This window comes from Brachycentrus maculatus, unplaced genomic scaffold (genome assembly GCF_059751285.1).
Source record: "Brachycentrus maculatus isolate JH-2025_06_01 unplaced genomic scaffold, ASM5975128v1 h1tg000196l, whole genome shotgun sequence".
NCBI classification, from domain to species: Eukaryota; Metazoa; Arthropoda; class Insecta; order Trichoptera; family Brachycentridae; genus Brachycentrus; species Brachycentrus maculatus.
Genome location: NW_028280947.1, coordinates 2377981 through 2522159, shown reverse-complemented (window position 1 = coordinate 2522159; position 144179 = coordinate 2377981). Strand labels below are relative to the sequence as shown.

Below are 144179 nucleotides of genomic sequence, written 5' to 3'. Positions count from 1 at the left end.
GTTAGTTTGTAATGTATATATTAATTATTTTTTGATATTATTTTTTGACATCTCATCAAAGATGAAGAAGAATATGGAAGTCTGGGCATTTACGGGGCTGACGACCGTAATTCTACCCATTATTGACAACCACACTACTCAAATTCTTGATTCTATATATATGAACCAATTTAGAAACCTTGTTCTTGAATCACTAGAACTTCACTAGAGACATCTATTGGTGAGATGTAAAGAAGCTTTTTTATTAAGCAGAAACTCTTATATTAGTATGTGTAATTGGTGAATGTTACACATGTGTAAAGTGATCACTTAAACCAGCCTATGACCGTCGTCAGCCCCGTAAATGCCCAGACTTCCATATTCTTCTTCATCTTTGATGAGATGTCAAAAAATAATATGAAAATAACTCCTGTAATTGGAGATAATCCAGATTTTGTGAACAAGTATTTGGACACACTCAAAATGTTGTAAATATATATTAATTATTGAATAAATTGAATTGAAAAATTGAATCATATAAACGCAGAATTATCTTGATTGTTAACACACGAAGGAAAGGTGATTAGTCTTCCGCTTCAGGTACCAGTCCAGAATAGAATTGAATAAATATTAAGAGTGAAAAAATCACTTATATTTATTTGACCTCCCCTAGCCTAGCGCGCTACCCACTACACTATGGAGGCGGACTGATTTTTAGGAGGGACACAACTAAAATGCCCTCGCCAGAATTTGCAGGTTTTTGTCACTAACAAATCCACATTGCTAACAAATATGTACAGAGTGTATGATGTCATAAATGAATATATCTATAAAATAAGATAAAATAATTACCCAACAATGTCGTAGATGTCCGCACTCCTGCCCTGTCGTAACCTCAGAATCCAGGCACCGGGATTTGCTTTCAACTGGAATAAATTTTACAATGTACATTTAAGTGAAAGTTATAACGAAATAAAAGAAAAATTAAAGTAATTCCTGTAATTAACACTCTTCGGATGGGGAAGGTATTTCTACCCATTCGGTCGGTTCATGCTTAAAGGGAGGGTATTTTTACCTTCTGCGTCAGCCTCAAATCAAAGTCATAAAAGAAGGAACTATTTAATGTTTTTATATGAATTTATGTACCAATCTCTTTGTCAAAGTCTTAACTATATATACACAATTATCAAATCCCGTCCAAGCGGTCCGCAGGCGTAAAAAAATAGTCGTCCGAAATGTGTTAACCTATATAATGCCAGCTTGTTTCGACTAGCATCCTTAGTGCATTATAAGCCCGAAAGCAAACTCCATACTCCCTTGGGACTAATATCATTTGGATGATCCACTCTGAGAAGTGAAAGCAAAAGAACTCAACGTTGACTGACCTGGAAGTAGCCCAGGTTGGCCATGACGATGGTGTCCACTTGCGTCGGGTTGGCGCTGGTGCCCAGCGTGACCTGCAGCCCTCGGGGTGGCGTCCCTGCGGCCGCATCCCAGCAGTGGCCCTCCAGCAGCAAGTATTCCAGCTCAAACTCGCTGTACACAAACAAAGGACAATTAGGAAAACACTAGGATATTATAGGTGTTTCTCAACACATTGTTGTCGCATGGTTTTTTATCAACCCGACCCTATTCATACTCAGTCTGCCACACAACGCTCGGTATACTAATAACATATTCTTCTTCATAGAGCACTGCATAATATAAAAGCGAACAAATGAAAGAAAAGTGATCAGCCCTTCGCTTCATGTACCAGTCCAGGGTAATATTGAATAAATATTAGAGTGAATCTCTTATATTTATTTGACCCCCCCCCCCTGGGAATCGAACCCGGGACCTCAGTATAGTGTGCTGAACATTACACTACGGAAGTTATTATAGGTATCTCTTACGCATTGTTGTCGGGCGGTTTTTTCATCAACCCCGACCCTAATTATACTCAGACAGTCTGCCGCCCGATCCTCAGTATACTAATCACAAGTAACCATAAACCCAATTCCCATACAATGTTTTGCAGCGTCAAAGTAGTTATTGTAGCCGATCGAAGTGTGAGAAGTCTATCAACCAATTCGTCTGGAATACACAGATCTTTTAGATACCCTGGAGTCGTATGATGTATTGATTTATACATGAGTTTAATTAAACTGACAGATTTTAAACTTTACCCTTTCGGGAATGCATAACCAGTGCAGTTGGTGAAGCAGTGGGGTGATGCAAATGAATATAGAAATTCTGAAAATTAGACTCAGTGCTTAACACTGATTGCAGTCGACTCATTTCATTGTTTGGTAGACCCGTGTACATATAAACCGTTACAATAATCGACTATATATACTACAAACGCATTTATCAATTGATGGGCAGCATTCATTGGCAGATTCTTGCGAATTCTAGAACAGGACGCAGAAGCGTGGGTAGGCCCCAGACAAGACGGTCCAATGACATTAAGTGGTGGGCCTGCACTGGAAGAGAGAGAACTGTGGAAGTCCAAGAGGGAGGCCTTTGTTCAATACTGGACACAAGAAGAAGGCTGAAGTAAATAAGTAAGAAGTGGTACTCCTCGAATTGTGTGGTACATTGGGCTGTAGGAGTCTCACCTGTGGACGACCTTCTCCACGTCCTGAAGGCGGATGTTGTCCAGGTCGTACACGGAGCGCTTGCTCTCCACCAGCCAGTTGCCGGGTACCTGCGGAGACAGCGTGAGCAGCGAGGACTGGGGCAGGTGCGTGAAGCGCGCCATGGGACCGGCCGACAGCCTTCCATCCGACTCGAAGTGCACCTCCGGCTCGATGACAAAGCGGTAGAAGCTGCAATCATACCAAAACAAGATAAGTCACGCAGGTAAGGTTGGGTTAGGTTAGACATGACTAGGCTAGACTACTGGTACGTAAGGTATCATGCATGATCGGTTTGCTTCTTCATCATCTTCTTATAGGCTTTTCACCCTTCTAGTTCTAACCAATGTGGAGGTATTTTTTATTTATACTTTTTAGATTTGATTTTAAGATGTAAGAATTCCTGCTAGAGTGGTTGATAAAAAATAAGTTAAAAACATGTCGATATTTTAATTGGGAGGTATAAATGGCACAAAACAAGGTTCACATTCACATAAGGCGGGATAATCAATAGTCCTCAACTTAATTTTCTTTAAACGCATGTAACATTCAACAAATGACAATGCATTTTTTGCTTAAACACTGTTTTTGAGAGTACACCATTGACCGCAGTGTCAGATTGGCTTAAAATTTAATAAGGAACCAAGTGAACATAAATATTTTGTCATCCTTTTTGGTTGATTAGCCATTTTGGACTTTATGGACAGTAGAGTTATTTATGAACATTTAAAGTCCTTTTTGCAAGGCTTATATGAAAAATAGGTGCCGTAGAACGGGGCTACTTGAACTTTGATGTGTTAATGAGCCCAGTGCAAAAAAATATTTAGATCTGTATTTGGTCTACAATAATGAACGTATCGACATGATTCATTGTTTCCCTGACAGGTGACACTTATACGTTCATTATTGTAGACCAAATAAAGATTTTTTTTTTGTACTGGGCTCAAGTAACACATCAAAGTTCAAGTAGCCTCGTTCTACGGTATACGTTGTGTAGGTATACAAAAATTTCAAGGAATGCGGAGCATCCACAGCATGTATGGGCGAAACGCGCCTGCTAAACAGGTGTCCCGAACTGGTCAGACTCTCCGCTCACCTCTTGAGCGGCATGTCCGAGTTCTTCTCCACGGAATTGAGATACAGCTTGAGCTCGCAGTTGAAGACCTGTCGCAGCGTGGCGAGCAGCGGGCCCACGCGCTGGGCGGCGCGCGACACGGGGTCCAGCACGGCTACCACGCGCAGGGCGGCACCGGCGGGCCGCGGCGCGGGCAGGCGCAGCACCGAGTGCGCCTCGCGCAGGCCCGCGGGCAGCGTAAAGCGCGCCTTGCCCTGCGCGCGTGACGCCAGCAGCGCGATGGCGTGCATCACCCCGTCGGCGGAGAGCGGGGAGCTCTCCTCGTCCTCTGGAAACATCAAAAGATTATTCTAAAGCTTGTTACACAGCAACAAGTTGCACTAATGAGCCATAGCATTTTTACCCCGCAATCCGTTGCACACTCAAATCTCTCTCAAATCACTCGAAAATCTTGAATCATAGCATTTTATAAAACAGTAATACTGTGGGACGGCAACACCAGTAGCATCCCGCGCCGAATGAACAAAACCGAAGATTTCCGAGCACACCGAGCCAAAAGGAGCCGAGTTTAACTTCACTTCTTTAACTCCATATATTATAAATTATTTGTCATTATTTGATTTCAGTATTTAGAGTAAATTTGTATTTGTTTCAATAAAGGAACCAACTGTAAGTACATCATTTTGTGCACTACTCCCTTACATAAACAAAAACAATCACCAGCACGTGATCACAAAAAAACGCGGCCACACGCCGCCACAAAAAAAGATAGATCCCGAAACCAATAGTCATAAGTGGTGACACCAGCTATAACACCTTACACTCTCGAATCAAAGCATTTTATAACATGGCAATATCTTAACCTCTTGAATCGTAACATTTTATAATACAGCAATATCTTGTACTCTCAAATCATAATATTTTATAACACAACAATGTCTTACACTTTCGAATCATGGCATTTTATAACACAGCAATACCTTGCACTTTCCAATCATAGCATTTTATAACACAGCAATACCTTGGACTCTCAAATCTTTACACAGCAACAACATATTTCTCCATCCACCATCCCGTGATGTGACATGTGAATTCGATCATGTCAAATTAAATAGTTAAAATAAAATAAAACATACCTCCGTCATCCAATACTTCATTATCGGATTTCGTCTCTGGGAAGAGTACATTCTTTATTTTATCTCCATATATTTGATTGCTAAACCTGCAAAAAAAATTACAATTCATAAAAATTCAATGCGGTTGAGATGCATACAATGAAAATGATGAAAAGATTTTAATAGCTGTAAAATATAAAGTACTTCACCTTTCCAAGAGAAGGAAGTCTTCGATGTCAAAGGTCTCATCATCCCGGAATGGCCCGAGCACCCTGCCATTGTAGACCAGTCCCAGCTGGCCAGCGGCGGGGAATCCCAAGACGCGGGTCACATACACCCGGGATATCTTGAAGAGCCACTCCTGCTGGTTCAGAGCCGGCACCAGCTCAGACTTGAATAGAGAGAAAGAGGAAAATATTCACTTCTTTGACGGACCATATACTAGATAATAATAATAATAATAATAAATTTGGGAAGTTTATATGTACAACGCCATTTTTGTAAAATACTAAAAAGGGAGCTTCACTGTGATTGAATTGGGGAAAAGGAGATGGTGAGATTGATTCAGTAAACAAATGCATTTTTATATACGACATTTTGAAAAAAGAGTTTCTGCTCAATAAGAAGCTTTTTTCATCTCACCAATAGATGTCTCTAGTAAAATTCTAGTGATTCAAGAACAATGGATCACATATAAAGAAATTCTAAGAATTTGAGTAGTGTGGTTGTCAATCACGGGTAGGATTGGTGAATGTTACACGTGTGTAAAGTGATCACTTAAACCAGCCTATGACGGTCGTAAGCCCCATAAATGCCCAGACTTCCGTATTCTTCTTCATCTTTTTTGAGATGTTAAAAATAATATAAAATGCATTTTTACTTTTTTTTCTAAGGATCATCTCACTCTCACTGTTTCTAACTACTGCTAGAAGAGCGTTCTAAGCCATGGGTCCCGTAAAACTAAAGGCGCGCTTGCCAAATTTAGTACGCTGGTTGCGAGCTGGTGATAAATCAAAGTTTAATTCAAGAACAAAATTAGAAATCTACCCATATGATTAGTGGAGTCTTTCCTTTAAAAAAATTTAAAATAAAACTTACGATGATGTCGCAGTCCTTGCGCTCGTGGCACCCTTCATCGTCAAGCAGCTTGCTAATGTACTCGAGCGCCTGCCGAGTTGGCAACACATTCAGGGCCGCCACCACGACCTTGTTGAGGGATTGATCGACTCCGGGGTCGCCGTTGATGTTGGGCAGAAACGTCACCCGCACGCCTTTGTTGGATTTCTAGAATTGATTAAACAAAATGAGTCCAAATACCTGTTAAAAAATCTGGGTTTTCTCCACAGAGGGAGTTATTTTAACATTTTGACATCTCAACATAGATGCCATGTTTTCAGGCGTTTCCCAGTGTGTAAAAATAAGCCTAGATTTGAATGTTGCATACAAATAAGAGTCTGCTAAATAAAAGCTTTTCTCAATCCAACATAGATGGCTGTTGTGAACTCATATGTACTGTGTCATGAGATTGATCAATATATCTAGGAATTCCAAAAATTTGAGTTGTGTGGTTGTCAATCATGGGTAGAAAATGGTGAATGTTGCGCGTGTGTAAAGTGATCACTTAACTTGCCCATTCTTCAGAAAAATTTTGCACAACGATAAAACCCGGACACTAAAAAATAAACAGCATCAAAACGGCAACACCTTGAAATACTTCTTCTCAGTCTTATTCCTCATTACTGAGGGTTGTGACTCTTGTGGAAGCAATGACTCTTCTCCAGTTATCCCTTGACTGCGCTGCACGTAGCGCTCCAACCACCGAGGTGCCTGCTGCTGCCTTAACTTGATCGGTCCACTGTGTGGGGATCTTCCTCTCCCTCTCTTCCCCGCCAGACTACCAATCACAACCAGGCTATCCTCGTTGCCACATGTAACGTGTCCAAAGAACAGGAGAATCCGTCAGGTACAGACATTGGCCGGAGTCAAGCCATCCAAGTGAAACTCCTGATGAATGGACTCGTTGGTGCGTCTAGCTGTCCGTGGAATTCGGAGCATGCGCCTCCAACACCACATTTCGAAAGCGTCAATTTCTCTCCTTTCTGCTGCTTTTATGGTCCATATTTCAGCAGTACATATAGAGAAAAATGGATAAAACCTTGAAATACAATCTTACCATATAGTCCACGGCTGCCTTCATCGTCACTCTGCTCCTGGGGCAGTTGAGGTCTCCCACGATCCACACGGTGGTCGGCAGGACTTCCCTCTTGTCCTTGGCCTTCTTCTCCAGCTCGAGGTAGCGGAGGTGCCGCACGGCCGTGGCCGTCATGTCGGTCCCGCTGAGCCGCATCAGCTCGGGGATGTGCGAGGGCCCGAAGCCCGCCGCGCCGGCGCCCGTCATGTCCAGGTACTGGGAGGGATCGCTGCTCAGGATGCGCTGGTTCAGTCTGCAAGGTGGCGCTTGTTTTTATAGGACTTCATAGGATGGACGAGATTGGAAGGCGAAATTGACAGCCACATCCACCAGGCAAGACTTGCGTTTAACAGAAAATCAATCATGTTTCAATGAAAGAACATAGATCTTAACCTGTTAACCGGGCGGGACGCATGTCAAACGTAAACAATATCGGGTACGCGTAGGACATATGAATACGTCCTTGAAATATATGTTTATTATACCCATTATTGACAACCACACTAATCAAATTCTTGGAAGTTCTATATATATATGAACCAATTTAGAAACCTTGTTCTTGAATCACTAGAACTTCACTAGAGACATCTATTGGTGAGATGTAAAGAAGCTTTTTTATTAAGCAGAAACTCTTATATTAGTATGTGAGATCCGAATCCTGGATTATATTCACACACATGAGAAACGCCAGAAAATACCATTTTCATTTTTATTAATAAGCTTATAATTTGACCAGATAATTTATTTACAACATTTTGAGTGTGTCCAAATACTTGTTCACAAAATCTGGATTATCTCCAATTACAGGAGTTATTTTCATATTATTTTTTGACATCTCATCAAAGATGAAGAAGAATATGGAAGTCTGGGCATTTCTTTATTATATTATACATATGGACGTATATTTTTCGAACAACAAAGGTATTAGTCATCCATACATGTCTCGACATGAATTTAAGACACGGAGCGAATCAGTATTCGCGCCCGCTACCAGTTGCGTAATTGGACAGCGGACCGCCCGGTTAACAGGTTAAACTACACAAGCTTCTTGTCAAAACGTATGTATGGAGTGTGCTACTCTCTGGCTGCGAGACATGCTGCTCACCTTAAAGAGATAAGGGTAAGCTGAATGCGTTTGAGATGTGTAAAATAAATTAAAAAAACTCAAAGAAAATTACAATGGAACCTCTCGTAACGAGTAATTTGCATAACAAGTAAAAAAAAAATAGACAATTCTGGTATAAACCAATTAACTTGTAATTCATGTCCTTCTAAATATATTGGTAGAACGTCGCGTAATTTTAATACCAGAATAAAAGAACACATACGATGTCTAAACAATAATAACTTCTCCGAATTTGCCAATCACCTCATAGAATCAAATCACGTCTTCAAAAAAGACACGGGAGTAAAAATATTAAACACTAATAATAAAGGGTTAAAACTAAATAATATGGACATTTTTTTTATTAGGAAAGCACTTAAAAATAATATTCCTCTAATTAACAACCAAATAAATTTTACATATAGTCCATTGTTTGATTCGACATCGGTTAAACACGATTCGTCAATATCCAATTCGAACCCCCCCCACTCCTTTCATCCTACAAGTATATAAGTAGATTCGATTCCTAGTCTAATTTTAATGTACGTTTAACCTCGGCTCGTAACGCATGTCTGTATTGAAAACTATAGTGCATGTTGGTCTTCGGGTCGACCAAAAATCGCATGTGTTAGACATTTTGTGTAGTTTTGAGTGTGTAAATGGTGCTATGGTGGTGAAGGGTAGTATTGTTTGCATGATGTGTTAGTGATTGTCCTGACGAAGAGACGGGAACGTCTCGAAACCGGTAGACGTAAAAATCTCGGTGAGTGGTTATATACTAATTTTATTAACATTTTTGTAAAAAAAATAAATAAGTAAAAATGACTAACCACAAAGTAAATGCTTTAAATATTAATAATATTGAGAATAAAAAAAATGTGTTTAAGTTGCCCCCTTAACGAGCGAAATTTCGCATAATGAGTTACAGAGAAAGGACAAGTCCCTTTTTCACGAAATTCACTTGTGAGCCGAGCCACTCAAAATAAAAAATTGTTTTGAGTAAGATTCTAGAACGAATTATGTTCGTTATGAGAGGTTCCACAGTAATTATACCCAACAATTATGAATAATAGAATAATATAGGGAATCCCTATTATTGTATTTTTACAAAAATAATATTAAAAAAACCAAAAGCTACAAGAACCTAAAAAACTGTAAAATAAAATTTATTATACTCAATAATTATAAATAGCCTCCGTAGTGTAATGGTCAGCACGCTCGGTTACCGTTCTGGAGGTCCCGGGTTCGATTCCCAGGGGGGGGTAAAATAAATATGAGTGATTTTTTCACTGTCATATTTATTCAATATTACCCTGGACTGAAGCGGAGGGCTGATCACCTTTCCTTCATGTGTAAACGATCAAGATAACACTGCGTTTATATGACGCAGTGCCCTACGCACCATTGGGGTGTGGATAAGGGTTTTATTATTATTATTATTATTAATTATAAATAATAGAATAATATATTTGAGCGCCTACCATATTTTTACAAAAACGACATATCATGACATATCAAAAGCTACAAAAATTAAAATCAAAAACTCGACAATAAAAAAAGAGAACAAAAAGAAAAATAAAAAAATCTAAAATAGAATTTGTCCGCCTCCGTAGTGTAACAGTCAGCACGCTCGGCTTCCGTTCTGGAGGTCCCAGGTTCGATTCCCATGGGGGTCAAATAAATACAAGTGATTATTTCACTCTAATATTTATTCCATATTACCCTGGGCTGGTACCTGAAGCGGAGGTCTGACCACCTTTCCTTCATGTGTTAACGATCAAGATAATACTGCGTTTTTATGATGCAGTGTCCTATGCACCATTGGGGTAAGACCATGAAATAAGGGTTTGAATGGATGAAATGAAATAGAATTAAATATACTCAATAATTATAAATAATAGTACGCAATCACCTGGGCATGACATGAGGCTGCCCCATGAGGTAGTCCATGATGTCATCCTGGTCGGTAAGCTCCCCCCGGAACACGGCCTTCTGCAGTCGGTTGGTGTGCGTCATGATCTCCATCAGCACTGCTTCCTCGAACTGCTCCGCCGACATGTCCTCGTCAGGCAGCGGGACTCCGTTGATCAACACCTGACATGTAACAAAAGGGTGTTTTCAGACGTTTTTGAAGTGAAACTTTTGTAAGGCAAATTGGCCTGGTTTCACACCAAAAATGAAACTCTTCCCTTTACCTAAACCGGTAGACATTATAATTAAGTTATAATAAAATATTTATAGTGATTTTAAAACAAAGTTACATTTTAATTATAAAATGTAAAATCACAAACTTGCTTCAAATATAAATTATATTTCTATTTGCTTCCATATAACAAAACAAAAAATACAGAAGATGTTCATTCTCCACAGCAAAATTTTGGTCGAAAATCTTTTGACTAAACATACCTGCGGGAACGTGTGCATTCCGGTTCTGGCGATAAACTCGCCAGTCAATTTTCTGCCAAAGTCATAGTCCGAGTCTTCTCCCAGGATATCCTCCGTGTCCACTCCGAAACCTCCCAACTCCTTGAGCTTCTTCTTCACATCCGCCACGGTGATCTCCTTGTCCTCAACCATGTCGAACAGCTGTATATAACATATATATTTGAATTTAATAAAATATGCTTTAAACATGCTTTGTACTTACGTTTTATTTCTTTAATAATATAATAAAACCCTTATCCGCACCCCAATGGTGCATAGGGCACTGCGTCACATAAATGCAGTGTTATCTTGATCGTTTTACACATGAAGGAAAGGTGATCAGCCCTCCGCTTCAGGTACCAGTCCAGGGTAATATTGAATAAATATGACAGTGAAAAAATCACTAATATTTATTTTACCCCCCTTGGGAATCGAACCCGGGACCTCCAGAACGGTAGCCGAGCGTGCTGACTATTGCACTACGGAGGCAGACTTATTTCTTTAGTTAGCTTATATTAAATTTACACTAACTATTATTTTAATATTATTTTATTTACACTAACTATTATTCTAATGTAATTAGTTTGAAAATGCCATAACAAAGTGAAAGAAACAATTGTCATAAATTTTATTTTTGTGTTTTTAACAATAAAATACAATTTAGCAGACTCTAAAAATCAGTGATTGATTTTAACATTTAATTTTTTTTTTAAATAAAAAAAAACAGTTTTTCTATGTTTATACATATCGCTCACTCCTTTTAAGAACGTCATAAAATAAAAAAACTTGATTTTTCTGGATAACGTTTTTAAAGTTTAAAAATATAATACAATGTATTGAAAATAAATATCAAGCCACTTATTGAACTTTTTACTGTGTAACAGATATTTTTAGGTAAAACCTGAAGGTTTTTTTTCCATTTGAAAAATATTAAGTATATTTAAAATATAATTAAACGATACCTTTTCTTCAAAATGCAAAAAAACACTTTCTGCCCTGTAGCGGGTAAATATTAAGTTAAAAATATGCCTCTTTTGCTGGAATATTGTACATCATCTGGGCATTCCGAAAACATGCACAATTGAAAATTGTCAATTTTTGATTTATGACGTTCTTGAACGGAGTAAGCGATATGGCAAACTTATAATTTTAGTTTCGCTGTGCCTCTCCAAAAAGGAGACTGAGCTCTTGTGCTTGGAGAGGGACTCAAGGTTTATTGTTTTATTTGATTAATGGTATATTAGTCTTTTTCTTTTCTTTTATATATTTTTTTACGACTACATATAATGGGCATAATTTTTTTTTTAAGAAATTTGATATCAATTTTTTTTATTTCATTAGAAAGTTTATTGAAGTAATTCCCAAATATTTTTCAAAGTTTGCTGAAATATGTTACTAAAATAATAGTATTACTATTATTATTATTATTTTAGTAATATATAAAAAAAAATCCGAAATTCTGAAAGCGATTTGAATAATCAGCGATCCAGGTAGTCAGAGTTCGGATAATTAAAGTTCTACCGTATTACATTTTACAGAACAGGCTTCACGGAAAATCAAAGAACAAAACAAAAGCAAAACTACAAACTACAACTGGGTGACGGGGTGCGGACTAACGCTAATGACGAAGGCCAGCGCCTCCCGGGTGCCCTTCTCCTGCGCCATGTAGTTGTACGCGCACAGCACGGCCACGCCGGGGTCGCGCGCGCCCGTGAGCGTCAGGTCCGCGCTGGTGCGCAGGGCCAGCCCCACCCGCACGGGCGCCAGGTGCCGCACAAACGACTCGGCCAGCTTCACAATGGCGCGGGAATCCACCGCCAGCGGATCCACAATCACCACCTGCGGAGAGATTTTATAATTTTTTTTTTTTTTTTCTTTATTTTAAATTATTTTGCATTTCACAATATAATATAAATACAAGTAAAAAAATATATATATATTATAAATACAAAAAATGATGGAACTTACAAAACTTATGTCCGACCCATCATGACGTATGGGATCAAAAGTAGAGCGAACACTGTTGGCACAAAAAACGCACTTAGAGTGTCAGAAATGAAGAGTCTAAGAAGCATATCTGGCAAGAGTCTTCGAGATATAAGAGAATAAGAAACACCAGGATCAGGGAAATATGCGAGATCGAAGATGTCATTAGGTGGGGAAGGCAACGAAGGAGACAATGGTATGGGCATGTGAGGAGAACGGAACCATCCAGACTCCCCCATATTGCACTCTACGGCCAATTCAAGGCAGACCAAAGAGATGGATCGACAGATGGGAATCGGCATCGCATGAGACTAATCCTTCTTAAAAACTGGCCACAAGGCCTACACCAAGTAGAAGAAGAAGAATATATTACATAACCGGAGGTTATATAACCTGCGACATTTACATAGTGTGGTTGTCAATCATGGGTAGAATGTAGAATGTTACACGTCTACATTCTATCCATTAGGTAAACCTTGTGAATAACCAGACTTCCATATTCTTCCTCATCTATATTGAGACAAGAGTTGATTTTACATTCGCACTCCGCACACTGAATAGTTGAAGACCCACCAGGTTGTAGAGGTTCCGCCTGATGCTCCTCAGCATGCCGGGGTAGGTGGGCCGGAGCAGCTCCATGTAGGTGTTGGCCCAGCGCCGGTACTGCACGTCCGTCTCCACGTCGTTGGCCCACAGGATGCCCGAGTCGCGGATGTCCAGCGCGAACTCGGCCGCGCTCTGCGTGGGCGCGAACATGCCCGCCGAGCCGGCCGCCTGCGCCGACCCCGAGATGTCCAGCGAGAGCAGCTCCGACATGCGCGAGTTGGACAGGCCTGCAACACGACCATGCAAAATTACAAGATACTCCTAACCTGATGATATGTCGCCTTAGGTCTGGGTACTGCTCACTGCCTATGCATCTCTATAAGACAAAAACAATATTTTAAAACATTTAAAGATTTGAAATTATAAAAATGAAAAAGGGAAAATTATCTTTAAGATTACGAAAAATATGGAGTAAGCTCTTACAATACTAAAGTTATGGAATTAAAATTCATGTATGGGGGAATTCAATCCCCACATTAGAGGCTAGGTTAATGTGTACTCATATAATATTGCCAATTGATAGAATTAATTATTCTTTTTCGTGAGCTCTTTTTTTTTTTTTTTTGAATTACCTAACGTCCAAGTGACTCTGAAATCTAGCTACGGCTTATGCAACACCGTTTATCATGTCCCTACTCAGGCTTCAACTTTAAAAGTTTCATAGCCTATGCCTACTTGTGAGTGGATTTACTCTTTATGTTTAAAGTTACTATAATTTCATGTAATTCATGAGTGAAAATTCTAGGCAAAAACACTCGCGATTCGTGAGCCCTCTGACCTCCACTGCTAGATATAGGCCTCTTCCCCTTCTTTTCATTTCCTCCAGTTGGTTGCTGCTTGCAGCCAGTTTTTACCCCCCACAGCGACTATGTCGTCGGGCTATCTCTTTTGGGATCTTCCGAAACCTCATTTGTTCTACCAAGGTCTCCATCGTAGAATTCTTGGGCTCCATCTTGTGGGGTCCTGTCTTGCAATATGTCTTGCTTACTACCATTTGAGATTTGCCATGTGATCCATGATATCCTCCACCTTGGTTCTTTTCCTGGTATCTTCATTTTATATCATCAGGCTTAGACCAAGCATGGATCTTTCCATGGATCCCTGTGTGCACTTGAATTTCTCTGCATTTCGCTTTGTCAGAGCCATAGTCTCTAGTGCATATGTGGCATTCACTGGCAGTATGCAGAATTCGTGTACTTTTATTTTTAGACAGGTCGGAATCTCCTTATTTTGCAGAATCTGTTTGAGCTAGCATATAGGTATGGTAGGTTATTCTCCCAGTACCACTTAAAGGGTTTACACTGATTGCAATCGAGTCATTATTTTGTTAAATTTATCTTTATCGCAACTGAATTTTCGACCAGACTAAAAATGCCACACATCAAGCATAGTTACTATTCATAAGTCTACATAATAATCATTACCTGTGAATGGCAATAAAACCAAGTATGGATCTTTCTATGGATCGCTGTGTGCACTTGAGTTTCGATAGAATTAATGCCACTTAGGCATTTTTAAAAAAAGTTCTTTTTATAATTACCAAGGCTATGAAGTCCCTCCATAGTGGTGACCTCCTGTCTCAGGGTCTGGAGCAGGGTGATGATGTCCACAATGTCCACGTCGAAGAACATCCCGTTAACAAACAATGCAGCATCCGTTGGATGAACATTAAGTGCCGTTGCAAACGTCTCTTGATTGTTCTTAATCTCATCCTTCAGCTGCGGACTGACTGCTATTCTCACGAGGTTGTTGGCCTGAAACACAGATTTACCATTTAAGTTTTGAGATTTTATCTCATACAGTGCACTCCCGATTTTTCAGGGTCGGGTTGGTCGGGAATCAGATTATCTTAGACACTGGAGTCCAGGAAAAATGTCACGCTGTCAACACGTGTGTCTTACTAAGCAAGTAGGTTTACAGAAGCGCATATAGCACAGTTTTAAATTTCTGGTTGTTTATATTTTTTTAATGTTTTTGGATTAACCGTGAAATCGATTATGTATACGGGAGTATACTGTATGTATGTCAACATTTTATTGCAAAAATGGTCCTTTTTACAAAATTAACAATATTTTCTTCAAATACTGACCGATTTTAGTATATCTTTCTGGTATAGTTGGAGAACATATCGCTCACTCCTTTCAACAACGACGTATATAAAAAAACATGATTTTTCAGGAGTATAAAATTATGATAAATATGAAGCCACTTATTGAAATTTTTACTGTGCAACAGATCTTTTTAGGTAAAACCTGAAGGTTTTTTCTCTATTTGGAAAATATTTAGTATATTTAAAAAAATAATCAAACAATACTTTTTCTTCAAAATGCAAAAACAACACTTTCTGTCCTACAGCGGGTAAATATTAAGTTAAAAATATGCCACTTTTGCAGGGATATAGTAGATTTTCTGGGCATTCCGAAAACATGCACGACTGATTTTTGATATATGACGTTGTTGAAAGGAGTGAGCGACATCAAACTACTCAAATAAAAAGACAAAAGAGCCTGCAGAGGATTTTCATTTCACATACGGAGCAAACAGATACTAAAATCAGAAGGTTTAGAGAGAAAATAATCAAATTGCTGTTGATGCGAACCTGCATGGGGAAGTTCTGCGCTATGTTGATGAAGTGCGCGAGGGCCTCGTGCGGGGGTGCCGCCATCACGCTCTCGGCCGCCTGCAGCGACAGCTCCTGGAACTGCCACACCTTCAGCGGCGCCAGCTCCGACTCTTGGTCCAGCAGGTGCTTCTTGAAGCGGTCCAGTGAGCCACGGATGTCCGGAAACAGGTTTCTGAAACATCAGCTGGTTAAATTTTTTGGCGAAAATATTTCTCCGGGAGAGAACGAATGAAGGAAATTAGTCTCTGGTCTACTCTCTTGAGATACATATTGTTCAATAAAATATAAAATAAATTGGAGTTGGCAAAAGAAGGATAAAAGTAGACTGAATGGGCGTTTTTGTTCACTACACGGAATGTTACCGTCCGACACGTCAGTTAGCGTTTTAAAACGACGATTGGCTTGGATTGGCATGTGCTTTTGTTCATATTTTTTCGGATCGGTGCTCTTGATCGGTGCGTGAACACGTTGCGCGTAAATTCTTCACGCCAAACTCTCGTAGTCGCTATCATTTTTCATAACCAGACTGCCAGACGGTCATATTCCGGGTAGTGGACAATCGCCCAATGCAGTCTAACTGATTTAATTCAATTACACAACACTTCTTCGAACCATTATCCGCACCCCAATGGTGCATAGGGCACTACATAATAAAAATGCAGTGTTATCTTGATCGTTAACACATGAAGGAAAGGTGATCAGCCCTCCGCTTCGGGTACCAGTCCAGGATAATATTGAATAAATATTAGAGTGAAAAAATAATAGATTTAAAATAAAATAAAATAAATTGAAAACTAAAAGCAAATTCTATTTATTGTCTTCGGATACTCATCATAATGTGACGTTGCTGTTTGATATATCAAGGTTTTACTGTACTATAAATAACAAAACAAATTAAGTGCTTTAAAAATTAAAAATATTAATAATGAAAATTACTTTAGTCTCCCAAAGTTGAAGCCTTCGATGACGTTGGTGGGGTCGTTCTCATCCTCCACGGACTCGTCGGACTCCGAGCCGTCTCCCCCCTTGTCCCCCTCCGCCGGCGCCGTGTCGTCCTGGCTCTTGTACTCCGTGGACTTGAGCTGCAGCTCCACCCCGTACCCCGACAGGCGCAGGCGGCGCTGCTGGCGATCCTGACAAACATATTAAGTAGATATGTCTTCCAATTCATGATATTTATGTGTGCTGCGTGGCTGGGTCTATGTATCGGGTTGCGGTCGCAGATTCTATTTACTCATTTATTTATTTTTTCTTCTATGTGCATGACAATTTACATCATATATTACATACAACATTTGTATATAAGTTATTACATACACAGACATACACAAACATACATACACATCGCTCACTCCTTTCAAGAACGTCATAAATCAAAAAACTTGATTTTTCAGAATGTTTTTTAAGTTTAAAAATATAACACAATGTATTAAAAATAAATATCAAGCGACTTACTGAACTTTTTACTGTGCAACAGATCTTTTTAGGTAAAATCTGAAGGTTTTTTCGCCATTTGAAAAAAATTTAGTACATTTAAAAAAATTATTAAACAATACCTTTTCTTCAAAATGCAAAAACAACACTTTCTGCCCTGTAGCCGGTAAATATTAAGTTAAAAATATGCCGCTTTTGCTGGGATATAGTACATTATCTGGGCATTCCGAAAACATGCACAACTGAAAATTAACGATTTTGATTTTTGACGTTCTTGAAAGGAGTGAGCGATATGAATACATAACATACATACATGCCTGTGTATAGATAGGTAGATAAAATAATGTAATAATCAGATAGAATATAGCAAGTAGACAAAACCTTTATTCTATGCCAGACTTTTTAGATGGGAGTTGCATTTTTTATTTACCTTGGTTATTATGTACAAGGTTTATAGATCATTAAGTGGATTTTAACCCTTACCACTCTGACCATTTTTTCTCATAACTGGTCAGCTACTCTGATCGAAAAATGCGACGTTTTTCTACCATTAAAATAAATATTTTGGTTCCCAAATTTTGGGACACTCTGTCTGGCAATTTGTATGACCACGTTAATTAAGATTAACTGTAACATTTTGAGTGTGTCCAAATACTTGTTCACAAAATCTGGATTATCTCCAATTACAGGAGTTATTTTCATATTATTTTTTGACATCTCATCTTTGATGAGATGTCAAAAAATAATATGAAAATAACTCCTGTAATTGGAGATAATCCAGATTTTGTGAACAAGTATTTGGACACACTCAAAATGTTGTAAATAAATTATCTGGTCAAATTATAAGCTTAATAATAAAAATGAAAATGGTATTTTCTGGCGTTTCTCATGTGTGTGATTATAATCCAGGATTCGGATCTCACATACTAATATAAGAGTTTCTGCTTAATAAAAAGCTTCTTTACATCTCACCAATAGATGTCTCTAGTGAAGTTCTAGTGATTCATGAACAAGGTTTCTAAATTGGTTCATATATATAGAACTTCCAAGAATTTAGTAGTGTGGTTGTCAATAATGGGTAGAATTGGTGAATGTTACACGTGTGTAAAGTGATCACTTAAACCAGCCTATGACGGTCGTAAGCCCCGTAAATGCCCAGACTTCCATATTCTTCTTCATCTTTGATGAGATGTCAAAAAAATAATAAGATTAACTGTATTTATCTGAAATATTTTTTGGTAGAATATACTTGGGTGATAGAGAAATCAGTGATTAAAGTTATACCTGCGCCGGGCCGGACATTGTGGCCCACGGAGCTGCCTACTAGAATCATACGGGCCAGAATGTCTGGCCTACAGACTGGTAAGAGTTAATCTGTGTTATGTGCATGAAGGATAAATTAGTGTGGGCCAATCAGGAACTTCTCAGCATTTACGCATTACTCAAGAGAAGCCGGACTATTGACCATCATTAACAGGCCTTCCGTTCCACTAGAGGGAGTGAGAGGGAGATGGTTAGGTTAGGTTAGGTTAGATTAGGTGTGATGGTTAGTTAGTTAAACGGGATAATTAAAACGGTACTAACCTTCACATACCAGCGCACCACGTAATCGATCTTCCCGAGTTGAGCCTGTCTGAGCAGAGCCTGATGAAGCACGGCAAACTCCCGGCTGCCTAGCTCTCCGTACAGGATGGCGGTGATGGAGCGATTAGCGGAGCCGGGGTAGTGGTGATCCACTTGATATGTCTCTATCTTGGATTCGCCTAACTGAAATCGAGAAAATAAACAATAATTAACCTATAGTAATCCTTATCGCTGGAAGTCCTGAAGAGGAGAAGGTGGACATGGTTGGGACATGTCCTTAGAATGCCACCTGAGTGCATCAACCCTTCATGTCTCTTCTTCTGACCCCGAGGATTCCGGCGCCCCGGAAGGCTGCTGACGACCATTCACCGACTATACTCAGCGGAACTTCGAGACGCCGGACTGACCTGGGAGGAAGCCAAGAGGATGGCGTGTGACAGAGTGACTTGGAGACGACTCGTGTTGGCCATATGCTCCACCTAGGGAGCGAACATGGAAAGAAGAAGAAGAAGAAGAATCCTTATTGTCCTCTATTTAATTCAACATCGATTAAGCAAGAGTTTTCAATACCCAATTTAAACCCCGCCCACTCCTTTCAGCCTATATAAACCCGATATATTTTGACTAACAGCCCCAGTGCATGTCAGACCTCGGCCCTTAGTGCATGTTTGTTCTGCAATCCCTAGCGCATGTTGGTCCTCGGGTCAACCAAAATGTGATCAACATTTTATGTAGTTATAAGTATGTCAATAGTGCTATGGCAGTGACGTGTAGTATTGGTTGCATGCTATTTTTTTTGTTTTTATTTAATATAGTTGCATTTTTTTATACAATTTCTATAAATTTCTGGTTAATACAATCTTAGGACTCGCAGGGTCCGCACTTAACTATATGAAGGCTGTCTGGAGATCGGATTTATACTCGGTGAAGACCAAATGCCGCCTATGCAATGCCTGCATTGCTCTTGTTCTCTTATACGGCTGTGAAACATGGCACCTTACAAGGGCCCAGAGCAGCCGTGTACTAAGCTTTGAGAATAGGTGTCTGCGGAGAATTTTAGGCGTGCGGTGGTTTGACTTTGTGAGGAATGAAGAGATAAGGCGTAGGACGCAGCAAATCTTGGTCACAACTGTCGTCAAGAAAAGGCGATTCAGTTGGCTTGACCATGTACTCCGCATGCCTCCTGAGAGCCGCCATCAAGCTTGCCTCTTTTACAAGGCATCAGGTTTGCGCCGCCCAGGACGACCACTGCTGACAATTCGTCGGCAGTTCTCGTCAGAACTTCGGGACGCGGATCTGACTTGGGAGGATGCAAGGGAGCTGGCAGCCGACAGAAAAGCCTGGAGACAGTTTGTGGACTCCATATGCTCCACCTAGGGAGCGGATATGGTTTAATAAATAAGTGTGTCAATAGTGCTATGGCAATGACGTGTAGTATTGGTTGCATGCTGATTTTTTATACATTTTTTATAATTTAATATAGTTACATTTTTTTTACAATTTCAATAAATTTCTACTTACTACAATCTTATCATTTTAGTTGCACTGAGCCTCTCCAAAAAAAATACTGAGCTTTTGTGCTTGGAGAAAGAAAACCCATGAAATAAAGGGTCATACATGAATAATAATAATAATGATAATAATAATTATGAATAATAATAATAGTAATAATGTCTTAGCACGATTCATTCGGCCACGTGCTAAGACAAGAGGGTTTCCTGCACCAAATAATAGAGGGGACGATCGAGGGAATAAACGCCAGAGGACGCCCACGCCGCCAATACCTAAGCGACTTATACGAAGACATGGGCTGCTCGACGTATGAGGAGCTGAAGAGGACTTGAGAATGGAGAGATGTCATCTGTTGCTACAGACCAATTCGCAGGATTGAGACCAAAGAAAGAAGATGAATAAAAAGAAAAAACAAAAACCTTCAGATCCAGAAAAAATTATATAAGTTATATATATATTATTATTGAGTATCCATTTTCAAAAACACGATAAAATAATGTATTAAATCGTTTATGCTTTGTCAAAATTAAGTAGTAAGTGTTTTAGGAGTTCAGTTCATTTCGAAAATTCGAAGTAGATAGCGTCTTATGTGCCTGAAAACTATGTGTAATTTTTTATTTTATTTTTAGATAACGGTCAGTTGATAACATACACCAAATATCTCAAAATTGACAAAAATGTAGTTAGAGCACTTTACGTAGGGCACGTTGGTACATAAAAGATTATTATGTTCTTATTCCTATTATGTTATAAAAGTGACAGACAGAAAAGGTACCAAACAAAACCGTGAAGCATTAAAACTAATTTAAGAGAAACCATACAAGGCCAATCTTGTAACGAGTAAGTACTTAAGTACTTTCTTTTCAAGGAAGTAAGTAAACAATTGAAAGAAAGCAGTGTATTCAGGTATTACAGCATTAACACAGGGTAAACAGAAAAGTTATCATATTACTTATTGATTTGATATTAACTTTGTGGAATAATATGATGATTTGACAATACTTTTTAATCACCCTACTCATATAAACGTATGTGTGCTATATTATCACTCTAACGCAACAAGCTGTATCCCGTATGTTCAGGTACAAAAAAGTAAACCCATAGAAACATTTGTGACACATCAAATTGTTCCTACTCGCCCTACACATACGATATGTCATACAGCGCATATGTCATACATTTCGAGGACAATACCACTGGCTACCTCATTAGCAGAATATGTCGAGATTGTGTTGATTAATATATTATATTTAATACAAAATATATTTGTAAAAATATTCAACAGATTATTATTACAAAAAATTATAATATTTTATTTTTAAACTGTGTTTTCAAAATAAAATGTAACACTCTGTTTATATGATGCAGTGCCCTATGCACCATCAGGTGAGGATAAAGGTTTGAATAGTATGATGATTCAAATACTTACACTCGTAAAACTAAAACACTTGTTTAAGAACACTTAAAATTACACTTTTCTTTTAATTAATGCAAAAACACTGCGCTTATAACATTTTGAGTGTGTCCAAATCCTTGTTCACAAATTAGATGTCTTTATTAGGAGTTATTTATAAACCAACCTATGACAGATCATAAGACCATTTTAAATGTTAAAATTACTGTAAATTGCAAAGCTTAAACCTTGAGGTAATTTATCACAAAAACAGAACTATATAAATTATCCAATATAAATAAAAAATTAAATAATTAAAATGTAACCTTTTTTTAAACTGACAGTAAATATTTTATTATTACTTAATTATAATGTCTACCGGTTTCCAAGCTAACCGCTTCTTTATCAAGACTGATTAATACGAAAACACAACAACACAACAAAATTCAAAATATTTTGGCCACTAGGCAAAAGAGCTTGGGTAGATCTCAAGTGGCTTTATTCTTTGTGTTGATTAGCAGTCACATTCAAAAGAGATCAGAGATGTTGAATGATTGGAAACTTTAGTATTAACACACTATCTGCGGGTGGATTCGCGATAAACATCTCTGAAAAGAAGTGATAACATTTAACCATACTGTAAACATCGATATGAGATCAAAAGATGCCGCAAAAGTCATGCGTAAAAATAACTTACACGCAATTTACGATGAGTCGAGTGAAAAGGTAAAATTACCCTTCCCGCCCAACACCACCAGTCGAGTGAAACGGTCAAATTAGCCTTCCCGCAGATAGTGTGTTAATCAGTCTTGATAATGAAGCAGTTAGCTTCGAAACCGGTAGACATTATAATTACGTTATAATAAAATAAATAATGAAAGCGGAGTGAATGCTGTTGAAATGCGCTCCCTCAGACGAATGTGTGGAAAATCATTGTATGACAGAATTAAAAACGAAGATATAAGAAAGGAATGTAAGGCTGAACGAGGAATAATTGAAAAGATTGGGAAGAGTTCTTTGCGGTGGTATGGACATATGGAGCGAATGGATAGCGAGAGAATGACTAAGAAAATATATGTGGCGAATGTGAGAGGGAAAACAGAACGAGGACGACCGGAAAATCTGGCGGCGTAAAAAGTTTGCGTAATCGGAGGGCATGTATGACTAGATGTATGGATGTGAAGGAGGCGAGGAGTGTATGTCAGGACAGAAGAGTGTGGCGTTCCATCCTCTCTGCCTACCCCTGCGGAGAAACGGCGTGATGGTAGTAGTAGTAGTAGTAGTAGTAGTAGTAGTAGTAGTAGTAGTAAAATAATTACAGTGATTTTAAAACAAAGTTACATTTTCATTGTAGAATGGAAAATCCCAAAGTTAGTGCTTCAAATATAGATTATAAATCAAAATTGGTTGGAGTATGGACTTACCTCTTGTACAATCTGCGGGATGTCGTCGGCCGAGCAGATGAGCTCGCCCCCGATGTCCGCCAGCGCGACGCAGCCCTTGCCAGCGGCGCCGCGCTCTAGCGCCATCTGGTGGAACATCTCCACCAGCGGCGAGTCGATGTGCAGCGCCAGCCCGAGCTTCATGACACTCACGCGGGCCGGGGACAGCAGCCGCGAGGCCACCTCCAGAGCCCGCTCGTATTTTTCCTTATCGGATTCTAAAAATAAAAAAAATTAGAAGTTAAACCTGTTAAGTAGTGTGGTTCTCAATAATGGGTAGAATTGGTAAATATTACAACTGTGTATCACTTAAACCAGCCTATGACGGTCGTCAGCCCCGTAAATGCCCAGACTTCAATATTCTTCTTCATCTTTGTTGAGATGTCAAAAAATAATATGAAAATAACTCCTGTAATTGGAGATAATCCAGATTTTGTGAACAAGTATTTGGGCACACTCAAAATGTTGTAAACCTGTTAAGCTTCCTGTTAAAAAAAAAACAGTAATTGTGAAAAAAAAAAAATGATTTGGCATTAACTTTGTGGAATGACACTTGTATTAGTACACCAAAAATTAAGTTTTATTTCACACGACTAGTTTCGAAAAGTAAAGATGTTTTCATCGATAGATGATCATAAAAAGTTTTTTTGATCACCTGTCGATGAAAACATCTATACTTTTTGAAACTAGTTTTCTTCCTGGCTATATCCTGCTGAGGTCAGCTCTCCTCGTCCTCAGGTTGAATGTCCTTCTGTCATGGAGATGAATACTGTATGTATTATAATTATAACGTTTAAAAAATGTGTATATATATTTTGTCTTGCTATGTATTCAGTTAATAAATTGCTAGTCTCAACAAAAGCATATCGCTCACTCCTTTCAAGAACGTCATAAATCAAAATTCGTCAATTTTCAGTTGTGCGTGTTTTCGGAATGCCCAGAAAATGTACTATATCTCAGCAAAAGAGGCATATTTTTAAGTTAATATTTACCCGCTACAGGGCAGAAAATGTTGTTTTTGCATTTTGAAGAAAATGTATTGTTTTATTATTTTCTTAAATAAACTAAATATTTTTCAAATGGAGAAAAAACCTTCAGGTTTTACCTAAAAAGATCTGTTGCAAAGTAAAAAGTTTAATAAGTGGCTTAATATTTATTTTTAATACATTGTGTTGTATTTTTAAACGTTAAAAACGATCTCCTGAAAAATCAAGTTTTTTGATTTATGACGTTCTTGAAAGGAGTGAGCGATATGATATCATTGTGGACGACACAGGTTCGTTTCAGATCACAAGTTACAGAGAGGAACGCTTTCAGTCATCGCGCCTAGGAATAAAAGAACAGAGATAACTGAATGATTACCGAGGTCGACAAGCGCCGGGGTGAGTCCATTAATGCCTTCCACGAAACCCCAAAACAAATCCGGACTCTCTTCTGCCAAGTACTCCGCCATTTCCAAAACGATCGGCGCTACGGCCCATTTCGCATTCAGCAGAGTTGTAACCGACTTGGCCTTCTTATCCTGACGCCTCGGCTCGGTAGCATCTAGTGACAAGGGTAAGAAAACCAAACAAAACCCCACAAGCCCCGCAAACGTGAGTAATGCCTTCATTGCGGCGACCTGAAAAAAAAAACAAAAATTAGCGTAAAAACACGAAATCAAGCGACAGATCGCAAATCCTACACACCCAATATTTTTTTATAAAAACTCAACTATTAAATTGATTTTTAGTCACTATTTTCAAAATAAATCATGTATACAGCTGACGTCTTCGCACCGACATAACCAAAAAATTACATAAAGCCGAGTCAGGTAATTGGATTTAAAGATTGAAGTTATATGGAAAACTATCAAATTTGTTTGCGTTTAATCGATTTTTAAGTGAGTTATAATGGATTATAATTGTATTATATTGTAAATAAGACGAAACGCACTTTGTTAGTGGAAGTAGTCACCAACTGTCATTGACACAAAAGCAACCAATGACAGCTAAACACGGCTGGAAACCATAGACGTTTATTTAATATATAAAGACAAACAATGGAGAAAACTATCGCCTAAACCAAAACAAACTGCGCCATATTTACCTACCTACTCATATATCTATGTACCCACCTGCTCAATTTATCAGTAATATCGAATTTGATTTATAAGTTATGGTATAAAATTTTATAATTTAAAAAAAAATGGGTTCCTGGCACCAACTTTACTGTATAAAAGTGGAGCATTGAGCAAAACGATAATCGATAGACAAGGAAAGAATGGAAGACTGAGATATATTTATCGATAAAATTTATGAGATGGTTTAAACATGTCGAACAAATAAGCGAGAAAAGAAGGGTAAAACAAATCGTATAAGCTGAATATATTAAAAGAAAAAGGAGCAGAGGAAAATTTGATATAATCTAATAAATATTAAAAACTTGAAAGTGGTCAATGCAGGAGAGGCAACGAATGTTTGCAAATGCAGAGTGGTATGGCATTCTATTAGCTCTGCCAGACCATGTGGGAAGCGGCCAGATAGTTAGTTAGTAAATTTAAGAGAAATTAATATTTCAAAAATTATTTAGTCGTACTTTATGTGAAATGAGGTACGTCATTGTATACCGTTTTTTTTTAGTTTGTAAAAATGACAATAAAACTATAAAATAAAATTAAAAGTATGGTGGAACTTTTATGGAATATGTTATTATTTTAACAAATATGAATGTGATTGTTAATTGTTAGAATTTTGTAACAGGTAGATGATTTCGTGTATTTGAGTAGTATGTTTTCTAGGGATGGAAATATTGATAAAGACATAGAAAGGAGAGTGAATGCTGGGAACAAAGTGAATGGTTCACTGAAATCAGTTAAAGCAAATAAAACCTATTAGCGGAAGCTAAACTGGCAGTGCACAACGGAGTCCTGGTCACAACTCTAATGCATGGAAGTGAAACATGGAGTTGGCAAAAGAAGGATGAAAGTAGACTGAATGCAGTCGAAATGCGATCTCTCAGAAGAATGTGCGACAAAACTATGTATGATAGATATTCGAATAGTGAAATAAGGAAGGTTTGCAAAGCTGAGATAAGCATTATCGATAAAATTAAGAAAGATGTGTTGAGATGGTTTGGACATGTAGAACGAATGAGTGAGGAAAGAACGGTTAAACAAATTTATGAGGCGAATGTCCTTGGGAAAAGGAGCAGAGGAAGACCGGGAAAAACATGGCACGATCAGGTATGCCAAATACTCGAAAGTGGTCAGGTTAGAAGTCGTAACAATCGGCGGGTATGTATGAGAAGATACATGAACGTGGAAGAGGCGAAGAATGTTTGCAAAGACAGAGTGGTATGGCCTTCTATTATCTCTGCCTACCCCTGTGGGGAAGCGGCGTGATGGTTAGTAAGTTAGTTAGTTAAGTGAGTTTGTAGCAGAATGGGGTATGAAACAAACTTTGGACCCCACAATCAGAGGCAGATCTTGAAAACAATTAGAAAATATTGAGTGAATTTCTTGACACACATCAACACAATCTTGCACAACTCATCAACATTTTCCCATTGTTTTTCACAATCGTGAAATAATTTATAATTTTACAGGTAGGTACCTAATATGTGTGACATTCACCTAGATATAAAAAATTTCACTAATCAACTAAAATCAAATTATATTTGACGTTTTATCAGCATTGACGCACTGACGTTTGTTTATAGTCAAATCCGATAAAAAGCGTCGTTTCTTCAGAAATAATTCATTTACTCTTCATCGTTTCTTCATTGAAGCAATAAGGAGACCAATCAATATTTTTATTTACGAAAAAATGTGTGATGAGAATATTATTCGTTTACTGTTTGTAATTTGAAAAATATAAATAAAAGTAACCTATATATGAATCATGGCTGCATTGCTAAAAAAACGCGCTTTAGCCGAGTATGGGCAAAACTTTCAGGTAATTAAAAAACAAACATTTATACCAACTAACTAACTAACCATCACGCCACTTCCCCGCAACGGTAACCAGAGAGAATAGAACAACAAACCACTCTATCTTTGCAAACATTCTTCGCCTCTTCCACGTTCATGCATCTTCTCATACATACCCGCCGATTATTTCGACTCCTAACGTGACAAGTTTTTCTCGGTCTTCCATTTATATTATTTTCAATATCTCTACCTGGATTTTGCTAAAACATTTTTATTTCAGGAACCGCTGCATTCGCAAGCTAAAAAGTTACATCTTGTGAAGAAACCTCTGATTGGTAGTTCTGCCGCGGCTTTCATTGGGCTACTGGAAAAATGCAAGTCTAGCAATGATTCCTTGCAGCTTCTGTTGCGTGTATCAGACTCGCTGCAGTTTCAGGAGTCCGATTTAGAAGAGGCGATTAAAAAACTCTCCGAGCATTTTCAAAATGAAGAGGAATCGGCAGTAAGAGTGAAAATACTGTCTTTGCTCTGTGATATCGGCTTGGAATGCCCCGGTGCGGATGTTGCGCACATGATCGAAGAAACGATATCACTGTTGAAGAATGAGGCATCTCACAAAGTCATAGCTCAAGGTAACAACTCAAATTATGCAGTTTTGAGATAATCCGTGGTTAATATTTAAATATTGTTCCAAATTGATATCTGTTTGATATAATCTGTGGTCAATACTTGAATATTGTTCCAAATTGATTTGTGTTTGAGATAATCCATGGTTAATATTTGAATACCGTTCCAAATTGATTTGTGTTTGAGATAATCCGTGGTTTATATTTTAATATCGTTCCAAATTGATGAGTGTTTGACTAGTTTAAAATAACTATGTCAATTTTGTTCTCAACACATTGTTTCAAAGCAAATATAAACATGAGCTGCATGCGAATCCTTCACACAACGAGAACAGTGTGTACTAGTATTTACAAAAAGAAATTAAATTTTTAATGAAGCTTTAGCATTTGAAAATAACCGTTTTTTCAGCATCTCGTGATTCAAAATAGCAATTCTCATCCAGTGAATGTGTTAACACATTGTTATTGGGCGGTTTTTTCATCAACCCCGACCCTAATTATACTCAGACAGTCTGCCGCCTGACCCTCACAATACTAATCACAAGTAACCACAACACCCGATTCCCATCTGTACAATGTTTTTTTGTGTCTCTCGCGCTCTACCAAAAGTAAGCAAATATAACGCTCATAAGCGTCTCCCGTTCTCTGCCAACAGTATGTAAAAGAGGCTTTTAAGTGTTTCCCGCAAACAATGTTTTTAATTAAATAATAATCTAAATGTTTTGAATATTGAAAGCATTAACTTTGTGGATCATATTGATTTATTATTTTCAGAAATAAAAAGACTGTGTTTTGATCCACTCACATTTTTATTAACCAACTAGTTTCGGCAACAACCTGTTGCCCTCTTCAGGGTTTAAATAAGTCATAAATGAAACCCTGAAGAGGGCAACAGGTTGTTGCCGAAACTAGTTGGTTAATAAAAATGTGAGTGGATCAAAACACAAAGTCTTTTTATTTCTCAAAATAATAAAATAATCTAAATTAATAAACATTGAAGGTATCTCCACGATACTGAAGCTGGGGAGCAGGGTGTCGGACGAGTCGTTGCACACGAGGCTGATCGCTGTTGCCAAGGAGTACCTGAAGGATACCAGTCACCAGGTCAAGGGACAGTGTCTGCAGCTGATCAGTGAACTGTTCCCTGTCATCCAGGAGAAGGACAACGGATCCAGCCGATCCGCAGAAGTGGAGGCCATTTTGAAATTGCTCGGAGATTACGCCCATTCGCAGGTAATGATTATTACGTAGACTTATGAATAATCTCTCTCTGGTCTCAATCCTGCGGATTGGTCTGTAGCAAGAGATGACATCTCTTTCACCATTCCCACCTATTATTGGCTATGGCTCTACGGCTATGGCTATGGCCCGACTATGGCTCTGACAAAACGAAATGCAGAGAATCTCAAGTGCACATAGCGATTCATGGAAAGATCTATGCTGGGTCTAAGCCTGATGTTAAAAAATGAAGATACCAGGAAAAGAACCAAAGTTGAGGATATCATGGATCGTGTGGCAAAACTCAAATGGCAGTCGGCAGGAGATATTGCAAGACAGGACCCCACAAGATGGATCCCAAGAATTTTACGATGGAGACCTTGGGAGAACAAAAGAGGTGTCGGAAGACCCCAAAAGAGATGGTCCGATGACATAGTCGCTGTGGGGGGTAAAAACTGGCTGCAAGCAGCAACCGACCGGAGGAAATGGAAAGGGGAAGAGGCCTATATCCGGCAGTGGAGGTCAGAGGGCTCATGAAGAAGAAAATGGTGAAGATAGAGATGGTTCGATGACATAGTCGCTGTGGGGGGTAAAAACTGGGTGCAAGCAGCAACCGACCAGAGGAAATGGAAAGGGGAAGAGGCCTATATCCAGCAGTGGAGGTCAGAGGGCTCATGAAGAAGAAAATGGTGAAGATACCTACATGGGCTCACTTATATGTCTCTGGGAAACAATTACCCCAGAAAATGTAAATTAAATACGTTACTTATGCTGCCACCTCTGGGATATCAACAGAACTTATTTACAGATAGAAAATTGGTTTGTGGGAAATTATTATCCCACTGGTGAGATGACATAGTAACATTTTTTTTTAAAAGCGTAACCGGATGTGTTAAATTTGTAAATTACGTCTGTAGCTTCTGAAACTAGTCGTAATAAAATAATAATACTTAATTGGTAAAAATAAGTGATTTATTTATAATTAAAATGTAACTTTGTTTTAAATCACTATAAATATTTAATTATAACTTAATTATAATGTCTACCGGTTTCGAAGCTAACCGCTTCTTTATCAAGACTTGATAAAGAAGCGGCTGGTTTCGAAACCGGTAGACATTATAATTAAATATTTATAGTGATTTTAAAACGAAGTTACATTTTAATTATAAAATGGAAAATCACAAAGTTAGTGCTTCAAATATGAATTATGTTTTATTTATACTTTAAAACATCTTCGTTTCGAAATCTCACCCCATGATATTTTGAGCATTCTTCTATAGCGCCACATTTGGAATGCTTCAATCTTGTTTGCGGTAGCTCAGGTGAGAGTCCATTGTTGATTATAGACACCATAAAGAAACACTTAAGAGATGTGGCATTGTACAAGTCAATTTATATTTGCACAAATTTTGAATGAATAAATATCACAAATTGTTGACTTTGCGCAGGATGCCAGGGTGAGGTGCGAGGCGTTCCAAGCGATGCTGACGCTGCAGCACCGGGGGCTGGACCTGGACCCTCGGCTGTACGACCAGGTGTGTCCGGCACTGTGCGATGATTACGAAACGGTGCGACAGGTGGCGCTCAACATCGTGGCACTGCTCGGGAACAAGTATCCCGAAAAGTAAGTAACCTTCTACTGCCTTCTTATAGATTTCAATTTTCAATTTCAATTTCAATTTATTTTGTTTTGAATATTGAAAGCATTAACTTTGTGACGACTCTATTTTATTCTGCCAGTTGGTTTTCGCTGTTAGATATAATATATATAATACATATAGACCATATTTTGTTTTCTTTTTTTAGTATTGTAACATTGCCCGATGGAGAGTCGACCTTGCGCCTGGTAGACGATGCGTTTGTGAGGATATGCGGAGCCGTCAATGACCTGTCCATGAGTACACGAGCGCTGGCGTGTTCCCTGCTCGGGGGGATGCAGAAAGTTAGCCAGAAATTCTTGCTGCAGACCCTGGATAAGAAGCTCATGAGCAATATGAGAGTATGTGGTATTTTCCATAATTATTTTACCGCCTAAGTTGTTTTTTTCAACTAACAGGTTTGGAAGTTTGGATGATTGTGGCGCCATCAGTTGAGAAATTTGTGAAGTACAAATAGCCTGTGATATGTGAAAGGAATCGAAAACCATTGCATATAACATATATATATATATATATATATATATATATATATATATATATATATATATATATATATATATATATATATATATATATATATATATATATATATATATATATATATATATATATATATATATATATATATATATATATATATATATATATATATATATATATATATATATATATATATATATATATATATATATATATATATATATATATATATATATATATGTTTCAAAAATTAATCTATCCTTTATTTGGTACATACTATTTCTCAAAATCTATTGTGGCGTGTTTCGATGCATTCAGCATCATTTTCAAACACTATATGTGATGATATGAAAATGATGTCGAAACACGAGTCACAATAGATTTTAAGAAATAGTGGTGTTTACTAAGTAAAACTTAAATTAAAATTGGATGGTGACTGCCGAATCAATAAATCAAATAAATAATTAATGCTGTATGGATGTTTATGAATAATAGGCAGAATGGTGAACGTTACTCAAGAGTATAAAGCGATCGGTTAAACCAACCAAATGACAGGTGGAAAGCCCTGGGTTGCTCAGACTTCCATCTTCTTTCATATAGAAACAATAGATGTTTCATCTACATGATGATGATGACAGGCACCGCGGCGTAGTTAGGTAGAGGTTCAACTGTGAAACTGGCGTCACGGGTTCAATTCCCGCCAATTGCAAAGTAAATTAAAAAAATATTTATTTTCAATTGGTCTGGGTGTTTGTGATGTATTTTTCACATTTGCCTTCCCTGTCCTTACTATCCTACCTGCAGACAAACCTTTAAAAACTAGAGGCTTTGTGGGTTATTCCTTAAACTCAGTTTGCTTTTAATAAGGTTCATGCTTGAAAAATATTGTTGAAATGAATATGTAGAGTCGTAGAGCCTTCCCGCAGATATTTGTGCCGGAGTCGCTCTTAAAAGGTGCACTCAAAGAACAGCATGAACCACACTTTGCCAACCCACAGACTACACCTTTTTTATTGTTTTTTTTTTTAGCGTAAGCACACAGCCCATGAACGTGGCGCCATGTTGCTGGCTTCCGGAGAGTGGGCAGATGGAAGGCGCTGGGGGCAGGACGCGCCCTGCGAGCGCCTGCAGCAGGCCGCCGTGTCCCTCATGGCCGGCGGGGCTGCGGGGGCCTTCGTGCACGGCCTGGAGGACGAGTTCTTGGGTACGTAGGCAGAGAAATACTACTACCTAAATTTAGGATTTTTACGGAGTGTGTGGAAGTTTTTGGTGAGAGTATTTTAATGTTTTTTTAATTAAAATAAACCCTGATGATGACAAGGTTCTTGTCGAAACCGGTAGGTTAAATTGTATTAATAAAAAAGTGGTTATAACAAAGTTATTTAATTTTATAAAGTTTAAACAACTATTTAGTTTTTTCCTCTTTTATTTTATTTGACCAGTGACCGGGTTACGTCATTCGTTGTTGTCTTAATAAAAAATTCGATTCCACTAAGAAATGTTTGTACATACGAAACTTAAAAGAGAAAAATTAATTTGATATAGATTATTTTAATATTGTTAGCCACAAAATATTTTATTTAAAAAAAAATTTTTAGATTGTTCAGTGATTTGTTTTAAGGTGGGGACTGACCGGAGTGATTTTGTTGTAACTTAACACTTTACGATGCGAGCATTCGTAAAGTCAGTACAGCGTTCCGAGTGCTTCATCCGAAGTCAGATGCTCGCCGCGAATGTTACGTTACCACGAAATGTGGACGTCAGTCCCTACCTTAACAGCTTTCTCATTGTAATATAAATTTTCAATTTATTGTAGAAGTCCGTTTGTCAGCGGTGGAGTCTGTGTGCCAGTTGGCATTGAACAACTCCACGTTTGCCATCACTTCCCTGGACTTCCTCGTGGACATGTTCAACGACGAGATAGAAGACGTCAGGCTGAAGGCCATCGACAGCCTCACCAAGATATCCCAGCACATTGTGCTGAGGGAAGACCAGTTGGAGACTATTCTCGGAGCATTAGAGGTCCGTATCATGTTTTAACCCTTTGCACTAGAAAGTTTTTTGGCATAGTAAAGTGTTTCTCAACGTGGGGCAAGTCTTGGGGGCAATGCGCAAATTGTTAATATTTGTTACTTTGTTGTTGAAAAACGCATTTTTCAAGAAAAAAAAAAATATTGCAACTCTGACTTTTGTAGAACATTTCCTTATTTATTTATTTATTTTTCTTGTATGTACATAACAATTTACATAATACATATATTGATAAAACATATAGGGGATTATGGCAGCACATTTGTATTTGTCTTATTTGCAATTTTCCTTATTATTTTTAGTGATAGATGGAAATACTAGCCCAACGTAAAAATGTTGAGATTATAGTCGGGTACTTCGCATGTGTGTGACTTGTTCATTAGTTTACATTTTGTAAAATTTATGTAAACTTATCTTAATTATATTATAATAATATAAATTATAGTTCTTAACCCCATGCAAAAATGAATAGTAAGAGTATGAAAAAAGTTCATCCATATTCAGAAGATTATTCGCATTTCGGTTTCTCAAGCTGAGCTCAAGGATCGTAATTATTTTCTTTGGAGTTATAATGTTTATTTATGAAAATGAATATACATATTGTTTATTTATGAAAATGAAATATAAATGGTTTTATTATGATCTATTCGAAGTAATAGATTTTTTCAGAATTCGGTAAATAAAAAATTTATATTTCACCGTCCGGCACTCCGGTTTTTTTAAATAAAATCGACTACTTTTAGCGTGATCAAATTTACGCACACCGTGATCACGCACCGATGAAGTGCACCGACCCAAAGAAAGACGGCCTAAACCACAACCCAATCATCCATTTCATCATGCTAATTGAAGCTGGACGGTAAAATTACGTGCAGTGCACAAACGCCCGTATAGTATTAAGTGAATATAGCAAATTATAGGTTGATTACGATTTAATTTCTAGGATTTTTCCATGGATGTAAGAGAAGGCCTTCATCGAATGCTCGCATCCAGTACTCTGGCATCCAAAGTGTGTCTAGAGATGTGCGTCAACAAGATCTTAGACAATTTGAAGAAATATCCACAGGTATGATTAATTCCTATTTTTTTTTAAAATAATTATTTCATAATGGTAGGCATCTAATGGTGGAGACTGACGGGATAATTTTGTCGTAACGTAACACGTTACGATGCGAGCATTCAGGCAGTCAGTACAGCGAGCTGAGCGCTCCATCCATAGTTTCGGATGCTCGGTGATGCTCGCCGCGAGCGATGTTACGACGAAATGCTCCGGTCAGTCTCCACCTTTATATGGCCAAAGTAATTTGACTTATTCATCTACTTTTTGAAAGATAACCCAAGGTAGGGCGGTTAAAAGACTCCTGATAACCCGCAACTTTTAATGTAAATTTCAGGACAAGAAATCGACATATCGGTGTCTACAAAAGATCGGAGCTGCCCATCCGGAACTCACTCTGCCGCTCGTGCCACAATTCCTGAATATACACCCATTCTTTGATATGCCTCAACCGGACGTGGAAGATCCAGCTTGTATCCTTTTTATAACACTATTTTTCCGCGTTTTCTAGAAGATATTTCAACAGAAATAAAGATTTTCTTCTTGCTGTACGCCTTGTGGCCTGTTTTTAAGAGGGCTTCCTGGGATGTCGATTTCCAGCTGTCAATCCATATTTATAATTAATAATTTTAATATTGCTTCAAAGGATCGATGTTATAACTTTGATATGGTCAATATTACAAATACAAACAGAGAAAAAAGTAAGAATTCGAATACCCAACGATAATGACAATAATAAAATAACTCAAGTCCATTTAGTCTTCAAAGAAAACTGTGTGAGCTTCTTCTTGTTCTTCTTAAAGTAAGGCCGTGAGGCCTGTTTTTAAGAGGGATCAGCCTCCTACGATGTTGATTCCTAGCTGGTGGTCTACCCGGGAGTCGTCTACCTTGGGATCAGCCGTGCAATGCAATGAGGGGGAGTCTGGTGGTTCCATTCTCCTCACATGCGCATACCATTGTCTTCTTTGTTGCCTTCCCCACCTAATGACATCTTCCATCTCCCTTATTTCTTTTATCCTGATATTCCTTATTCTATCTTCTAGTCTCTTGCCAGATATGCTCCTCAGGGTCTTTTCTGACACTCGGTGTCCGCTCTGTATACACCTAACGACATCTTCGATCTCGCATATTTCTCTTTTATATCTAAAGATTAATACTGTTTTCCTTGACTTGTTATGATAGATATCTGTATTCTGATTTTGGTGTTGAATGCCGCTCAGCATTCCAGCGCCATGCTCCAGCTCTTTGAGGAACACACGACCAAACACTACTCCTACTTGAGAGACACCATGCCCAATTTTGTGCCCCCATTACCTATCGGTAAGTCTAATAAACAATAAAGCAATGCTCAACATTTTGAATGTGTCAATAGCCAAAGTCTGTAGATTCTTCAGTTCTTTGGACACTTTGCGTGTGGCAATGACGATAGCCTGGAACGTCTGGTTGTGATTGGTAGCCTGGAGGGGAAGAGAGGGAGAGAAAGATCCCCACACAATGGATCAAATCAAGTTAAGGCAGCAGTAGGCACCTTGGTGATTGGGGCGCTACATGCAGTGGAGTCAAGGGATAACTGGAGAAGAGTCATTGCTTCGACACGGGTTGTGACCCTCAGTAATGAGGACTAAGACGGGGAAGAAGAAGTTTTATTCAGAACATTTTGACTGTGTCCGACAGCTGACAGTCCACGTCACAAGAAACAGATAACGGAACAAACAGATTACAACGGAGGATCTATAAGAAGGAAAAATAAGATATAAAGTACAAATTTAATATGAAAATCGTTCCAGGTGACTCGTTTCTATCAGCCGCTTCCGGCTTGAACATGGACGTCTCATACTCGGTGAAGGGAGAGGCCCAGATAGCTGCCAACACCCAGAACTTGCTCAACACCATAATGACAAATGTGGACAGTGCCGGGACGTCTACGCGTATCCGGGCGACACTGCTAGAAGCTGCTCAGACCCAACTCAACAGGTGAGTCGAGGAGGCTGTCAACACTGTTTGCGGGAAACGCTTAAAAGCGTCTTTAACATACTGTTGGTAGAGAGTGGAAGACACTTACTTTTGGTAGAGTGCGAGAGATGCCAAGAAACATTGTACAGATCGGAGTTGCGTTTGCGGTTGCTTGTAATTATTATACGACTGTAATTAGTATACGGGGTTGATAAAAAACCGCCTGCAAACAATGTGTTATTCATATCATAATAATAATAATAATTTTGGATAATTCGGATAGCACTATTTTTGTAAAATACTACCTCAAGAGCGCTTCACTGTGATTTAATTGGGGAAAAAGAGATACTGGAAATGATTTAGCAAACGAATGTGTTTTTAATTTTTTTCTAAAGATCATCTCAGTCTCATTGGCCTCACAACAGCAAAGGCACGCTCGCCGCATTTAGTGTGCCATTTGCAGTTGTTATAGCCGATCGAAGCGTGAGACCTCTATCGACCAATTCATCTGGAATGTACATTTCTTTTAAAAACTCTGAAGCCTTATTATGTTTTATTATAACTTAAAACAGTGAATAATTTTGTAAAATTTGTGCCTTCTTTATTGCAGATTGGCTGAGATTGAACCTTTAGTATGTGGAGCGGCTAACTTCACAGCTCTGTACATGGGGAGCGAGTTGCTGCTCAGCTCTGTGCTGTCAAACAGGCTGTGGAATAACCCGACGGCTCTGGCCTCGCCTCAAGGAATCATCATCAAGAACAACATAGCTACACTTATCAATAACTGCCTCAAGTAAGTACGCGCTTGCAACACTCGGAATTGCTTATTGGACCAACAAAACCATAGATAAAATGCAGGAAATGTACATGAATTCCAAATTTCTACTTATTCTCATTGGAAATTTTGTTAAAAATATCAAAATAGGTTGTTTTTAAAGGGATTTTAAGCACACTGAGTAAGGATCAATGGTAAATTACTAGAAAAATTATTATTTTTCAGATCATAGAGACGAAGTATCTTTTTATACCTTAGTATAAAGAAAAGTAAAGTCTTAAGAATAAAGAAATTAATTGCAATAAATTTGTAAAATTCAATCAAGTAAAAGGTTTTTAATACATTATTTATATTAATTCAATTTAAATTTATTTTATCAAAAAAAAAATACAAAAAATCATGCTTTTTGTAATCTACAAAATCATCTACCTTGTTGCGTATATAATATAGAATTTTGTCTAGCCTCCCACCAGTATGATGATGTCGGTAATGACGAAACCTGATCAAATGAAATAAATGTTGCAAAAACACGGGTCACAATAGATTTTATGACAGTGGTATTTACCAAGTAAAATAGAATAAAATAAAAAGTATTTAATTTTTTCCACATGAATTTTCGAAATGACATAGTTGTTATTTTATTCTATAAAATGCAGTTCCACCAAGAAATGTCAGCACAAAACTTAAAACTTATAAAAAGTTTTTGATGTTTTGAATTTTGAAAGCATTAACTTTGTAGATCATATTGATACATTATATTGAGAAATAAAAAGACTTTGTTTTTTGATCCACTCATATTTTTATTACAATCAACTAGTTTCGGCAACAATCTGCTGCCCTCTTCAGGGTTTAATTTATGACTAAGTCATAAATTAAACCCTGAAGAGGGCAACAGGTTGTTGCTTAAACTAGTTGATTGTAATAAAAATATGAGTGGATCAAAAAACAAAGTCTTTTTATTTCTCAGAATAATATATCTAATAAAAAGTACCAAGTAAAACTTAAATTAATAATAGGTAGATATTACTACAAAGACTCTCGAATCAATAAATGACATAATATTGTTAATCCCATAATATTGTGAATAACTACTATCCCGTTTGATTTGTTCTCAGACTGCAGCATCTGTTTGTGGGCTGCACCATCGGGGACCAGTCTGCCGTGAAGCAGATGACCCTGAGGGCGCTGGCCCTGCAGCTGGTGTACATAGTGCGAGGCAGCAACCAATCCGCCCTGGCCTTGTGCCATACCCTGATGCAGGAGATCGAAGACCTCGACAAGTTCCTTTCGGAAAATGGTAAAAATTTACTGCCATATGACCTTTTTGATATTGAGACAGGCAGGCGCTGTGTGTTTGTGTGTGTGTATTTTTCACATTTACCTTCCCTATCCTTACTTTCCCACCTGCAGACAAGCCTCTAAAAGTAGAGGTTTTGCGTTTCATTCCTTTTTAAAAAAAGATCAGGTTATAGAAATACAATACAATAAAAAAAATTAATCCGTCTAATATTTATTCTTTTTTTCAGTCTAATATTTATTTAATAATCACCCTGGACTGGTACCTGAAGTGGAAGGCTGATCACCTTTCCTTCGTGTATTTAACAATAAAGATAACACTGCTTCTATATGATGCAGTACCCTATGCAATATCAGGATAAGGGTTAGATAGAGAGAGTGAGCTTTATTGCATTACATATACTCAAAGTTCCTTTGACCATCATAAATAAATATAACTTTATTCAAACTGTGTAGAGACATCTGTCCAAATAATGACAAAGCAAAATTCCCATTTTTTGGTCATGGTTTTTGGTTTGGATGAGGTTAATCAAGTGATATTTTATTTGTGCAGGTTTAGAACCCGATCAATTCACAATTGGAGTGTTCCAACAAATCTCCTTTCTGGTGGAACCAAAACCTGGACCGGTGGCAAGATGCCTGCTGCCTCTCCTGCAGAGTGTACCCCCCTCGCAAATACCCTGGCCAAATGTTAATGTGAGTACATAACGATCATTTGGGACATTTTAAGCAATGGCGAATGACGTGTTTTGGAAACAGTAAAGTGTTGGGTAGAACAATATTATTATAATTTAGACCACGTAAACAGGTCTTTTTCGTGACAATCCCGCGTCTAGTTTGCCTGCGATCACATCTACAAAGATTGTCCACGGAGACATACATATCATACATTTATGAAATCTCAATACAGATGAAGAAGAGTATGGAATTTAATTAATTGATTCGGCAGTCGCTTTGTGGTGAAATCTATCTATCCGTTTTTAATTTAAGTTTTACTTAATAAATACCACTTTTTCTTAAAATCTTTTGTGACACGTGTTTCAATGCATTCCGGATCATATTCCAACACCATATGTGAAGCTAAGGCTAAATTTTAGAGTTGTGTCCTTGGGACGTTGAATATAATATATATAAATAAATATTTATCATATAAATAAACAAATATTTATATAAATAAATAGAAATAAGAAACAGATCCTACCTCCTTTTCAACCTTCAATGTCCCAAGGACACAACTCTAAAATTTAGACTGTTAGAAATCTTGATAAAGAAGCGGTTAGATTGGAAATTGGTAGACATTATAATTAAGTTATAATAAAATATTTATAGTGATTTTAAGTAACATTTTAATTATAAAATGGAAAATCACAAAGTTGTGCTTCAAATATAAATTTCTTCACATTCGGTGTTTGAAAATGGTACGGAATGCATCGAGACACTTGTCACAATGGATTTTAAGATATAGTGGTATTTACTATGTACAACCTAAATTAAAAATGGATAGATTTTACCACAAAGTTGACTGCTATTGAAAGACATCATTATTCCAACCCGGCCAGCCGCAGTTGTCAAAATGATGACGTTTCTAGCATTGAATACATGAATCTGGTTTGTCTGCAGATAAAGATGTGCAGCTCGTGCATTTTGGAGCCGACCGGGGAGACGGACACGGCCATCAAGTTCACGGCGGGGCTCGTGGCGGCCATCCCGCTAGAGGCGGAGGTCCTGCACGCCCGCGACCCTTCCGCACTGCGCGTGCGCGTCAAGTACCCTGACCAGCACACTCGCGTCTCCGTGCCGCGCGCCGGGGACCTCCGGAAACTGCATCACGAAGGTACTCCTCCTTATCTTGCTCAGTATCCCGTGGTCCTGTGGTATCGTGAAGTGGGCGTGATTTTAATCCAGATTTGTGAACAAGTATTTGGAGTTTTTGGGTAATATGTATATCCAAAATTAAATAAGGTTATTGGTATATGAGGTAATAAAAGAGTTTCTGCTCAATAAAAAGCTTCTTTTCATCTCACCAATAGATGTCTCTAGTGAAGTTCTAGTGATTCAAGAACAATTAGTTCTATGGTTGAGTTAACCGGATCCACGCGGCTCGCATAACCGTTTGTGTTTTTACAAGACATGCCCCATACGCGGCTGACATAAGCGTTTGTGTTTTCACTTTGCTCCAAGTTTCGAACATCAGTTCAACTTGGAGGGATTTTTTCATGGTGTGGAACTTTGGATAAAATAATACGTCAATCTTCGGCCTTATGACATCTGTTGAAATATCTGACTAATAATTTGTAACATCACAAGGATAAATAAAACAACAGATCCCTGATTTTTCTTGCGGTCGGTAATTAGTCCGCGCCATAATCATGCCCTATATCTGTCTCACTCTCGACGCTACGCATCGCCAGTGGGTAAGAGTGACACACGATGCGTGCTTTGATTTATTTATGTTACGATCTAATTTGTTTATATTACGATATATTTCAAGAATAATGTGACACACGTGTATTATAGAGTACCAAAAAGGCACAATGAATCCCATTGAACGTTTTTGTTAAGGAAAATAAATCGTTTCATAACTAAATACATGATAAAAGTAATAATTTAAAAAACGGCGAAATACAGCCGCGCGAGCGTCTCTTAGGAACAAAGTTAACGCGTTTAAAAGGTTAAGTAAGTTGTAGTATTGCAAGTTTTTTTTTTCTTTTTCAGCGGATAAATCGGAGGATGGCACCAATCTTCGCCTGCTGACAAAGGTCCTCGTTTCCCACCAAGTGTGGACGGAGTCGTGTCCCATAGAAATATCTCTCTGCCTCGCGGTGCCAGACCAGATCGGAGCCGGGAGGAAGGAAGCCTCCCTAATAGACCTCGGAAAACCTGTCAAAGTCAACATCGCACCTAAACCTATCAAAAGAGGAATCTAAAAATAATAATGAAATTTGTGTTCGTGTCTTTTTTTTACACAAAATAATTTCATACATGTAAAATATTTGATGAATTATGTAGTTTAAGGTTAATGTATTTATTAGATTTAATTAATAAAGAATATTAGTAAAATAAAATTAAATTTATGATTTCAAAATGTACTGTGTTTATTTTTAAATCTTGTTTTATAAGTACCCGTGTTTGATAAAAGGAGGAGCTACTGGTCAGAATCTCAGATAGATTCTTCAAGTAAATATGTATTGCCAGTTGAAAATGCAGGGAAACCGGTGTTTTTTATTTGCTAGTGTGGAAAAAGAGCAAAATTTGTCTGATTCAATATTTTTTTGATAGAAGAATGTGTAAATAAATCGATGAAAAGTTACGGGGGATTGAAGGACTATGCATCTTAGATAACTATCATTAGATATTGATTTGTGAATTGTCGTTGAATATCTTCGATGAACAGCTTGTCAAATATCCAGCTGATTAAATTACTGGCGATAAAATCAACAAAATGCATACTAATATTGACATCTCAACATAGATGAAGAAGAATATGGAAGTCTGGGTATTTACAGGGGTTACAACCTGTCGAAGGGTGGTTTAGGTGATCACTATATACACATGTAAAATTCACTATCCTACCCATGATTAATGTGACCATACGTCCCGTTTTAAACGGGACCGTCCCGTTTTGAGATAGCCTAAACAACATAATTTTTTCATATTTAAATTATTTATTCCTCTTATTTTCTTTATTTACATTCGTTTTCTTTTAATTAATACATAAAAAACTATGAAAATGTACGTATTTTCTTGAGTATACATACTATTTATTAAAAATTGAAAGATGTCCCGTTTTGAGGACAAAAATAAATGGTCACGTTACCCATGATTGACAACCACATAATTCAAATTTTGTAATATTAATAGACAGAAAAATTGCTGACATTATAAATAGTTTGTAATATCCGTAGAAAAAATATATATTGTGCATTGGTGTAAGAAAGCTATTTATCAAATAGCAGCCACGTTTGCTCAATGTTGTCCGAAACACTTTTGATGATATTTGTTACGCTTATATACAATTCCGATGAGTTTCTGCAATGTAATGTGGCCTTTGAAAGTGCAAAAATCCATTACTTTTCACCAAACGAATAATTTTTTTACCATTTTAACCCAGCAAGAACCCTTCCTCTCAAGAGGGTGGTCCAAATGTATTAAAAATCATGGTGTTTTCTAATTTTACTACTTACCTCGTACTAATTTCAGTACTTACCTACACATCGACTAATATTTTTTTACTATTGCAACATTAAAAAAACATTTTCTATAGTTTCGCGTATATACGCATCTATAGTCTGTCATTGTTTATCTATGATCTATGACAGAAATTTATTAAAAATGGCGGCTGCCGGTTTGACGTCCGCTGTTCTAATGTCAAATTTATTTATTGTTTTGTTATTAAGTTCAATTTTAAGTATAGTAAAAGGTAAGAAAAAACTTATATTTAATTTATCATATTAAGAACAGGCGAACATAACACACGATATATGTTTTAATTCATATTTTTCACATAAACTCAAACTCTCACGTGCGATGTTTCTATTGGCTGTCATAATAATATTTGCAATTACGTGGCCTACCTTTGGTTCACGAAAAATCTCTGAATTCAAATAAATCTGCTTTATATCTTCGTATTTTTAAAAATTTATTTAGGTATTACTTGTACAATTTCTTCAAATTTGTAATGGCTATGTAAAGGTTTATATCATTAAAAATATAAAACAACGCTAACAGTTTTTTTTAATAAAGGACCTTGTGGTATTTTAACACGCTTTTATTTGAACCCCATTGCAGGTTTCAATTCTTATAGTATTTCTATAGTATCTCAGTTATTTTTCCTCCTATTTAGCCTCCTAATATTGTTATATTATTAAACTCTTTTTATTCGTGGAATACACGACCAAGATAACAATGCATCGATACGACGCAGTGTCCTAAGCACCACTGTGGGTCGGTAGAGGAACATGGAGAAAGTTTGAAATATTTATTTGGGAAAAACTGTTTATTATATCTGACGATCCGTTTTTGTAGTTTAGTTTTTAACCAGGCTTCTGTTCTGGGCTTCCATGTTTTGATAAGTCCTAGTTTTTATTCCCAGGAGAGCTTTTTATAGTGATTTTTGTATACTAGTGTTTGTTTAGATTACTCTGAAGTGAATGTGAAATACAGAAATGATCATCTCGCCTTCATGCAATCAACGATGAAGATAACACTGCATCAAATAAATGCAGTGTCCTAAGCACTAGTGGGTAGTTAAAAGAACCAGAGTAAACGGCCGACAGGTTTTAAGCCCTGTAAACCTTAGACTTCCACAATTCATTTTCATGAAAAGTTACTTTGTCAATTTGCCCAAGTCACAAATCGTAGCTCTTGGGATGTTGACTCCCAGCTATCTTTCCACCTTTTTGGGGGTCTGCCTGGGGGTCTGCATCCTTCAGGGATTCCTTGAAGGGTGATACGTGGAAGTCTGTCATCATCTGACATTTGTTTACATGATCATTCCAGTATCGCCTTCGTTGTCGTCCCCACCTCACAATATCCCCCGTCTTATACATGCTCCGGATGTCGGTATTTCTAACTCGGTCTCGCAATGTGTTTCCGGTTATGGATCGGAGAGTCTTCATCTCGGAGGTTCCAAGTCGAGATTTTGTTCTGGATGTATCTGCTCTTGCCTCAATCCCATAAGTGGCTATTGGTCAAACACATGTTTTGTATATTTTCATTTTACTTTCTATTCTCATGTGTTTGTTCCTCCATACAGTTTCTGAGATCATCTCACTCTGTCTATTTCTAACTCCTGGAGGAAAAGTATTCCACGCCATCGGTCCCACAACAGCAAAAGCACACTTGCCAAATTCAGTGCGCTAGTTGCGAACTGGTAATATCACTTTGCCCGTAGTCGGTCAAAGCCTGAGACATCTATCAACCAATTGGTCTGGAATACACAGCTCTTTCTTTTAGATACTCTGAAGCCATATCATGCATTGATTTATAATGAGCAGACAGAGTTTATACTCTACCCTTTCAGGAAAGCGTGACTAGTGCAGTCTATCAATCAAATCGTCTGGATACACAGCTCTTTTAGATACTCTGGAGCCATATATATTCATTATATTCTTCTTCTTCTTTTTCAAACCCTTATCTGAACCCCAATGGTGCATAGGGCACTGCATCATATAAATACCGTGTTATCTTGATCATTAACACATGAAGAAAAGGTGATCAGCCCTCTGATTCAGGTACCAGTCCAGGGTAATATTGAATAAATATTAGAGTGAAAAAATCACTTATATTTATTTGACCTCTCCCCCCAGGAATTGAACCCGGGACCTCCGGAACGGTAGCCGAGCGTAATATTAAATAAATATTAGAGTGAAAAAATCACTAGGAGGTGAACATAATAAATTGTTGGGTAATATATCCAAAATTAAAAAACACAGTGTTTGATAATGTCTTAATAAGACGAAACGCGTCACGTATAGATATACATAAATAAATGTAGAATTCAATCCAATAAACCTTGTTTAATTTTGGATATATTACCCAACAATTCAATATGGAATTCTACCTGAAACTGTCTGCAGTTACAATACATAAGTGAACATTATATTATAGCAATTCCTATTTGTTAAGGCAACGTTTCACGGAGGATTATTTTTCCAGGGCATAGTGCGGAGTTTGTGACATGTGGCTCCGTAATAAAGCTGATCAACAAGGACCTGCCTCTGCGGCTACACTCTCATGATATCAAGTACGGCACCGGATCCGGCCAGCAGTCCGTGACGGCCATAGAGCTGCAGGAGGATGTAAACAGCCACTGGCAGATCCTCGCCGAAACTGGCAAATATTGTAAGAGAGGGTAAGGATATTTTTCATCGTTTACTTATTTATATTACATCGTTTTCTTATTTATATTACATCGTTTATTTATTTATTTTTCATCATTTTCTTATTTATATTACATCGTTTATTTATTTATATTTCATAGTTTATTTACATTCGGGCCTCGTATAACATGTTTATATGCTTCCACAAAAACCCGTGTTATACTAGGTTTGAGGTTCGTACAAAATTAGGGTTTGCGTTCCAAAAAAAATCTAAGATAGTTTATATGAATATGTACTTTATTTGTTTAATAACAAACATATTATTTAATTTAAGAAAGGTGTGTTGAGATGGTTTGGACATGTGGAGCGTATGAGTGAAGAAAGAACGGTTAAACAAATTTATGAGGCGAATGTAGTTGGAAAAAGAAGCAGAGGACGACCGAGGAAAACTTGGCACAATCAGGTTTGTCAAATACTTGAAAGCGGCCAGGTCAGGAGTCGTAATAATCGTCGGGTATGTATGAGGAGATGCATGAATGTAGAAGAGGCAAAGAATGTTTGCAAAGACCGAGTGGTTTGGCGTTCGGTTCTCTCTGCCTACCCCTGCGGCGAAGCGGCGTGATGGTTAGTTAGTTAGTTATTTTTTTATTATTTAATTCATTTATTTTTCTGAAACCGTGTTATAAAAAGCGTGTATAATACATGTGTTTACAAAAATATGCCATAATTTATGCATCCGTGTTATAAAAAACCGTGTTATATGAGGCAGTGTATTTATATTTCATCATATACATAATAACGAATTGCAATAATGTGCCCTCACCTCAGTTTTATATTAAAATTATCGATGTTTTATTTCATGGTTTTCTTCGACAGCATCCATGCCCACTCAATCTTCTGAAGCGCCCCGGTTAAGAATCACTGATACAAAGTAACGAATGAAAATGGCTTTATTTCAGCGACCCCATAAAGTGTGGCAGCACCATCAGACTGCAGCACGTGTCCACGCAAAAGAACCTGCACTCGCACCACTTTGCGTCGCCGCTGTCCAAGATGCAGGAGATCTCCTGCTACGGTGACGAGAAGGGGGTCGGGGACTCGGGAGACCACTGGCAGATAGTCTGCAATCATGACTTTTGGAAGAGAGACAGCTTCGTGCATCTGAGACACATTGACACTGATATGTAAGTACTATTGGTTGTTTTTTTTTTTGTTGCATTTAAGGTTATTTATTGTAACTGCAGACAGTTGGTAGAATTCCATATTGAATTGTTGGGTAGTATAATGTTTGATATAACAAGTGTTTGATAATGTCCTAAGAAGACGAAAGCGTCACGTATTAAAATATACATAAATAAATGTAGAATTTAATCCAACAAACCTTGTTTCATTTTGGATATATTACCCAACAAAGCATTTAAGGTTAGCGCGGGTGCAAGCATTCAATAGCACACTGTTAAAAGCTGCTTTTATGAAGGCTGTCTGGAGATAGGAATAATAGATATAAGAATGAATGTGAGACATGATACTTTCGAGATTCCAGAACAGCCGTATTCTTAGTTTTAAGAATGTATCTATGAAAAATTTTATTGGGTGTATAGGGAATACCATCAGCAGTTGTCTCCTTTTGTATATTAAAAGCCTTTATAGGCTAAAAAATTCTGAATGGTTTTTTTGTTTCTTATTTTTAATATTTTCATTACTTCGTAAGCATTGTGACCAGGGGCGTGCATTTCATATAGCCAGAAAAGCAGTGCCTATCCTAACTTACCCACGTGACATATAAAGACGTAACCAGTACCTACCTTACCTTAGTATGTAGCACTTAGCTAACCTGCCTCTACGGCTTACCGTAGTAAGTAGTGCCAGTAGTAGTAGTAAGTAGTACCTACCTCTACTGCCTACCCTAATTAATTATCTGTGCACGCTATTGATTGTGACTTTATACATATTAGAAATGTGTTTTCTTTCTTTTCCATTCAACCAGACTGAGCTACAGCAACAGGTGTTTAGATACATATATTGAAAGCTGTCCCACCGCATGCCCAGATCTGATACAGAAGCATCTAGGCTTCCTGACAGATCTGCTCTTGCTAAGCAATTTTTTTTTTAACTAGGTTGCGAAATTTATTGAAAATGTGAAACAATATAAAATTGTATCCTGATTTTACTGTGAATTTACATTTAAAAGCTTTCACTGCCAATCTAAATAAATACAAGTTTGTAAATCCGTCACCAAATTTTCCAGAAGTACCCCGGTGCAGGCAGTGAAAGGGATTAGTATTTAGATACAGCAAATTATAAATAAAAGAACCTAAAATGTACATACCAATATAAAATAAAATACCTCTTTTCATTCAGGTATCTCGCTGCTTCTGGCCGAAACTTCGGGCGCCCGATAGACGGCCAGGGGGAGGTGGTCGGCGTGTCCTCTCTCTTCAGCGCCTACACCGAGTGGAAGGCCAAGGAGGGTCTCTTCATCCATCCGTCGGATCTCGGCGCCAACAGGGCGGCGCACAATATCCACACCGAACTGTAGACATATCTCGATTGTCTGACGTCAAGTGCAACAAGATATAGCTAATTTGAACTGTGTACTAAATTAATTTAAAGTGTGACTGTGTGTAAACAATGGTGAAGAAACGTTCAAGCATAAGTTATTTACTAATATATTTTGTATATCGAAAGCATTGATAACTTTGCGGTATGGTAGTAAAACACTCTTGTCATCCATTGTTCACTTTGTGTAATACCACTTTTATAAAAAATTTGTGACTACCGTAGAACGGGGCTACTTGAACTTTGATGTGTTACTTAAGCCCAGTACAAAAAAAATATTTAGATCGTGGTATCGATCGAAATACCGTCACAATAAGTATCACCTATCAGGGAAACAATTAATCATGTCGATACGTTTATTATTGTAGACCAAATACAGATTTAATTTTTTTTTTTTGCACTGGGCTCAAATAACACATCAAAGTTCTACAGTACCGGTTTTGAAAAATCATTCCTTTATTTACTAATGACTGTTATGGTAGCTTTTGTCATTGCCGAAAATATGAACCCAATCATAAATATTACTGTTATTTCACATCAACAATATCTCCTAACCTTTATCTGCACCCAGTGGTGCGTAGGGCACTGCATCATATTGACGCAATTCTATCTTGATCATTACTTATATGAAGGCAAGGTGATCACTCCTGCGCTTCAGGGACCAGTCCAGGGTAATATTAAATAAATATTGGAGTGTGAAATCACTAATATTTATTTTCACTCCCCCCCACTCCCTATGGGAATCGAACCTGGGACCTCCGGCATGGTAGTTAAACACGCTTACCATTACGCCACAGAGGCGGACGAAATGGTCCAGCAATATCGAGTCTTTTAATAACTAAATAAATGAGCGTAGATTGGATGTTATCATAACGGTATTGGATTACATTTTGACCGCCCTTTTTTTAGTTATCAACTGTGTGTTAGTTTATATTGAAACTAACTTTCATTAAAATAAATCCAAGCACTCTCCCAACTATGGTGCTTTATTGATTTATTAAAATAAATATTTGACGGAAAATTTATGAAAAATTAATAAATAAACTACACAAAAATTGGCATAAGTTTTTAATTTCAATTTCTGATATTTCTGCATATAATATCGAAAATAAAACCTAGACGTAGTAATCAAAATCTTTTTTCATATTCCCAACCGTACTTTATTGATTTATTAAAATAAATATTTGAAGGAATTTTTATGAAATATGTAATAAATAAGCTACATATAGATTGGCAAAAGTCGTTAATTTCAATTTCTGATATTTCTGCATATACCATCGAAAATAAAACCTAGAGTAATCAGAATCTAAGAAAAATGTAAACATTTGTACCATAGATGGCTGAAATTACATTTGTATTGGTTTTTGTCTTAGAAAAGTAACTCCAGGACATAAGTCCTGAATTTTCCCCAAATAGGGAATGTATAGGGTGATTCAAGTGACTAAACGCAATACCAATTCGCTCACTCCTTTCAAGAATGTCAAAAATCAAAAAACTTGATTTTTCAGGAGAACGTTTTTAAAGTTAAAAAATATAATACAATTTATTAAAAATAAATATCAAGCCACTTATTGAACTTTTTACAGTACAACAGATCATTTTAAGTTAAACCTGAAGGTTTTTTCTCCATTTGAAAAATAACTAGTTTATTATTTTTTAAAAATTAAACAATACATTTTCTTCAAAATGCAAAAACAACACTTTCTGCCCTATAGCGGGTAAATATAACGTTAAAAATATGCCACTTTCGCTGGGATATAATACATTTTCTGGGCATTCCGAAAACATGCAAAACTGAAAATTGACAATTTTTGATTTATGACGTTCTTGAAAGGAGTGAGCGAATTATCCTTTTCCTTTTTGTATATATTTTAAATAATTAACTAGGCGAAAATTCTCTGGTTTTGTGCACCAAAATATCTTCTAGCTATAAAATATAAAACAGTTTTTTTTGTTTGTTGTTAATTGTGCATTTAATAATTATTATAGCAACAAAATTCCAAGTTATTTTCTTGGTCAAACTACATTTCACCAGTCAGAAGTAAATTCTGAAATGACATTTCAATAGACTCTGCCTATAAGGAGCATAATTTATTGCAGTATTATATGTATATAATTGTTTTTTTATCCAATAGTCTCAGATTGTTATAAATTATTTGTATATAAATAACATTGGCATCAAATACAGTGTATTTCACGCAATAAAATAATCAAAACATTATACATATTGCTTTTTTTATTTCACATTATATTAAATATATATATCAAAAGTTTTTTTTTTCATTTCATTTCACCACCAATAGTCCATTCCGGATTTTCCAGGATGGATGGTAAAGAAAAATCCGATATAATCTACTGTACTTTTTTTTTCAGTTACCGAATAAGAATATTATTTTTAATTTCAGTTTTACTTAGTAAATACCACTATTTGTTAAAATCTACTGTGACACGTGTTTCAATGCATTCCGCATCATTTTCAAACACCGTATGTGAAGTAAAACGTGAATTTAAAATGGATAGATTTTACCACAAAATCACTGCCGAATTAATTACATAGTAATAATAATAAAACCCTTATCCGCACCCCAATGGTGCATATGGCACTGTGTCATATAAATGCGTGTTATCTTTACACGTGAAGGAAAGGTGATCAGCCCTCCGCTTTAGGTACCAGTCCATGGTAATATTGAATAAATATTACAGTAAAAAAATCACTTATATTTATTTTACCCCCCCCGGGAATCCAACCCGGGACCTCCAGAACGGTAGCCGAGCGTGCTGACCATTACACTACGGAGGTGGACAAAGGCCGAATCAATTAACAAAGAATATTATTATTTACTTTTTCTTGGTTTATATTTCGTTACAGCTCAAGGTTTTAGAATCAAAAATATTACTACTGCTACTACCATCATGCCATTTCCTGGAGGGGTAGGCAAAGAGGATGAAATGCCACACATATCTGTCCTAGCTTTCTACACATCCATACATCTAGTCAAACATGCACTCCGATTATGTAGACTTTTAACTAACTGATTAGTTAGTTCTCTGCCTACCCCTGCGGAGAAGCGGCGTGATTACGCCGCTTCTCCGCAGGGGTAGGCAGAGAGATAGAACGCCACACCACTCTGTCCTTGCAAACATTCTTCGCCTCTTCCACGTTCATGCATCTTCTCATACATACCCGCCGATTGTTTCGACTCCTAACCTGACGTACTAGTATTTGGCATACTTGATCGTGCATAGTTTTTCTCGGTCTTCCTCTGCTCCTTTTTCCAATTATATTTGCCTCAAATTTGTTTTACCGTTCTTTCCTCACTCATTCGTTCTACATGTCCAAACCATCTCAACACACAGTAGACACCACAAGATTTTAGGTTCTGATTGATCTGGTCATGATAAGTCTTTTTAGGCCATCCTCGTTCTATTCTCCCACTCAAATTCGCCAAATAACTTTCTTCGTCGTTCTTTTATTATTCATTCACTCCACATGTCCTTCTAACCCTTATCCGCACCCAATGGTGCAAAGAGCTGCATCGTATTGACACAGTGTTATCTCAATCGTTATTTACATGAAGGCAAGGTGATCACTCCTGTGTCCAGGGTTTTACCTAAAAAGGTCTGTTGCACAGTAAAAAGTTCAATAAGTGGCTTGATATTTATTTTTAACACATTGCATTATTTTTTTAAACTTAAAAAACGTTCTCCTGAAAAATCAAGTTTTTTGATTTATGACGTTCTTGAAAGGAGTGAGCGATATATAAAAAATCATCATTTTTCCATTGTGCATGCTTTCGGAATGCCCAGAAAATGTACTACTATATCCCAGCGAAAGCAGCATATTTTTAACTTAATATTTACCTGCTACAGGGCAGAAAGTGTTGTGTTTGCAGAAACTGTTGTCATCTGAATCCCATAAACACCACATATTCCCTTCCTAGGAAGGATTCTGGGATCTAGATCCGGGAATCAGTGAAGTGCAGGTGGTCTGGCAAATGGACACCCGCATAAATGCAGTGCCCAATCTCTGTCATGGTCGAAGTAAAAGATGCCTAGCAGGATGAAGAAATAAAACAAAACAATTGATCTTTTGAAGAAATTTATTGTTTGGTAAGGGTAATAAAAATATATCACAGCCATTACATTTTTGGCATAACGTACAAAAAGGGTATAGTGAAATAAAAATAGAAATACAGAGTCACTAGGTAAATTTGTCTAAAAATTACATACCTGTAATCATTGTACGTTTTACATAAAAATTGTCAATATCTAAAATAGTTTTAAAATATACAAAAAAAATCACAGATTTGAGTTGTACATTGGAGGTATTTTTCAAAAAAATATTTTGTATGAGTATTTAGTCAGTTTCATTTTGTACCACAGTCGATAAATGCAGAAAATTGAATCAATTTAAATTCAGGTACATTAAAAAGTTCCTATGTACCTAACAAACTTTTTGGTGAATTTTATCAGCTTAAACAAAAGGAAAGTAACAGTTTGTGATTCAAATCACTATAATTGTATGATTATAAATTATATTACAAGATATAAATGTGTAATTTTTTAAGTGATAATATTGCAATATGTGGGAGCAAAGGAAACCATAGAGTTTGTTGGCTACTGAATGTTGCCTGAAAGAAGATAACAAAGTGTAGCAAAAATTATAAAATCATCAAAATATTATATGAAGTATTAACTTTTTTAAATATTTTGTTTTATCATAAAATTATGAAGCAAAATTATTCTAGTGTTTCTAAATCAAGTAATAAAGGCAGCACTTGTTGAATGAATAAAATCATAGAAAAAAAAGGAGATTGTAGTAGAAAACAATATTTGAGTATCTCAAGAAGTAATTCATAATAACTGTTATAAAAATCATTTAAAAAGTATTACCATCAAATATTAAAATTATAACTATATAAAAGAATATTAATTCAATATTAGTCTTGACACATAATTTAAATGTATAATAATTGTTTATACTTTAAAAAAAATAAAAAGTCTCATTTCTCAATTACAAAGATTGATCTGGGTCCATTGAAAAATTTACTTATATTTAATATTATTGTTCCTTTTTCATTTCCCTAATAAAAGTTCAGTTACTTTAAAAAGCGTACTATCCTGCTATAGAAAAAAATAGCACACTTCAAAACGAAGACATTTGTCACCAACTAACCCTAACGGGATATTCGTAAAATTTACGACAGACATCCAATCTGTGGGGAGCACCGAGGCAACACATGTAAAGAATGTAGTGATAACTAGCAGGTATCTTAATTTTTTACCAATACTTAATGTTCATATTTTATATTTTACAAAGTTCTATAAAAACATGTTGCGTTTATTTTTTCAAATGTTTTTAGTAAAAGTTTTTGGTAAAATGTGAGTTTTTGTTATTGTCGTACATTTTACGATAGTCCTGTATTATGGTACATTGAATTTAGTCCCGTGGTCTAGGATTAAGAAAATTTATTTCCCCATGTCTTACATTATTTTAACTATAGAATTTGATTACAATTTATAATGGTGATCAACATTACTCTGATTTACCGGGCATCTTTGAACACATAAATATAAACGTCATTAAAAAATGACAAAGTCACAACACGTGTCAAAATCTGATAACTTTCATAAAAATAAATGTAATTGATATTTCGTGCAATGACTTTATTACCATTAACCCAACATATTTTTTTTATTACCTGTTGGGATATTTTGTTTATTTTTAATAAATATTGTATATTTTTAATAAAATTTATTGAAAAAATCACTTATGCTACCTTATTGAAAGTCAAAAATAAAAATAAACAATTATTTAAGGTTTTCAGTCACATTTCTTGTCAACACAAACTGGCAAAATTGTCAATATGCCCATGTACATAATTTGTTCAAATCAGAATACTTTTTCTATCAATAATACTAGAAAGTAGGAATTTTTAAATTCTTAAATGAATCAGCTAAATAAATGTAGTTTAACCCATTGCCCGTACCACATATTGGTAAAAAAAATGGGCCTTGGCGGATTTGTCCGTACCTGGTACGGGTACCCTGTTAAAGAAATATCTCAAACTGATTTTGCCATATTATTTTATGAGGTAGATGAATGTATTCTCGCAGGGCGGCTCTATGTGTATGCAGTGTAGTGGACTCGTAGTCACCCAATGTCTGTATTATTTCCTTTTCGAACACATCTTCACTATTTCAAATTACAAAAAAGGACTATTGAAGAATATATTTTCTATTCGAAAAAATTAACAAGTGATTTATTATGGCCTATAAAACCTTAATAAATAAAATATTTGATATTCAAAATGAATTACTAGATGGACAACCTTTGTGTATGTAAGATCAGTTTTAAATTAGTTAAAAATTGTCTTAGTTTAAACATTATTAAATGTCTATCCATTGTAAAAACAGTAACTGGTCAAGCAGAGTATCATACAGATTAAAGTACTTGTAAAAAATACTTTAAATAACCATTTTAGTGCCAGAGAGCGCGATCGCGCTTTTAGATAGTTCGAATATAAAAATGTATGGCACTAAAATGGTTAATACATATATCATCTTTTGGGACTGGGAGCGTATTAATTGAATTTCGGCCAGATCTTATGGGAAAGACTGTTATGTTTATAATGAAAAAATATGTGTTTTATGGTCTTAATTTTAAGTAATGATAAAAAAAATCGTCTTTATGAAAAAGCGCGAGTCCATTGTATGTTGCATAATTAAAAAAGGACTTTTCCAGTTAACTTTAACAGATTAACGAATTAGCGCATTTGGAAAATAATCGAATAGGAATTGAAGAGCACTAAGAGTTAGTAAAAATGTAATATAAAAACCATGATCATATTGCTACGTTGTGTAAAATTTACTTCCAGATATGAAGCGTTTGCTCATTTCACCCAACAGTCATCTAGTATCAATACTAAATAAAATAAAATATATTTTAGAAGAATAATTATGTCTTCAATTATGAGCATTTGTAACCAATATATTGTATAGTATTATTTATTTATAATTATTATAGTTTCGTCAATGTTTGATAAATATGAGTGGTCCACTTGCAAACTACGTTATGATGAAAAATTAATTTTTTTAGCTAATGGCGGCAAGATTAAATCTTCTACTGATTTGAGCTTTCTTGAGAGATTTTAAGAAAGTGAACTGTCAATCGGCATAGCGAGTTTTGCAAGAGTATTGATTTTTCTATTCCATTTAATTCCTACCTTAACAAATTTTGGCAGATAATGATAAATATGGACGTTAATATTTTTAATTTTCTTCCGATTGGAGGCATTGGCTAAAAAACTTAATTTTTTAACATAATGTGGTTCGCAAGTGGACTACTCATTTATAATTTTTGTTTTTTTTTGTGGCAATACTATAATTTTTTATTGGACCACATTTATAACAGTTAGACAAGCCGGCTCAGCCTTTGCAATGCCACATAATATAGTGTGTTTTTAAAATTGATTATGTTTTGTGGATTGTGGTGGAGGTGGAAACACACTTCACTAGTAAACTTACCTTCAGAAAGGTATGCTTTCCATTTAGGGATTTAGAATCTCATATTTAAATCCTGAAAATTGAAAAAGGTGATTAATTTCAACACAGTTTAAATGCAAGTGAATATCAAACATCCTTATAAATTTCAATAACCTGTTAATTTTCAAATTATTTATGTTTTTATTTAGCAGAAATAGACTATAAAACACAGCAGCATATCATTATCTCTACGAAACTATATCACAACTGCATGGCTTCTTGTATTTTAAATTATTAAAATTCATAGAACTCTAATTCTTTTTTTCTAAGAAATTCATTAGAATGTAAAAAAAAACATACCAAAAAATGTATTATGTATATAGGTACACTATTTTTAACAGATTTTTTATTTATTTATTTTTAAATCTTTTTAGTATCTGAATACATACTTAGTTAATTAATTAACAAAATATTGATATGATTTATCTCAAAACTCATCAAATTTAGGAGCACTTTTCACACAAAGTAAAAAAGTCAACACGTTAAAGCCTATATTATTTCAAATAAAAATTAAGGTAAATTTTAATTCTTAGTTGGTAAGAATAAAAAAGTGATTTTTTTCGTCTTTTTCTAACCTTAATCTGCACCTAATGGTGCAAAGGGCACTGCATCACATCAACACAGTGTTATATTGATCGTTGATTACATGTATGTGATATTAAGTATCATCTCTGAGTAATATTAAATAAATATTTTACAGATTTTTGTAATCACATATAAAAAATTATAAATTTGGTTTTACAATACATTTTATGCATGTAAATTAAAAAATATGCTAATTTTGTGCATATGATATAGTTTTTCTTTAGTTGTAAGGTTCATTTTATGAAATAGGGATAATAAAAAAATTATAAAAATTGTGACAGAACCTTGTTTAAATGGACCCTTTAATTTCAAATATAGACATTTTTCCAGGAAACAATTAATATTATTTGGGTCATTTTACATTTCATATAATTTATCTTTAAAACATTGATTCAATTATTCCTACGAGAAAATATAAGGGAAAATAATTGTGGGGTAAATTTTCACAACAATTTTATTTGGTTAAGAAATTCAAGTTTTGATTCTTTTTATTGTAAAAGATCAGTACAATTCATTTTACAATATAAAAATATATGACATTTTCAATGAAATTGATGATTTCTCCATTATTTATCATCCAGTGTTTCTCTTTTTCTCCAATCAGTTGCAATGGAAAATTGACCCATTCGGCATAGCGTAAATTCAATCATCTGTAAAATGGCTTTAAATTTATAGGAAAAAATTGTTTGACATGTAAAAGCTAACTGGATTTAATCATGACCATATTAAAAAATATAAAGTTACTTTATGGGTTACAAATATTTATTAAATAATATTTGATCAACATTTGGAAGTATTTTTATAATAAATCTAAATAAATAATGGCAAAATATTTTTCAACATATTATTGTTACATTTTAAATGCTTCATTACTTTCGGCATATATGTTTTCTACATAGTGATAATTTGTTTTCATTTAATTTCCTTCATGAATAGTTACAGGTTTCGTTACTAAAATCAGCGCCTGCTACATAAAATTTTAACCATGATCTAATTTTTCCACACATGAATTAAAATTTTCTGGGATTCAAGGTTACTTTCCCATAGAAGAACAAATCTTCTTCCTTGTATTTAAATTAATATTTAAAAACACGAATTTATAGAAAGACATGTGCTTAAAAGTTTTTTTTTTAAATATATAAATAAACAAGTACTTTCTGCTGAACGAATTGGGGTAAGTGTTTTTGGATAATGAACATGCAATAAAAAAAAAAGGATGCTCTCTCTGCTACAGCAGAATAGTATTTATTATATCCTTCCGAAAAATTCTCTCACCAAATTCTGAAAATTTATTTGAAGCTTTAATATTACAATTTGATAAGGAAATGGAAAGGAAAGAGGATGAACACTAGAACCGCCGACATTTACTTAGCTTATAATTTGAAAGATGTTATAGTCTCAAAATAAAAATTGCACACTAGACTTATAAAATAATGACTAAAAGATCAACTCTCAAGACTAAGAAAGTATCGATTCTCTATGGTTACCTCAATTATTGGTAATTTGACTGGCCGAAATAGCCGCTTGGCGGTTCTAGTTTTAAAAAAATAAACAAATTAAGAGATTCAAAAGATCTCTTGATGGTTTTCACATTTTCGATTTACCAATTACCGTTTCTTATCCGTGTCGAACTCTCAGCCAACAACATCTTGGAGAAACTTTTACATCTCAATATTTAAAGGTACTCCAAGGAAATACTGCAGTCACCCAATGTTGTAGACAAAGCCTACCATTTTATCCATTGTATTCTTTAAATGCATTTCAAAGTATTTTTTAAACGCCTTAAATTGGCTGTGAACAACTGCTGGACAGGGGTATTTCGTTGCGGCCCACAGACAATAAATTTGATATATTTTCTAAATGGTTCTTTAATAAGATGGATCGATGTTCATAGTAGATAAGACAATGTTATTTGTAAGTTTAAAGAAACTTATTAAGAAGAATTAAAGAATTCTTTGTTGAATTATGTTGTTCAGCAATCATCTGTGAAAGATGTCACCAAAATGTATACTAAGGCTTCATTGACACAAATCCACTTAATTGTAATTTTTTAAATGATATTTCTGCATAATTACCCATTGATCTCGCCAATATGCCTTATTATCACATCCTTCAGCTCTTGAATCGTTATTTACTAGTCGGCACAGACTTTACTCTTTAGAAAACCCCAAAGAAAGAAACCCAAAGGCGTCAAATCGCACGATCTTGGTGATCAATAGACTGACTAAAATGACTGACAATGCTGACCAAAAACATGGAGAAGTGCGTAAAATACATATTTTTTAAAGCCCATTTTTGCAATGGGCTTCAACATGTTTTATTGTCAATCTTTCACGCCATGAAATTGCCAAAGGCTGAACTAGTCTAAGGTCAAAAATCACCATCGATCCATCTTATTCTATCTTACCAGTGACGACAATCTAACTTTAATAAATAATATTTATTTTGCTGCAGTTTATTTAAATTAAAAACTTGTATCGATAGGTTCTCACCAATCATCAAAGTATAAAATGTACCAAAGAGTATATGTATCGATTTCAAAGTATCAAAATTGTCATTTTATGTTTATGTTAATCCTTTCCGGTCCCCCAAAATAAAAATAAAATTCTAGGTAGATAGTTACATTCCAATTGGAAAAAATATTTTGTCCTCTGCTCCACATACTGTTGTAATAGATACGAGTGACAAAAATGTAAGCTTGGAATTTAAATAAATAATACTAATGATGAAAAAAATGTCGAATAACATCCGACATGGGACCTAAGAGCAAAAAATCGATGTCGAATAAGATTCGAAATAAGACCAGTAAGGGTTCAATTAACACATATCTGATTATTTTTAAAGCTATATACTTGTACATATAAACCTTAGTTCAGTTAACCTTAGTTAAATCATAAGCCCGCTGTCCTAAATAAAGCAAAACTTTAATAAAGAAATCACATTTTTATCTTTTTAATAATTACTAGTTATTTATTTCTATGCAAAATTTTGAATATGTATATTTATATGATTTAATTAGTAAATTAGATAATCATTTTAAAAAAATATGCCAACCAATAATTGAACTTTCAAAATAAGTGAAATACAACACAAATATATTTGTTTTAAATTAATTGTATGTGAGCATAGTTTTGTTTGTTTTTTTTCTTCTTCTATTAATTAATTTTTTTGAAATTTCTTTGAGAAAAAATTAATAATATTGCCTTACAAAATTAAAGGTGCCAATATTAGAAGTTTTCATTTGTACTGATTTTTTTCTTATTAGATTAAAAATGCTTACTGTTTAGGCGTCCAAAGGGTTGCCCATATTACTTTTCAATACATATAACTTTGTCATATCGCTCACTCCTTTCAAGAACATCATAAATCAAAATACTTGATTTTTCAAGAGAATGTTTTTAAAGTTTAAAAATATAATACAATGTATTAAAAATAAATATCAAGCCACTTACTGAACTTTTTACTGTGCAACAGAACTTTTTAGGTAAAATCTGAAGGTTTTTTCTCCATTTGAAAAATATTTAGTATATTTAAAAAAATAATTAAACGATACCCTTTCTTCAAAATGCAAAAACATCACTTTCCACCCTGTAGCGGGGAAATATTAAGTTAAAAATATGTCTCTTTTGCTGGGATATAGTACATTTTCTGGGCATTCTGTAAACATGCACAACTGAAAATTGACGATTTTTGATTTATGACGTTCTTGAAAGGAGTGGGCGATATATTTAATATAGATTTGGAATTTACATTGATTTTATCTATACCCAGTTAAGAATCTGTGATTAAAAATAAAAATATAAGGAGCTAGGAGCAAGAAATACTTTACCATATAATTGAAAAATAGCAATTCATGCCAAATGATAATCTTATATTTTACGAATAGGTTATTTTTCATTGAGACTTTTTTCTTGTGTATTTCCTTTAGTGTCTCGTATTGTTGGCCATAAGTTAACAGCTTGCAACAGAAATCTGTCATAAAATGACTCGGGTGTATTTATTTCTCGGTTTTGCATGTTTTGACTATTCTAGTTGAATGTTTTAAATTAACAAAAACAGCAGTTTGCTCTGAAAGTGATTCCTAATACTGTTAATTTATTTAATTTTTAGTTTTACATGTAAGTTAATGAAATGTACGATACTAGGTGTCAACTTATGGCCATCGATACTATGTTGTTGCTATTTATCTGTTGTTATTCTTATAATCTTTACACTGAGAAATATTTAATACAATTTCTCAAGTGAACGGGAATATCAATATCTCGTATAATAGCAAATATCAATTTAAACATATTATATCACGTAGTAAATTATCACAGAATTTGTTTCTATAAATAAGGTTATGTGTTGCAAGTATTTTCAAGATATTCTTCCCTGATTATGCATTGTATTATATTACTATGGAAATGTAAATATGTATTTGATTATATTAAAATTCAATCAAAATGCTGAATTTTGTAGAAACTATATTTATATTTTTAATAATAATTATTTATTTATTTGATAGGTTATATAGTGTTTCACTCTACTAGTTGATATTATACTTTGTACACATAATATTGGTGCCAATTTTAAAAGAGTAATATAAAAAACACAATTTGGACACAGTTCTTCTCTTTATTCAAGACATTTAAATACATTTTCATTATTTCCGTATCTTTTACATCAATTTTTAAATTTACTTACATCATCAACACTTAGAGGTTACATAAATATAACATGTATGTATAGAGTGTAAAATAAAATTTTAATTAAAAAAAATACACAGTTCTTGGGAGAAATGAAACATGTGTTTTGCAAGAAATGTGATCCCAATTTTCAATCATTTTTCTTTGTTTTTTTTTGTTTAGTACATCTGGAAAAAATACAGTATCAACATAAAGAGATATCGAAATAAAACTGTGTTTCAAATCAAGTAATAAAATTGTTTACATAGAGAAATTTAATCATTTCAAGTCCAGCACCAAAATAATTCATTTATAACTTGATGTAAAAATTCATACACCAACGGCAGAATAGCAAACTGACTGCAATCTGACAAAAGCGTTTAAAAGCAAAAACCCCTCTCTATAATTCATATTTTCAAGTCGACGACTTCTCAAATGATCAAATGCAATAGTAAAAACATACATAAAACAAGTCTATTAAATTTTAAACAAAAAAAGGTAGAATTGTAATTATTAAAAACAGAGTTTTTTCTCAGTCAACCAATCCATATTTTTTTCATGGTTATTATAATAAAAAATTACAGGGTCATAAAAATTGTCCGACCACATCAATTTGCTTTTCTGTCGACAATCTAGCGTGATTCTTACTAAAATTGTACTATTTTCGCTTTTGTAAAAAAAATACATCAAAGTACAAACGTAACGGTAGGTGTGTTTTTACAAAATGAAAAGTTTGAAACGACACAACCAATGTTCCCATCGCTTCAGGAATAACTCTCTCATCAGGTATGCAACGGTGTAAAGAGGACAGCAGTATTTGAGAACGACACAAAATACAATTCGAGTCAAAACATCTTAATTCTAAGTTGAACTAGTTCAATGCACGACGCTCCACAAAAGTTGACATCGAAGAAGACACATAAGCGGATTTTTTTAAAACACAAGCATCGTGCTCTTACAACTATAAAAAAGTAGAATTAAAGAAATAACATTTACTGTTTTTTGGTCAAATTGGTTTGAACCATAAAGCATAATTATTTTAATTTTTTGAAATCTCAACATAAACGAAGAAGAATATGGAGGTCTGGGCATTTACTGGGTTTACAACCGTGATAGGTTCGTTTAAGTGATCACTTTACACACGTGTAACATCCACCAATTCTACCCAAGATTGACAACCACACTACTCAAATTCTTGGAAGTTCTATATATATATGAACCAATTTTGAAACATTGTTCTTGAATCACTAGAATTTCACTAGAGAGACATCTATGGTGAGATGAAAGAACCTATTTAACTGAGGAGAAACTTCTTATTCTTCTTATCTATGTTGAGATGTCAAAAAATAATATAAAAAATAACTCCTAATTGGAGATAATCCAGATTTGTGAACAAGTATTTGGACACACTCAAAATATTGTAAATCATTTATTCATATCCCAATATATTATATAAAGTGGAAAACTACTTTCACAACGGAAAAATGTGGATGCTAGAATCTCAATTGCGATATTTCAAATTGCCTTATTAAAATTAAGAAAAAAGTAGGATTTTATATGCCTATATATCTGTCTGATTTATAAAGTAAATAATTAATTGACGAAATGACTACACAGAGATGGCTAACAACCAGATTACCTTAACCAACATTTCAGGCCCAGCGTATTTTACATTTTAAAAAGTCATCCAATGGCCAGCTATTAAATTACTGAAGATCTCAATAGAGTGTCGGAGTGCAGTGATTTCACTACACTACTTTTGAAACTATCTAAGTTTGATTATATTATTCAGTGTGTATATTAAAATAGATATATCTAGTATTCAAAATAGTTTTCTTTCTTGCGTAAAATATCCAGTTAAGTTAATTCAGCTGTTACCCATAGATCGATAAATATTTATGAGATGCTTCAGAATGATGTTCATAGGTTTGTTATTAACACATCTCATACGGGGAGCGAGTTTTACAGTTATCGGTCCGCCAATCGCTGTTTGCGAGTGACTGTTATCACAATTAGACAAAAATATTACCGCTGTAGCGGGAGACTGCTTTTTGCTTATTATATTGAGATATTTAAGGTTTAATGTGACATCTGTTGAATTTTTGTTGAAGCTTTATTATAAGAGTATAATTTGGGACTGTCCCACTCTTACCACTGGTATACTCTAGTAAAATATTGATTTTTATTACATGGACATTTGCGTATAATTACTTATAGTTTATATTTTAAAATTATCAAACGCACATCGCTCACTCCTTTCAAGAACGTCATAAATCAAAAAACTTGATTTTTCAGGAGAACGTTTTTAAAGTTTAAAAATATAATACAATTTATTAAAAATTAATACAAAGCCACTTATTGAACTTTTTACTGTGCAATAGATCTTTTTAAGTGAAACCTGAAGGTTTTTTCTCCATTTGAAAAGTATTTAGTATTTTTAAAAAACTAATTAAACAATACCTTTTTTTCAAAATCCAAAAACAACACTTTCTGCCCTGTAGCGGGTAAATATAAATATTGAGTTAAAAATATGCCTCTTTTGCTGGGATATAGTACATTTTATGGGCATTCTGAAAACATGCACAACTGAAAATTGATGATTTTTGATTTATGACGTTCTTGAAAGGAGTGAGCGACATGAGAAAATTATTCATAAAAAAAACATCATAATATGCCAGTGTTTGTGTTTCTTCTTTTTTTATCGGAAAGATTAAAAACGTTTTAATGATTTATATGCTGTCACGATTAATTCGTTAACAAGCAAAATACGACCGCATCACTCATTAGCTTATGATCGTTCGACCCAGCATGAGATGTGTTAACTATCTTATGAGGTAAACGGTCCATTCGGCTTACTATTTGATGAAAACACTACTAACTTAAAGATAAACACGTGATCTACTAGATAGAATTGTAATCTAATTTATTATTTTAAATAATTTGTCTATAAGTTTGCACCGAGACAACAGAGCGCATTTGCAAAAAAAGTAATTTGATAACATTGTATATAATAATCAATGGTTTGATTTGTGTATATAAAAAAAATTCCCTGAAGTCAAACAGCGAAGTAAGTAATTGACGTTTTGGGATTCTCGAAAAATCTACAATCAATTTACTCGTAACGACATTCATTTACACGCTACCCGAGAATTACAAACGAACACTCTACAGTCAAACTAGGAGACTAAAACTATTCACAGTAAAAGCTCGTTAATTCACATAATGATAAATCCAATTTTGACATAATTTTAAAATTATTATGACATTCTAGCCCGTCCAACAATTGGTGAGATACAAAAGTTTGATGACTTTAATTTTGAAAAAGTATTTATTATGAAAGACTAAAAAACTAAAAAAGGAAAAAAAATCACCGCTCTCATTGATTTGTTATTAACGCATTAAGGACAGATATTTTCTACGCCTGTAGACTGCTGTCGACGGAATTTGATAATTGTGTACATTTAGTTTCTTCTTCTTTCAACCCTTATCCACACCCAATGGTGCATAGGGCACTGCAACATGTTGACGCAGTGTTATCTTGATCATTACTTACATGAAGGCAAGGTGATCACTCCTGCGCTTCAGGTACGAGTCCAGGGTAATAGTCATGTAGTTTAGACCTTAACGAAGAGATTGGTACGTAATGTTAATATATAAACATTAAATAATTCCTTCTTTTCTGACTTTGAAATGAGGCCGGCGGAGAAGGTAAAATACTCTTCACGTCCTAAAGCATCAATCGACCAAACGGGTAGAAATACCTTTCGCGTCCTAAGTGTGCTAACACACTTTGGAAGGCAGAGGTATTTCCACCCGTTCAGTCGATTGATGCTTAAGGACGGCATGTGTATTTTTGCCTTCTGCGCCGGCCTCATTTAAAAGGCAGAAAAAAGGAATTACATATTTATGATTTTATGTGAATATTATGTACCAATCTCTTAATTAAGGTCTTGTTAAATTATCAAATCCCGTCGCCAGTGGTCCGCAGGTGTAAAAAACACCCTTCCGAAATGTGTTAACTCAACCTATGGCATCACAGGTTAGCATAGGTGATCTACATCCTCTCGGACAGCCAGGCGGCGCCTAAGGCCCTAGGCTCTGTTGAGATGAGATCCAAACTAACCTATGAATCCATATAGGTGGTCAATTTACACTGTGGCATAGAGAAATGAAGGGTGTATCATTTTACATGTGCCAACAGTGGATATAGTCGGTATCATAGAAAGTAAGATTGATAGGCGTAGTGATCGGAATCGGTCGGCAGTAAGTTAATGGTAGATTTGGCGAGAACACGAAGAGCGGGAGGGCTCGTAAGAGATGGTTGGGTACTCACCGTGCGGACAGCACTGTACAGTTTCAGTAGTAGGAGGGGGCTTCGCCGGCCCCCGTGTAGCCGACGGCGGCGCCATAACCAGACGTATCTGTGGAAGAAAGAATATTCAGCAAACGGAGGGAGTACCGGATTTCCGTACTCTGTCATCAGCCGGTCTGAGTGATCACTTTATACGCTTGTGAAACACTCACAATTGTATATAGTGTTATATGAGGCAGCGCAAAAATGGCTTAACTGTGAATTGTGCATATCCTGAGTTACCTACTACAAATTATACTAAACATGCTAAATAATATTATTTAGCAGCTTTTTTTTTTTAAATCTTAAAAGGAATTACCAGCAAAGCCTCTACAAGAGGCTTGCTGCAGGTAGGATAGTAAGGACAGGGAAGGTAAATGTGAAAAATACATTACAAATACCAAGACCAACTGAAAATAAATCTGTCTTGAATTTATTTTGCACTTGGCAGGAATCGAACCCCCAAGGCCATATTATCATCATCATCATCATATCAGCCAATAATATTATCATCACATCAGCCAATAAAACACCCAGTAATAAGATAAACCACTTATGTGGTCAACCTCTTGGAAAAAAGTGTCTCATGAAAAGCCACCCTTTTTTTCACTATTATGTTTTTTATCATATTTTTAAATATAATAAATCAGTATAAAACATAAATAAACAATATTAGGAAAGAAAAACAAAGGAAGAATGAATATATCAAGACTGGTGGGGGAATGACCCGAGCTGGATTCGGGCAAATCACTATAAAAAGTTTGGTGTACGATGTGCCCGAACTGGATTCGGACAAATCACTGTGTCAGCAAAATACCTACCTGAATTGTGTTCGGGCAAATCACACAAGGGGTTAAAGAAATGAAAAATTTCATCTTAAATTTTCTTCTTATCCAAACCCAATGGTGCATAGGGCACTGCATCATATAAACGCAGTGTTATCTTGATCGTTAATACGTGAAGGAAAGGTGATCAGCCCCTCCGCTTTAGGTACCAGTCCAGGGTAATATTGAATAGATATTAGAGTGAAAAAAACACTTATATTTATTTGACCCCCCCTGGGAATCGAACCCGGGACCTCCAGTATGGTAGCCGAGCATGCTAACCATTACACTACGGAGGCGAACAATCTTAAATTTTAGCACGTTTTAAATAATAATGCAACACTCGGTGCCGATCTAGACAGTGAAGAAGAACAATAAATGAGACTCACCGTAAGTGGGGTAGGCTGGCTGCGGGGGCGGCTGGTGGTACATGGGCGGCTGGCCGTACTGTATGGCGGGCGGGGCCGTGTACTGCACGGCCGTCTCGTACGCTGTCGGGGCCGCGTACTGCTCCTGGTACGCAGTCGCCTCGCCCACCGCATACTGCCTGCTGAAAATACTGTACATTGCAACATGCTTTATGATATCTAGTAAAGTGGTGAAGGTTACACAGTGACAAGGACATTGAAAGTGGGAAAATAGAATTAGAATACTAAAGTTTCGAGCACTCCGCCCTCACATATCGTCATATGTTAGGACTTCAGTATAAATACTCTTGCTGAATATGTTTATTGGTGTAAATAGACAGTATTCACTATACATGTGTTCATATTAACACATTGTTTGCGGGAAACCCTTAAAAACGTTTTGTTTACATACTGTTGGTAGAGAGCAGGAGACGCTCAAAAGCATTCTATTTGCCTACTTTTGGTAGAGCGCGAGAGACGCCAACAAACAATGTACAGATCGGAATTAGGTTTGCGGTTACTTGTGATTAGTATACGATTTTAAATAATGTATTAAGTATGGTCTGGGTTGATGAAAAAACCGTCCGATAACAATGTGTTAATATTTCACATTTCTGTATCCATGACGTATATTACATACTTGAATTTCAAGTTCTGGATAGTAGTAATATTATTTTACAACAATACAAACACCAAACGTGATTTATTGATTTTTTAAATTACTCTTCCTCCCAGTCCAGAAACGCCAAAAAACATTGTACGAATGGGAATTGGGTTTGCGGTTACTTGTGATTAGTATACTGTGGGTCGGGCTGCAGACTGTGAGTGTAATTAGGGTCGGGGTTGATGAAAAAATTGGCCGCAAACAAGGTGTTAAGTGCTATCAAATTGAATTTTATAACAGTTTGAACAGTCATAACCCAGAGGTTGGGAGTCTGTCAAGTGAGAAGAGCCAAATTGTCATGGAAACAGGATAACAAAGGAACCCGAGAGCCGCATATACATATCGCTCACTCCTTTCAACAGCGTCATATATCAAAAATCGACAATTTTCAGTTGCGCATGTTTTCGGAATGCCCAGAAAATCTACTATATTCCAGCAAAAGCGGCATATTTTAAACTTAATATTTACCCGCTACAGGGCAGATAGTGTTATTTTTGCATTTTGAACAAAAGGAATTGTTTAATATTTTTTTTTGAACACTAAATATTTTTCAAATGGAGAAAAAACCTTCAGGTTTTACCTAAAAAGATCGGTTGCACAGTAAAAAGTTCAATAAGTGGCTTGATATTTATTTTTAATACATTTCATTATACTTTTAAACTTTTAAAACGATCTCCTAAAAAATCAAGTTTTTTGAAATATGACGTTGTTGAAAGGAGTGAGCGATGTGTCATATACATAGATTTAGAGGTAGATTTTTAGAAAAAAGAAGTAAGTATCACACGACTCATTAGTTGCAATTATGATTGCGGAAATTAGCTTAATATCTTCGACTTGCGGCTCTGTTACATTCTAAGACATTTTGAAAATTCTGTCTTGCACTGTTTTCACAGGTAGAGGGCAAAAACCTGCAAACATCTAGGCAAAGAGCCACTCCTGCCGACCTATGGTCTAACCGAACAACGCTTTAAAGTTATAATTCACCCGTAGTGCTGAGCGGCGGCGTAGGTGGGGTGGTGCGCGGCAGGCGGGGCCGCACTGTACGTGGGCGGGGGCCCGTACGCGGTGGGCGCGGGGGTCGAGAACTGGATTGTGGGCGCCGCGTAGCTCGTACTGCTGGTGTAGGCGCTGGAAAGGGGAGAGATAATTAAAGGTCCATATAGAACATTACGTAGTATTTCTCCTTTAAAGAATATTAACAAGAATGGTTCCTCCTTAGGTTTAGGGGTGGGTATAAAGCACGGGAGGTTGGTCTTGCGGCACTGGTAGTTTCCTAATGGGCTTTTTTAAATCGGAGTTGCATTTACTATTTACCTTGCTTATTACGTAAAAGGTTTATAGATCATTAAGTGGATCCTTGTTTCTTCTAGCTAAAAAAACCTTAATCTGTGTTGGGAACAGGAGGGATAATCTAGCGTGGGCCAATCAGGAACCTCTCAGCATTTAACCACATAAAACTTCTCTGGAGGAGCTGTTGACGATAGTCAACAGGCCTTCCATTCCACTAGAAGAGGATTCGGCATTTTGTGTCCTAGCTTGTTTTATGGTACCAATGTCCTTCACGAAGACTGGCAACGCGGGTACAATTCCCGACAATCGCAAAATAAATACAAGAAATAATTTTCTGTGTGTTTGTGATGTATTTTTCACATTTATCTTCCCTACCCTTACTATCCTACCTGTAGACGAGCCTCTTAAAAAAGAGACTTTGCGGGTTATTTTTTAAAATAAAATTAATAAACAACAAGTTAGTTTATGTAGTTTTAGAAGAATATCACACACATAAGGGTGGTGACTGACCGGAGCATTTCGTCATAACATCGCTCGCGGCGAGCATCCGGAACTATGGATGGAGCGCTCGGCTCGCTGTACTGACTGCCTGAATGCTCGCATCGTAATGTGTTTAGTTACGACAAAATAGCTCAGGTCAGTCACCAACCTAAGAGTTATGTTTCCAGCTTTCATATTTCACACAAATTTCTACACAAAATGTAGAAATTCAGCAATGCCGCACGTATTGGAGAGATTTAGAGTTTTGGTTGAACCCAACTGGCAGATTTACTATCAGCGAGGTAAATGGGGGTCATCGCGCAGAATACAGGTTATGAGATGGGATTTTCAGCACACAGTGTTAATGTTCACACTATAGAATGGAGATTATTAGTAGATCTATTATTCATTTGGGGCCCCAAATAATTGTTTACCTCTGTCCGTACTGTTGGGCTTGATAAGGGTCTACGGCGGGCGGTGCTTGCTCGTAGCTCTGGTACTGTGTGTGATTACTAAAGAAAAAAAAAGTCATAAGGTACTAAAAAAAATGTGTTGTGTCTAAACTGTCTCTCCAGGTACGTAGAGCTCATTTGGGCACAAAAAATGGGACTTTTCGTATTTGTCCATACCTGGTATGGCCACAAAAACGGGCCTTTGTGGATTTGCCCATACCTTGTACTGGCACAAAAGAATTGCGCTTGTCCACTACCCGGAATTTTACCGTCCGGCAGTCGAGTTTTGAAAAATGAAAGTGACTATGACAGTTTAGCGTGATCGAATTTATGCGCAACGTGTTGATCAAGAGCTCCGATCCGAAGAAAGATGGACAAAAGCGCAAGCCAATCCAAGCCAATTATCATTTTAAAACGCTAACTGACGTGCCGGACGGTAAAATTCCGTGTACTGGACAAACGCCCTAAGGCAGCTTGTGCACTACACAAAATTTTACCGTCCAGCAGTCCAGTTTTGAAAATAAAAGTGACAATGACAGTTTAGCGTGATCGAATTTAGGTGTAGCGTGTTTACGCACCGATCAAGAGCACCAATCCGAAGAAAGATGGACAAAAGCACAAGCCAATCATCGTTTTATCACGCTAACTGAAATGCCGGACGGTAAAATTCCGTGTAGTGCACAGACGCCCTAAAGGTAAAGTAGATTATAGTAGAGTTATGGGCTAGAAATCCACTAACAAAATTTGTATTATATGCAGGTATGTAAATGTGTTAGTACAATTGCATTACAGATTTTTTTATAAAAAAAAATATACTTTGGAAAAAGCAAATGTCGTGACAGATGGTATACAAAATTTGGGGCTGATTTTTGTAGAACATTTTAATATATTTTCCTTCATTTACCTGTGTTATGTCACTGTGGACAAATAGGTTAAGGAGATTATGACCGAAACGCTTTTTGGAATATGAAAAAGATACCATTTAAAATTGTATAAAGATTCTGCAAGAAAAATGTGCATCTTATTAATTTTTATATACAGGTTGTATTTTGTGGCACAGTTTAGTTATTTTAAGGGTTTTTCCTGAAACCTTTTTTAGCTCCGAGTTAAGTTATTTGCCTCATCTTATTGACAGAATTTGCCAATCATAAGTTTATTTTCAATTCCAAACGAGCTGTACAAATTTTACTGTTTGCTAAAGGGAAGCTTTCCATACTGACAAAAGCAAGCTTTTTGGGCCTACAGAGTTGAGACTTCCGGGTCAACAAAGATCTTTCAGGCCAAAATAGGTTGAACCCTCAGAGTAACAAATTGAGATTTAAAATGCATCAAGAAAAGACTATAAAAACTTCTTATAAATGTTAACGGTTTGACAAATTGAGAAAAACTACGGTGAAAAAATTTGCGGCTTCTTAAGTTTAATTAACATAAAAAATTTTAAACTTACTTTTGATGGCCATATCCGTTAGAGGGTGGCATTTGTTGCTGTGGTGGGGGTTGGTGGTGCTGTGGAGGAGGTTGTTGCTGAAAAAATGTAAAACAATACTATAAACCGCATGTTTATTATAAAAATAATAAAAATTAACAGGAAGAAAATTCTGGTAATGTCTGAAATGCTGGGAATAAACAAAATACAGCAGGACCTCTATAATCCGCACCCCTACTAATCAGAATATGACCAAGTGGATATTCAATTAAATTTCAATTAATTTATTTTCACATATACATTATAAACAAAAAAATTTAAAGCGTATACATTAAATACATACAAAAATCGAAAATATGCAAGAACTATTGCTAAAGGTGTAGATGAATCCCGCTTCGAAAAACTCCTTCAGACAAATGGAACAGATCAATATCCAATGAGATATTGTTCAACATAGCGGTAGCTCTTCCTACAGGCTTCCTATCGGCAGGTTGGTCCTGTGTATAGGAATGTGAAACAATCTATGCCGACGCTGTCTTAGGTAACTATCGGGAACATACAGACCAATGTTCCGGATAATTTCAGGATTATCGATCATACCGCGCAACAATGGATAAAAATGCGTAATCAAATACACATTCCTTCTAGTCTCTAAACTATTGTAGCCAAGCATACCCTGGAGAAACTCGGTCGGGTAGAGCCAAGGATAATATTCCTGCGCTAGAGAAGATGCTTTCCGTAAATTGTGAGACAAAGCTTTTTACTTGACATTAAATAAATCTCGACCAACAAAATATTTCATTTCCTTAAAAAATTTGAATAAATACATTGAAAATTTCACAATACATTTTTGTTTTATTTGATTAAAATATCCCACAGATCCCTGTACTATAAAGGTGGAGACTGACTGGAGCATTTCGTCGTAACATCGCTCGCGGCGAGCATCCGAACTATGGATGGAACACTCTGCTCGGTGTACTGACTGCCTGAATGCTCGCATCGTAACGACATTACGACAAAATGCTCCGGTCAGTTTCACCTTAATCCGAATACTAGTCCGAACAGAGGGTAAATTTTCAGCGTTCGGGTTTTAGAGGTCCTGCTGTATAATAAATAATACCCATGAAACACTTTTAAATTGGATTGCTAGCCAATCGAGCAGAGATTTATTTTTAAATTTTTCTTGAATGATGGAAAATGTGCAACATTGTTTTGTATACAGACATATTTTAATTTTAAAACATTCTGTAGACTATTGACTTGCTGATTTGGAGTCAAATAGTCATTCTTCAAAAAACACTATGTACGAGTAAATTCACTCCCATAGTAGACGCCATGACGTAGTTGGGTAGACATTCGACTGAGGAACAGGCTTCACAGGTTTGATTCCCGCCAATTTAAAAATGAATTCAAGAAATATTTCTTTTCAATTGGTCTGAGTGTTTGTGTCACATTATTCATATCTATCTTCCCTATTCTCACTATCCTATGTGGACAAGCCTCTAAAATAGGGGCTTTGCAGGTTATTCCCTTTTTTTAAATGTAGGAATAGGTAATGAAATTTAAAGGTTGAAGCCTAAATAGAGTAATAATAAGGGGTGTTGCAATAAAAGCTTTAAATGCATAAACTGATTTTTAGTTGATTAGCATAGATATCAAAGAATTTTTACAAAACATAGAAATTGTTTGAATTAACACGCTGCAACAATTGATTTTTTTACCCACCAGCTACTACTACCATCACGGCGTTTCCCTGCAGGTAGGCAGGTAGGATGGAATGCCACACTCTTCTTTCCTGACATATCGCTCACTCCTTTCAAGAACGTCATAAATCAAAATTGTCAATTTTCAGTTGAGCATGTTTTCGGAATGCCAAGAAAATGTACTACATCCCAGCAAAAGATGCATATTTTTAACTTAATATTGACCCCCTACAGGGCAGAAAGTGTTATTGCATTTTGAAGAAAAGGTATTGTTTAATTATTTTTTTTTAAATATACTAAATATTTTTCAAATGGAGAAAAAACCTTCAGGTTTTACCTAAAAAGATCTGTTGTACAGTTAAAAGTTCAATAAGTGGCTTGATATTTATTTTTGATACATTGAGTTATATTTTTAAGCTTTAAAAACGTTTTCCTGAAAAATCAAGTTTTTTGATTTATGACGTTCTTGAAAAGAGCGAGCGATACACTCTTAGCTTACTTCACATTCATACACGGCCTCCAATTATGCAGACTTTTGATACCACGGGATTTCACCTACCTCTTCCTTCACATTTCCTTATTAGTCAGCAACGTAATAATTCACTGAACCACTCTTAACACTTCTTTTACCAACGTTTTAACTAACCAACTTTATTTCCCAATGTAACATTGCATATATTGTAGTTCAAGAGTGTCCTCTGGACATCCCCAGAGCCGGCACGATGGTGCCAGACTCTCGCAGCATACGTGAGCTGGGCCATGTAAACACAGCTGTAAATCTGCTTAACAGCTTTGCCCGCAAAGTCTTCGAGATAGAATAAGACAGTCTTCGAGATGATTGAGAATAAGAAATGCCAGGATCAGGGAAATATGCGAGATCGAAGATGTCGTTAGGTGAGGAAGGCAACGAAGGATACAATGGTATGCACATGTGAGGAGAATGGAACCATCCAGACTCCCCCACATACATTGGAACCCCAAAGTAGACGATTCCCGGGGCAGACCGCCAAAGAGATGGATTGACAGCTGGGAATCGACATCACAGGAGGCTCGTCCCTTTTAAAAACAGGCCTCAAGGCCTACACCAAGGATTTGTTTGTTTGTTGATTGAATTAACGTTAGAAAAACTGAATGGTCGGTGTTTGATAGTTAATGTATAAAAATTTTACTCATAAAATATAATACAGATTTTTAATTCTTTCTTTAGAGGTATTAAAAGCGCTTTTTATTTTTTTTATATAAAGTTTTGGTAATAACAGATAAAATGAAACATGTATGAGAAGATGATCATTTATTTTTTGTTTTTCTTTTTTTTTACATTGATAAGAAAAAAAATACATGTTCTTTATTTAAATCATAATTTTTTCATAAATAAACATTATCAGTGAAACAAAAGACAGTAACGTCTGACGAGTTTCAAAAAGAATATATTTCCATGAAAAACTGTTCATATAACATAAATATTTTCAAACTAAGCTAATACGCTTGTATGAATTGTGAAAATAGAGTTCATTATCGGCAGATATGGAATTATGTGGTATTTTTAAAACTATCGTAATTCGCAATTCAGATTTGATCTCTTTTCCGTATCGCTTACAGATTTAATATTTGTGATTTTGTTTTTGAAAAATTTCACAAATTTAGAATCAGTTGTTCTTCGGTACTTATGAAGATATTCTTGAATGTTTTTCGCAGATACTTTGTGGCACATTTTACAAACTTTATAAAATAAAAGTGCTTTGTTTTCAACCACTTTTTATTGGGACATGTTTAACCCGGATGATGACAAGGTTCTTGCCGAAACCGGTTGGAGAAAAGTACCAATAAAAAATGGTTAAAAATTAAGTGGTTTTATTTTATAAATATTCTGCTGTGCTTGTGAAAGATCACACAACTTTTCCATTCAAAAATGAATTTCATTCAAAAGGAAGGAAAGGTGATCAGCCCTCCGCTTCCGGTACCAGTCCAAGGTTGAATAAATACAAGAGTGAAAAAAAATCGCTTATATTTATTTGACCCCCCCTGGGAATTGAACCCGGGACCTCCAGTATGGTAGTCGAGCGTGCTGACCATTACACTTTGGAGGCGGACAATAAAAATGAATAAAATAATTATATATCTCTTATAACTTCCCAGAAGCTCTCCCCTTGATCCTTTATTTCACCATCATCTTCTACTGTACTTTCCCCATCTAACGCATCTTCCTCCACTGCTGTATCATCCTCCGTTACTGTACCTTCCCCCACTACTGTATCTTCCTCTTCTACCGTACCTTCTACCGCTATCGTACCTTCGTCCTCTACCATACCTTCCTCGGTTGCCGTTTCAACCGTTTCACCTTCCTTGGCAACATTGAGCCCGTGTTTCACCAAATACTTTTCCCTGGTCAACTTGACCAACTTGGTGCAGAGATTGCGATACTGCTTGTAGACCGTGACGAGCGCCTCGTTGTCGGGATTCCTCTTAATATTCTGGTGAAGCTTGTCGCGTTTCCTTATACTCACAACGACGTCTTCCGTGATCCAGGGCTTTATGCATTTGTTTTTGCTAGACACCTTAGGAGATTGGCTATGGTCGCTGTCAATCGTTTGGCTTTTGTCGTTATTGCTCACCATTTGATGCGGGGGCCGGTAGGGCGGCTGCTGGTCTCTCCGCGGCCGCTTGTTCTGCTGGCTCAGGTGGCCCGGGGCGCTGTTGCTGTTGTTGTTGATGGGCCTCTTGTTGGCGACGCCCATGACGGGCCCGCTGGTGAGGGGGACGTTGTTCTTGGACGGGCTGGGCGGCGGTTTGATCGGCTTCTTCATGAGCTGCTGCTGCTGGCTGCTGGCGTTGCCGTTGCTGTGCTGCTGCTGCTGGGAGTTGTTCTGCGGCGCCGCCGCGTGGGGGGGCTGCTGCGGGGGACCGCTGTCGCCACCGGGTCCCATGGAATGGTTACCCGGAAAGCGCCCTGAAACAAATACAGTTTAAATAAAACGAGAGTTTTATTTGCTTTTTATATTTTCAAGTTACAGAAAGTTTAAACCTAGTATCAAGTAGGCAGATTTATGCAAGAATAAAAAGTAGACGGACATCACAAGGATTTGAATGTGTGACGATCTTTCTCCTGTAAAATGCCTTCCACGTGTTGTTTTGTTTAAGGCAATGAAAATAAGTGAAAACATCTTACTTCACAATTTTTAAATATATTTGTAAAAAATATATTGACTGCTAATAACTTGTATGGATCAACATAAACAAATACAGCAAAGGCTGATTTTGAAAACTATAAATGTTTTGACTGAATGATTTTTTGGTGGAATTATTTTTTTCACATCTATTTTTAGTGATGTAAAATGGTATTTTTATTTCATTTTAGCGCCTTCCATTTCCAATAAAAGAGCTTTTTCTGTACATATAATGGCAGGCCAGCAACATAATAGTAATAATAATAAATTTGTATAAGTTATATAGCGCTATTCCCGTAAAATATTACCTCAAGGAACATACTCTTAAATCAAAACTGCTACTTTTTCATTAAACGACTTTTACATGAGTGTCAGAAATGAAGACTCGAAGGAGTACCTGGCAAGAGTCTAAGGCAGGGGTACCCTATCTTATTCAGCCCGCGGCGCACTTACAACTTAATATTTTGTCACGGCGCCTTACTTTAGTAAGCTATTTGGAATAGATATAGTGACTATATTTATTATATTTATCTATAAATATTATAGTCAAAAGAAATAGGTGCCTACAGTTATAGTAGCCGGGTAGAAAGATGCAAGCGCTCAAAATAGAAATTTTTGCTTTATAGGTACCCGAAAATATTTGTGGTTTCATAGATAGAGGATCGACTCACGGCGCCCCTCTTTACTTTCTACAGCGCACCAGGGCGCCGCGGCGCACACTTTGGGAACCCCTGGTCTAAGGGATATAATAAGGAATACCAGGATAAGAGAAATATCATAGCTCCAAGACATCATTAGGTAGGAAAGACATCGAAGAATACAATGGTATATGCGTGTGAGGAGAATGGAACCATCCAGACTCCCCCACATTGCACTGGTAGACAGATGGACAGCTGGGAATTGAAATCGCAGGAGGCTAATCCCTCTTAACCTGTTAACCGGGCGGGACGTATAAATACGTCGAACGTAAACAATATCGGCAACGGGTAGGACATATGAATACGTCCTGTAAATATATGTTGCCCCCTGGAGCGGGCAGGACCTATATTTTCCAACAACCAAGGTAATTAGTCATGCAAGCATGTTTCGGCTTGAATTTTTTTCTATTTGTTTGTAATATTGTATTTTTCTTTGTGATTTATATATAAATAAACGAAAATATATAAATTTCATATTCGTTTCATATATTTTAAGTATAAATAAAATATACGAACTTACGTCCACCGGGCGTGATGTGCTGATACGTCCTAGTGAAAGAGTTCAAACAGGTTAAAAACAGACAAAAGACCTACACCGAGCAGAAAAAGAAGAAGGATTAACACTTACCTCTGGGCCCGCCTCTGTTGCCCCCCCTGGGTCCGAAGTCCCCTCTCCCCCTGCCCCCTCTGAAGCCCATATTCCTTCCCGCAAATCCGCCCCTCTGGTCACCTGAACAGTTCAGAACGTCGTACCAGTATGAGATCAAGCACTCGCTACAGTTGTATTGGTCATCGCAGACCTCCATGACACTAAATTCCTCCATTACCGGCTATTAACGACTAATTTCCCGTTAAAAGAATTTAAAATAACAAGAATTCATTGAATTGAAGCGTAGCACATGTGCTTTTATGGTTTGAGATTGTAAATTTGCTAGATGTCAAGTTTTCAGGTCTGATTGATATGTATTCTAATTTTAAACTATTTTAAAGCAAAGACGATATTTGTAAATTGAAATTTTAAGTACCTAACTTTCAGACTGTGTGTTATTTCATTTTTATATATTTTTAAGATGCCCGATAAGTCTTATTTAATGCATGAGATTTAAATAAAAATGTTTTCATATTTTTTTTTTAACAAAAAAAAATTTCTCCGCAGGGAGGCAGAAAGAATAGAACGCCACATCAATGAGTCTTTTCAAACAATCTTCGCCTCTTCCACAATCATGCATCTCCTCATACATACCCGCCAATTATTCTAACGGCTGAGCTAAGGAGTTTGAAATATTTGAAATACTTCATCATGTTAGTTTTCCTCGGTCTTCTTCTGATTCTACATCCAACCTCATTCACCCTGTAAACTTATTCTTCTTCACTCTTTCTTCACTCAGAATTTCAGTTTGTTCTACTTATAATTACAAGACATTGAAAGCTGTCCCACCGCATGCCCAGAACTGATACAGAAGCATCTGCCTAGATGACAGATTACTATTCCTGACAGATCTGCTCTTGCAAAAGCAATTTTTTTTTGTTGAACTAAGTTGCGAAATTTATTGAAAATGTGAAACAATATAAAATTGTTTGTAAATCCAAGATAATACGTACAAGATAAATTACAAACAAGAGATTTTTACATATTTACGACAGTGTTTTCAAAGACATGGGCAAAAAAAGGTAACGCAGTACAGTTTTAAGCCGCTCTACTCTAACATACTTTCCCCCATATATACTCGTACAAGGTAAAATAAACGCGTTATCCAACCCTGTTATCACAATCATTCCAACCGCGTTATTACAGTTATTTCGGCTAATCCGAAGTCCACAGTCCTGTCCCGATTTCGGATTATCCGGACTGTACTGTACTCTGATTGTGACTGAAATTTGCATGTTTAATTTAATTCAATTTAGTCTTACGATTCTGCGGGGGCCCTCTGGTTTCGATGGTCGGCACAGGGTGGGGTCCCGGACCCTGGGGTCCGGGTCCCTGCGGCCCAGGTCCCTGGGGCCCCGGCCCGCCACGAGGGCCGAAGCCGCCCCCGCGCGGAGGCCCGGGCGGGAAGGGGCCCCGGAAGCCCATGCCGGGCGGCGGGTGCGGGGGGCCGAACCCGCGCATCGGGGGACCGAACCCGCGCATCGGCGGGCCCATCGGCCGCATGGGCGGCCCGCCGCGGCCCCGCATGCCCATGCCCCTAGAAGACAATGCACATTAACATTTGCTTAGATTCCTATACATAAATTGGGAGCAGAGATTTTTATTGATCTCCCAAATGAAACGAAGAAGTTATTGAAATAGTAAATTTAGAAGTTTAGGTATTTACAAGGGTCACAACATATAATTCATTGAATAATAGATATAATAATAATAATTTTTTATTCCAGCTTGACTAAGTAATGGGTGCAATAATTAGTCAGCCATATCACTCACTCCTTTCAAGAACGTCATAAATCAAAAATCGTCAATTTTCAGTTGTGCATGTTTTTTTGGAATGCCCAGAAAATTTACTATATCCCAGCAAAAAAGGCATATTTTTAACTTAATATTTATCCGCTACAGGGCAGTAAGTGTTGTTTTTGCATTTTGAAGAAAAGGTATTGTTTAATTATTTTTTTAAAGATACTAAATATTTTTCTAATGGAGAAAAAACCTTCAGATTTTACCTAAAAAGATCTGTTGCACAGTAAAAAGTTCAGTAAGTGGCTTGATATTTATTTTTAATACATTGTATTATATTTTTAAACTTTAAAAACGTTCTCCTGAAAAATCAAGTTTTTTGATTTATGATTGTGATTTATGTTTTACACCTTTTTTTTATATAATGAATGTACTACTTTAATTTTTCGCCTCCATTGTGTGATGGTTAGCGTGTTAAGCTACCGTGCTGAAGGTGCCGAGTTCGATTCCCAAGAAGGGGTGAAAATAAATATCAGTGATTTTACACTCTAATATTTATTTAATATTACCCTGGACTGGTCCCTGAAGCGCAGGTGTGATCAGCTTGCCTTCATGTTAGTTAAGGTCAAGATAACACTGCATCAATATGATGCAGTGCCCTATGCACCTTTGGGTGCAGATAAATGTTGAAAGAAGAATAATTTATTTAACTTATATATATTTTATGCATCTTTTAGTGCTAAAAATATATAAAATTAATTAAAGCTGAAACCATTATTTCTGTGGATTCTTCTCAGATTATTTAAAATACTAAAAATTGCCTCAATTGTTTTTCAAACTTTTTTCAATATTTTCTATTGTTGTTTTATTATTCTTCAATATTTTCATTACTTCATGACTATTGTGAAATAAAACATTTTAGAAATGTGTTTCTATTTTTTTTCTTTTTTTTTCCATTTAACCATACTGAGTCACAGCAACGCATGGCTCATGATGTAAAAAATGACAATCCGCATGGTTTCATACCTTCCCCGGTCGAAGCCCCCCCTACCCCTCATGAGACCGCCCATCCCAGGGGGGCCACGTAGCCGCATACCTCTCGGTCCGTCCATCATTTTTGTGGGCTAGACGAACCTGCTAAAACAAAATAAAATGCACTGTAAAAACTATATTTTTTATTGGCAAAGCACCCGAAATTGAGTGATACATGCCATACTAATGATTTTACTTAAATATTATTTATTCATTCGGCATTAACTTTGTGAAATGACACGATTATCTTATTGAAATTAAACACTTGAATAAACCACTTTATCGAGTTTTATTTTTATTTACGACTAGTTTCGAAAACGACAGATGTTTTCATCTTCTGGTACAAATTAAAACTTAATTAACTTAGTTTTAATTTGTACCAGAAGATGAAAACATCTATCGTTTTCGAAACTAGTCGTAAATAAAACTAAAACTCGATAAAGTGGTTTATTCGAGTGTTTAATTTCAATAAAATTTTACCTAAACATTTTTTTAATGATTTTACTTGAGGTTACTTTTTAAAATGTTTTATGACCGCACTATTGACATTTTGGGAGTTCATTGATAAGAGGTGTTGGACATTCAGCGGGAAGGACAAACTATAAATTAAGCGTGATGCGAAAGCTAAACTGGCAGTACACAATAGAGTCCTGGTTCCAACCCTTATGTGTGGATGTGAAGTATGTAGTTGGCAAAAGAATGATGAAAGTTGTCCGAACGCAGAAAGATAGATGTGTGAAGAAAGAATAGTATAACAAATTTATGTGGGGAATATAGTTGGTAATAGGAGCAGAGGAAGACCGAGGAAAACTTGGCATGATCAAGTACTTCAAATACTTGATTATGCCAAGTGGTCGGGTCAGAAGTCTGAATAATAGGCGGGTATAAATGAGAAGATGCATGAATGTGGAAGAGGTGAAGATTGTTTTTTTTTGTTAGATTATGGAGATAACTCGCATATTTAAAGTGTCAATTGAAGAATATATATACAACTTCCGAAATATGAGTAGCGTATTCAATCATGGGTAGAATGGTGAATGTTTTCAAATGTTTAAATGTGTATATAGTGTTAACTTATGACAGGTCATAAGCCCAGTAAATACCGAGGATTCCATATTCTTCTTCATCTACGTTGCGATATGAATATAAAAATATAACTCCTAAGTGGACAAAACCCAGATTAGTAGAGAAATATTTGGACACGCTCCCGCAGTTTTTTCACAATGGGAAAAAACTGTTTTTTTTTTAAACATCAACTAAAATAAATCTTTATAGGTTAGTGTGGTTTAAGCATTGTTATATTCAACAAGGACATGGTATAAAGATGGTCACGCGATTCCTTTGAAAAGTAATTAAGATGAGTGTGAATAGTCTCATAAATTGAATGGAGTTCAGGTAAATGAAGAAGTGAATTATTTAATGATAAACTTTTTCATCTTGTAATGTTACACTTTTTTGCTTGTTTTCAAACCTAACCTAACCTAACCTCAAATACCATTTTGACGGAATAGCAAAAAATAAGGCAATAGAAATTAAGAGGAACTTGTTTATAATTCAGAGATTCGTTGCAGTCAAGTTTCTTTAAGTTAATATTAAGTAATATATGGATAAACATTATTTAACGAGTTTGCACACGTATTTGGCTTATTTTAAGAGCGGATTGCAACAGAAAAGTAATCATTCTTCATGGTAGATATAAGAAATACAAGGTTAGAAAGGAAATAAAACACTACAACCCTCGTAAAATAATGAAAGTAATCATGAAAACTTAACAATCGTAGCGTTTTAATAATCATGTATTAAGTGTTTCATGGCAATGAGACCGCATTTACGCTGATATGGTGATTTTAGAAACATGAAATCGCTACCGCTAAATGCTCATTAATATCAAATAAAATATACAAATTATATAAGATTTACATTACATAAATAAAGTTTACCTGTACGTAAAGAATGCAAAATCAAGTTTTCTTTAGTTAATAATGTACATTCATGTAATTTTTTTCACTAAACAAACTTCATAAGCTTGTTGATATTTGACAGCGGCCGCACTCGTTTTCCGTAATTTTCAAAATGGCGGAGAAGCGTTCCAATTTTGTGTTGCTAGAATATTGTATTTTCAATGCTGTAATTGTGTTTTATTTTTATTTTAAATGAGTATTTACCCGACTAATTAACGGGGCTTGTTGTAACTAAAGCAAATAATATATGAAAGTTAAGGATTGAATTCGCGTTATAAATAATTGTACGATATTTAAAAATACCAGTTTTTGTTTTTTAAAGAATTGAAAAAAAATGTTCATATTTGCTAGAAAATATTTTTGATTCATCACTCTTTTTATACAATAAATCATATGTGTTTATTTTATTTATTTTTGGCAAACAAAAACTTTAAAAAAAAACATTATTCACAGTAATGTAAACATTTGTAATAATGAATTTAAATATTTCTTATTTGAAATACATATCTAAGCATAGAGCATGGTTATCACTTAATTTTATGCTAAATAAGTCATAAATAAATGTAACTGGCGTTAGAAAATTAGGATAAATGTAGTGATATTGTTTTGTAAAGCTCTTGAAGGCAGTTTCGTTCCAGGAAATTTTTATTCAAAAATCAAATGGTGGTTTATTTTTATCGCGAAGCTATAAGATCAGATGACAACAAAAGTTTATGATGTGGGTAACCAATGTTTGTGTAACCCAAATTATTTTATTTCAAATACTAGCTGTTTTAACACGATTTTATCGAAAAATTATTTTTGATTGTATCATTTAGTCTGTTCAATCATTAACTATTTTAATCCTTATTATATTTACTAACTGTGTTTAACTAGAAGGATATTATGATTAATTAACAAGTAATTGTGTAACACGGAGTTTTGTGATATTTTTGTACATTTTTTTTTGTTTACTATCGTGCGGTACTTCGAATACTGTAAGCATCTGTTTTTGTTAAAACTTTTATCGTCATAAATATGTCTACCTAATTTAACACTGCACTGGAGACTTTTTTGTACGACATACTAGTAACTAAATTGTACTTTTTTGCAAATTCGTAAAAAAAAAATGTTGATTTTAGAAAAAAAATGGGTATCACCAAATTGACAATAAAACAAATCGATAAATGTTTAAAATGTTTATTTTAAAGAAAAATTAATACAATTGGTTAATATTTTAAAAATTTATAGTTTTTCAATATATAGTATCTATCAAAAAATCACCCAAATGCATCCTAGGCTGCCCGGGACAAGTGTCACAAAACTCATAAGTCTCATACCTTTGCCAATTTTTGTCCCTCCGTGAGCAAACCACACAGTCTCTTTGATCCTATACGCAAAACATGTAGTTTGCCATCCAGGCGGACCTCAGTTTAAAAAGTAGACAGCCTACTTGGAATTTGCCGAATGTACTTGTAGGGGTACAAACTGATCTACTACACTTTTCACAAACTTTAAGTGACTAAATGCTAGCAAGGACCTTGAGCAACTAGCGGGACATAATTGTACCTGCGTTGGTACGTATCCCGGCCTTTTATTATTTAAATAACATAGTGGTGACATATAATAGCCAACCGATTTACTGGGGAATTTACCATGTCGACATATTGTCGCTATTCGAGTGCAAAGGGTTAAAGTTGATGGATATAATTTAATCCTATCAGATATCACAAACAATAGAGAAATACTTTGAAAATACGTTTCAACAAATGATATTGTCCTCAATTTATGATTTATTTTATACTAAAATATACTTATATGTGATGTCTCCTTCATTCTACGTGCGAAATATCAAGGGTAGGTACTACAATAATTTGATCGCTTTGGATTGGTTCTCTAATAAAAAGAAGAAAAACTGACAATATTGACAGTAATGGCAGGAAATGTCATGTCAGTCATATGATTTTATTTTTTATTTATTAACTGGAAAGTTATGTGATAATTGTTAACAAGTTTGTATGCTCGCTTATAAATAGAGTTTACACTATTTTGTGTCATACTCTCCTTCCGTGTTACGAATTATTTGAATAATGGATAGTAATGTCAGTTTTTGTTTTATATTTTCATTTTCGGATAGGTACCTTACATAACCTAAATGTTTTGTGTCAATAGTAGATCATGGGGTCGTGTATTCGAACTGATAACAGTGGCTATCCATCATGCGGTGTTTAAGCACCCGTAATAAGTTAATTTATAAATTGAATAGCCTTCGCAATGGCTATTGCAAGCATAGCAGAAATTAATTGGAGGGAGTTTGCTTGTGGTTGGGGTGCAGCATTCTTCAACATAACCATTAGTTATCCTATGAATAAGGTGATAATGCGTCAGGTGAGTTCGTTTAACACCTTATAAATTGTATTTTTTTTAGCTAAAATTGAATCTGAAAACATTCTACAATAGTGATTCTTATCATGTTTATTCAGATTTTTTTGATTGTTGATTCTAAATATATTTTTCATTTATCGTTTTACACATCTAATATTATTCAGTATCTTAGATAAGATAGCAAAAGTTATGAAAAATGTTATGATTTGTTTTCAATTTAGATTATTTTAATATTCACAAGTATTAGTAGAACTTTACTTACTATTTTTTTTACTTTATAAAAGTTACAAAAAATGGCAAATAATTATTAAATTGCCATTTAGTAGCTAACTATAAAAATGCCACCAACTGACGCAAAAAATAAAACATAATTTGGATTAAATGAACCTAGATCCTACAAAGAATATAAAAACTTTTTTTTGTTGAAATGCATAAATTAAAAATTACTTAGATTTTTATTATATTTAAAGGTTAAACAATAGTAGACACTGCTCAATTTGTATTTGGCTATAAAATATTTCTGAGTTGTATTTTGATGGTATTTTTATCGAGATTTCATCATTGCGCTATGGTGCTTGAATTATAAGATGCTAGGATTCCTATTAAAGTCGTCGTGATTGATTCCAAGATATGTTATATTCGTCCATAATAAAAATTATAGCTATGGAAAAAAAAGTCCGCCTCCGTAGTGTAATGGTCAGCACGCTCGGCTACCGTTCTGGAGGTCCCGGGTTCGATTCCCAAGGGGGGTAAAATAAATATAAGTGATTTTTTCACTGTAATATTTATTCAATATTACCCTGGACTGGTACCTGAAGCGGAAGGCTGATCACCTTTCCTTCGTGTGTAAACGATCAAGATAACACTGCGTTTATATGATGCAGTGCCCTATGCACCATTGGGTGCGGATAAGGGGTTTAAATTTTTTTTTTTTTTTAAAGTAGGATTTTGCCGTATATTTTTCTATATCTAATTAATATATTAAGGAAAAAACACATAATTATAATACCTACATACATGTATGTACATGAGTATTATATTCGGGAGTATAAAAAGAGCTTGTGACATTTCATAATCGTATAAACTTTCATAATCAAACCCGTAGATAGAAGCATCTGTAGATTCTGAAACTAGTCATAACAATATACTCAAATGGTAAAAAATAAGTGTTTTACTTATAATTTATGAAAGTTCAACCAAACTTTTATTATAATTTATATTTGAAGCATTAACTTTGTGATTTTCCATTTTATAATTAAAATGTAACTTGATAAAGAAGCGGTTAGCTTCGAAACCAGTAGACATTATAATTAAGTTGTAATAAAATATTCATAGTGATTTTACAACAAAGTCACATTTTAATTATAAACTTTTATTGTTTATATAATTAAAATAGTTTTTATACAATAAGATAATTTTTCTTATTCCAGATGCTGCATGGTGTTAAAACTACCTCGGCATTTCACGAAATAAAAAAAGAGGGTTTATTCTGTTTGTACCGGGGCATTTTGCCGCCATTATGTCAGAAAACGGTGTCAATGTCCCTCATGTTCGGAGTCTACGAAGAATGCCGGAAACCGCTCATGGACACAGACATGAACCCGTTTTTGGCCAAGACGATTGCGGCCATAATAGCGGGAAACGTCGAAGCCATCCTGATGCCATTCGAAAGAATCCAAGCCCTTCTGATCGATCCTGCATACAACGCAAAATTCAAAAACACCAAACACATAACTTATTTCATCGCGAAGAACTACGGGATAAAAGAATTTTACAGGGGGCTTGTTCCTATATTATTTAGGAATGGACCTTCAAACGCGATGTATTTTATAATAAGGGACGAATTGCACAACAGATTACCAAAACGAGAAATCGTACTTTACCAAACTATACAGTCTTTTATCGCCGGGGCGTCTATTGGCGCTTTTCTGAGCACCCTTTACTATCCTCTAAATGTTGTAAAGTTTTCTTTGCAAACTAAGATAGGCGGACCGCATCAAAGTATGTTGGAAGGATTCAAGATCGTTTATAGAGAAAGAGGAAGCAAGTTGAGGAATTTTTATCATGGCGGTTCAATGAACTGCACGAGGGCGTTTTTAAGTTGGGGCATTATTACCGCTGTTTATCCATTGTTACACGATCTTTTATATTAACACATTATTTGCGGGAAACATACGTCTTTTACATACTGTTGGTAGAGAGCAGGAGACGCCTATAAGCGTTCTATTTGCTTACTTTTGGTAGAACGCAAGAGACGCCAAAACATTGCATAGATCAGAGATGGGTTTGGGTACTTGTGATTAGTATACGACCCTAAATAGTATATTAATTTGGGTCTGGGTTAATTAAAACACCGCCCGACAACAATGTGTTAATGCTACGTATTATACCAGAGATATTCTTATTTATTACTTTTCGATAATTTATTAATCAGGTTTCCAGTTTTCATTTAAATCAAACCAGGATATTCTAAGTTCAAATTATGCAACACAATCACTTAAGCACAATGAAAATCCTAGCTAATTTGTTTAAACGTAACTCTCATTAAGATAGTTTGATTCAAGTGGATTTTAATCTGATGCGTATATTGTATAAATAAATGTTAGAAATACATAGTCATGTTCAACACTTTATAATAATCCTTAAATAAATGTTGTATGTATGTTAATATGAAATATAAAATTTTATAGAAAAAGTAAACATAGTTTACACCCCCGCACATTTAAATCTAAACCATTAATTATTGTGTAATTTTTTTCTTCATTTATCTCAAAATAACGAAATTTACAGTTTGATTTTTGACACTTTCTTTCAATTAAAAAAAAGACTGTGAGATGACATATAATATAATTGCCATACAGAAAAATTGCTCTGAAAAATATATGGTGTAAACACAATGTGAGAAAGTTTTTATATTTATCTACTGTATTTTTTTTTTCATTTGTATGGTAACGGTAAGATTTATGTGTGCATATATAACCTGCCTCTTTTTGTGATAAGTTAATTAGCATAGCTATTTATAATAATCTAGGAGTCATTATTAACCTTTTAACCGCGTTAACTTTGTTCCTGAGAGACGCCCGTGCGCGGCGGTATTTTGCCGTTTTTTAAATTACTTTTATCATGTATTTAGTTAAGAAACGATTTATTTTCCTGAACAAAAATGTTCAATGGGATTCATTGTGCCCTTTTGGTACTCTATAGTACACTCACGTCACATTATTCTTGAAATATATCGTAATATAAACAAATAAGATCGTAACATAAATAAATCAAAGCATCGTGTGTCACTCTTACCCACTGGCGATGCGTAGCGTCGAGAGTGAGACAGATATAGGGCATGATTATGGCGCAGACTAATTACCGACTGCAAGAAAAATCAGGGATCTGTTCTTTTATTTATCCTTGTGATGTTACAAATTATTAGTCAGATGTTACAAATTATTAACAGATGTCATAAGGCCAAGGATTGACGTATTATTTTATCTAAAGTTCCACACCATGAAAAAATCCCTCCAAGTTGAACTGAGGTTCGAAACTTGGAGCAAAGTAAAAACACATACGGTTATGTCAGCCGCGTACGGGGAATGTTTTGTGAAAACACATACGGTCATGCGAGCCGCGTGGATCCGGTTAATAGAGTAGCTTCCATTCGTTACGTATTACCTTATTTAGGTATTTCAACCATAAAACAACAAGAAATCACACTAATAACCTTTTAAAAATTGCTTTTGACAGCAAAATGATAAATATATATTTTCCTTATCTTCACACAATACTGCATAGGATCAATCCAAGGCACTACATTGGATTGACTCAGTGTCAACTTTATTTTAAGTGAAAAAATCACTAATATTGTATATTTTGACACCCTGGAAGTCTGTCCCGGGACTTTTATGAGTATGTATTTATAAAATGGGACATTTTTAATTATGTATATATTAATTTTACTAGATGGACCCGCCCACGCATTGCTCTGGTTCAGTCTGGTTAAATGGAAAAGAAATAAAATGGAAAGCACACATTTCTAATGTTTAATTTCACAATGCTCGTGAAGTAATGATTTTTTTTTAATCCATGGAACAACAATGCAAGTGACAGCTGTGTCAAGAAGCACTCTGTCTGCCATAAGCTTCTTTCTTTTTCTTCTCTAACCTTCTATCTTTCACTACTGGATATAGGCCTCTTCCGTATGCTTTCATTTATTTCGGTCTGTTGCTGTTTGCAGCCAGTCTTTACGCCCCACAGCGGCTATGTCGTTGGACCATCTTTTTAAGGTCTCCCGATGCCTCTTTTATTCTCCCAAGGTCTCCATCTCAAAATTTTATGGGTCCATCTTGTGGGGTCTTGTCTTGCAACATGTGCTGCCCATTGCCACTCGAGTTTTGCTACTTGATCCATGATATCCGCTATTCTGGTTCTGTTTCTAATTCCTGTGCAATATTTAGTATTGTGAGTTGCTGTTACGTTCAACAGATGGCACTGTCATTGCAGTCAACTGTTTAAGCTTTAAAAGCTTGTCAAGCTGTTTAACAAAACATGTTTTTACATAAAAACATGGACGTAGTCAAATGCAACATTGTGTTCAAAAATTTAAAAAAAAATAGTAAATAACTTTAGATTTAAGTGAACAAAGGGACATTGACTACCTGCGAAGTTAACATTTTGACTACATAGTGATATGACTACTCCTGAACTTATTTCACCATAAGATAAAGATTAGAGTCTAAAGAAGATGTACTCACTATTTTGTGTTGACACAAAGGTTGGTTGGTTAGGTACTTGCCTTTAAGATGGGGCATATTAAATTATGTTTATTTTAACTTGTAATCTGGATTTTTTTCCAGTCAATCAAATCTACTATAATTCTTTGTAATTTTCCTTACATCTTTGTAAGTATGAATAAACTTAGAGGCCGCGGCTAAAAGTAGTGCAATAATATGAAACTGTTTTTATGTTTTAAAATGTTAATTTATTTTAAGTACTTTATTGAAATTATTCTATGTTTTTACCTATGTGATACAATTATGTACAATATTTATTTGTCACTTTTTAAATTATTTTATTTAATTTTACCATTGTTAAAGGAATTTTTATTCATTGTACATCTAATGTCATTCAAATTGTACAAATTTAATAAATCATATTGTTCGAAGTATTTTATTTATTAAAAATTAAATAAAACCTTTTATGCTTCTTGGCATTTTATCACAGATTAAGAAGAATATGGATGTCTGGGTAACGATCTGTCATATAAGGCTGATTTAAGTGATCACTTTATATGTACACGTGTAACATTCAAGTTTCTACCCATGATTGACAACCATACTACTCATATTTCGGAACATGTATATATCCTTTGATCTTTTAAATTTTTTATCCATTTTTTCACGTGTGACTTCTCGGCACCGTCAATAGTTGAGTTAAGTATGTTTTTTCTGACCACCTTATGTTTCTCTTTTTATACAAGAACGTCTATCAACTGTTTGTTCGTCCCATTGACCAGCATTTTTTAAACTGTGGGTCAATCAATTTTGCAAAAACACAATCGAAAGTTTGTTTTCATTTAAGAAATAAAATGTCAGTAAAAACAAAACCCTTTTGCGGATATTGACTCAAAGGAGACGGGTATGTAGTTAAGGCAAATATAAAAATATTTCAGATTTCTACTCAAATTTTACAGCTAAAATGAAAAATAAAATAACACATTGATAGGCGACATCACATTTATTTTTTAATAAAAAACACTTTTATATAAAATGAAAATTTGAAAAAAAACAATTGCTTTCATAACTCGAATATATCCATAAACTAAAAATTATCAATTGATCTGCTAGTTAAATATTATAAGTTAAACCAAATACTTTAACCGTCTGCACTCAAATGTTTTTCGGCACGCGCTTACTGCCAATTCAATCAAATTCTAAGAATTATTACTCTGTTATTGTACTTCTATGATTCTGGTTTAATTATATTGAAAAGTAAATAACCAATATATTTAATTACAACATTTTGAGTGTGTCTAAATACTTGTTCACAAAATCTGGATTATCTCCAATTACAGGAGTTATTTTCATATTATTTTTTTGACATCTCATCAAAGATGAAGAAGAATATGGAAGTCTTGGCATTTACGGGGCTGACGACCGTCATAGGCTGGTTTAAGTGATCACTTTACACACGTGTAACATTCACCAATTCTACCCATTATTGACAACCACACTACTCAAATTCTTGGAAGTTCTATATATATATATATGAACCAATTTAGAAACCTTGTTCTTGAATCACTAGAACTTCCCATAGAGACATCTATTGGTGAGATGTAAAGAAGCTTTTTATCAAGCAGAAACTCTTATATTAGTATGTGAGATCCGAATCCTGGATTATAATCACACACATGAGAAACGCCAGAAAATACCATTTTCATTTTTATTATTAAGCTTATAATTTGACCAGATAATTTATTTACAACATTTTGAGTGTGTCCAAATACTTGTTCACAAAATCTGGATTATCTCCAATTACAGGAGTTATTTTCATATTATTATTATTTTATTTTTTTTACACACGTGTAACATAGATGTCTAGTGAAGTTCTAGTGATTCAAGAACAAGGTTTCTAAATTGGTTCATATATATATAGAACTTCCAAGAATTTGAGTAGTGTGGTTGTCAATAATGGGTAGAATCGGTGAATATTACACGTGTGTAAAGTGATCACTTAAACCAGCCTATGACGGTCGTCAGCCCCGTAAATGCCCAGACTTCCATATTCTTCTTCATCTTTGATGAGATGTCAAAAAAATAATATATTTAATAATATTTAGTACACAGATTTTATTTTATTGGCGACATTCGAGTAGTTCGGAAAACTCTGCTAGGCTCTCCAGTAGTGCCAAGGGTAAATATATTAATATGCTCGTACGTGATATCTATGAACGGAGCACACCAGTACAAAAGTGGATAAGGGAGCGTATTAACACATTTCGGATGGACGTTTTTTCGTGACTCGTGACGGGATTCGATAATTGTGAACATATATAGTTAAGACCTTAACAAAGAGATTGGTACATAATATTAATATTAAAACATTGGATAATTCCTTATTTTCTGACATTGAAATGAGGCCAGCGCAGGAGGTAAAAATACCCTTCCTATCCTCAGTGTGTTAACATCTCAAAGTATTTGGTTACAGTGATATATTTATCATTCATAATAGTATGAAAGTGGTAGACTATAGCTCATATATCAAAATCGTTAGCAAGATTGTAATCAATGAAGAGGAAATAATGGCAAGTCAGATTTGTACTTCATGTAAGGAAGTTATAAAAATTAACTTATAAAATTAAATTTACTTTTAAACTTTCTTTAATCTTATTTTTAAAAAAAACATAATATTAAATCATACCAACAAAATAAATGAAGAGAATAAAAATTATGTTTAAAATAGTCCTTAAAATATAAATGGTGGGGGAATATATGTGTATATTGACTAGTCAATAATTATTGAAATATCTTGTAAAATATTTTGTTTTAAACATGACATTAATTGAATTAATGTATTTTAAATCGACCAACTTTTTTACTTATGACTTACGTTGTTTTATGGTAGAATAATATAGTTTAACTATTTTTATTTCACTACACCATCAGATTTTCAACAGAGGACATTACGACCCTTCCAGTGGGCGCTGGAGCGGTCTACTAAGCGGTATTGTAGGCCCTAGGATGTATTATGAAGAGCCAGGAAGTGAACAATATATTTGTATTCCTCGCCCCTCTATGCAAGGATGAGAATTTCTGGCCGGGCAGCGCTAGACCAAGAAAGGTTGGAAACCTGTAGACTACACTATAAAAGAAAATTACAGTTAAAATATGTATGTAAATAAAAATATATTTAGCCAGACTCTTGATTTAATACTTTATAGGAATATTATTTTTTGACATCTCAACATAGATGAGGAAGAATACAGAAGTCTGTGCATTTACGGGGAAAATAACTCCTATAATTGGAGATAATTTTTGTGAACAAGTATTTGGGCACACTCAAAATATTGTTAACTTTATAGGAAAGCTGTAAAAACAGAAAATTTCTATATTTAGTATGCAGTACTTCTCACAAACATTGAGACTTCACTATTAAATTAGTCATTAGTATTAGTTATCCTTTTACAAACATAATTAATTCCTGGAAGAGAGAAATTCAGTCATAGATTTTTATATAAAACTAACTTCTTTTCTTTCAATCCATATCTTATCTTGTGTCATTTTTTCTTGGGTCTAAAACCACCGCACAGCAACACCCTAAAACTATTTTTTATGATTTTTTAGTCCTAATTTTTAGCAAATAATTGGAAAAATAGAATGACAATTTTTTAATAAAATGTTTTTACAATGTAACAATGTACAATGTACAATTAGAATTATAATTTAACAATGTAATGCAACCAGTAAATGAATTTTTACTTTTTTAAATTAATAAAGAAATGACGCGCTTGTTTTACACATTTTGGTTACTAAAATTATTGATTACCTCTCACTGTACTATACTTATTCATTTTTTCTCACACAAATTCTACTATTGTAAAGATTACTATCATAAAAGAAAAGAAAATGTGTGAAAAATTAAAGTATTGAAGAAACTCAAGGAATTGTAATAATTTTAAACCAGAAAATAGTTTTTAGCAAAACTAAAAATATTGGGGAGGAGATGTAAAATAGGAAACGGTGAAATTAAAATTAATTTTAAAAGACAAGTGAGAAAAATTAATTCCGATTATGAAATTACAATCTATATGAATACAAATTCTCTAAAGAAATTCATTCGTACACCAAATTATGAATTGGAAAAATGACAATGACCTAATATATGAAATATATCGCTCACTCCTTTCAAGAACGTCATAAATCAAAAATCGACAATTTTCAGTGGTGCATGTTTTCGGAATGCCCAGAAAATGTACTATATCCCAGCGAAAGAAGCATAATTTTAACGTAATATTTACCCGCTACAGGGCAAATTGTGTTGTTTTTGCATTTTGAAGAAAAGGTATTGTTTGATTATTTTTTAAAATATAATAAATATTTTTCAAATAGAGAAAAAACCTTCAGGTTTTACCTAAAAAGATCTGTTGCACAGTAAAAAGTTCAATAAGTGGCTTGATATTTATTTTTAATACATTGTATTATATTTTTAAACTTTAAAAATGTTCTCCTGAAAAATCAAGTTTTTTGATTAATGACGTTCTTGAAAGGAGTGAGCGATATGCGGTATGGGATGTACATTCTTTTATTCTCATTCATGATATTCTTAATTAATAAATTTGTACTAGCGGTACCATTCTGCATTATAAACACTTATATGTTAATAGAATATAAAAATATTAATTTGTGCTTCATAAACATAAATGTATCAACGTGTGTATGCATAGCAGCTCCAATAATAAATGAATTTTAACACATTGGCTACGGTGAACTTTGTTAAAGAAATGTAATTTGACACGGGCGATATTTGATCTCATCAAAAGAATGATGACAGAAAAAGATCGATAATATTTCTGTTTTACAGTGACATCTATTCACTTCACAGCAAAGCAAACATGTCAAGAAATTAAACATTTAAGATGTGTTTTATTTGTAAATGAAGTTGAAGGTGACTGAAATGCACAAATACGCAGTGGCGTGTACAGAGAGTTAATTAGGGTAGGTAGTAAGGTAATCTTTTTCTTCAAACCCTTATCCGCACCCAATGGTGCATAGGGCACTGTATCATATAAACATAGTGTTATCTTGATCATTAACACATGAAAGAAAGGTGATCATGAACACATGAAAGAAAGCCCTCCGCTTCAGGTACCAGTCCAGGGTAATATTAAATATAAGTGAAAAAATCACTTATATTTATTTGAAACCGAACCAGGGACCTCCAGAACGGTAGCCGAGCGTGCTGCCTATTACACTACAGAGGCAGACAGAAGGTAAGCAAGGTACTATTTACTTGGGTAGGCAGTAGAGGTAGGTAGTAAAGTAAACTGGTACTACTTAGTAAGGTACGGTAGGTACTAGTTGCGTTTTTATATATCACGCGGGAAAGTTAGGATAGGCACTGCTTTTCTGCCAATATGGAATGCACATCTCTGCAAATACCGCCGCAACATAACGTTTCTGAAACGCACAATCATGTGCACGCCGTAAACAATGTGTTAAGATTCAAATCGAGTTTAGTTAAATTATTTTCCGCAGCAAGTTGAAACGTCTCTGTCTTTTCTCGCCCGGATGGAGTTGAGGACGACCACGTATATCCAGGCGAAGCACATGAACCACGCGGCCACTATGGCCAGCTGAAGAGACAGGCCGGTGTTGATGAAGTCTCCTCTGTGCTTGTCCAGCACGTCGGGCTGCAGGTAGTCCATGAAGTCGTATATGGCCTGGCAATTCAGGCGGGAATGAATCGCTCTCACCTGGCTTCCCGTAGCACGAAGGGACTGGAAACAAGAAACACATAACTTACCACATGACTTACACAATAACTGAAGATAAAATATAACTTACACAATAACTGGTCAAATTATAAGCTACATAAAAAAAAATTAACTGTGTTTTTAGGCGGGGCTCAAGTATGTGAATTTAATCTTTAAGATTCGGACCTGACATACAAATAAAAAGAGTCTTTGCTTAATAAAAGCTTTCCCTATTCCAATAAACATGTCAGCAGTGAACTGTGGATATTTGTAATTTTGACACAAAATAAAACCTAGAGATGGTAAGTTTTATTTTTTTAATTATTTTTACGTAACTTATATCTTCATAATTCGTAGATATCGTGAAAAAAAACATGTTAAAAGAACCCACTCCACAGAGAAAGTCAGACACCAATTATCATACTCCCCAAAAGGTTAACAATGTAAAATTTTTAATTTACCTTAATCAATTCGGCTCGGTATTGATTGCATGTCTTATAGTAGCCATCTGTTAATACCGCCGCGATGGCAAGAGTATAAATGACGAGGATTGATCCGATGACTGAAACAGGTATCCAGCAATATGAGACCGGATCCGTGCCTCTGTCCTGGACTTCGGCTCTCGCTGTCATCACAATAACTTCACCCTCCCTGAAATAGTTTGCAAATCATATTGATGAATATTCTAGAACACTTTAAGAGTCGCAAATTCATTTAAAAAATGTGATATTGTGGGTATACAGGCAAAAAACGTTAATTCTAAAATTCCTGTTTGAAGAATCACTGTTTTTTTTTCTTCTTTATTTTAAATTATTTTGCATTCTACAAACATACATAATTTCAAATACAAAAAATATGAATAAAATATAAATACAAAAAACAATCCCACAAAGGCAAATAATATAATTTAGGTCATAGTAAAGGACACTGGCAAGAATACAATAGATATAAGAAGTAGAACTAGAATTAATATCTTAATATAAAATACAAAATACTTGACTATCAGAAAACAAAAATGAAAAATAAAATAAAAACATTTATTTAAAGCATTTATTTAGCCTGAATAAAATACTCGCTTTAAACTTGGAGTTGAATTTACTTAAAACCACATGAATGACATTTCAAACTACTATGTGTATTTTGCCAGTTTATAAAACGTTGAAAACTTTCTATAATATGCATCATTAAGGCAAAATTTGATATTTTCGAGTTTATTATATACTATTATTGCCAGTACACACACCCAAGATATGATAAATACAATATATTTATATATTATTAATATATTCAACCATATCCGCTCCCTATGTGGTCCATATTCTTCTTCTTCTTCTAACCCTTATCCGCACCTAATGGTGCATAGGGTACTGCATAGTATTGACGCAGCGCTTTCTTGATTGTTACTTACATGATGGCAAGGTGATCACTTTTGCGGTTCAGGGACCAGTCCAGGGTAATATCAAATAAATATTAAAGTGTAAAATCGATCAAATTTATTTTCTCCCTTTCCCCGGGGGATCGAACCCGGGACCTCCAGCACGATGGCTAAACACTATAACCAATACACCAGTGCTCCTCAACCGGCATGCTGTGAGCTGGATACAGGTGTGCTGCGGTGAAATTCAATGTATTTGACACTTTACAATTTTTCATTATGTATTTAATACACATTGTAGCAAAGAATAATTATGATAACTAAATAATTTTTAAATTATCTATATATTTCGCCTTTATATTTTTGTGTCCTTTTGCCGCAGATGTCTGTCCGCCTCCGTAGTGTAATGGTCAGCACGCTCGGCTACCGTTCTGGAGGTCCCGGGTTCGATTCCCAAAAGGGTCAAATAAATATTAGTGATTTTTTCACTGTAATATTTATTCAATATTACCCTGGACTAGTACCTGAAGCGGAGGGCTGATCACCTTTCCTTCATATGTAAACGATCAAGATAACACTGTGTTTATATGACGCAGTGCCCTATGCACCATTGGGGTGCAGATATGGGTTTTATTATTTATTTGCCGCAGATTCTAGGAAAAAAATTTTGTGTGTCGTAGGTGATAAAAGGTTTCGGAGCACTGCATTTCACCACGGAGGCAAACAAACCAAAGAGTTGAATAAATAGTACCAATCTAACAATCAGCTTACCTTTTTTCAATAGTTGTTGAATTATCACCCTCGTATTGTCCAATATTGTTTATGCAGACTCTCAAGATATGGAATCCGGCCATGACCAATGCGATACCGATGATGGGAATTGTCCCATAGACGACGAACCCACACGAGGAGACGTGTCCGCCGGTGAAATAGGTGAACGCGGTGATCCCGTACAGGATGCATCCGCAGTTCTCATCGGGGCACACGTCTAGAACATGTTTCCAATGGTTCCACGCCACTGCAGTGCACACTGTTGTTATAATTCCGAGTATCACAATTATACTGTATACTGATGATAGTTTCCTCTCCGTTCTGTATTGATCCATAGTTAGATACCTCTGCAAAAAAAATGCTCAGTAAATTTGGAGAGTGTTAAGAAAAAATACAGCAATATTTTTTATATTAAAAGCGGGGTTTTTTTTTTAAACAAAAAGGTCCCGGAGCTCACTTCATGTCAAGCTAAAAAAAAAAAAAAATTACAACATTTTGAATAATCCAGATTTTGTGAACAAGTATTTGGACACACTCAAAATGTTGTAAATAAATTATCTGGCCAAATTATAAGCTTAAATAATAAAAATTAAAATGATATTTTCTGGCATTTCTCACGTGTGTTGTTATAATCCAGGATTCGGACCCTACATACTAATAAAAGAGTTTCTGTTCAATAAAAAGCTTCTTTTCATCTCACCAATAGATGTCTCTAGTGAAGTTCTAGTGATTCAAGAACAATGTTTCAAAATTGGTTCATATATATATATAGAACTTCCAAGAATTTGAGTAGTGTGGTTGTCAATCATGGGTAGAATTGGTGAATGTTACACGTGTGTAAAGTGATCATTTAAACCAGCCTATGACGGTCGTCAGCCCCTTAAATGCCCAGACTTCCATATTCTTCTTCATGTTTGATGGGATGTCAAAAAATAAAAATAAATAGTTCATTACAGTACCATTTATAATTTTGATAAATTAAAAGAATATACATTGTAATAACGTAAGCGCAAACATTGTTTCGTCCAATTAATTTTTTAATTTAAAAAACAACATCAGTGAAAAAAGGTGCCAGAATGCCTATTCCATCGCGTAATATGTAAAAAAAAAAACCCTGATTAAAAGCATGTTAACTTTGTGGTATGGTAATATAACACTCTCCTTATCATTCAATTTGTGTAATACTACATTTAAGTGGTATTACAATATAATACCACTATATTATATTATAAAGTGAATGGTGAATGATAAGGAGAGTGTTAGGAAATGTATGGATTAATATACCATTTAAGTCTCAAAATTCTAATTATGTGTTTTGATGTTAAATTTAGCTGAGAAAACTTTTTCCCTATTATAGTTTGTCAGTCTATTCTACAGGATGGGATTATTGGAAGCCCATGTTGATAAATAAATTGTATTTATAAACATTTAAAAATATTTTTAAACATTATGTTGCTATGTTCGAAAAAAACTTTTTTTCCTCTATTGATTTTGCATTGTAACTATTTCAGTCCGATGTTTTTGAGCATATCGCTCACTCCTTTCAAGAACGTCATAAATCAAAAAACTTGATTTTTCAGGAGAATGTTTTTAAAGTTTAAAAATATAATACTATGTATTAAAAATAAATATCAAACCACTTATTGAAGTTTTTCTGTGCAACAGATCTTTTTAGGTAAAACCTGAATGTTTTTTCTCCATTTGAAAAATATTTAGTACATTTAAAAAAGTAATTAAACAATACCTTTTCTTCAAAATGCAAAAACAACACTTTCTGCCCTGTACCGGGTAAATATTGACTTAAAAATATGCCTCTTTTACTGGGATACAGTACATTTTCTAGGCATTCCGACCACATGCACAACTGAAAATTGACGATTTTTGATGTATGACGTTCTTGAAAGGAGTGAGCGATATGTCAAGTTTTTAAAATATCTATTTCAATAATTTATGCAAATATTTACTTTAAAAAAAGGTGCGACTAGAGTATCGAGATAAGAATAATATTTTTTTATAATCGAAAAGAAAACTGATAAAAATTATATTTATTAGGTAGATAATATATGTAAGGGGTTATGTAATTCTGTAAAAAAAGGGTTTTATTCCCAAATTCTACGAGAAAACGAATGAAAAAATGACAGAATAAAACAAAATTTTATTAGTTGTTAAATTTTATGTTTCATAATTGTTTATCTTAAATAAAAGAAAAATTTCACCATAATTTCCTAAAAAATAACGCAAAGCCTTCGTCGCTTGTTCCAAACTTTTCGCGAGAAAATGAACGACAAAAAATAACAAAATAAACCAAAATTTAATTAGTTAAATTTTATGTTTTAAAATTGTTTTCGTCAAATAAAAGAAAAACGTTGCCACACTAATTTATTATATTATTTTCCTGAAAAAATAATGCAAAGCCTTCGTTGCTAGTACTTTTAAAATCACGAGAGGCGGAATTTATTAGTTCCAAAAAAACACCTACGTAAAAAGTTTTACTAAGGAAATACTTATATTTCTTAAAATCAATAAGACACGTGTATGCATTCCGCATCATTTTCAAACAACGTATACTTAATTAAATTTTGTTTTGAACCATTTGTAATAATTTATGAATGAGAAAATGTTAATAAAAGTACATTAAAATAAAGTATAATAAAAATATTAAATGTCATTTAGTTTAAAATAACACTGGCTCAAAATTGTGAATTTTTACGTCGCCATATTGAATGTTGAAAGTAACATCTTAGGAAAGTACCTATGCATATACATTAGAAATTCTACGTTCATTATTCATAGCCCTTTCTCTGAATCATATCGCCATTTTCCCACAATTATTTACGAGTCCCCTGTTCGTGAAAGACCCCACCCAAGATAATTAAAAAATCAACATAATTGGTACCTTTTCAGAAATTAAAAGTAAGCACTATAGATATTGCGTGTCTGTAAAAATGGAATATAATAATCATTTGTTTTTTTCCACTATTTGTAAACAAAAATGTAAACGACTTAACGTTTCTTTCAACCTTTTCTTTTATTTAAAAGTATATATTTATGCTCTTATTATAAATACCAATATTTCAATGCAATGGTATTTTTATGGACCTAAACAGCCCGTTATTAAAATAAGGTTTCAAATAATGGTAAAGTGAGTTCAAACCCTGAAATAAACTAAAGAGACACTAACCACGGGATCAAAAACCGACTTGAGTAATTTTACTTTACCTTTGTATCGTAAATTATCTACCATGATTCAACCAATAAACAAATGAGTTTAATTTTGATAGAGGTATTGCGGCTGGAATTACAATGAAAATGTGCGTAGTAGAAATGGTTTTAACATTGCTTCTGGATTTTTATTTCTGACAATTATATCATTTACGGTACCAATATTATAAAGAAGTTGATAATACCATAAAGAAAATAAATTACTTTTTTATGGGAAAATTACAGGTTCCTACTATATTTACGAAGTTAACTGCGTTAATTTTCGCGCGTAAGCCCTGCCTTTCTCAACATTCGAAAATCAACATTCGAATACCGAATAACGAGATTCCATTTCTTCGTGTAGAAAATCTAGGTAAATTTGAACTCTTGGGTAACAATGAACAAAACCAAAGTATTTCGTTTGAAAGTTATAATGAATAGCTGGTGCGGTAAGGTAGATATAAATATACATTTCATTTAAATTTAATAAAGCACTATCCTTTCATACAAAAAACACATTTGTATTGAAAAAAAGTTTTTTCTCACCAGTCGAATAAAATAATCAAATGTCACTCCTAGGAATACGAATCTACGATGAAACCCCCAACATATTTATAACTTTTATAACGATTTTAGCTTGAATTACACGTTGATTTCTTTTCAAATGCTGAATTAGAACTGAATCAGAAAAAAAGCATTGTAAGCTGAATCAAATAATTACATTTATTACATTTTGACCCAATTTCAGTAGAAATTTAGACTAAATCAAACGAAAATTAAGTGCGACCTTAAATTTCTCCTCGCCCATAGTTTTTGCGCCAATGATTTACTAACAATAACAACACCGACTATTTTTTGATGTTGTGTGTAGTTATGTTGTTGTTTTTTTTAATATTCGTAAAGATGTTTCAATAATGGGAGCTTGACCTAGAAAAACGTACCCAAAAAGAAAACGCCTGTTTTAGTCAGAATTTAAAACAAAAAGCATTCTACTAGTACACTTGTATTTACCGTTATATCAAACATTTTGGCGCGTAAACTTTATCATACTGAGTATCTAGGAAACGAGATATCATTCATAGATAGGTAGGTATGACACACTAGCTAAACATGTTTCATCGATAAAGATATTTGGAATTAAGAGACAAAATGCAGTAAAAAATCTTCAAAAATTTGCAGCGTCTCAAAAAACGCGACAAATTGAAGATATTCCAACAGATATTCCAATTTTTCATAATATTCTTACCTAATTCTTCACCTGTTTGTTTTCAAACGCTTTTGATGCATTTATCTATAAAGATACCCGGTATTTTACCCAAAAAAAATATACTTACTCAAATAAAATCTGGTGAAATTCGCAGCGTGTCCAATCACTCGAATAATAAATGCGTCCAAACGGAGATAACGCCACAGTTTCTTGCAAGATTCTCACCGGTTTCTCGTAGGTGGGAAGTTTTCAAACATTATTTTCACAGTTTTATCTGAGTTTTCACACATATATACGCACTTTTTGTGTTGGGCGGACGCACTTAGTTATGACTGCAGCTAGCGTTATTGTTTGCGCGTAATATAGTGCGGACGCTCGTGGCTCGCTCGTATTATTGTAAACAAAACTGGCGCAGCGTTGCGTGACTGGCGAAACGAAGAAGTAGAGGTAGAGAATTTCCCCCCTCTGCTTCTTAACCGGTTGGCCAATAGCGCTGAAGACGAGATAGGGTAACCAGCCGATAAGCTAAACACATACAACTACCTATTGTTTTACATTGTAGAAAGGATCAAGAATGAGGCCATGAAAAATGCGAATTATTTGAACAAATAAAAAAAAACTTAAACTGCTATAACTTTACGTGCGCCTCTGTGTGTAGAAGTTAGATCGTTTGGCCACCGTGCTGGATGTCTCGGGTTGGATCCCGACACCGTCCGGAGCATTTCGTCATAACGTAACACGTTACGATGAGAGCATTTAGGCAGTCAGTACAGCGCGCCGAGCGCTCCATCCATAGTTTCGAATGCTCGGTAATGCTCGCCGCGAGCGATGGTTATGTTACGACGAAATGCTTCGGTCAGTCTCCACCTTAAATGATTTCTCATTGTAATATTTATTCAATATGGTATCATCCTCCACTGCTATCTGAAGCGCAAAACTGATCACCATTCTTTCATGTTATTTACAATCAATATTAAGATGTATCGATGCTAATGGATACTGAATCGTATCAAAGCATTATCTTAATCCTTGATTACATGCAGGCAAAATGATCAGTCCTGCACTTCAAAGACTAATTCATTGTGAAATTCCCATAGGTAAATATTACAATAAAAAAATACTGATATTAATTTTGACCTCCCTCCCCCAGGTAAGTGAACCCGGCACCTTCAGCATGATAGCTAAATGCGTTATACACTACACAACGGAGGCGGAGAAAGAATATTTTTGCTTAGCTAAAATTATAAACGATTATTATTAAACATCTGATGTTTACATACTTATTGAATGGTCACCTTAGCCAAGACACACCTACCAGTAACGAAACACGCATACCTTGCAATATCTACCTGTTAATTTAAGGCATTCTTCACAATATGCACAGTAAATGTTTGCGTTCCTAACAGCGGCGATAGCGCGCGGCGAACGCAAATACAGACTCTCCCATGTATTAATGACTTGCGTAATTTATTTAATACGACGAGGAAAATATATGACGCAAAAATGTCCAAAGATGTATACAGTAAAACCTCGACATAACGATCTAAGTGGAGGGAGGGTGCGTCCGTTGAAACCGAAAGTCCGTTTCATGAAAATAGGTTTAAAATAATTTTTAAAAAAAACGGTTTTTTGAAAATATGAACACTGTATTTAGATTTAAATCAACAATTCGAAATAAACAAAAATATATGTATTGACTTTTATATTAACGGATGTTGCTGTTTGATATTTTTTTTACAAATAATCAACTCTCTAAATTTACGATAATACGTATAATATAGTCGAACTTCGTTATCCGACGAATAGTTATTAAATGTTATTAGATCGTTGATATGTGATCTTACCACTGAAAACTTCATTTTCGGCACGACGGCATTATGTCTCAAATTCTAGCGTAAGATGTATGACGTTAAATACGTCATACGGACGTTTTTTGAGGTTTTTACATTTGACCCGATTTTTGTCCGTTATACCAGCTAAGTTCGTTAAATAGAGGTCCGTTATATCGAGGTTTTACTTAACCTACACTTATCAACCGTCAAACTTTACTCCTCCTGAAGCGATTTTCCGACGAATTCGGGGAGTTCATTAAAAAAGAATAATTAATTAAAAACGCCGTCGCACACCTAGGTACCTACCTAGAAAAAATATTCTTTTGACGCTTAAAATGCCACTGCGTGCATTCGCTGCGTCGCTGCCAGGAAAGTCAACCCTGAGAAGAAGTTGTAGCATATATGTAAGCATTGTATATTTGTGAATATCATTCGAATCATAATGTCCTTTATGCAAATGATGTTTTGTACTTACCCAGGATATAAAGTAAAAAGTAATATATCACTTAACCAAGAAGGTATATTGTTTGCGAGCACTTCTTTAGATTAAGTTATCAAGATAAGGCGTTTTTTAATGGAAGATAATTTACTTAATGACACTAAATTGGAGACACAATGCAGTAAAGCCCCATTGAGTTAATTTGAATACTAATAAGCATTACTCACGAAGTGCATAGCTTCAATCACCTTTTATTATCTACATATACAGGTATATATGTAAAGTAAAAGGCCATGATATTGTAATTTTAAGCAAATTGACTTAATTAATATTGTTTGATAGGTAAGTCATTTTGTCATATCAATAAATTGCCAGGTCGAAAACATTTTTTTGAATAAGTACTTTTTTATTAATGTCGCTGGTAATTTTAACGAAAGCATATAAAGGTACATAGCAACTGTTCTGTTTTCACGCAATTTTATGTATTAAAAACTATCCTTCAAGCAATGAGGCTTCTTTTTCAACTGTTTTTCTTTAATCACTTTGCCAAACAAAAAAAACTTCACAAATCTGGGTTTTCTGCACTTAGTAATTATTTTTCTCAATCTAATTAGATGAAAAAGAAAATGGAATCTTAACAGGGCTTATGACCTATCATAGCTTGGTTGAGTGTTTTTTTTTATTCCTTTTTTTTTCATAAGATAAATATTTTTGTTTTTATTATTTACAAAGATACTTCAATTTCATATTATTTCTGTGAGCCTATATGGCTCATTATTGAAAGAAGGTATCAAATTGTGGTAGAGTGGGTTCGAACCCATAAATTTGCAGAAAATTACATGGCTGAAAAAGTATAGGGTGGTTGCAAAGATACTCAACAAACAATATGATAAAACATATTTTACAAGCATTATTTCTGTTGCAGGCAATTTATTAAACCCATTCCATAAAAAAAATCCAGGTAGACAGTAACACATTCCAATGTGCAAAAATTCATTTGTCCTCTGCTCCACATACTGTTATAATAGATACAAATAAAAAATGTGAGCTTGCATTTTAACTTCATAATACTAATGATGAAAAAAATGTTGAATGAGATTCCATATCGGACCAGTAAGGACCAGCACACTACACGGAATTTTACCGTCCGGCACTTCAGTTAGCGTGATAAAACGGATGATTGGCTTGTGCTTTTATCCATCTTTCTTCGGATTGGTGTTCTTGATCGGTGCGTGATCACGTTGCGCGTAAATTCGATCACGCTAAACTGTCGTAGTTGCTTTTATTTTTAAAAACCGGATTGCCGGACGGTAAAATTCCGTGTAGTGGACAAGCGCTCTAGGGTTAATTATTTGTAAGTAATAGAGCCCCCTGGGAATGCTTTTTTTTAAATATATAATTTGTACTACAATTCTGTATAAATGGATGAAAATAAAAATAAAAAAACTTTTTTTTAAACTATATATTTTCTTTCTACATTCATTAAAATATTATTCATGCTGTGTATCGGAAGTTGACAATTTATTTCTTTGGGTTGGCAAAGTCCTTGTTTTAATCATCATATTTTTGACGAAAAGATCATCTATCTCAAATTTCAATTTCCTCACTTCGTAAGTCACGCCAGCGTTACTGTCATTAATTTTACTTGAATTAGAGATATTCATTTGATAGTCCTGCGGGTGTTCAATGGAGTTTGGTTGAGCAGTCAAGTTTTCTTCCTTCAAATCTACGAAGGGTTGTGCAATTTGCCCATTGAGATATTGGACATCGGGGGTCACTGTTTCATTGTTGGCTGTACTGACAACGTCTTCAGGTTTTGTGTCTTTGTGGTATTTTCTGTTGTGATTGGTTAAATGATATTTCAGCGTAAAGTTCTTTTTGCATAAATTACATCTGGAAAAAAAAACAGAATAATAAATACAGAAGAATCTACTTAATCTGATCATAGATAATGTTACCAAATACTCAATGTTACCATAACTAGCCTGTTTGAAAACCCTGCTAACATTCATTTTAATTTTAATCCACCTGTTGTAATCAAACTTTGGGTATTGTTGTTAATTCTGGCAACTAAGGATTGACACAAAAGATGGGAATTCTTGGATAATTCTTACAAAATAGTAAAGTAATTAAGTTTTGGATAATTATTTTTTAAATAAGTAACGTGGAATTTTATGAAATTCTGTATGTTTTTTTAAAATAGTTTTTCTCCCATGAATATAAGCAACGACTAGGGATTGCAAATGTATTTATAAAGTGAAATAAAAAATAATGATTGAAGTAATTTTGTTCCAAAGAGCAAGAGTAGGAAGACAGTTGGTGACTGATATCAAAGTCCGGAAGGTGTCCTATCTGGGGCATGTACTTAGAAGAGAGAAATACGAGTTATTACACCTGATTATAAGAGGCAAAATAGAAGGTTGACGAGGTGTGGACAGAGAGATCTCCTGGCTCTGGAATATATGAGATTGGACAGGGATCAGAACTGTCGAGGCGCTGTTTAGAGCTGCCCAAGGCGAGGACAATTACTCTCAAGTGATAGTTGACATCAGAGGGACGATGTTATAGTTTTGGATGCCTCTTATACATAAAGTTAAGCAAAACCAGTGGTGTGAACACAGTTTTTGATCAAGGTAGGCGGTAGAGATAGGTATTAAGGTAAGGTAGAGTAAGCGCTGCTTTTCTTCCTTTATGGAATGCACCCCCCTGACAATAAGAATAAAAATATTGTATGAGGGAAAAACTTGATTGACTTACGAAAACGCTTTGTTTCCACTATGAGTGAGTTTATGCCTGTTCAAGACATAAGAATATGAGAATGTTTTGGGACACAAATCACACTGATACGGTCGCTCACCTCTGTGACATCTGTAAGAAAAATATATGCAATTAAAAAAAAAATTACAACATTTTGAGTGTGTTTTCAAAATCTGGATTATCTCCAATTATATATTATTAACCACACTACTCAAATTTGAGTAGTGTGGTTGTCAATAATGGGTAGAATTGGTGAAACCAGCCTATGACTGTTGTCAGACCCGTAAATGCCCAGACTTCCATATTCTTCTTCATCTTTGATGAGATGTCAAAAAATAAAATAAAAAAAGAAATTTAGAAAAATATTCACATTGATTTTTTTTAAATTATTTAATATAAACTAACTATTACAGGTGTCTCAACTTGAAGCCCTGGGATGGTTAGACTTCCATCTTCTTTCATATAAGATAAAAGTTTCAAATCAAGTTCATTAATTCATTTCATTCAAACCCTTATCCGCAACCCAATGGTGCATAGGGCACTGCATCATATAAATGCAGTGTTATTTTGATCACACATGAAGGAAAGGTGATCAGCCCTCCGCTTCCGGTAACAGTCCAAGGTAATATTCAATAAATATAAGAGTGAAAAAATCACTTATATTTATTTGACCCCCCCTGGGAATCGAACCCGGGACCTCCAGTACGGTAGCCGAGCGTGTTGTCCATTACACTACGGAGGCGGACGAGTTCAGACACCTATAATATTGATATATCATCTGTAGGATGAATAATCTAGTCTCTGATAGAATAAATAATAATAACATCGTTAAAAATGAACTAACTTACTAAACCATCATGTCGCTTATCCGCAGGGGTAGACAGAGAAGAATGAACGCTACACCACACTTCACAAACATTATTCCCCCGTTCCATATTCATGCATCTCCAATACATACTTGCCAATTTTTTCAGTAGGCTTTAAAACCGATATACTAATACATATCTCAGCGAGTGATTATGCACTGCCCTGAGTGATTATGGCAACGAGGATAGCCTGGAACGATTAGTTGTGATCGGTAGCCTGGAGGGAAAGAGAGGGAGAGGAAGATCCCCCACACGATGGACCGATCAAATTAAGGCAGCAGCAGGCACCTCAGTGGTTGGAGCGCTACGTGCAGCGCAGTCAAGGGATAACTGGAGAAGAGTCATTGCTTCTGCAAGGGTCACAACCCTCAGCAATGAGGAATAAGACGGAGAAGAAGAAGAAGAAGATTATGCACTAACACTACTACCATTTTGTAATAATATTAATTTCATCATGTATTTTTTACCTTTCATGTTTAAAGCGGCTACCCCAATCAGCAAATTTCTTCTCACAGTATTTACACGAGTATGGTTTAAAGCCCGTGTGTATATTGGAGTGCTTTTTCAATTCATTGAGGACGTGGAATGACTTCCCGCAAGTGCTGAAAAGAAAATGTCCCAATATGTTGTATGCAGAAAATGGTTAGGTATTATGTTTGGCAAGTATTTCTATACAGAGTTGAATAGCGCACCCTCAATATCAGCACTATGAATCCATTAAAGGCATTCTTGCATGTTTTTCACAGATACTTTGTGGCACATTTTATAAACTTTATAAAATAAAATAAAGTTTGTTTTAACCATTTTTTATTGGTACACATTTTCCAACCGGTTTCGACAAAAACCTTGTCATCATCAGAGTTTATGTACTAATTCTAAAACATTTAAATACTCATAGTTAGGTTATAGTTAATTACTCTTCCCTTACGATACCAAAAACTTCCACACCATATGAAAATGTGATTTAAAAAACGGGAAAAAACTCCTAAATGTTGCTTTTATTGAGCATTGCGCAGCGAATATGTCCACTCCAGATGAAGAAGTTCATTCAAAATGTGGCTATATTGTAGAATGCTACACAATAGATAGACTGATATCGTCAGCAACTTTAAATGAAACAATGTCATATAGAAATTCATCAACATTAAAGCTGAATGAACAAGAAAAAACACAAAATAGGCATAGGGCGGCACGTACAACTTAACTACTGTAGTGAGAAGTATTTTGTATGTATTCTCAATATATGATTCCCAGTACTTAGCATGTATTCTCAATACTTTCGTAAGTCTTTTTTACTTTTATATTTTTTTTACAAAAATGTGAGTAATATTAGTATTTAACTGCCAAGATTTTTAGGTCTTCCGTTTGAAGAAAACGAAACCAGTAGACATAAACATCTCAGTGAGTGGTTATATACTAATATTACTAACATGTATGTATGTATAAAAATATAAAAGTACTTTGTATGTATTGTATTGTAAATTTCTCAGCGAATCCGGACTTTTCCACATCCGAACAAGCCACAGCTCCAGTAAGTTCAGATTTCCGGGGTTCTACTGTATATTTATGTATCAATTTTAAATCAAACACAATTTTTTTGAGTCTACTAAGTTGTATTTTATTAACAAAAAACATAAAAAATTTATATTGTGACAATTGTTTCGCCTTGTTGGGGCATTATCAAACGAATGTGAAGATCAAATAGACTACGGTCCTTATGTAGCTATACAATTCTAAGTGGCAGTTTTAACACGTGCAGCAATAATTTATGGGAGACAACAGTAGCTAATGTGGGATGTCGGTAGAGTTTTAATATTTGTGTCCTTTCTTAGTTAATATCATTTGCACATTACTTTTGTTGATTTAAAATTAATACATAAATTAAAATGGAGTTCTACAAATTCAACACCAAATCAATAAATAAATTCTACTGTATATACCTAACTTAAAATTGTACAAAGCCATTTTAATTTTTTTTCAAATGAACTTGCTCCTGGAACTAATTAAGTATGTTTTGCGAGACATTACTGTATGTGATATAAAGAGGTGATATTGACGGCCCCTACGTAAAGTACTCTATCTGCAAATCTGTTACTTTACAGGAGAGAGCTTAGAAGATTTTTTCAACGTATTCTTTTTTATTAATTAACGGTTTTATCTGAAATTCTAAACTAGTATTATATATTTAAAAACACGATAAAATAATGCATTAAATCGTTTAAAAACTTTATGCTTTGTCAAAATTGAGTTTTTAGCGTTTTAGGAGTTTATTTCAAAAATTCGATGTAGATAGCGTCTTATACGCCTGAAACCTAGGCGTAATTTATTTTATATATTTTTTTAGAATTTTTATATGAGAAGATAACGGTCAGTTGATAACGTACACCAAATATCTCAAAATTGACAAAAATGTAGTTAGAGCACTTTACGTAGGGCACATCGATATGTTGTACCTGCATACGAATGGCTTTTCTCCCGTGTGTCTTCTTTGATGTCCCCTAAGACTCTCCATGAATTTGAATGATTTTCCGCATTTATCACACACCAGCCTATAAAAAGATTTTTAATTATAGTTGGAGTGGGTTGGAAACACATTTTAAATTTTATCCTTCAAATCTTACGGTGATTTTGGTTTCTTTGGTAAAACACGTCCATCTCCGTCCCAATGAATTGTCTTTGGTCGGCCTCTCTTCCGTTTTGCTACCGGCACAATATCTTCCGGAACGTATTCCTCATCAAAACTGTTGTACAGGAAGTCATCCTCCAATTTGACCCTCACCTCTTCAACAATCGGAAACTGTTCCTCTTGTGAAACAGCTGAAATGAGGGATAAAATGAAACAGGAAAACGTAAAGAAAAAAACAACCATACATGGCTCATGTGAACTCAAATACAAAGCGTTATGAGATTTATGATATATGTATAGCAATTATCCACAAAAGATATTGTTTATAATGATAATAATTTTGAATAATTCACAACATTTTTGAGTGTGTCCAAACCCTTGTTCACAAATCTGGGTCTCTAGCTAGGATTTATTTATACATTTTGACATCTCAACGTAGATGAAGAAGAATATAGAAGCCTGGGTATTTACAAGTATTGAAAATCATGTTTTCGAGTGTCTCCCAGTATGTGAAATGATACAGTTAGGATCTTTCATACATCTAAATAAAAGGGTCTCTGCTGAATAAAAGCATTCTCAAACTAACCATAGATGGCTCCCGTGAACTCAAACATAAAGCGTCATGTGCTTTATGATATATGTATGAATTTCAAAATTTTGAGTAGTGTGGTTGTCAATCATGGGTAGAATGGTGAATGTTACATGCGTGTAAAATTATCACTTAACCAGCCTATTACAGGTCATAAACCCTGTAAATACCCAGACTTCCATATTCTCAGTCATTTACATTGAGATGTCAAAATGTAAGAGAGCAAAACTAATGTGCAAATGATATTAACTGAGAATTCAAACCCTTATCCGCGCCCCAATGGTGCATAGGGCACTGCATCATATAAACACAGTGTTATCTTGATCGTTAACACACGAAGGAAAGGTGATCAGCCCTCCGCTTCAGGTACCAGTCCAGGGTAATATTGAATAAATATTATTGTGAAAAAATCATAAATATTTATTAGACCCCCCTCTGGGAATTGAACCCGGGACCTCCAGAACGGTAGCCGAGCGCGCTGACCATTACACTACGGAGGCGGACAAGAAAGGACACAAATGTTGAAACTCTACTCTTAGCCAATGAGTCATCATTCAAACATAATTGATATTTAACAAATTAATGACTATAAAACAATGGATATTTATAAATACAAAAAAATGGTATAATTTTTATTAGAAGTGAATACCTGAATATGTGTGTAAATTTTTGTCATTATACTTGGATGATTTTTTTACTTTTTTGTGTCGTCTTCGCTTCTTTTTGATGTTTTTTAGGATGACAGTTTCATCATTTACAAGTGGTTTGGAATCACTATCTAATTCATTTTCAATATCTTCTAAATCTCTTGAATCTGTTGATAAAAACTCAAATGAATTAAAACCGTATTTTTATATTTATATTCTATGACATAAATAACATGCATATAAAAGAAAGACATACTTTGATTCAGATACATAAAAAATGAAAAAATATTCTTATTGATTTCAATAAAAATTCATGTGGGTAAAAAAAGTTAATGTTTTTTGAAAAAAATAGTTTTTATGGTGATAGTGATTAGGTACTATAGTAAATACAAAAAAATTAGTTACATTTATGAACATTGTCTTTAGAATAAGAAAAAAACATTTAAAAAAAGAATTTTCTCACTGTCATATTGATTTATTTCTTATGAAAAAGGGTAAGAGAAGGGGGCTGATGGAATTTGTTGGTACAAAGATATAATATGTATAATGTCTTATTATCAAAATGTAAAATGAAAAATTGAATTAAAATGTAAAATCGGTAAAAGTAATTCATTTTTGAGCTCAAACATGCGCAAGTACTCAATCATAATTTCATAACAAAACAAATGAAATTGCAAAACTCAATTGAGTTATTTACATCGATGATATATCATACATACAGGATTAAGGTACGTTATACATAATTACCATTTTCCAATGATTGAGTAGAATCATGGCTGGCTTTAGTTTGCAAATACTCTTTGAAAACTTTGTCACTCTTTTCACATAGTAATTTGAATTTATAAGCGATGTCCAAATTGCACACGCACAGTTTGCATATTTCTTTAGGAAATAAGTCGTCTTCTACAATCTAAAAAAAAAGAATGTGTTATTTTACAAAATATTAAGAGCATTGTTTCAATAATTTCAAATATTCCTGGGTTTTGTTTACTTGGACAGTTGCACATTTCATTATTTTGAGCGATAAACAATCGTTCGCTTCGTCGGTTTCAAATATCGAAATGAAATTGATTGAATTTTCAACATCTTTACGCTGTAAACAAACGCGGCACATAAAATCCATTAAAAATATTAATATATTGTTAAATATTATATTAAAAGATAAATAAATTGAGGTGTTATTATTTATATAAAATTCTCAAATTTGACGTTTGACGTATCTATGGCAAAGGACATGTCCATCATCTATGGTAGGAAGATTATGCATTGTGTTCATATATTGTGTATGATGATTAAGTGATCAGCCTGTAACAATGTCATTTTTAAAAGTAGCCAGAATATCCCAATCCGGGTCAATGTCAATACTTGACTAAAGTCAAACAGTGTCTGATACCTTAAAAAATTAAATAAAAAATAATTGTCAGCTCGTGAATAAAATATCAAATATGATTTAATTTTTAAATGAGGAGAAACTAATGAAGAAGTTGCTCGTCTTTCATTTTATTAAGGGGTGGGATGCTAATATTTAAAAAAATCGCTGGTGGGCAGTGTTTACACGTTTTCTTTACCCCACAAGATGATTAAATGATAATATATTAAAGGAATAATCATTTAAAAGGGATTAAATCAAATACAAAATTAGCAATGGCGTGTTTACTTTTAGCATACCCCTGAATTTATTAGGTATGTTCCGATATTCAACCACTTTAATTGGTATACTTAATTTGTATGGTTAATATTAAAAAAAAACATTGTTTATCCATATATAACATATTTATTAAACTATCACAGTATGTAATGGGAATATTTTATTTTAGCTGTCTTTTTTATTTGAATCAGCGAAATATTGTGTATTTTGTCGGAGGGTCTTCTTCAGGATCTTGTGCACCAGTTTCTTGTGAGTCCACATGGACGCTGACTGGGAGAACTTCCGATTGCAGACTTCACACTCGAAGGGCTGCTCACCTGTGTGTGTCCGGATGTGGCGTTCCATTAAACATTTTGTCTGTGAAAATATAATCACAATTTATTTGATAGGCATTAGTGATTAAACACAACACGATCATGTTAACATATTGTTAGCGAGAAACGCTTAAAAGCATCTTTTACATACTGTTGGTAGAGAGCAGGAGACACTTATAGGTGTTCTATTAGTTTACTTTTGGTAGAGCGCAATTGAGATGTCAAAAAACATTGTACAGATCCGAATTGGGTTTGCAGTTACTTGTGATTAGTATACTAAGGGTCGGGCGACAGAGTGTCTGAGCATAATTTGGGTCGGGGTTGATGAAAAAACCGTCCGATAACAATGTGTTAAAATCATTAAATATCATAAAAATGGTGTATAGTCTATTGCAATATCTTCAAAAGTTTCTTATTCAAAGTGAAGGTATGATGAAGCAAGAGCACTTGAGATGCAGGCCTATAGAAGGATCCTTAACTTCTCCATGCCTACCGCCCCAACCATGGGGCTATAAAATACCAGATCAGATATCGTAGAGCCCCACGTTTGGGGTGTTGTAATTATTTTAAATTGACAATATTTATTGATTAAGTGCATAGCATATGTTTAAAATGTTGATATTCAATCTAAAAAAATAGTTTTAAAATTGAAAATTCATATAAAAAACTCACTCTACAGGGTACAACCTTTTTATTGATATCTTACTACGCGAGAGGATTAAATCTCCTAGATGGATAGTCACAAATCTAAAGCCCATATGTTAAAATAAGAGTAGTTCCAAAATATGGAAGCTATACTTCTTTGGACTCATCATCCAGGGGATAAGTTATGTAAAAAGTATAGGAATATGCCGAATCACATAGCTATGATACTATACAAAAGATGAGCTGACAAGATGATTATAATTATTGCCATAATTATAGGAAACCTTCCAAAAAACATGGCGCAAGAAGAAAAAATTTAAAATAAAATGAAAACTAACCGCAAATTTCTTTTCACAGTACGGGCATTGATGTTTCTGTGGGGGCTTAAAACCCTGGTGCGTTCTCAGCATGTGATCAGTTAGGCCATGTTTTGTGACGTACAGATTTGAGCACTTATCGCAGCTAAACTTCTTTAAACAGTCGTGAGCGTTTTCTATATGTACCGCCAGGTCCTTTTCGGTTCTGTAGCCTTTTTTACATTTCTCACATTTATATCTGTAAACAAACCAATTATATTTATCATTTTTACTGTAATATATCTATCTTTTATTGGATAACAGTATATAATAGTCAGGATCACGGAATCTATGAATAAATAAATTTTTAGATTTATCTCATTTATATTAATTTATCTAATTGGATCCATGAAGGATCACGGAATCTATGAATAAAGAAATTTGTAGATTTGCAGATTAATTTCCTGTTTTTGTAGATAACACCATGATGCATGAAGGATGTATTTACAAAACCTATAATTTTCAAAACCTTCTATGATAAATGTCGAAAGCATGTTATTTAAAATTATTAAAAGAACATTTTGTGGTAGCTTGGGTGAGTGTTCAAAGTAGGTTCAGGTTTTAGGTAAGCAAATTTAATAAACAATAACAGTAGAAACTTACGGCAACATTTTGGGGTCGACATGTTTGGGATGCCTTAAATAGTGCAATTTGAGAGCGGTGTTAGTTTTGAACCGAATATTGCACTCCACACAATAGGAATCTCTATGGTCTTTGTGCATTTGGTTGTGTCTGTCGAAATAGTACTTGTTTAGCAACACCCTGCCACACTCTTCGCATCTGTACTTTGGATTACTAGAATGACACCTGCAATTGAAAGACAAGATATTTTTAAAAAAATAAGCAGACAATAGTGTTTGTTGAGTTGAAAAATCTCACTTGGCAAATTGTCATTGATAATAAATTGTCAACTTACACTTGATGTCTTCTGAGTTCAAAATCATGTGAAAATAGTTTTGGACACTTGTCGCATTTGAATAGGTTTTCTGGAGCTGTGTGACTATTCATTTTATGACGGGTGAGGGAAAGTCGTCTTCTAAAATATGAAGAAAATCACATCAATAATTATGATGAATACATGAGATATCCCATTAGAAATGAAGCAACTTTTTATTAGAAGAGAATATGTAAATTTGCGCTAGAATTACAGTGATATGATAACTTGTTAAATACATAGTATTAGATAAAATAAACCTTACTTTTGGACATTTATTGTTAATGATTAAAGTCATTTTAAAACTGTTAGTCAATCATCATAGTTAAAAAGTAAATGATACTGAAAATATAATAAACAGATTTTGCAATGATACATAACTAAAACACAATTTTTATTTTTTTTTCGTAGTGATATTTTCACCCGATTTGCACACGTTTTGTTAATCAAGCATCTACAAACATTCCTCCCTCCTTCATCTGCCTCTGAAATATCTATTTTGTCAATATTCTTCCCCAATTACTTCCCCGAGCACTCAGTTAACAAAAAATCCAATTTAATTGATGACTTGAATTAAATATTACAACTAAATTTACTTACGGGAATGTTTTAGAGCACTGGTCACAAGAAAACGAGTTGGTTCCATTATGTTCGGCAATGTGGGCCGAGAAACTGGCTGATGGCACTCTCTGTCCGCACAGCTGGCAGTCCACTCGGTACGCGTGCAACTTCGAGTGCCTCTCCAGGGCAGATTCGGTGGGAAATCTTCGAGTGCACACATCGCACATTTCGCTACCACTCGCCTGTATTGAACAAAACTATTTGTAAACATATCTCAAAATAAACATCATCGTTCTTTATTTACAAAAAAATTATTTGTGCACGATTCACTTTTATAAAAAAAAATTGCCTAATTTTATTATGTTCATAGTATGAAGAATGAGCTATGTTTAAAGAGGAAAATTATTGCAATGGCAACACTCGTATCAGAGATAGAGGTGTGACAAATCCATAGAAAATTTAGAGATTTTTACCGTTGAGAGAATTCTTAATTTGAAATATGTAATTGGAATGTTCAAAGATGGTAGGTACCTTTAAATGTTGAAGCATATGCGACTGTAGTCTATTGTTTCTTCTGAATACTAAAGCGCACAGAATGCACTTGTGTTTTGCATTTATAAAATTATCATCTTGCCTTGTCAATTCAAGTTCTTCAATTTGCTCTTGGACCGAGAGTATAATTCTGACGCCTTCATTATTCTTAAAGTTAATCTTATTAAATTGGTTATTTTCTAGAAATAAAAGATCAATTTGATGAACATTATGAGATAAGAATACATTTTAAAAAAAATACAATTTCTTCCCCTTATCCACCTCCAATGGTCCATAGAGCACAATATTGAATCAACACAGTGTTACGTATTTTAAACATTGATAACATTTAAAATAAATTGTGATTAGTCTTGCATTTCAGATGACAGCATAGAGTAACATATTGCTAATTCGGTAACACAAAGTATTGAATTTTATGAGATTGCAGAATAACTATTAAAATACTGAATTTTGTGCTCAGTGGTGGTCAGGACATTTGACCACCGTAATGGATATCTCTGGTTCGATTCCCATGAGGATAAAGAAAAAATTTAAGTGATTTTTCACTTAAATACTTATTTAATAATTATACTATTACCCTAGACTGGTATCTGAAGCGCAGGCTGATCACATTTCCTTCGTGTGTTTAATGATCAAGATAAAACTGCTTCTGCACGAAGCAGTGCCCCATGCACTATTGGGTGGGGATAACCCCAATATGGGTTAGATAAAGACGGAATTACCAAATATAGTTAAGAGTTTTCATATTTTTTTTACTAACTATGATATCTTATATACTCGTAACTTACTCAATATTTTATAATTTTTTTTTACTAGTAAATATGTTAAATAAATGTAAAATAGAAACCGGGGTCCTATGCATGATAAATTTTTTTTTAAACTCGCTACTATACTGCAGAGGGAATCAAAGTTGTATAAAAGTCATCAAAAAACCATACATACCAGTGTTTGGATCAGTAGCCATTAATTTCTTTTTATGTCGTTTTTTCTTAACAGTCGGTTGTTTTTCTTTTTTTAATACTTGGTATATTTCATCATCTGCAACATTGCCTTCAGAGGGCATATCGTATTCACAGTCCTCTGCGAAAAAATCTCCATCCTCCACTTTTATAGCATCAGAGATTGGGTTTAAATTATAACAAGCTGTAGTTTTGACGGTGCTTTCTTTAGTTTGGCTGACATTTTTAACTTTGTCAACATCAAAAATACCATCTTCAGACTTATATTCTTCCTTGTAGCTCTTTTCGATATCTTCCAATTTTATCTCTTCTTTTGAGTACACCTCGGTCGTTTTGCAACTATTTTCTTGATTATTTAAAATCATACTGCTATCTGAATTAATAATATTTCCTTGTTCCTGGTTATCACAATTTTTTAATGCATTCACAACAGTGATTTCATAGTCAGTTTCATTTGATTCAGATTTCTTTTTGATAATTTTAATGGTTGGCTAAAATAACAAGAGTATATTATACCTTTAAGTAATAACTATTTGTCCGCCTCCGTAGTGTAATGGTCAGTACGCTTGCCTACCGTTTTGGAGGTCCCGGGTTCGATTCCCAGGGGGGGGTCCAATAAATATATATGAATTTTTCACTGTAATATTTATTCAATATTACCCTGGACTGGTACCTGAAGCGGAAGGCTGATGACCTTTCATTCATGTGTTAACGATCAAGATAACACTGCGTTTATATGATGCAGTGCCCTACGCACCATTGGGGTGCGGATAAGGGTTTGAAGAAGAAGCTATAGCTAAATAACCATCATGTCGCATTATGCAGGGGTAGGCAGAGAGAATAAAACTAATTCAGAAAAAATATAATTTATCCGTATCCAACTTCCTACGCATAATACAGAAAAAATGTTTTTATAAGTGTCCCGACAACAATTAGTTCAGATATGTTGGAAACATAGGAAATAATACCAGCATTGGGCGACAGAGCCCACTACACTCCATACACATAGAGCCACCCTGCGAGAATACCTTCAACTACCTCATAAAATAACATATTAAAATCAGTTGGAGCTATTTTTTACAGGGATGCCCGTACTAGGCACGAGCAAATCTCCAAAGGCCCATTTTTTTGCCTGTATGTGGTACGGGCAAAGGGTTAAATCCAGTGTGTTAAATAACATTTATCATTCTCACATTTGATTTGCCATTTTGAGTCGCGTTAGTGTAATATTTCTGCCAAACCAATTCTGTTTTGAAACAGAGGTTTCGGAAATCCGTGTATTTCACGAGGAGACGGGCGCATTTGAGACAGAGCCAATTGTTCTCATCGCCTGATTGCAACTGGAAACAAAGGAAAGTAATTTCACAAATGGAAAGAGAGAAAGACAATTTGAATCCATCTTATCACTTGAAAAATTAATTTTGATTAAATTAATTAAAAACCCTTACCGCACCCCAATGGTGCATAGGGCACTGCTTCATATAAACACAGTGTTATCTCGATCGTTTACACATGAAGGAAAGGTGATCAGCCCTCCACTTCAGGTACCAGTCCAGTGTAATATTGAATAAATATTAGAGTGAAAAAATCACTTATATTTATTAAACCCCCTTGGGAATCGAACCCGGGACCTCCAGAACGGTAGCCGAGCATGCTGACCATTACACTACGGAGGCGGACGAAACTTGAAAAATAGCCATATTTAATTCAGAACATTTTGAATGTGTACAAAAACTTGTCCAGAAATCTGGATTTTCTCCACTTAGGGGTTATTTTAGAGATTTTTTTGACATCTTAATATAGATGAATAAGATTTTTTTATTATATGTTTTTTTTTAATTACCCAACGTCCATTGACTCTGAAATCTAGCTACGGATTATGCAACATCGCTTATCATGACCCTACTCAGGCTTCAACTTTTTAAGTTTTATAGCCTATGCCTACTCGTGAGTGGATTTCCTCCTTATCTTTAAAGTTACTATAATTTCATGTAATTCATGAGTAAAAATTCTAGGCAAAATCACTCGCTGGAGTATATAAACTATCCAAAATTACATTTTTGACATCTCAAAATAGAAAAAGAAGAATATGTAAGTTTGGGCATTTACAGGACCGTGATAGGCTTGGTTAAGTGATCACTTTACACACGTGTAACATTCACCAATTCTACCCATGATTGACAACCACACTACTCAAGTTTAGGAACTTCTAGATATATTGATCAAACTCGTGACACAGTACACGTGGCAAAACACTGGCTATGATGGAAAAGAATATGAATGTCTAGGATATTTATAGGGCTTGTGACCAGTAATAAGCTGGTTAAGTGATCAATTTATACACGTGCAACATTCACCATCCTACCCCTAATAATATAGTAAGAAAATCCTAAGTCACGATAATTTACAGTAATTCTTCTTTTTCTATGAGAAATATTTGAGTAATTATTGTCCGCCTCCGTAGTGTAATGGTCAGCACGCTCGGCTACCGTTCTGGAGGTCCCGGGTTCGATTCCCAAGGGGGGTGAAAATATAAGTAATTTTTTCACTGTAATATTTATTCAATATTACCATGGACTGGTACCTGAAGCGGAGGGCTGATCACCTTTCCTTCATGTGTAAAACGATCATGATAACACTGCATTTATAAGACACAGTGCCCTATGCACCATTGGGGTGCGGATAAGGGTTTAGTTTTTTTTTTATTATTTACAAAAATATTTCAATTTCATACTATTTCTGTGAGCCTAAGCGCCTCATTATTAGAAATAGGTATCAGATTGTGGTAGCTTAGGTTCGAACTAAGAAACTCTGACTCGAGAGTCCGCGACACTAACCACGGGACCACAAACCGACACTGTAACAAAATTTTATTCTGTAAAAATATATTTTCTTTCCAATATTTTAATAATATCCAAACCTCTTTTCCTAATAAATCTTCTAGCATATTAATTCGTCGCCCGGAAAGAGCTTTCATATTTTCACCCTGTACTAGGCAGATCCGGCAAACTGACATTGTAGATGTGTCGTTTTGAATGTACTTGTAATATGTAAATAATATTTATTTAGAAATAATAAAGCAGATAAATAGTATTTTTAACCATTCTCTCATTTCTTGTTGGTAAATAAAAGAAAATGACACTAATTTGACAGTATAAGTCATAGATAAATTCCAAAACAGATGGTTCGGCGTTCACGCATAAATGATCGGCTGTTGAAAATGAATTCAATTTACAACGAAGCTTTCGAAACCCAAATGTTTTTGTCTAGAATTTTCACGAATTTTCAACAATTACACAAAATTAAAGTAACTTAAGACATAAAAAGTTAAATCATTCACAAGTAAGAATAGGCTATTAAACTTATAAAGTTGGAACCTAAGTAGAAACATGAGTGTTGCATAAGCCGTAGCTTGATTTCAGAGTCACTTGGACGTTAGGTAATTGTGTAATTTAGGTTGCAGTATTAGATTAACAGAATAAACTTTTCTTTAAAATATCCCCACAGAAATCAGTCTCCAAAAATATCCCCAGTCAAAATAAGATAAAACATTATTCTTTCTTTGTCATTGAACAAATACGTATTTTAGAAAACAAATATTTATTCATTGATCTTTTTGCACACAGGGTTCATTGCTGAAAAAAAACATTATTTGCAACTAGTCGAAATTAAATTAGTATATATATATTTTTGACATCTCATCAAAGATGAAGAAGAATATGGAGGTCTGGGCATTTACGGGGCTGACGACCGTCATAGGCTGGTTTAAGTGATCACTTTACACACGTGTAACATTCACCAATTTTACCCATTATTGACAACCACACTACTCAAATTCTCAGAAGTTCTATACATGTGAACTAATTAAGAAACCTTGTTTTTGAATCACTAGAACTTCACTAGAGACATCTATTGGTGAGATGTTAAGAAACTTTTTACTAAGCAGAAACTCTTATATTAGTATGTTATTATCAGGAGTTATTTTCATATCAAAAAATAATATGAAAATAACTCCTGATTCTGAAAATTCTTGGAAGCTATGGAGTATATGTATGAACCAATTTTGAAACATTATTATTGAATCACTAGAACTTCACTAGAAACTTCGGGGATGTCAGCCCTGTAAATGCCCAGACTTCCATATTCTTCTTCATCTTTGATCAGATGTCAAAAAATAATATGAAAATAGCTCCTGTAATTGGAGATAATCCAGACTTTGTGAACAAGTATTAGGACACACTCAAAATGTTGTAAATAAATTAGTATAAGTGGTCAAAGTATTTTTTTACCTTTTAGAGTTATGTTGGATTTGCGGACAGATGGTAAATGTATCCAACATAATTATGTGACTGCGACTTGAAGACATGATAAGGAAGAAGAAAGAAGTAGGAAAAAGATGGACAAGGAGGAGGGGACTCAAGGAAGGGTAATATAATAACAGCTAGGATTCTAAAGAAAAAGCAATTTTTGAGATATTCCATGAAAGTTTTCAGAGAATGAGAATTATTTACATTGACAGATAATTCATTCCATAGTCTGATAGTTCAGACAGAAGAAGAATCACTCAAGAATTGTGTAATGTTGAGGAATAGGTGAAGACTGATTGGGTTTTAATGTTATTCATAAATTAAGTTAAAGAAAAATAATTTCAGAAAATCTTAGTATATTTCCTTTATATTTTCAGTCAACATTTTTCCTCTTTATTTTATGAACTAATTTTTTGTGGGTCCACATGGTGGATGATTGCGTAAACTTCCTGTTGCAAACTTCACACTCAAATGGCTGTTCCCCTGTGTGAATTCTGAAGTGTGCTTTTAGCTGCCCCTTACTCTGCAAAACAATTTTATAAACATTATAGATATATACACTGTATACATTTATGGCCTACAACCTACCATTGGCTGGTACAAGTGATCAGGTCTTACACCGAGTAACATTGAAAATTCTACACATTTTTGAACAACCATATCACTCAAAAGTTGGATATCGATGTTTTGACTATTCTGGAGTCAAAATGTTCAGAAATGTATGAAATTTACATACATGTGGACTGGGAGGAAGAGTAATTTAAAAAATCAATAAATCACTTATGGTGTTTGTATTGTTGTAAAATAATATTATTACTATACAGAACTTGAAATTCAAGTATGTAATATACATCATGGATGCAGAAATATGAAATATTAACATATTGTTATCGGAAGGTTTTTTCATCATCCCCGACCATAATTAATACATTATTTAGAATCGTATAGTGATCATAAGTAACCGCAAACCTAATTCTGATCTGTACATTGTTTGTGCGCTCTACCAAAAGTAAGCAAATAGAATGCTTTTAAGCATCTCCTGCAAAAGACGCTTTTAAGTGTTTTCCCCAAAAAATATGTTATAGGATATTGACGGAAAGCTTTGAGAATTGCAACATAACTTACTGTGAACTTCTTATCACACACGGAGCACTGATACTTGAGAGGTGGTTTGTAGCCTATGTGCTTGGACATGATGTGCTGGACCAGAGAGCGCTTTGTGGAGAACGATTCGGGACACCTATCGCAAATAAATTTCCTCAGGCGTTCGTGGATTATCTCAATATGTGTCGTCAGCTCTCTTTGTGTCAAAAACCCCTTCGCACATTTGTCACAACGGTACCTAGAATAAATATTTATCTTTTTACAGCCTTTGAAAGAAACGAGTAGTTTGCAGTGTAGATTTGAAATATATTTAAGAACAAGATGCAGAGTGGGCTATTGTTGCTGCGATTTATCAGCTAAACTGGTTTGATTTTGTCTCTCACAGTAAAATTTATGTAGCGATTTTTCAGTATTCAATGTACCGTTGCCAAAAGAGCGTCTGACTTCATTTCGAAATGAAGACTAATAAATATTAAATACAGGGAGATAAAAATTAACAAATTAAATAATTTAGATGTCCCAACACAGACGATGGATCATTTTATATAAAGGGAATTATAAAAGTCTGGCATACAATAGATTTTTGTCAGGATGTTGGTTTATTGGCTAATAAATTAATATGAAAAATTACAAGACTATCGATAACATTCTTGCTGAAATCTGTAGAGAACTAAGGGAGATATTAAGGTTAAAACTTTTAACCTTAATATCTCGCTTAGATATTTGAATAAAACAAAAAACGTGCATTCGCATACGTCATCGAACGTTTTATGACGTCATATGGTTTATAGAGCTGTAATAGTAGTAGTGTGTATTGTTTGTTTATCACTACACTACCTTTTGTGTAATAATTAGAACTTGGACCATAGACATCAACAAATAGAGCCGCCAATAATTTAGAAATGTTAACAATATTTTGTTCAATGATATTAGGATTGATTGTGTACGAAAAAAGAATTAAGACATTGTATTGATTTCCCAAAGAATAAGAAGTATGTGTTTTTTTTTTTTGAAGGAATAACCTACAAAGCGTCTAAATTTTAGATGCTTGTCAGCATGTAGGATAGTAAGGATAGGGAAGGTAAGTGTGAAAAATACATCACAAACACCCAGACCAATTGAAAATAAATCTTTCTTTAATTTATTTTGCAATTGTCGGGATTCAATTATTTTTTGCAACAATGTGTTTGATAACTAACTTCAGCATTTCAGGAGTCACGTGTTTTCGAGTCAGCTCAAGATGTTTTTTTAGGGCAAGTCTACTTTTGAAATTAATATCACATTCCACACAGTAGGGGTTCTTGTCAGCCTCGTGCATAATTTTATGCTTCTCATGGGATTTCTCAGATAATGAAACTCTACCACACTCTTCACAGCGATATTCAGGATTACTTGAATGGAGACTGGAATTAAAAACAATCACATGAAATGGTTATGTAAACAAAATTTAAAACATGTTAGTAATTTTTACTTTTGCTTAAGTACTTAATCATAACTAACAAAGCATTATTTGTTTTTGTTACTGGCAACCCTTTTTGCAGTATAACTGCAACCGAATTCATGTTTTTATGACAAGGTTGGTATGTAATTGGTTGCTAGATCTCTGAAACATTTTGCTATTTTAAACAAAGCGTAATAATTATAATAAATTAGGTGAAAACGTTAATTTTCCCACCATATTTCATTATATAGAAAACAATTTTCCATGTCTGGACAGCAGATTTTTAATTAAATAACTTTACCATACTCTCAACTTGAAAGTAAGTACCAACCCGACTATCTAAAATTATATCATTGATTTTCCACACAACTTTTTGGTATGATTTACTGACTTAAAAGTTCCACTATATTGTATGTTGCCAGTAAGATAATATTTTCAACAATTTTAATAATTAGATACTTACATCTGATGTCGGAGAAATTTGGATTCAAACAAAAACGATTTAGGACATTTGTCACACTGGAATAAAATCTTCTTAACTCTGTGCTTTTTTAAGTGAATTTTAAGAGATCCGAGTTTTCTGAAATACAAAAAAATATTTAACTCCTTGTTCGGAAATAAAAGAACAAAGACACATTGGTGGGCTCATTGTGATGCTCATCTTTCAACTAACTGAAAACAGATGGATAATATAGTAAAACTACGATATAAGAGACCTATTAAAAAATTTGGTCTTGTAATTAAAAATTAATTGAAATTCCCTTGAAAATATTTTTTGACAATTGTAGTGCTCATGTTACACTCAGGAACACACTAAATAATCCTGGGAAAAGGGAGAGAGGTATTCTGGAACAAGCTCTAATATTCTACCTGACATATCTGTAGTCATACTACAGCTTCCGAAACTAGTCATTAAAAATAAAAATAAATATAATACTCAAAGGATAAAAATAAGAAGTGTTTTTATTTCTTCTGCTGTTAACCCTTATTCACACCCTAATGGTGCATAGGGCACTGCATTATATAAACACAGTGTCATCTTGATCGTTAACACAAGAAGGTCAGCCCTCCGCTTCAGGTACCAGTCCAGGGTAATATTGAATAAATATTAGAGTGAAAAAATCACATATATTTATTTGAACCCCCCCTGGGAATCGAACCCGGGACCTCCAGAACGGTAGCCTAGCGTGCTGACCATTGCACTTTATTTTCAATTTATATATCAATTGAATAAATCAAATTGAATTTAATTGAATTGAACGAAGGCGATACTGGAATGAACATATAAACAGAATGTCAGAAGACAGACTTCCACGTATCGCCCTTCAAGCTAACCCTGAAGGACGCAGACCCCCAGGCAGACCTCCGAAAAGATGAAAAGACAGCTGGGAGTCGACATCCCAAGAGCGACATGCGGAGGCACAAACAGATCCCTAGGATCTAATAAAAGAAGAAGAAGAATTGAATGAACTCACGAGAATACTTGAGGGCACTGCTTGCAGGAATACTGGTTGATTCCCTTGTGTTCTCTCAAATGTTCTGCGAAATCCTTGGGCTGTAGCTTCTGTCCACACAACTGACAAACAATCCTGTTCTCATGTATCCTGCCGTGCCTTCTCAATTCCAATTGAGTGCGATACCTCTTTTTGCAAACGACACACACTTTATTCCCGTTTAACTGCACAAAAAGTACAACGTATACATCGCTATAAGGTTCTTCTTCTTCAAACCCTCATTCCCACCCGATGGTGCATAGGGCACTGCGTTATATAAACGCAATGTTATCTTGATCGTCAACACATGAAGGAAAGGTGATCAGCCTTCCGCTTCGGGTACCAGTCCAGGGTGATATTGAATAAATATTATAGTGAAAAAATCACCTATATTTATTTGATCCCCCCCTGGGAATCGAACCCGGGACCTCCAGAACGGTAGCCGAGCGTGCTGACCATTACACTACGGAGGCGGACAATATATATCATATATCGCTCACTCCTTTCAAGAACGTCATAAATCAAAAAACTTGATTTTTCGGGAGAACGTTTTTAAAGTTTAAAAATATAACAATGTATTAAAAATAAATATCAAGCCACTAACTGAACTTTTAACTGTGCAGCAGATCTTTTTAGGTAAAACCTGAAAGTTTTTTCACCATTTGAAAAATATTTAGTATATTTAAAAAAATAATATAACAATACATTTTCTTCAAAATGCAGAAACAGCACTTTCTGCCCTGTAGCGGGTAAATATTAATGTAAAAATATTCCTCTTTCGCTGGGATATAGTACATTTTCTAGGCATACCGAAAACATGCATCACTGAAAATTGACAATTTTTGATTTATGACATTCTTGAAAGGAGTGAGCGATATGTGCGTTCATATTTTTTTCCCTCCTCTCAGGTTTTTTTTTACTATCCTGAGCACTCTCATCCTAAATTAGTTTCAATAGTACTGTATGCTGGGTATATAATTTGAGAAACAAGCTATTGAGATTCTAATGAGGCAAACTCTAAAGGTATAAGAAAATATAAGCTCGTATGAAATATTATCTTTTATTATTTCATCCCTTCTGAATTTGCAGATCCACCTCGCACTATGGAATGATTCGATGCCACTATGATGATAATGATTCGACGCCACTATGATTGTCCGTCCGCCTCCGTGGCGTAATGGTCAGCGTATTTAGCTACCATGCTGGAGGTCCTAGGTTCCATTCCCAGGGGGGGTGAAAATAAATATTAGTGATTTTACACGGTAATATTTATTCAATATTACCCTGGACTGGTTCCTGAAGCGCAAGAGCGATCACCTTGCCTTCATGTAAGTAATGATCAAGATAACACTGCGTCAATTCGATGCAGTGCCCTATGCATCATTGGGTGCGGATAAGGGTTATAAGTAATAAAATAATGATGATAATATTAGATACAATTGTAAAGATAGATATCGCTCACTCCTTTCAAGAACGTCATAAATCAAAAATCATCAAATTTCAGTTGTGCATATTTTCAGAATGCCCAGAAAATGTACTAAATATATCCCAGCAAAAGTGGCATATTTTTTACTTACTATTTACCCGCTACAGGGCAGAAAGTGTTGTTTTTGCATTTTGAAGAAAAGGTATTGTTTCATAATTTTTTTAATATACATTATATTTTTCAAATGGAGAAAAAACCTTCAGGTTTTACCTAAACAGATCTGTTGCACAATAAAAAGTTCAATAAGTGGCTTGATATTTATTTTTAATACATTGTATTATATTTTTAATAGTGATTTTTTCACTGTGATATTTATTCAATATTACCCTGGACTGGTACCTGAAGCGGAAGGCTGATCACCTTTCCTTCATGTGTTGACGACAAAGATAACACTGCGTTTATATGAAGCAGTGCCCTATGCACCATTGGGGTGCGGATAAGGGTTTTATTTATATATTATATTTTTAAACTTTAAAAACGTTCTTCTGAAAAATCTAGTTTTTTTGATATTTGACGTTCTTGAAAGGAGTGAGCGATATGTGGTGTTCTATCTTAAGTGAGAGAGGGTACAATACCCGGTTAACTATGTAAAAATATAAGGTTGCCAGTCTGTTATTTCACAAATCATACCGTTGGGAACAAACCTCAGAATGTACGGACATGTGTCTAGCTAAAAGGTTCTCTTTTTCGAATACGATCGCACAGTCCAAGCATTTAATCTTTGCTCTTTTAAACTTTTCATCTTGCCTGGCCTTTTTCATTTCTTCCATTTGTTCTTTCAGCGGTAAACTAAATCTGACACCTTCGTTTTTGTTGTAATATGTTTTGTAAATTTCCACATCTAGAAAGAGAAAATATGAACAACTTAATTTTTTTAATAGAAGGAATAAAAACAATATCAAATTATATTTTAAAAAACTATCTGCCTACTCCGGGATTGTCCTGAAGTAGAGTATTAAAAATTTGTTTGATGTAAAACATTTCGCATTTTTTAACCACTGTTTTATTTGCAGATGAATTATTGGATGAAAAACTTGAATGTTTTGAATATTGAAAGCATTAACTTTGTGGATCATCTTGATATATTATTTCGAGAAATAAAAATACTTTGTGTTCTGATCCACTCACATTTTTATTTAACCAACTAGTTTCGGCAACAACCTGTTGCCCTCTTCAGGGTTACATTTATTACTAGTAATAAATACTACTAATACTAGTATGTAATAATACTAGTAATTAATGTAACCCTGAAGAGGGCAACAGGTTGTTGCCGAAACTAGTTGGTTAAATAAAAATGTGAGTGGATCAGAACACAAAGTATTTTTATTTCTCGAAATAATAGAAAAACTTATTTACTTCATATTATAGGATATTTATATTATTACAGTCAAATGATATTAGTAAATTCTATTTGAATAGTAAATAAACAATACTACTGCTGACCTTTATCCGAACCCAATGGTGCATAGGGCATTACACCAAATTGATGAAATATTAATTTGATCATTTATTATGTTGAGGGCAAGGTGATCAGTCCTGCGCTTTAGGTACAGGTATAACAATAATAAGAGTGAAGAAACGCTTATATTTATTTTGACTCCCCTGGGAATCGAACCCGGTACCTCCAGCATGGTAGCCAAATATGTTAATAATTACTACACTATAGAGGTGGACAAAAAAGTAACAGTAATAACAGCAACAACAAAAAAAACAAAATGTACCCGTCCCTTTTTTCTTAGGCTTTCACTCTAAAATCTGCGGGTGATTTTGAGCCAGCCTCTTTACTTGAAATAATTTTTGAAAATTTTATTTATTTAATACAGTTACATTTTGTAAAACAATTTCTTTACATTTCTACTTAATACAATCCTTAAATTTTAGTTGCGCTGAGCCTCTTCAAAAAAGAGACTGGGCTCTTGGGCTTGGAGAGGGACATAATAATGCCCTAACAAGGCGAAACAATTGTCACAATATAATTTTTTATGTGTTTTTTGTTAATAAAATACAACTTAGTAGACTCAAAAAATCTGTGTTTGATTTAAAATTAATACATAAATTGGAGAGGGACTTTTTTTTAATAGTATCATGTTATACATTTAACAAAATATTACTGGGGACCACATATTTTTATTTATTGATTTGGCGTTTCATTTGTAGAACTCCATTTTAATTTATGTATTAATTTCATTTTCATAAATTCAATTTTAACATTGAAAATACCATAACTAGGCGAAACAATTGTCAAAATATTAATTTTTTTATGTGTTTTTGTTAATAAAATACAACTTAGCAGACTGAAAAAATCTGTGTTTGATTTAAAAATTCATACATAAACCATATATTTTTATGCGGTGCAAGAGAGTTGTCTTGTATAGTTTTCTATTGTTTAGTCTGTATATGTTTATAGTGTTTGTTAAGCTTATTTTTTAGAGAGTTTGTGTCTTTTATATTTTTAATTTCTAAAGGGAAGCTGTTGATTTTTTTTAAATTGACATTCTTTCGATTATCCTATTAAAATTACAATAATGATCGACTCACTTTCATCTTTATCTGTACTCATTTTATCGGTATTTTTTTCATCAGAAGACATGTTGAATTCACTCCCCTCCGTAGATAATGCATCTTCTTCTATTCTGATACTATTGGTAATCGGCAGCACGAAATAGGAAGGTTTGGCCGCTACTGCAGAATTACCGCCGCTTTGGGTTTCATCCGTCTGAAGATTACTCGATGCGCTAGCAAAATAGTTATGATCATAGAGATGACCCGCTTTACTTATCGCAACTTCCTCATCATCGAGACCAAAACTTTCAACATTGTCTTTGATTTTCTGAGATTCATTTACCGGAGCCTTATGAGTCATGTCAAAATCATCCTTGTTTTCTATGTTTTTGATCAAATCCTTATAATTTGTCTCAGGATTGTCAATTTCACTAGTGCTTGATCTGAACTTGTTATTTTTAATCACAATTTCATTAGTGGGATGAATGTCACCACCATTTTTTTCACATTTTATATCTTCTGTATTGGAAACTGCCTCGGGATCGGTCGATAGGTTATTATTTTGTTGACTTTCTGTTTGAGTCGGTTCTTCGCATTTGTTTAACATTTTCACAATGCAGACTTCATAGTTCTTACTGTTTGGATCTGTTTTCTTTTTGATAATTTTTATCTTGCACTAAAACCAGAATTCAGAAATATATGAAATACATGAAATATAAAATTCAGAAATACAGGATGGGGTAGAAAGTATAAAACGCCACTGTCTTTACAAACATTATTTGCCTCTTTTACATTCACATACCGCTCACTCCTTTCAACAACGTCATATATTTCAAAAAACATGATTTTTTCAGAAGATCGTTTTTAAAGTTTAAAAATATAAAACAATATTAAAAATAAATATCAAGCCACTTATTGAACTTTTTACTGTGTAACAGATCTTTTTAGGTAAAATTTGAAGGTTTTTTCTCCATTTGAAAAATATTTAGTATATTTAAAAAAATTATTAAACAGTAACCTTTCTTTAAAATGCAAAAACAACACTTTCTGCCCTGTAGCGGGTAAATATTAAGTTAAACATATGCCCGCTTTTGCTGAAATATAGTACATTTTCTGAGCATTCAGAAAACATGCACAACTGAATTACGATTTTCGTTATATGTTTGAGTGAGCAATATGTTTATTTATTTTTTAAATCAAGAAAAACGTGTTTGAATATCCAAATAAAACTATCAAAAATAATAAAAGGAATCTTACATCGGATGATTTCTTTACACTTTTGTAATATTGTAGCCAAACGAGGTCTGTTTTTTTACACATATTTTTAAATATGGTATACTTCTCCAGCATGTGAGCACACTTCAGACATATCCAGATATTTCCATCGCATTTCAACTGCAACAGGACAAGTTATATACAATAAAATACACATAATTATTTTAGAGAATTTTAGTACGGTATTAATAAAGGGTGTTTTTTTTAGATTTGCGTTTTAACTGTTTTTACAGACTGTGAATTGGGCAGCTGAGAGTTGATTTGTAATATGCAAGTTCAATAGTGATATAAACGATATCACAAGATAATAGGTACCTACTCTTAATGAATTTAAAAAAGGAATATAAAAAAGATTATATGTTATTTCTCTAGGTGTTAAGTTCCCGCCAGGACAGTAGTGATGTCACATCGTCAAGTTGGTGTAGCTTATATTCTTATACAGGTCTATCGTGAAATGAGGAAAAAAGAAAATAATAGATGATAAATAATAGTAATGTTGTCACATAAAAGTAAGGTTAATATTCTGACAGCCCCCCAAATGTCAACAGCATCGTAGCAGAAATAAAAACATAAGTAAGCATTCATCGTACCACTTTTCCTAATAACTCTTCAAGCATAATCAAACGCCGTCCTTTGAGGATTTTCAAGTCTAGTTTCTGCACTAAACATATTCGACAAACATTAATTACAGGCATTGCAAGTCACCAGTAAATTGAATGTTTGGACGCGGTAGTATAATTTTTTTTTTAAATGGTTCTTAAATATTAGGAACCTCTATGTTATTTATAAATATTTTTAAAAATGAGAAAGCACAACGAACTTATTTTTAACAATCCGTCAGAGCAGATTTTGTACGAAATGTCAAAACACAGAGTTGAATCCACAGATTGCCTGTGGAATGAACTGTCACCATTTTTTTTATACAAAACTGATTTTGACCATACAAAAAATTATAATATAGATAAATACAACTCAAATTTACAAATGTAGTGCTGCCAACATTGAAAACTACCCCTAAAAACTATGTACGGATATTAAAATTTTAACTTCGTAGCGAGGATAAATTTACCCATACTTTTATTTGATGAAAAACAAATATGGATTATTTTTCAGTAATATTAACTCCCTTAAAATAATATAATATAAACTACACTCGCCATTCGCATTGACAGTGCTTCGATCTTATGTGGTGCCCTATGTACCATTAGAGGGTTAAAAGGTTAAAAACATTAAGAAAGTTAAAAAAGAAATAAATAGTGCAATGCAGTACCAGCTTGCTAATTCGAATGTAAATGATGCAGTGGATCTTTCGGATTACTAAATGTTTTGAGAAAAATGAGAGAAAAAAAATCAGTTTTTAGTACTTATTTAACATTTTTGTTTAGGTATAAAGAGTGTAAAAACTCTTTTTTTTATTTTAGCTTGAAAAAAATCAGGCATTTTCCTTTTAACCAACGGACGTAACTGGTATTTAAGGTCTAAATCACGCATTCATCTCAAAACCATAAATTCCTGTTTTCTGGACGATTTCTTCTGCTCAGTTGAAGGCTATGTTTGAAGCATTTACTGCTTTAGAGGGTATAATTTAAAAAAAAAACATCAACTGCACGCCATCATCAGATTCCTACTCGAGATTTTACATGTAACATCACATATGATGTCCTCATCACTCAAAACGTCTTGATTCTGGACCCCCTCATTGCCGCAAAAACATTCAGTTTACAGCGCATTAAGAGATTTGGACTGGCACCCTATATGTAAATAGAATTCTTGCTATAATTTCTCACTGTCCTTACTATTGCAAAAATAAAAGTTCGTATTCAAAATCAGACTTACTCTTACAAAGCTTTGACAGCTATATGAACAAAATATCTTCCTTTTCTTATAACCCTTATCCGCACCCGTTGGTGCATGGGTATATATGGATATCTTGATTGTTAACACAAGGGAAGGTAATCAGCCCTCCGCTTCAGTCCAGGGTAGTATTAAATAAATATTAGAGAGAAAAATATCACCTTTATTTATTTGATCCCCTCCTAGGAATCAAACCCGGGAGGTCCCGGGTTTGATTTGTACTGGAGGTCCAGTACAGACCTCTCGCTAAGCAAGCTGACCATTACATTACAGAGGCGGACATATGAACCAGACTTACTCAGTATTTATCCTTTTTTTCAATAGTAATAAGTGCAAAATGTACGTATGTACGTTAATACACCAAAACAAAAGAATAAAACTCAAAACAAACTATGCAAATTTTTATTTTTATAAGTAAATCAAGTACTGAGATGCATTCTGCCGGGTTGAAGCCTTAAAACGGGTTATAAGAATTCCTTGTTTGTTACGTTGTGGCACTTTTGAGTTTTTTGTGCACAAGTTTGATGTGTGTTCGCATAGAAGACGATTGAGAGAATTTCCTCTGGCAATATTCACACTCGTAGGGCTGCTCTCCGGTGTGGGTTCGAATGTGGCAGTTCATGAGGGTTTTAGTCTGTGAACAAAAAATAATGTTAATCTATTTATTATCGGTCAATTCTTAAGACGATTTACGGATTTCTATGTCTATTTGCAAGAAACAAATGAAGTGTACGTTTGTGGCAAAATAATAATATAATAATAAAACCCTTACCGCACCCCAATGGTGCATAGGGCACTGCTTCATATAAACGCAGTGTTATCTCGATCGATTACACATGAAGGAAAGGTGATCAGCCCTCCACTTCAGGTACCAGTCCAGTGTAATATTGAATAAATATTAGAGTGAAAAAATCACTTATATTTATTAAACCCCCCTGGGAATCGAACCCGGGACCTCCAGAACGGTAGGCGAGCATGCTGACCATTACACTACGGTGGCTAAATAAGTGTATACAAATTTGTGTTTGTATAGTCAAGCGACAAGATATGTTCGTAAGAATTTCAGTGGCATTCTGGTTTTCTCTAGCATATTCCGAGTTATGTCCTTAGAATGCCACCTAAGAGCATTAAACCCTCACGTCTCTTCTTCCGACCCCGGGGATTCCGCCGCCCCGCTGACGACCATTCACAGACTATACTCAGCGGAACTTCGGGGTGCCGGACTGACCTGGGAGGAAGCCAAGGAGATGGCGCGTGACAGAGTGACTTAGAGACGTATCATGTTGGCCATATGCTCCACGCTGCGAGCGAAAAAGAAGAGAAGGAAGAATTCCGAGTTGTCTTTCTATAATTCAATGTGAATGTTGAACTTACTGCAAACTTCTTAGCGCAATGCGGGCATTCGTGTTTCAGGGGAAACTTGTATCCCTGATGCGCTTTCCTTATGTGGAGTCGGAGTCCCGTGATGGTTGCGTAGCCCTTGGAGCACTTGTCGCAAGTGTATCTCTTCACTCCCTCGTGGAAGTTCTCAGTATGACGCAACACCTCCCTCTCGGTCTGGAAGCTTTTGGGGCACTTTTCGCATTTATACCTGGAATCAAACAAGGGTGAAAGTAGAAAAAGGATGAAAGAACACTGAATGCCGTCAAAATGAGGTCTGTAAGACAAATGTGCGACAAAACAATATATGGTAGATGTTCAAATGGTGAAATAGGGAAGGAATGCAAAGCTGAGATAAGCATTATCAATAAAATTAAGAAAGGTGTGTTGAGATGGTTTGGACATGTGGAACGAATGACTGGGGAACGAACGGTAAAACAAATTTATGAGGCGCATGCAGTTGGAAAAGGGAGCAAAAGAAGACCGAGAAAAACTTGGCACGATCAGGTATGTCAAATACTTGAAAGTGCTCAAGCTGTGAGTCGAAATAATCACGGGTATATATGAGGAGATGAAGAATGTTTGCAGAGACAGAGTGGTATGGCTTTCTATTCTCTCTGCCTACCCCTGTACTGCTTCATCCTTGTCTAAATGGTAAAAATGTATTATACAGTGTGCAAAGTGATATATAATTGTGTAATAGTGATGATACATAAACCAACCAATCACATAAACAAGTTGTCAGCCCTGTAAATGTCTGAACTTCATCCCTATCAAGATATCTAGCAAAGAAATATTATTTGCTTATATGCCAAAGTTGGTAAAGGTGGTCTGGGAAAAAACTTCACGAGGTCTACTGCTAACTTCACTTCATACTTTTGTTCCAACTTACTTGAGTATCTGAGGGTTGATGTGCTTGGCCGACTTTTCAAAGTGCAACTTGAGATTGCTCTTGGTCTTGAAGTGCATATTGCACTCCACGCAGTAGTTATCGCGTCGATCCAAGTGCATCTGTTTATGGCTCAGGTAACAACTCTCGCTGATGAACACTCGACCGCACTCATCGCACCGATACTTGGGGTCAGGTGCGTGACACCTATAAAATAAATAATAATTACTCCCTTTTTTTGTAAATTAAAAGCATTGTTAACTTAGTGGTATGGTAACATAACACTCTCCATATCTTGTTTTTAACCACTTTTGTGTTAAAAACAAAGTTGTTTTAATGTATAAACTTTATAAAATGTGCCACAAAGTATCTCTAAAACAAAAGACGAATATTTAAAAAATGCCCTGCATAGAGCAACTGCATGCTTCATACTAATTGTTCTTTATATTAGAATGAAAATGTTGGTCTGAGAGATGAATAGTAGCTCATGATTACGTATAAATAGTGGTACTTCCAAATAAGACAAAAAGGCTTATACACCATAGATAAAAGAAAGGTAGTTCAATACTTACGCTTTGTGTTTTATGAGCATAAACTTGTGCTTAAGTACTTTAGGGCATTTATCACATTTATGATAGTTCTCGGGGGCTATATGATAATTCCTTTGGTGAAAGGAGAGAGACACCCTTTTTCTGAAGAAAAAAAGAAAAGCATTAATGTAAATTTAGTTTATAAATTTTATCTTCTCCTTCAAACCCTCATCCGCATCCAATGGTGCATAGGGCACTGCATCATATACACGCAGTGTTATCTTGATCGTTAACACATGAAGGAAAGGTGATCAGCCTTCCGTTTCAGATACCTGTCCAGGGTAATATTGAATAAATATCAGAGTGAAAAAATCACTTATATTTATTTGTGACCCCTCCCCCCTGGGAATCGAAACCTGGGCCTTCAGCACGATAGCTAAACACGCTTACCATTACACCATGGAGGCGGATAAAATGAAACAGCCTATTAATCAGAAAAAAGCATCACCAAACAAATTGCCAATGTTTGATCATTTTCTCATATAAAAATGCCTATTAAAAGACAGGACTTTTAATGATAACTTACATTTGATAAAGTAGCTATGCAGACTTACTGGAATGTTTTGGGGCACTGATCGCATGCGTAGACGGGTCCAGTGTTGCCCTTGTGCTCGGCAAGATGGCGGTGGAAGATGACAGACAACAGCCTCTTGCCGCAGAGCTGACAGTCGACTCTCATGGAATGCCACTTCATGTGCTTCAGCAAGCAAGCGGAGTCCCGGTACCTTCGGGAACAAATGCTGCACACTTCGCCGCCACTAGACTGTGCAATGATTTCAAAACCAGTATTAGAAATGCCATTGTTCCTTCCAAATTAGTTTATTTTTTTATAAGAATTTGTGTATTAAAATTGTATTCATAAATGTATGCGAGAAGAACAAAGAGACGCAGTTCATCGACTTTTATTTTGTTTGCAATATTGTCCCCACCACATGTAACTCCTTTCAAAATCGTATATAAAGGGTGGAGGACCAATATTTTTGTGCTCAGATAAGATTGAAATTCAAACATACATACGTCACGCTCGCTCTTTGTCTATTGGCGTTGCTTTGTTCTTCTTGCTCTTATAACTTTTACAATTTTCGATAAATAAATCATTGTCTTGATTTGCGCGTTTCCGTCTTCCTAACCATAAGTGATCCAGTACCGTTAGTCGTAACAGACATAAATAACCTGGTGCCTTAAATAATTAGGAGCTGGTGTAAAAGATGTATAATGCGTGCAAGGAAAGTGATTTGCTGACGCTGTGCAGCAAATACAAAGTCATGGTTTTTGAAAGAGACAACACATATAAAATAATATGTATTTTTAATTAAGTTTTTACTTGATAAATACCACTATTTCTCAAAATCTATTTGACACGTGTTTCGATGAATTCCGCATCATATTATTTTTTGACATCTCATCAAAGATGAAGAAGAATATGGAAGTCTGGGCATTTACGGGGCTAACTAAAAAAACTAACCATCACGCCGCTTCCCCGCAGGGGTAGGCAGAGAGAATAGAGCGCCACACCACTCTGTCCTTGCAAACATTCTTCGCCTCTTCCACGTTCATGCATCTCCTCATACATACCCGCCGATTGTTACGACTCCTAACTTTGATGAGATGTCAAAAAATAAAATTATATGAAAATAACTCCTGTAATTGGAGATAATGCAGATTTTGTGAATAAGTATTTGGACACACAAAATGTTGTAAATTCCGCATTATTTTACAATATTTGACATATTAGATTTTAAAAAAAGGTGGTACTTAGCAAAATTGACAAACTTAAATTCAAAATGGATAGATTTTACCACAAAGAGACTCCCGAAACAAATGAAATAATAATAATATGCACTAAATAAGTAAACGAAAGCAAAGAAAATATAAATACATACAAACCTCTAAATGCTGGAGCATGTGTTTCTTGTAAGGATTCGTCCCCTTAAATATAATTGCACAAGCTTCACACTTGTTCTTTGCCAATATAAATCTATCTTCATTTCTTTTCATTTCAATTTCCTCAATAACTTCTCTCCGACTCAGTCTAATCAGTATTCCTTCGGCGCTAGTAAATTTTCTGTACGATTTCACAACCCTTTCTGCTTCTAGTTACAAAGTAAAAGGCAGTTTATGTCAATACTCAGGAATAAACAATTCTATAATATTGTTACGGCGCAATTTTTCTGACAACTTGACCTATGACCCCAAGCACCTGTTAGAGGCAGGGCAGAGATATCTATACAAATTTTATTTTTGATTACGGAAAAAAAAAAATGTCTCAATTTAGCTTAAAAAATATTTTAAAACAATTCACCTCAAATTTGCATATGCAATGTTCCACTCCGAATAGATGATTTTGAATAACATTTTTACGTGTAAGTTAATAAGAGAAAGATATGCACTGACATAGACAAATTGAATTGAATTTAAACTAATTGATTTAAAGGGAAATATGCGAAATTTAAGATGTTGTCAGGTGGGGAAGGCAATGAAGGAGACAATGGTATGTGAGGAGAATGTCATCATCCAGACTCCCCCCACATTGCATTGTACGGCCATCCCCAAGGTAGACGACTTCCGGGCAGACCACCAAAGAGATGGATCGACAGCTGGGAATCGATATCATAGGAGGCTAATCCCTCTTAAAAATAGGCCACAAGGACTACACTAAGAAAAAGAAGAATTTAAAGTAAAATTAAATAAACATTCTCACCTTTATATTTCAGTTTCTTTTTTCTTGTTGGTTTTAATTTTTTTCTGTATTTTCGAATCTGTGGACTACTTCCTAATATAATGCTATCTTCTATGCCTTCTACAGAGTCAATATCGGGACTCTCCTTTAAATCGGCAAAATATTTATCTTCTACAAGCTCATTCAAGTTGGGCAAATAACCCTTCTTCTTGAGTTTCTTTAATTTCTTCCGGTGTTTTCTTAAACGGGAAATGTTTTGCAAGCTGACGTTTTCATCATCAAAAGTGTCTGAAATATCGAAGCTGTGTTCATCAGCGGAGAATTCTTCAAGTTTTACATCTCCGAAAATTGGATCTGCCATGTAACAAGTTTCGTCAGCGGTACCCAAGTCTTTTTCAAAATCTTTTTTTCTTTTATCTTGTATTTTTGGATATTTTAATACTTTCAAATCGTCATCATCTCTGTTAATATCGGCGGAAGCACAAGTATCGTTGCTTTCATCAAATAAATATTTCTTGTTCAATAGTGTTTCAACGTCAGCTAGAATCGGTTGTGTAGAATTGAGAATGTTTGCAAATTCCATTTTCATTTCTTCTTTTGGATAAAGAAATATTTCTTCACTTTGATGCTTTGTACTGTCATAACTTGTTGTGCCATCTTCTTCATTAATAAATGTGATATGCTGATTCTCGGCTTGATGTGTTATGTTGCACTTGGTTAATATCGCAACAATGGAGAGCTCTCGATTTGTACATAACTCATCTCTTTGTTTTAAAATGATAGACTAGAAAAAAAATTACTGTATTTAAATTGCCGATTAATATATACATATAACATATTTATTTATTCATTTATTGAACGGCTAATGCCTTGAACATAATACATATATACAGTATCTAATATAAAAATCAATATTTTGTCCGCCTCCGTAGTGTAATGGTCAGCATGCTCGCCTACCGTTCTGGAGGTCCCGGGTTCGATTCCCAGGGGGGTTTAATAAATATAAGTGATTTTTTTCACTCTAATATTTATTCAATATTACACTGGACTGGTACCTGAAGTGGAGGGCTGATCACCTTTCCTTCATGTGTAATCGATCGAGATAACACTGTCTTTATATGAAGCAGTGCCCTATGCACCATTGGGGTGCGGAAAGGGATTATTAATATAAAAATACACTAATGAATACACTAATAGAGAAACAAAAAGTCTTGAACATAAAATAATAATAAAATAACAAATAGTAAGAACTGGTAAATACACGTCTCCTTCACACACTATCAGCGAGAGAGAGTGAAACACAACGTTTAAATTTATCCATTATAACATGGAGAAGAAATGCGATATGGATGATCTTATACATGTTAGATCCATATTTTATGATATTTTACTACTAAAATTACTCCATTACCTACGGAGGCGGACAATTGTTATGTTTAATCAATATTTAATTAAAGAATTTTAAAACGAAATAAAAATAAAGGGGTTGTAAATTATCTATCAATATTTATATTAAAATTAATTTTCAAAAAATGTGGACGAGAATTACCTTAAAAATATACTTATAACTAATATTATTCATTGATTTGGCATTAAATTGGTCAAAGAATGTGATGATATATTTAGGAACAAAATTTTTTTTTTAAAAACTTATGTTAAAAAAAAAACATTTTTGAGCATTATTGTTAACTCAAATAGTATTATTTTAAATTTTCTATGCTTAAATTTATAACTTAACTATAAATATTTTTGTGATCATTATAAAATAATAAAGTTCTCTTACATCCAATTGGCTATCGTACGAGAAACTTGAATATTTCTCCCAAATCAATTCTGTTTTAAAGCACAGACTTTGAAACAGTGAATATTGCTCCAGCATGTGAGTGCATTTAAAACATAAACTGCTGTTTATACCCCCCAGTGATATCTGAAAATAAAAACACACCTTATTTTATATGAAAAAATACTTTTAATAAATAATAGTTTAGTACAGCTTACCTCCTTTCCCAGTATTTTTTCCAAAAGAGTAATATGATTTGACAATGATTTCATGTTTGTTCCCGGATATAAACAAATCCGACATATCGTCATTGTTGGACTTATTTTATAAACACATTAAAAAGTAGAAAAAATATAAAATTTTATTGATATTCTTCACAAAACACAAAAGACAACTATTTTGACAGCATTTTGACAGTTATATAGAATAATAACAAGAATTATATTGACAGCTAATGTATTATGCTCCCGCACACGTTAGATTTTCGAATTCGTAATTTTTGGAATTTAGAATTCGATAGAAGGTACAGTAAAACCTCGATATAACGGTTCTCTATTTAACAAATTTCGGATATAACGGACAAAATTCCAGCTAAGTGTAAAAAAATCCTCTTGTTTTACAATACATGCTATAATTTAAGTTTTTGTCTATTCAACAAAAAACAATCAATCGTTTATAATTTTTTTAAAATAATTAATTGACTAGGGTATTGAGGATAAGGAGCAAAGGGAAAAGGTATAAATACGGTAAAGAATACCTTTTTTAACAAAAAAAAAAATAGTGACGTCTAATAAGTAATTATCCCAAGAGATGTCTCTGCAAAAAAACTTTTTTGTAAAATTAGCATACAGCAGCCCGACGTCTTAAGTTTAGAAAGGTGTTAAAACTGAATGCGTGACAGTGGTTTTTTTTATCTAAAAAGTTTAAAATTTCAAAAATTCGTAAAAGTTTAACGAGAAAGTTAAAATGTCATAATGAGAGTCATAAGTAGGCAATCTAAACTATAATTTTTACTCAATTCGGAAAAAGAGTTTGATCACTTTTTAAGAGAAATGAACGCAAACGCTTTTTTTGCAGCCGAACGAAGATAAAAACATGACAGATGAATCTAAAATTTTATCTATGATCTTAAACGTCAAATCCATATAATCTTTGGTCAAATCTATATCAACATGGATCTCCGGCGTTGCTTGTTGATTTTAATGTTTTATTTTATAAACACGAGTGCCGATACGGCAGAAGAGGAGCACGGAGTTAAATATGCGGATAGGTGTGAATCTTGCAAAATTTTAGCTGTGGAACTTGAGTCTCGTCTTAAAGAAACAGGCAAATCGCACGATGTTATAGAAATCGGTTACTCAGTGGATGACGTGAAGCCAAAGAAACGCACCAAATACGAAAAATCTGAATTACGCCTGATCGAGTCGATGGACGGCGTGTGCGAGAATATTCTTCTCTACAATATACACAAGGAACGCCAAGATAGCACCAGATTTTCTAAAGGTACGTATTTGTTTATATTGTGCAAATTTGGATATAATACAAAATTCTCTTTGTACTTGTAAAAATACTAAAACCGATTATTAATCATATTTATTCGTGAATTGTTTTCATTTTTAATATTTGCTTATCGAAAAGCAGCATTTTATTAAGTTTGCGACATTGCATCATTAATTGTACTCGTGATATATTTGCAATGTTATTAAAAGCGTTCCCATCGTTCCTGCCCCTCCCCTCGGCCAATCAAAATCGCTCATGTAATTCCTTTGGTATCCCTTTTTTTGTAAATTTTATTTTCTATCTAAACGAGGAATATAGCAGACTTTAATCTGGCGATACTGGCATTCCTGTTTTTTAAATGGCAACACAATGCATAGTTATTTTAAAAGGTCTTTAAAGGGAAAATATCTTTCAGTGGACAATGTTATTTGACGGAATAAAGTTAAAATTGTTTACCACCTTTCTTTCACGGTTAAGAATTATTTTCGGCATTATTATAAATAAAATGACACATGACTCGGAAACTTTTTGAAAATTTTCTGTCCGAAATAAGTTTAGGGTTAGTGCTCCAAGTAATATGAATTTGTATTAGTATTTTTTTTAAATATTTCTGTTGGTCTTTAATACATCCAGGGGTGTGCATTTCATGGTGTGGTAGGCAGAAAAGCAGTGCCAATCCTAACTTACCCGCGTGACAGTACCTACCCTACATTACTAAGTAGTACCTAGCTTACCTTATCAACTACCTCTGCTGCCTACCCTAATTGATTCTCTGTGCACGCCACTGAATACATCTCATCTCTAATTCTCCTTCTTCCAGGAATGAGCCAAACGTTTCAAACTCTGCACGGACTGGTGGACAAGGGAGTCAAGGTGGATCTCGGAATTCCTTTTGAACTCTGGGACAAACCTTCGGTGGAAATAACGGCCATGAAGAACCAGTGTGAAACTATGCTGGAAGAGTATGAGGAAGACATCGAGGACTGGTACTGGAAGCATCAGGACACTCCGCTGATAGACTTCTTGTGCAGACACCGAGTTCTTGGCGATGAGAACAGCAAGTGTCTGGATGAGAAGCTCAAGGGTGAAACGGGTGGAAAAGTTGAATTATAACACTGATACCATTCCTGAATCATACTACTACTACTACTACCACCATCACGCCGTTTCTTGACAGGGGTAGGCAGAGAGAATGGAACGCTCTTTTGTCCTGACAAACACTCTTCGCTTCCTTCACATCCATACACCTAGTCATACATGCCCTCTGATTACGCAGACTTTTGACAATACCAGATTTTAGGTTCTGATTGATCTGATTGTGCCAAGTCTTTTTCGGCCGTCCTCGTTCTGTTTTCCCGCTCACATTCCCCACATATATTTTCTTCTCTTGTCATTCTCTTGCTATCCATTCGCTCCACATGTCCATACCACCTGAAATAACTCTTCTTAATCTTTTCAATTACCCCTTGTTCATCCTTACATTCCTTTCTTATATTATATATTCGTTTTTTATTTAGACAAAATACCACATGTGTAGATACAAATTAATACAAATTAATACCAGATGGTATTAATTTGTTGAAAATAATTGAGATATTCAATTGAATGATCTGTTGATTATTTTAATTCACGATCACTGCTAACTGAAGAAATATTTTTTGCATTATATGTCTTCTTCTAACCCTGATCCGCATGCAATAATGCATAAGACACCACATCAGATTGAAGTAGTATTTTAAATTGCTCGATAATACACTGATAAAGACACAGTAATCAGTCTTGTACTTCAGGTACTCTAAAATTATTATTATTATTACTAGTCCAAGATAATACTAAATAAATATGATAGCAAAAAAATCACAATGATTGTGATTTCTTTTACCCCTAATGTTGCCCCCTTTGTTACCCCTAACGTAAGTTGGCTAATCACTCTTAACTGTTACACAACAGAATCAAGTTAAATATCTTTTTTTTTAATAGGAGAAAAAGATATCGCTCACTCCTTTCAACAACGTCATATATCAAAAAACTTGATTTTTCAGGAGATCGTTTTTAGTTTAAAAATATAGTAAAATGTATTAAAAATTAATATCAAGCCACTTATTGAACTTTTTATTGTGCAACAGATCTTTTTAGGTAAAACCTGAAAGTTTTTTTTCTCCATTTGAAAAATATTTAGTTTATTTAAAAAAATTACTAAACAATACCTTTTTTTCAAAATGCAAAAACAACACTTTCTGCCCTATAGCGGGTAAATATTAAGTTAAAAATATGCCGCTTTTGCTGGGATAAAGTACATTTTTTGAGCATTCCGAAAACATGCAAAACTGGAAATTTATGATTTTTGATATATGACAGTGTTGAAAGGAGTGAGCGATATGTTAACTGCAAAAAAAACTTTGTTACATCACGATTCTTTATTGCAATACCTTTTTAATTATTTTTAATTTTAAGAATATTTCATCTAACTTTTGTGTATAAGTAAGGATATGAGATTAGCTGCCAAAGAGAATAAATACATGGAAGCAAGGTTGAACTACAAAAGGTTGTGTGTGTGTTTATATAAAACCAAGTTTATGTTGTAATTAAAAAAATGGTTTCCATATATCAAATATCTTATCCACATTAAATAGTATCGTATGAACATACAAGGCCCCCTATTATTATTTTTATTTTTATAAAGTATTATTTTATCAAGAAATTATCTGTTTTTTTTAAACAATCTTTTTATAGAAGTCTGGGCATCCCCTTCATCATATAAAAAAGATGCTTTGGTCTATTGAGACACCTTTTATGTATATCTTGATATATCAAGCTGGAATAAAGAATTATTATTATTATTATATTGCCCTAACGGATTAAATCCAGTGTTTGAGAAATCAATTTAAGAATATTGTTATTTATTTATTCTCAACTAAGTGGCAGCTTGATATATTTTGCTTATATTCTTTTGCTGAGTAAATTTACAAGAATCTACAATTTTTTTATTAAATATTATTTGTAATTATTTTTACCTGTTTTTTGTACAATTTTATGAGGTAACTTTTAATTTTTGGATAAAATGTCACATAACATCCACAGCGCGTAAATGTCTCTCTTTATAGGTATATTGCAACATTGTACATGTTTAAATCAATCATTTTTTACATTACAGAGTTATGTCTCTTATATTGTATTATATTAAGTTTTTTTTAAATAAAAATATAAAAATAAAGACATTGGTAATTTTATTTCCATCAGACCATAACACAATAATCCTCAATGGGGGAGTATAATCCTCAGAGGAAGGGGGGAGTATATAAAAAAAACACATTTCACCAGCCATTGTGCCAACATTTGCTAATCTGTTACAGTATTCTAAAATGTCAGCAAAAATAAAAGGGGCCATAGTAAAAGTTTGGGTGCAGAATAAAGGTGAAATAGAAAATAATAAAGGAACACTGTTTTTATAAGGTACAATATGACTCAGCTATATAAATTTTAATGCAGAAAATTACAGAATTCATCAATGGAAAAGTCTTATTATTTAGGTTTCCATTTCATAACTCGCGTGTAAAAAAAAATATGTTGCGAATATAAAAAAAATATAAGGGAGTTATTAACTATTTTAAAGATTTATGTAATTAATGTTAAGAAATTTCTTTTATATAAAGTATTTTATGCATAAGTTTTTTAGGCGAGGGTAGA

At 34.7% G+C, this 144179-nt stretch overlaps 11 protein-coding genes across 31 annotated transcripts in view; 4 read left to right on the top strand and 7 right to left on the bottom strand.

Annotated features, from left to right (window-relative positions):
- The window catches only part of Uggt (UDP-glucose-glycoprotein glucosyltransferase), a 34202-nt gene extending 9130 nt beyond the window's left edge, over positions 1-25072 (bottom strand). The window contains exons 1-19 of one of the 2 annotated variants that reach the window (XM_088263161.1): positions 24799-25072; positions 24447-24705; positions 23067-23302; positions 18738-18920; positions 16656-16852; positions 15696-15891; positions 14637-14850; positions 13064-13323; positions 12122-12343; positions 10487-10666; positions 9993-10174; positions 6958-7228; positions 5883-6068; positions 4994-5175; positions 4806-4891; positions 3691-3997; positions 2577-2786; positions 1365-1515; positions 832-905 (exon numbers count right to left, since the gene is read on the bottom strand). In XM_088263161.1, coding sequence (XP_088119287.1) covers positions 832-905; positions 1365-1515; positions 2577-2786; positions 3691-3997; positions 4806-4891; positions 4994-5175; positions 5883-6068; positions 6958-7228; positions 9993-10174; positions 10487-10666; positions 12122-12343; positions 13064-13323; positions 14637-14850; positions 15696-15891; positions 16656-16852; positions 18738-18920; positions 23067-23302; positions 24447-24696 — 3587 coding nt within the window. In that variant the 5' untranslated portion in view covers positions 24697-24705; positions 24799-25072. The remainder of the gene's footprint in view (positions 1-831; positions 906-1364; positions 1516-2576; positions 2787-3690; positions 3998-4805; positions 4892-4993; positions 5176-5882; positions 6069-6957; positions 7229-9992; positions 10175-10486; positions 10667-12121; positions 12344-13063; positions 13324-14636; positions 14851-15695; positions 15892-16655; positions 16853-18737; positions 18921-23066; positions 23303-24446; positions 24706-24798) is intronic. The other variant, XM_088263160.1, reaches the window with a different exon arrangement.
- Positions 25073-26732: 1660 nt separating this feature from the next.
- Positions 26733-41173, top strand: IntS4 (integrator complex subunit 4). Of its 2 annotated transcripts, none has more exons than XM_088263162.1 (16): positions 26733-27019; positions 27275-27626; positions 28621-28853; positions 30287-30462; positions 30645-30837; positions 32006-32180; positions 32793-32998; positions 33951-34073; positions 34402-34537; positions 35247-35384; positions 35852-36038; positions 36628-36810; positions 37908-38089; positions 38642-38784; positions 39709-39922; positions 40804-41173. In XM_088263162.1, exons 1-16 carry the CDS (start codon positions 26966-26968, stop codon positions 41013-41015), a joined length of 2907 nt encoding a protein of 968 aa, XP_088119288.1. In that variant the 5' UTR covers positions 26733-26965; the 3' UTR covers positions 41016-41173. The 2 variants fall into 2 exon arrangements, 1 of the variants encoding a protein (XP_088119288.1); XR_015837817.1 differs by having other exon boundaries at positions 26758-27019; positions 39709-40169; positions 40760-41004.
- Positions 41174-42402: 1229 nt separating this feature from the next.
- Positions 42403-49738, top strand: LOC148307652 (stromal cell-derived factor 2). 2 transcript variants are annotated; one of them, XR_015837815.1, is made up of 5 exons: positions 42403-42508; positions 44746-44941; positions 45869-46093; positions 47271-48905; positions 49306-49738. XR_015837815.1 is itself a non-coding variant. In XM_088263154.1 (4 exons), the coding sequence occupies exons 1-4, from the start codon at positions 42421-42423 to the stop codon at positions 47446-47448; spliced, it is 687 nt and encodes a 228-aa protein (XP_088119280.1). In that variant the 5' UTR covers positions 42403-42420; the 3' UTR covers positions 47449-49691. The 2 variants fall into 2 exon arrangements, 1 of the variants encoding a protein (XP_088119280.1); XM_088263154.1 differs by having other exon boundaries at positions 47271-49691.
- Positions 49739-53647: 3909 nt separating this feature from the next.
- LOC148307651 (uncharacterized) lies at positions 53648-81221 on the bottom strand. 12 transcript variants are annotated; one of them, XR_015837806.1, is made up of 12 exons: positions 81086-81221; positions 79140-79250; positions 77636-77910; positions 76353-76454; positions 74475-74809; positions 70181-70257; positions 68716-68793; positions 67496-67639; positions 65830-65999; positions 64599-64686; positions 54996-55047; positions 53648-53664 (listed from the first exon to the last, which is right to left on the bottom strand). XR_015837806.1 is itself a non-coding variant. In XM_088263039.1 (11 exons), the coding sequence occupies exons 2-10, from the start codon at positions 79226-79228 to the stop codon at positions 64622-64624; spliced, it is 1335 nt and encodes a 444-aa protein (XP_088119165.1). In that variant the 5' UTR covers positions 79229-79250; positions 81086-81221; the 3' UTR covers positions 54738-55047; positions 64599-64621. The 12 variants fall into 12 exon arrangements, 10 of the variants coding, with proteins under 10 accessions (XP_088119165.1, XP_088119169.1, XP_088119170.1 ...); XM_088263039.1 differs by lacking the exon at positions 53648-53664 and having other exon boundaries at positions 54738-55047; XM_088263043.1 differs by lacking the exon at positions 53648-53664 and having other exon boundaries at positions 54738-55047; positions 65830-65990.
- A 1783-nt stretch (positions 81222-83004) lies between these two features.
- LOC148307650 (mitochondrial nicotinamide adenine dinucleotide transporter SLC25A51) lies at positions 83005-91265 on the top strand. Of its 2 annotated transcripts, none has more exons than XM_088263143.1 (3): positions 83005-83473; positions 84901-88892; positions 91126-91265. In XM_088263143.1, the coding sequence occupies exons 1-2, from the start codon at positions 83360-83362 to the stop codon at positions 85621-85623; spliced, it is 837 nt and encodes a 278-aa protein (XP_088119269.1). In that variant the 5' UTR covers positions 83005-83359; the 3' UTR covers positions 85624-88892; positions 91126-91265. The 2 variants fall into 2 exon arrangements, with proteins under 2 accessions (XP_088119269.1, XP_088119270.1); XM_088263144.1 differs by having other exon boundaries at positions 84901-88897; positions 91126-91250.
- Positions 89179-100961, bottom strand: LOC148307649 (uncharacterized). Of its 4 annotated transcripts, none has more exons than XR_015837813.1 (6): positions 100614-100961; positions 96079-96425; positions 94394-94583; positions 92806-93956; positions 90303-90404; positions 89179-89492 (listed from the first exon to the last, which is right to left on the bottom strand). XR_015837813.1 is itself a non-coding variant. In XM_088263145.1 (4 exons), the coding sequence occupies exons 2-4, from the start codon at positions 96411-96413 to the stop codon at positions 93702-93704; spliced, it is 780 nt and encodes a 259-aa protein (XP_088119271.1). In that variant the 5' UTR covers positions 96414-96425; positions 100614-100961; the 3' UTR covers positions 89179-93701. The 4 variants fall into 4 exon arrangements, 1 of the variants encoding a protein (XP_088119271.1); XR_015837814.1 differs by having other exon boundaries at positions 93579-93956; XR_015837812.1 differs by having other exon boundaries at positions 90303-93956.
- Positions 100962-104204: 3243 nt separating this feature from the next.
- LOC148307648 (uncharacterized) lies at positions 104205-111449 on the bottom strand. The gene is made up of 8 exons (XM_088263129.1): positions 111234-111449; positions 110990-111152; positions 110245-110409; positions 109002-109197; positions 108834-108929; positions 106848-106982; positions 105515-105625; positions 104205-104650 (listed from the first exon to the last, which is right to left on the bottom strand). Exons 1-8 carry the CDS (start codon positions 111363-111365, stop codon positions 104248-104250), a joined length of 1401 nt encoding a protein of 466 aa, XP_088119255.1. The 5' UTR covers positions 111366-111449; the 3' UTR covers positions 104205-104247.
- Positions 111450-111996: 547 nt separating this feature from the next.
- Positions 111997-119384, bottom strand: LOC148307647 (uncharacterized). Of its 2 annotated transcripts, XM_088263127.1 has the most exons (9): positions 119132-119384; positions 117405-117551; positions 116195-116702; positions 115232-115431; positions 114740-114942; positions 114122-114241; positions 113809-114012; positions 113188-113404; positions 111997-112247 (listed from the first exon to the last, which is right to left on the bottom strand). In XM_088263127.1, exons 1-9 carry the CDS (start codon positions 119225-119227, stop codon positions 112056-112058), a joined length of 1887 nt encoding a protein of 628 aa, XP_088119253.1. In that variant the 5' UTR covers positions 119228-119384; the 3' UTR covers positions 111997-112055. The 2 variants fall into 2 exon arrangements, with proteins under 2 accessions (XP_088119253.1, XP_088119254.1); XM_088263128.1 differs by lacking the exon at positions 117405-117551 and having other exon boundaries at positions 119132-119373.
- Positions 119385-120857: 1473 nt separating this feature from the next.
- LOC148307646 (uncharacterized) lies at positions 120858-130745 on the bottom strand. The gene is made up of 9 exons (XM_088263125.1): positions 130410-130745; positions 129802-129939; positions 128581-129220; positions 126687-126883; positions 124539-124741; positions 123527-123643; positions 122822-123025; positions 121644-121860; positions 120858-121041 (listed from the first exon to the last, which is right to left on the bottom strand). The coding sequence occupies exons 1-9, from the start codon at positions 130512-130514 to the stop codon at positions 120892-120894; spliced, it is 1971 nt and encodes a 656-aa protein (XP_088119251.1). The 5' UTR covers positions 130515-130745; the 3' UTR covers positions 120858-120891.
- A 1316-nt stretch (positions 130746-132061) lies between these two features.
- LOC148307645 (uncharacterized) lies at positions 132062-139427 on the bottom strand. Of its 2 annotated transcripts, none has more exons than XM_088263142.1 (9): positions 139211-139427; positions 138996-139139; positions 137234-137996; positions 136420-136625; positions 135087-135295; positions 134515-134634; positions 133946-134149; positions 133048-133264; positions 132062-132307 (listed from the first exon to the last, which is right to left on the bottom strand). In XM_088263142.1, exons 1-9 carry the CDS (start codon positions 139301-139303, stop codon positions 132158-132160), a joined length of 2106 nt encoding a protein of 701 aa, XP_088119268.1. In that variant the 5' UTR covers positions 139304-139427; the 3' UTR covers positions 132062-132157. The 2 variants fall into 2 exon arrangements, with proteins under 2 accessions (XP_088119268.1, XP_088119267.1); XM_088263141.1 differs by having other exon boundaries at positions 138996-139157; positions 139211-139412.
- A 726-nt stretch (positions 139428-140153) lies between these two features.
- On the top strand, positions 140154-142889 carry CNPYb (FGF signaling regulator protein canopy b). Its single transcript, XM_088263140.1, has 2 exons — positions 140154-140495; positions 141313-142889. The coding sequence occupies exons 1-2, from the start codon at positions 140165-140167 to the stop codon at positions 141603-141605; spliced, it is 624 nt and encodes a 207-aa protein (XP_088119266.1). The 5' UTR covers positions 140154-140164; the 3' UTR covers positions 141606-142889.
- The last annotated feature ends 1290 nt before the right edge of the window (positions 142890-144179 follow it).

Coding starts and splice junctions, on each gene's coding strand:
- IntS4 (XM_088263162.1), top strand. CDS start 26,966: ATGGCTGCATTGCTAAAAAAACGCGCTTTAGCCGAGTATGGGCAAAAC. Junction 28,854..30,286: donor GAGATTACGCCCATTCGCAG/GTAATGATTATT, acceptor GACTTTGCGCAG/GATGCCAGGGTGAGGTGCGA. Junction 34,074..34,401: donor ATTTGAAGAAATATCCACAG/GTATGATTAATT, acceptor TGTAAATTTCAG/GACAAGAAATCGACATATCG.
- LOC148307652 (XM_088263154.1), top strand. CDS start 42,421: ATGGCGGCTGCCGGTTTGACGTCCGCTGTTCTAATGTCAAATTTATTT. Junction 44,942..45,868: donor GGCAAATATTGTAAGAGAGG/GTAAGGATATTT, acceptor GCTTTATTTCAG/CGACCCCATAAAGTGTGGCA. Junction 46,094..47,270: donor AGACACATTGACACTGATAT/GTAAGTACTATT, acceptor CTTTTCATTCAG/GTATCTCGCTGCTTCTGGCC.
- LOC148307651 (XM_088263039.1), bottom strand. CDS start 79,228: ATGATGGACGGACCGAGAGGTATGCGGCTACGTGGCCCCCCTGGGATG. Junction 68,794..70,180: donor AACGGATATGGCCATCAAAA/GTAAGTTTAAAA, acceptor TTTTTTCTTTAG/TAATCACACACAGTACCAGA. Junction 67,640..68,715: donor GCCCAACAGTACGGACAGAG/GTAAACAATTAT, acceptor TCCCCTTTCCAG/CGCCTACACCAGCAGTACGA.
- LOC148307650 (XM_088263143.1), top strand. CDS start 83,360: ATGGCTATTGCAAGCATAGCAGAAATTAATTGGAGGGAGTTTGCTTGT. Junction 83,474..84,900: donor ATAAGGTGATAATGCGTCAG/GTGAGTTCGTTT, acceptor TTCTTATTCCAG/ATGCTGCATGGTGTTAAAAC.
- LOC148307649 (XM_088263145.1), bottom strand. CDS start 96,413: ATGGATCAATACAGAACGGAGAGGAAACTATCATCAGTATACAGTATA. Junction 94,584..96,078: donor TCAACAACTATTGAAAAAAG/GTAAGCTGATTG, acceptor AAACTATTTCAG/GGAGGGTGAAGTTATTGTGA. Junction 93,957..94,393: donor ACCGAGCCGAATTGATTAAG/GTAAATTAAAAA, acceptor TCTTGTTTCCAG/TCCCTTCGTGCTACGGGAAG.
- LOC148307648 (XM_088263129.1), bottom strand. CDS start 111,365: ATGGATTTTATGTGCCGCGTTTGTTTACAGCGTAAAGATGTTGAAAAT. Junction 106,983..108,833: donor GAAAAGCCATTCGTATGCAG/GTACAACATATC, acceptor TTTTCTTTTCAG/CACTTGCGGGAAGTCATTCC. Junction 104,651..105,514: donor AGTGGAAACAAAGCGTTTTC/GTAAGTCAATCA, acceptor TTTTTTTTCCAG/ATGTAATTTATGCAAAAAGA.
- LOC148307647 (XM_088263127.1), bottom strand. CDS start 119,227: ATGTCAGTTTGCCGGATCTGCCTAGTACAGGGTGAAAATATGAAAGCT. Junction 114,242..114,739: donor CAGTGCTCTAAAACATTCCC/GTAAGTAAATTT, acceptor TTCATATTTTAG/AAGACGACTTTCCCTCACCC. Junction 112,248..113,187: donor ACTGTGAAAAGAAATTTGCG/GTTAGTTTTCAT, acceptor ATATTTTCACAG/ACAAAATGTTTAATGGAACG.
- LOC148307646 (XM_088263125.1), bottom strand. CDS start 130,514: ATGCCTGTAATTAATGTTTGTCGAATATGTTTAGTGCAGAAACTAGAC. Junction 129,221..129,801: donor GTGTAAAGAAATCATCCGAT/GTAAGATTCCTT, acceptor TTCTGGTTTTAG/TGCAAGATAAAAATTATCAA. Junction 121,042..121,643: donor TGTGTGATAAGAAGTTCACA/GTAAGTTATGTT, acceptor ATTGTTTTGCAG/AGTAAGGGGCAGCTAAAAGC.
- LOC148307645 (XM_088263141.1), bottom strand. CDS start 139,303: ATGACGATATGTCGGATTTGTTTATATCCGGGAACAAACATGAAATCA. Junction 135,296..136,419: donor ACATGCTCCAGCATTTAGAG/GTTTGTATGTAT, acceptor ATCATTGCACAG/TCTAGTGGCGGCGAAGTGTG. Junction 134,635..135,086: donor CAGTGCCCCAAAACATTCCA/GTAAGTCTGCAT, acceptor TTTTTTCTTCAG/AAAAAGGGTGTCTCTCTCCT.
- CNPYb (XM_088263140.1), top strand. CDS start 140,165: ATGGATCTCCGGCGTTGCTTGTTGATTTTAATGTTTTATTTTATAAAC. Junction 140,496..141,312: donor TAGCACCAGATTTTCTAAAG/GTACGTATTTGT, acceptor TCCTTCTTCCAG/GAATGAGCCAAACGTTTCAA.